The 121,896-nt window shown below is 37.5% G+C and overlaps 2 protein-coding genes across 2 annotated transcripts; both read right to left on the minus strand.

Moving 5' to 3' along the window:
* Positions 1 to 32,472: 32,472 nt before the first annotated feature.
* Positions 32,473 to 117,397, minus strand: HIBADH (3-hydroxyisobutyrate dehydrogenase). The gene is made up of 8 exons (XM_014052506.2): positions 117,238 to 117,397; positions 108,186 to 108,346; positions 104,701 to 104,810; positions 103,415 to 103,536; positions 52,003 to 52,136; positions 47,417 to 47,493; positions 35,664 to 35,820; positions 32,473 to 33,065 (listed from the first exon to the last, which is right to left on the minus strand). The coding sequence occupies exons 1-8, from the start codon at positions 117,317 to 117,319 to the stop codon at positions 32,910 to 32,912; spliced, it is 999 nt and encodes a 332-aa protein (XP_013907981.1). The 5' UTR covers positions 117,320 to 117,397; the 3' UTR covers positions 32,473 to 32,909.
* LOC148045819 (lamina-associated polypeptide 2-like) lies at positions 79,538 to 82,547 on the minus strand. Its single transcript, XM_087712146.1, is given in 3 exon segments — positions 79,538 to 80,046; positions 80,049 to 80,679; positions 82,458 to 82,547. Coding segments are annotated over 3 exon segments (1,230 nt in total).
* Positions 117,398 to 121,896: the final 4,499 nt, after the last annotated feature.

The following is a 121,896-nucleotide window of genomic DNA, read 5'->3' on the forward strand; positions in this document are numbered from 1 at the left end:
CTTGGTCATTACACTGGTTACCAGTCACTCCCAGGGAATATGGCCAAATGTTCTGACCCCCCTCGTGCCACACCAACACACACTCCGAGCCAAAGATAAGTTACGGCATTTAATTAACAGACAGACAGGTCCTTGGCAGCAAACCGGCACAGACAAGCTTGGGCAGCAATCCAGCACAGATAAGGCCACTGTTCCCTCTAAGGTGCGCGGCCGCGCGGCCGCACACATGGCAAGAAACCCCCGCGCAGAGGTTTCTAACTCCCGCGCAGAGGTTTCTTTCAAAGCAAACGTGGGGAAGTCCTTTGCAGGCGGCTAGAACTGGCTGCCTGCAAAGGACCTCCCCAAACTTGTTTCAGCGGCAGCTCTCAGCCTGGGCGGCAGCGTCATGCAGGCTGTGGAATGAGGGGGAGGAAGAGGGAACCAAAGAGAGGCTTTTGCCGAGTCTGCGCCCCACAGCCAGGACCGTCCTTGCGCCTCAAGCCGCGTTTCTTCCTGCAAAGCCTTTCTGGCGTCAAGCGGAACTCTCGGGTTGCCCGAAGGGCTTTGCAGGAAGAAACGCGGCTTGAGGTGCAAGGACGGTCCTGGCTGTGGGGCGCAGACCCGGTAAAAGCCTCTCTTTGGTTCCCTCCTCCTCCTCCTCCTCCTCCTCCTCCTCCTCCTTTCTGGACCCCCTTCCTCAAAGATTTGGTACCAAAGCAATGGCGGTGAGGAAGTTGTGTCTTTTGGATTTTGCACTGTTGTCTTTTCAATGGTTCTCAGACTGGTTGAACCTTTAGCAGCTGGGGTGATATTCTTTACTGTTAAGATTACAATTGGATGTGTTGGATGAATCTTAAAAGATGAAACTTTTATTAAAACGTTTGACTTAACTAAAAACGTCTTCCTTTTTCTTCTTCTTCTTCTTAAATATGATTTATTTATTTTTACTTCAGAAGTTTGATGACCGTTGTACAAACTAATCCAACCTAAATGTAGAGGAGGAGGAGAAGGGGGGGGGATTTAAAAAGAGCAGAGGAAAAAGAAAAGAAAGCATGAAGAAAACATAAAGAAAGGGATGGGAGGGAGGGAAGGAAGGAAGGCACTTTATGTTGAAACAGAAAATATTATATAAGGAAGAAAATGGAAATAACTTAGGAAGGAAGGAAGGAATTGCACTTAATATTGAAGGAAAAGAGAATGAAGGAAAAAGTATTGGAAGGATTGAAAGAAGGAAGGAGGAACAAAGAATTACACTTAATATTGAAATGGAAAAGAAAATATAATGAATGAAAGAAGAAGTATAGGAAGGAAGGAAGGAAGGAAGAAAGAAACAAAGACTGTTGAAACAGAAAAGATAATATAAGGAAGAAAATGGAAAGACGTATAGGAAGGAAGGAAGGAAAAAAGGAAGGCAATGTTGAAATGGAAAAGAATATAAGGAAGAAAATGGGAAAAAGTATAGGAAGAAAGGAAGAAATGTACTTAATATTGAAACAGACAAGGGAATGAAGGAAAAAATATTGGAAGGATTGAAAGAAGGAAGGAAGAATGGAAGGAACAAAGACAATGTTGAAATGGAAAAGAATATAAGGAAAAAAATGGAAAAATGTTAGGAAGGAAGAATTACACTTAATATTGAAACAATTGAATATAATGAAGGAAAAGGAAACAGGAATAAGGGAGGGACGGAGGACTTCAGCTCCCAAGGCTGGGAAAAGAATCCGCACTAGGGACAATGCAAGCTATGCTTCACCCCGTCAGCAATGTTCCCTCTAATTTTTTTTCAGTGTGAGCGGAAAAGTATTCTGGGAGTTGAAGTCCACAAGGCTTAAGGCTGTCAGGTTTGAAGATCCCTGGGGGTTTTTTCCTAAAGGGTTAGGGGTGCGAGGGTCTTGTAACTTGACAGCTTTAAGACTTGCACGCTTCAATGCCAGAGTTTCTGAGCCAACATTTTGGTTGCTAAGCAGGACCGTTGTTAAGTGATACTGATATTATATAACACTTTTAATTAAGCGGGTACCTTGAATAAACATAACTTTGAGTTTCAAATAATACTGATTTCGTTGTTGTCTTAGGTGACATCTGTGAAAAAAATTAAGGTGCTCAGGCATGAAAATGTGCCGCTCAAACACTATACTTTTCCGCTCACACTGAAAAAAAATTAGAGGGAACATTGGATAAGGCTTGGTAGCAATCCAGCCTACCAAGCTTAAAATAATGTTCTCTGACATTAATTCCTGCACTGACTTCTGCAAGAGGGGCGTGTGCACAAGCAGTCTTTTTATAGTCTGGAGAGGAGCCTAATGACCACCAGCTGAATGCAATTACCTCCTGTAACTGCGCAACTGTTCCTTATGCCTATTAGTTCTTCGGTGCCGAGCATCCAGGAACAACTCACTGCTGACCTCCGACTCACTTTCCCTTGTCTCCTCCCCACTGGTCCAAGGCTCAGGCTCCTCCTGGTGGTCAACCAGCCTCTCTGTGCCTTGCTCAGAGTCGGAACCCTGTCCAGGGTCCTCCACATCCTCCAGAGCCGACTCAAAGGGCCCCTCGCTGTCGGAGTCTGGTGGCAGCTCCAACGGCTCCTGCTGGGCCACCACAGCCAAATATTGATAAATGATGGGTGTTAAGTCCAAAAACATTTGAAAGACTCATGTTTGCCCACTTCTGCCTTACTTTGGCAGCCTATACTTCTTGCAATAGCAGATTATAGAAATCAGTTTTCTGAAAATAAATAAAAATAAAATTAAGACCATATTTTATTCTGTTTGATGGTATCAAATTTACTGTTCATGTTCTTGACCCAGAGTGTAGTTTATGCATATGCTTGTATGAATTTAGTTAGCATGCACTATCAATCATGTCTATGCTTACATAATTTAGCAAATCAGAGCCACAATATATGTTAGACATTGATTTGTGGCCAAGTTGTTATTTATAAAATAAATATATAATCAGTGCATATGATCACTGGGTCAGAAAGCACTCTGATGCCATCCTGAGATTTGTTACCTATTTTAAGAGTACATAAAAGACTCTTATAAGGTGCACAATATGGATAAAATTCATCCAGAATTGGCTTTTTAAGAAGACGAAAAGGATTTTTCATAAATTACAGAAAAGCTTCCTGGGAAGCTCTATAATTATTTACTAGAGGTGATTTAATCAGTGTTTAAATAAAGCTATCCCTTATGACCACCAATTTCTAGTTAACATTTTCAATACTAAAATAAAACTTGTACCAGAAAGGCCTAAAACTGGGCACATAGTAATTTGTTAGGCAAAGAAAGTCTGTGGGTCCAATGGACAATGTCTCTTTTCCTTGTTGTGGTTGCTTACAACATTTACACTATCCCTTGAGCTACTTTAAAAGTATTGAATTACTAGTAAGACTTTCATTAGTGCCTTTGGGGAAAAAATCTACAGTGGGATCATGAATAACATATTGCAATTTTCTGAATTCTGATATGCTATCTATCTGCTGATAGGACTTGTCAAATGTTCCACCACAAGTTTAGTAGGCTGTAATGTGATTGTGATGCTGCCCTCTTGTGATCAGGAGAAACAGCAGAGCAAAGAGCTTTGGTAGGGAAAACATCTAAAACAATGGTGACCTCATTTGACATCTCTCTTTCAATGCCATTGGCAGGACTTGTACTAATGTATACTACACATATTAGTGAACATTAACAGAAGACAAGTTTCACAAGAAGGCAAAGAACCAACCAGGAGATAAGATGTGGAGAAATCAAAGCATCAGGACAAAAGTGAAACCTTCATAGTGTAAATAACTTATAATCAGCAGCAGAATTACAGAGAAGCCCTTTAAAAAGTTTATATCATAGATTTAATCTGTTTCCTCCTCAGATTACATAAATGCTTTGTAGGGCATGAGTAAGAAAAGCTACCCAATCTTTCCATTGCAGGGCATCCCTTGAGTTCTGCACCTAGCAGATCTTTCTAAGACTTAACTAATACTTTTCAGTCAAGGTATTAATTAATAGTCAACAACTGAAGCAGGGCAGTTAAACGGTGGAGCTTCAGAGCTCAATTTAGCATCTTCTAGGAGGGTTTTCAGGAATTAAAAATTCTGGTGGTTTGAGCCACTGAATCTGTGGTCATCTCACTTCATGACTTGCCTTTATGTTGCATCACAGTGATTTTTGTTTTTTATGTACAGATAGGTTTGTTATGTGAATGGAAACAATGGTGGCTCAATTAAGAAGCATGGCTCAATTAAGAAGCATGGTTAAGCAAATTTAGCAGAATATGTGATCCCCAACAAAAATAAATCCAACCAGCATATCTCAGATAATAGAATCTTCACAGTGCTATTTCAAAAGCAATCATAGCCATATTAGTCCATTGGAAGCTTTTAGAATTTAGATTTAAAGTCTAAAAAGAGAAAATACCATTATTAGGACTAACAAAATAATGTGAAAGGATGTGGAAACTTTCCAGTTCTCTGAAAAGCTTTATCAGGTAAGAATACTGGAGAAGTTGAAAATATCCCCATTCCTTTTTACTAATCTGATAGATCTTAATTGACATCTAACATTTAAATTACACGGAGACATAGGAAAGGGCAAAAAGACTTCTTTTGTGATAAATTGTATGCTGGAAAAAACTTGTTTAGAGAGAGAGTTTGCATTCCAATTAATCAACCTGTAAAGTGCCTGTCGATAGTATAGTATACACACTGTTATAATCTGCTGCTCTATGTTCTGTCTCATGTCTAGTATCCAATAATGGGTTTTAAGAAAATAGATGTCCACTTTTATTGAAACTAATCAGAAGGCTTAAAGAAAGAAAATAACTCTCACATTACTGCAACAGTTTGGGGTTTTAGCATTCTCAAAACTGCTGGGATCAGATCAAATCTTTAAAAACTTCATTGATGAGTTCAATCTCATTTTTGAAATATGGATTAGTCAGAAGGGCCTGAATTCAGCATTTCTAAATAATGTTGTTCCATTGATTCACAGGCCAGTTGGCCTTAATTCTAGACAGATACTAAAAATATATATTTTAAAACTTTACTTAAAAAATAAGAGTATTTAAACCTTTCAAAAATAAAAGGCACACCTTGCCTTTTGTTCTTTTAAACTTTTATCCTCTTTTTAAGAACCTTGTCAATTCTCCAACTATAATGTTCTTTGTTTTCACCTTGACTTATTCACTCTTCCTTCTTAAATTCAGTCCTTTCTCAATATATGACCATCTAACCTTAATCTACTTCTTTTCTATTGCCATTCATTTTTGTATTCTATCCAACTTTATTTGTTATCCATTCATTCAGGAATGACTCTATTCTTCTTAAATTTATTTCACAGGTATATTTTGTGTGTTTCACTGCATTCAAGTTATATATATCTATATTTATTTTGACATACCCCTCCATCATTTCCATATCATAACTATGCAGAAATGAGAAAATATCCCATACATTTTTGCTTCTTTCTACAAATATCCATTTTGTTCATTCATTCCATCACTTTTATTTTTGAGTGAGGAAATTCCATGCTTAGCCCTCTTTAGCTGCTTCCCAAAAAAATTTAATCAAAATTATTAATTTTCATATCCCACTGATATTAAAAACTAAGTTAATGGACTCCCATTAGCCATAACTACAGTAAATCAATAGGACACTCATACCTCATTTATTTTCACTTTTTTAAAAATTTTCTACCAAATTAATGAAGTTTAGATATATCCTGCTGCATCAGTCACTATACTAAGGCAAGAGGAAGAGAGGGGAGGAGGGAGATGGAGGGAGGGAGGGAAGGAGAGAGAGAGAGAGAGAGAGAGAGCACTAGCTGTTTTTATATAATATATAATGTATATACTATATACTAGTCATTTCTGTAACAACAAACTTATCTAACCTTATCTAATCAGCAAAATCCTAAATCAACATTTCATTTTTCTCCATCTTAAGCACAAATCCAGAAGTAGCTTCCAAATAGAAACAAAGTTAAAAGTGTTCTTTTCTTTGCTTAAAGCAGTTATCAGTTATATCAGCAATTCATCCATTTTTTATTTTTATGCCTGTAATTTTTTCACCATGTTTAATATCTCTATTCAAAACTTCCAGCAACCAGTACAAGCAACAAAGGAGATAAGGTATTTCCTTGTCTCATGCCCTTTTGAGAGTGGAAAGTTATTTTTGACCTAACCCGTTCTATTGATCACTCCTTATAAATAAAACCTTTTGAGGAAGTAGACAAAGTCAAAACAGAATAACAAAGTAGAAACAGACCTTGGAGGTCTTTTAGTCCAACCTCTTGCTCAAGCAGGAGACCCTATACTATTTCAGACAAATGACTATCCAGTCTCTTTTTTAAAACCTACAGCGGTAAAACATCCACACTTCTGAAGACAAGCCATTCCACTGGTTTATTGTTCTCCTATTCAAGTCCTTGGCAATGTTGTAGGTTTGACTATTGTTAACCTGGCTGAAAATGAAAGTCCAAGAATGTTATTTGGATGATGATAGATTCAGTTGGAATGATGAAGTTCAATCACCAGCTGCTTCAAGAAAGACTCAAAGCAAGTAGAAATTTCTTTGACTACATGAACCCTCCCAAAAGAAGAAGCAGACAGATCTTATGTGGCATATTTCCATTTCATGGCAGCTGGCAGAAGACATATGTTTAATTGTATCTGCTTAACTTTGCCATGCTTTCAAAAGCTAGGAGGCTATTGAACACTGTATATTGACTAGCAAACTGTAATTTTCAAAGGATCAGGAGGAGGAAATTAAATTATTGCTATGTTATGATGGACATTCAATCATATATTGCTTTGACCTAGTCCAAGCTGCCTTTGAATGAGGTCTCTGGCATGGGATTTTAAGGATGGATTCATTTCACCAGCGGGTTAGGCAAACTTTGTTTAAATCAGATTTATGCCATCAATAAAAGGAGCCTTGACTAGTTATCAAATTTGAACTGCAGAAATGTAAACACTAGATGTTGGCAAAAGGATAAAGTTATAACTCCGTGTTGTCATCTTGTGGTCACTGATAGTGGTACAATCATTAGCATAATTTAAAATAAAGCCAGTTGAATGTTGTCCTTCTCATGTATTATCTGATTTGCACTCTCCACTTTCTCTCTCTGCTTCAATGGCTGATGTGTAGTAATTGATGACAAGTTTGTACATGCTAAACATATTTCATGTATGTATTTATGTATGTGTGTGTATTTATTTATTTATTTATTGACAAAAGCAGTCCTTAGTATTGTGCAATATTGCCTATATTCATACTTTTATTCCTAGGCCCATTTAAGCCAAGCTCAATGGAGAACAGTTTAATTGTTTAATTATATGTGTAGTAATTGATGACAAGTTTGTACATGCTAAACATATTTCATGTATGTATTTATGTATGTGTGTGTATTTATTTATTTATTTATTGACAAAAGCAGTCCTTAGTATTGTGCAATATTGCCTATATTCATACTTTTATTCCTAGGCCCATTTAAGCCAAGCTCGATGGAGAACAGTTTAATTGTTTAATTATATGTGTAGTAATTGATGACAAGTTTGTACATGCTAAACATATTTCATGTATGTATTTATGTATGTGTGTGTATTTATTTATTTATTTATTGACAAAAGCAGTCCTTAGTATTGTGCAATATTGCCTATATTCATACTTTTATTCCTAGGCCCATTTAAGCCAAGCTCGATGGAGAACAGTTTAATTGTTTAATCATATAATTAGAATCACATAATCATTTAAATCATCAGCAACCAATTAGCTCCCAGTTATAGGCTCTGAGATAACACTTATGCAAATGTTTACAAGCTATTAATAGCCATATTTTAAGATCAAGTTGGCAGCGACTGATTTTAAAAAGGGAAGCAGTAGATAGCTTCCACATAGTGACCAAACTAAAAGAGGTTTCTGCTTTAAAGAAATCACTCAGGAACTTAGTAATTCTCTTAAATATCATAAGAAAATCTGTTACATTTGTCCAAGAAATAATTTTAGATTTTAACACTATAGATACACTTTTCCTTTTTCAAATGCAAAGAGAAGAAAGGCTAACAGACATTAGAAATCAAATTCCCAAACTGCCAGAGTTGTATTTCAGCATATCCTTCGCATGCCAATATGGTTTTAAAAAAAACCTCCATCCAATAATTTTATAAGAATATATCTGCTATGTCTGTTTCCTAGAGTTGAGAGAAATTGACCCATGGTCATTCAGCTGATTTTGTGCTTAAGGCAGGACTAGTGTTCATGGTCTCTATAGTTTCTAGCTTGATGCTTGTAACCACTAAACCAAACTGGCTCTCCAACAGAGCTTTCAAAAGGATTTCCTTTAAAAAGATTAACTTCATCCTAACACATTCACTATTATACACATCATTGTTCTACCTGCTGAGATTTTGTCTCCACAAAATCTTAAGCGTATTACTGACCAAAGAGTGACCAATCCCTGCTTTATTTGCTCTATGGATACTATACAAAGGTCTGAGGAAATTACTGATATTATTCCAGTTTTATATAAGGTATTGATTTAGTCCCCAATTAGCAAGTATGCACCTGAGATAATCAATATATCTCTGTTTTTTTCTTTTTCAGTCTATGGAACAAAGGAGCAGAAAAATTTATAAATTTTCATTTCTTATTTGTTTTATTATTGTTTATAAGTATATTTAGGATTTCTAAAGATATTTTCAAGCAAAGAATCATGGAGAAAAATATTCAGAAGTCTCTGTCATTTTCCTCAGTTGTTACTTTTGATTGTTCATGAGATTTGTTTAGCTAACGCTTTGACTTGTAAAAGAACATCGGGTTATTTGCAAATGTATTGTCTATATTAGAAAGACTTTTGTATGATGGGCATCTTTGGTGCATAATGTATAAATTCAATGTATTAAAATGTGTAGTTCTTAGAAGGGAAAATATTCTAGAAATAGAAATTTATGAAACTGATGAGCTATAATAATTGTAGTTTGCACAAATTGTTCTACCTTTTGGGTGGGCAAAGTCATTGTCAGTCACATGTGCAAATTTCATTAGGGCAATTTTGGACTGATCTAAATTATTGGTTTTACAACCAACCCAATTGGCCTCTGGGAATTCAAGTAAAGCTGTTTCATCTACAAGAATGGCTGTTTTCACTTTGGCAGCCCTGGATCCAGATTTATGGTATTCCATTAAGGAGGAATGCATTAAACCCTGCAACTGTCATGACACCCTAATGTCAACAGAAATGCACTGCATGGCTTTGCAGACTTGATTAATGGCATGAGGGCTATCACAGAAGCCCCAATATGAAAGGCAAGCTGCTTGATCCCCAGCAAAAAGTGAACACCAATTTGTACTTTGGCAAATACTCATGATGTTCTTTACAAATATAACTAAATATCTCATTTTGTCATCAGAATAATTATTTACAATTTGAATGTGTTGTTTTTCTTTAACGCAAACATGAACAACATTTACAACCCAGGAACAGATCCAAATGTCAGGATAACTGTTCATACCTCATAACCCACTGATAACTATCTCTGTTCTAGCATCATGTTGATTTACTTATTTATATCTGGGCTGGTCTTTGCCAGGCAAAATCAAACTGCATGATTAATTCCACCCCAACTTTTCATTTTCCTTCTCTTTAACAATCTACCCTGAATCATTTGGTGCTGTTAGCAAAAGTGGACATAATATATTTGGGGAAACTCTTTATATGTTGTAATATCCTTGATGCTTTCTGAGTTGATGTTTTGCTTGTAGAAGTTTCATTACCCAACTTGGTAACATCATGAATGCTGGTGAATGAGATGTTTGCTCTCTGTTTATATACAATAGCTTGCCCTGTTAGTGTTATTAAGGCTGTGAATTTCTCCATGGTAGTTTCTTGATTAGGATATTGTTTTCTGCTTGATTGTTTGCCTGATGTTAATCTCTACTTATCTGGATGTTGGCTGCAGGGCAGCTTTATATGCTTTCTGAGCTCTGAGAAAATTTGTCCCTTGCTAATTATTAAATCACACATTTTACTATAAAAGATCAGAAGCAGGACTAGACAGGGTTGGCTCAATATATTCCTGCAGTACTCAGATAATTTTGTTTGTAGTATCTGCCTGTTCCATTTGAATGTATTTACACTAAAATCAGATTTTCTTTCCTATTTCAACTGAACATGGGAAAGACTTCCTTTTCATTATTCAAGCCATATATAAAAGTTCATAAAGAGAGAATCATGTCTCTGGTTTCTTCCCAATGTACATTAATTGTGCTTGTATTATGCACTTGTACAAGTGTAGCCATACCGATTTGGGATATCTGGGAGCATCTTAAGGTTGCTTAGACTAAGAAACACTGAATTAGATTGACTCTTTCATTATTGAACCTCTATGGCATCACTATAAACGTACATTTCAGCTTCATTTTGTAGTTCAAATGAAAAGTCCAATAATTCAATGTTGCTTCCTTCATAGAGAAAATATATATATATCAGGGGTGGGTTTATCGCCCCGTTCCAACCGGTTTGGTTGGAACGGGGCCGGCGGCGTCCTTGTGCACGTGCGCAGCGCACGCATGCGTACTAGCATCTGTGCGATGCTCCAGCTGCTCCTGGAGGATCGTACAGGCGCTGTATGCGTCCTGCGCATGCGTGGAAGCGCAGAACTCGTCAAAACCGGGTAAGGAGTGCGGGCGGGTGGGTCGGCCCTTCGCCGTTCCCGGAAGTTACTTACTTCTGGGTTCGCCGACCAACCGCCCGTGAACCGATTGAAACCCACCCCTGATATATATACACACACACATATATATACACATACATACATACATACATACATACATACATACATACATTTATAAAAGAAAAATATGGAGATATTAAATTGATATAGTCGTGTTCCCCAAAATTAAGTTAAACCTTCTCCCTTGAAAGTTAGCCATGTGAAATTAATTTTTATTTTCTAATGTCATATTGATAGCGCCCATCTCCATAATTGAGTGTTCAATATAAGAAGACATTGGATACATCTTAAAATAAAGAGCAACATGTAACTAAGATTCCATTGGGTAACAGATAAGTATCTAATAACACTGAAGAAACACTTTCTACATGCAATCGGAAATTAGAAATAAAAGTTTTTGACAATAAATATTTTGGCAAAAAAGTTCAACAATAAGCTGAAGGTTTCACTGTTAATGTTTCACTGCTGGGAAATACACAGACAGACAATCAGACAGACCGACAGACAGACAGACTTTATTTCAAACATAAAATTATATAGCCAGCTTGGTTGTTCTTTGCAGAACTTCTCTGCAAGTCATAAGATAGTATATTATGTCTTACATTACATCACCAAGTACATGCTTTTATGGAAGCATCAATTAAGTAGTAACATATCAAATATTTTTATGGGTCGCTCTAGGTTTGAAAGTAGATATTTGATTAGGCTGAGCTTTTGCTATAAGGTCTTGTTCATACTATTCAGAATCTAGTTTTGCTTTTTGCAGGAGGACTCCAGTAAATCTCACCCCTTAATTTCACCAATTCTTTGAACTTTTTTGGATATAATGCTAAGCACAATTTAATGCTGTAATATTGAGCTGCAAGGCAAACAAGAGAGAAGCTGATGTTTCCATTTTCAATTAATCTCAGTTCCACATTGGGGTGGGCACTTTCTACAAATAATAATTAGCTTCCAAAGGAATAGGATGGTAGCAGTAATAAGTTGTTATTTGCTGACAAGACAACTATTATTGTAAGGAAAGGGAAGACTTGTTTTAAGATGGAATAACTTAGTGACATGTATCTTAGTCTTTAATTGTGTTTTTAATATTGATTTTTAACATTAAATGTTCTTTTATTAAAAGTGAAAAATCTTGCTGCCAAATGATTTGTTACCCAATATCAATGATACTCTTTTCGGGGTCTCAGTGGCCACAATAGGGCTGTTGTGTCCTGCAGCTCAGTTTAGATCATTGTCTAAATTCTAAATTGTGATTCATTTTAACAACCATAGAATTAAACCATATTTATATACTGTGTTCTGAAATTTGGCTTAGTTTCCCTAACCATAGTTAACAGGTAATCCTCAACTTATGACTCATGACCATTTTTCAGACTTATAACCACTGAAGCATTGCCATGGTCATGTAATTAACATTCAGATGCTTGGCAACTGATTCATATTTATTACAGTCGCAGCAGTGGTGGGTTTCAAAATTTTTTAGAACCTCTTCTGTAGGTGTGACCTGCTTTCCTGCTTTGTAGGAGTGGCTTGTTGGCCATGTGACCAGGTGGGCATGGCCAAATTGTAAAATGTGGTGAAACTCACTTAACAATGCTCTTGCTTAGCAACCAAAATGTTGGCTCAGAAACTCTGACATTTGAAGCACACTTCTTAAATCTGTCAAGTTACAAGACCCTTGCACCCCAACCCTTTAGAAAAAAACCCCAGTGGTGTTCAAACTTGACAGCTTTAAGACTTATGGACTTCAACTCCCAGAATTCCTCCTCTCACTCTTCATTTTGATGATGTCAGGACGAGTGGGGGGAGGGAGCTGGAACCAGTTCTAAACGGCACTGTAGATTTGTGGAACCTCTTCTATAGAAGAGGTTAGAACTGGCAGGAACCCACCCCTGATTTGCAGTGTCCCGGATTCATGTGATCACCTTCTTCCACCTTCGGATGAGCAAAGTCAACAGGAAAACCAGATTCATTTAACAACCGTATTACTAACTTGACAACTGCAGTGATTCACTTAACAACCATGGCAAGAATGTCATAAAATGGGGCAAAATCACTTAACAAATGCCTCACTTAGTAACAGAACTGTTGGGCTCAATTGTGGTCATAAATTGAGGACTATCTGTAATACCAAATTCTGGATCAAACTGCATTTCACACCAAGTAACAATCTGAAAGAAACAGGGAAGCATGTGATGTCAAGCTGCTTTGCTGATCATTCTTGTAAGGTTAAACTGTGCTTTGTCTGTAGTTTGCATGATCTTTGAATGAGTCCCCATGTAATTATTTCAGTTCTATCTATTGGAAATCAGGGGACTACTGAAGAATACATGATAAATGTGGACCATGATATAAAACTCTGCTTTCATTCCATTTTTCATGCAATGGTTAGGAATGAAAAGTCTATGCTTCAAGGAAGCATGTCTTGCTTATCATAGTCCATCTAATTTGGGAACCAAGGAAAGGCTTACAGCTGAATGTTCTACCTTTGATTTTTAGATAGAAACTTTGTGATGGGGAAGTCTATCTTAACTCTGCTTCAATTGCATTTTACCAATTATTACAGTAGATTGGCAAGATTGAAATGATTTGTATTTTTTGTTTTCGCTTTGAGTACATTTCCTTTCATCTGAACAACAAATGGGTTACTTTTTCTAGTGCCTGGTTGTTGAGCCCCTTTTAATTTCTTTGGTGTAAGATAAACATAAGAGCATTGCTGCAGCATGAAATTAAAATCATTAACATATAAATTGGGGATCAATACATTCCATTAACAATTTTATTGTTCTTATCCCCTGCTTAATTTCTTTAAGCAGAATCCATAATATAAACTACAAGACAAAGTATGATTTCAAATGATAACTAAATTATAGCCAAGAGACAGGAGAATTACTCATTCTGAATCTCCCAAAGCCACCGTAAAAAAATGTCTTATTAGAACCAACTAAATAGGCTTATATTGGTAAGCAAAGTTTCCAAATTTTTTGTTCGTTGTTAAAGAAAATGGGAGGAAGGGAGTAGATGGAATTCATTAAGAAAACCAAATTATCTGCTTTGTGTGTCTGGGCCAGAACAAATGGAAAACTAACCCAAGCATTTAGTAAGTGTCTCTGACCTACCAGTTGCCTTATACATCTGAGGCAATTGCCTTGTATATCTACACCAATTCTCTGAAGTGTTTAGCTGACAACTGGATTGGTAAGCAGTGACTAAAGTGCTACTGGAGAAATGTGTATGGAATGGGAGTGTACAGTGAGAAGGAACCACAACTGTTTTTCCTTTCTTCATGTGGCACATCATTTTTCCTGCCCTTAGTGTGATTGAAGCCTAAAATTCATGCAGTGTTACCAATTGAGGGTTAATTTGAAGCAGGTAAGTGTTACTTCAACAAACAGAACTTCTATGTGGAAAGGTCTCCAGCAGGCAAATAATAGCCATAAGCTCCATTAGTTCTGAAGTATATCTTCAGTATTCTGACAGACTTGTGAATCACATATTCAATACTGTCCTATTTTCCATCCTGTTACTAATGAGCTAGACTCTATTATATATCTCTTATTGACGTAAAAATGAAAAAAGATAAATGTTTAAAAGTAAACATTTTTTTATCACTTCAGTTGGCTATATGAGCAACTAGGATGTCAGAATTGGTACTTACATCACTACAAAAATCTTGAAACTACGTCATCTTGTTCTAGGGAACAGATTAATTATAATCTGCATAATTAACAGATTAATTATAAAATGATACTCATTCCTTCCCAGAATTAGTCTCTATTTCAGACTGGAAACCTATCTCCAACCTGAGAGTAATAAAAAGCTAATGACTATTCACTATACTGGAGTTCCCAACCATTTTGGCTTTGCAAACTGGCAGAGGGAGGAAGGGATAATTCCATGCAAGTGGATGGGATGTGTGCATGCGTGCACACACACATCCACCACTTCTGCAGCCTGGTTCTAAAAAGCTCAAGACCTGGTAGTGGGCCATGAGGTTGGGGACCCCTGCACCATACATTACATCCCAGTGCTGATATTGATAGATTATACCTTCCCCATAGAAATGAAGGCAAAGGTTTATTGGAAATCAAACAAACTGTTGAAGAAGAAAAGCATACATTGGTTGATTACATAAAAGACAGCGAACAAAAAGCACTGATGCAAATTAAATATTGGAACTTATTAAATATACAGGAAAGAAAATATGGATATTGAAATAATGTAATGAAAACAAGAACAGAATGTTGGTAAGGAAAAGTATTATGTAGTCAATTTCAAATATATAGATAAATATACACCATATTGCCAAAAGTATTTGCTCACCTGCCTTTACTCACATATGAACTTACTGTAAGTGACATCTCATAATCCATAGGGTTCAATATGATGTCGGTCCACTCTTTGCAGCTATAACAGCTTCAATTCTTCTGGAAAGGCTGCCCACAAGGTTTAGGAGTATGTTTATGTGAATTTTTGACCATTCCTCCAGAAGCACATTTGAAAGTTCACACACTGATGTTAGATGAGTTTACGTGGCCTACCACTTTGTGGCTGAGTTGCTGCCATTCCCAAACACTTCCACATTCTTATAATACAGCTGACAGTTGACTGTGGAATATTTAGGAGTGAGGAAATTGCACGACTGGATTTGTTGCACAGGTGGCATCCTATCACAGTTCCACGCTGGAATTCAGCAAGCTCCTGAGAGCGACCCATTCTTTCACAAATGTTTGTAAAAACAATCTGCATGCCTAGGTACTTGATTTTATACACCTGTGGCCATGGAAGTGATTGGAACACCTGATTTTGATTATTTGGATGGGTGAGCAAATACTTTTAGCAATATAGTGTATATTGATATCTGTATTATATCAAGAATAAAGATAAAACCTGGCAATAGCCTACAACCAGAATCTTTAAAAAAGAAGAAACCGAAGGCTTGATTTTTGTGGCTCTAGGACAAGCTTTTTGAACTAGTGCAGTCAAGGCAGAAATAAAAAACTGTCAAATGATTCAAAGTGCAAATTGTGCAAAAAGAGAGAAGAAGAACCATTCAAAGTTATCAACAAACTTGTTGCCATGTCAAAACATCTTTGACAATCTGTGCATTGATCAAATTCCATTTGTCAACTAAAAAGAACATATCAGTATACTATGCTGATATATGACACATCCTAGAAAGAAGTCAATGGAAATGTGTGTGGGTGGATAAAAATGCTTAATCCAGTCTAAACATGTGGCTGTGCACCCCATCATAATAATTAAAATATGTTCCATTAGCAAAAAAAGAAAAGAAAAGAAAGAAAAGAAAATACCAGGATTGCTGATATAAAAAAAACATAACTGTAAGTTAAAAACTCCTTATATTTTCTAAGCATTGTCTTCCAATAAGATTGTGTCATTTTTACCTTGGGGGAGTTTTGTTTTGGTGAAATTCTCAAGGATGCATATAGATTTTTAAATTATCTTACAAGGAGACAAAGGGATGGGTGGCAGTAGTAAACAAGTTTTCTTCAGATTTATTTTGCAGAAAGTACAAATAATACAATGTAATAGAAATACATTGCAAACTATCTTTAAAAGCTATATGCATAAAAATAGTTGAAGAATACAGGGGAAAATAATCACAGGTAAATAGTGTTTATACACAATATATTATCTAATTTTTTACTTTAGCAAAAATGATAAAATCATATACAAAACAATACAATATTTGAGCATCATAATGGAAACTATAATATATTATATTGCCCAATCTTACGTCTCTAGCAATAAAAAGTCAGTTCAAAAGTTAAGCCAATATTGTTCAGACTGCCTTCAGAGATTAGTACCTATGTACTCATTCTTCTAAAGGCATATGGTTCCTTATTTGTAACAATCCAGACATTCAATACCCAAAGCTCATCATAATGGATACATTTTTAAGTTTTGGAATATAATTCAACAACACTTCAGTATCCTTTCATTTATCACTCTTCAAAAGAAGATAATAACTGATATGGAGTGAGATTTGGGAAACCTCTGAGGGAGTTTCCTCACCCTCCATTCTTTCTGCCCATTGGTTGGGTTGATTTGTCTTTCAAAACTTAAACATCTGGTGGACATAAGAAGAAAGGTCAGTTTGAACGATGTAGTTTTCAAATGATAGTGCCTAGAGAGATAGTCTCATACCCTTAAAACAATCATTGAAACTGGGCCAACCTCGAACCCGATCATGCTGCCAATAGGATGATTGACAAAGATGTCAAATTATATGCGTAGACAAATATGTCTGGATATAAAGGGAAACATTCTTTTATCATCAGAATAGCTATGGAGGGCTAAAGGCTGCCTCTGATATGGCTTGGTGACCATATGGAGGCAACATTATTAGGACCTGGCAGAAAGAAGAGGCTGCTGAGGCATGTTGTGACATAATTCAGTGCAAGTAAGTGAAAGCTCTCCATCATCAATGTACATTTGTTTTCTATTACTATCGAGTAATTATAACTATGGTCATGTATTATAGAATCAAACATTGTGAAAAATACCATGAAATAGATATAGTGTTCACTGGAGTACTTACTACTTCAGTTGTTTTGTTACTATTGGATTACAATAGATTTATTATCTGGTTTATATGGTGCATGGCCTTTAAAACTTTTCAATTATCCAAGTATAGATCATACATAAAACAAAACAAAACCTTCTAAACTACCATCTATGTGCTCAATCCACTCCAGAGTTAATTACCATCAAAAATACTCTTAAAATAATCAGAATGTTATAGTACATAAAAGGTTACGGTTTTAGCTTTTGTTGGGAGGAAAGCAGGCACCTGTCTGTTTTAAATTTATGCTTTAGCTTCCCAATTTATCATAGAATGAAGCCACAGTAGTTAGTGTTTGAGAGAAAGAATTTGCATAGTATACTTTAAAAAAAGATCATTAAACTGAACTGAATATGCTTTACAGTCTTCCTAAAAATTCTGTGTGAAAGTTCCTGTCTTTAAAAACCAAGAAGCTGAAATACTTTAGAAGTGGCAACAAGCCATGTGCAGCAGTGAAAAGAGCTGTTATGGTAAATAAAGGCATAACACTTCATTTTACAGGTCCCTGCCAATTACAAGAAAGAGGATGTCTGCCAAAGAATGTGCCTCTGATTCCAATTTATGACCCATGTGCCTTTCTTCTACCCTCCAGCACCAGTTTCCTTGCTTTGCTCTGGAGACCTGTTCAAATGAAGAAGAGGGGCAAGAAGGGGGGGGGGAGTCTTATATCTTTATATAGCTCTAAAGCTAATTAGCCCCTTCTGTGTAAGTATGATGGCAGCTCATATGTAATTGCCACTATCTTCTGAAAAGTGTTGGCAAATCTTTCTTCTCTATCTGTAAACCACATTTTCCCACAGAGGTCATTTAGCAGCTGGATTACAAAGATTAGCTTGTCTTATTTTAAAACAATTAGAAGCCATTGTTGCTGTAGATGTGTATAACATTTACATTGGAACACAGTAGTTAATTTATGAGAATTTTTCATATTAGCAAGGATTTCCCACTTCTGTTGCTTTAACAGAAGATCTTTTTTCATCCTGAAACAAAGTGACTAAAATAAAGAGCGGGCAGATTTTTGTTTCAATGATAATTCAGCTTTTGGACACAATTTCAAGCACTGATTGTAGACTCAGAAGCACCTTATTTTCAGGCCTGTCTCAACCACTGTTTAGTTCTTGGCTCCATCGGTGGAAGACATTTCAATTCTAATGAAAAATAATAGTTCCTGGAAGTATAATATTTGATCAATTCTAATAATATCTCCATTCTTTGGACCTAACGCAGAAATATGGAGTTCCATGCACTTTCTAGGTCACTTCTTTGTTATCTTTCCTTCCTGAAATGATAACATTGTACTGAATTTCAAGAAAAACTGACATGAAAATGTCATGAAATTTTCCATTTTGTTTACCTAGGTAAAAGCAGAAAAATTGATATATAATCCTTAGTTCTGATTTAGGAATTAAGCAAATCTACTTATCCAGTTTATCCGATGATGGTATTATGTTCCTATCTCATCTCCCACCCACTAAATAGCTTGTTTTGTTAAACAAAGATTGATTTCTTAAGATTGCTTTCATAAACTATAGCAAATTATTTTGTTTTTATAAAAAATTCTCTTCTAAATAAGATGATTTAGAAGATAACTTTTTATAAAAACAAAATAATTGTTTTGATCCTGAGTTCTTTACTAATAAGACTTGAACAAATTGTTGCTTGAAACCTAGATTCAGACAGTCATCTAGACATCAATCATTAGAAAGTTGTGAAGTTCTGGTTTGTTCCAGCCACTGCAATTATGTTGACAGAGGCATGGCTCTGGTTTTCTGCAATATTACGATAATTTTCAAGGAGTTGAATTCAGTTTCTTTTGAATTGAATTGATATTGTTTGGTTGTATTTTATTTCTGTTTGCTGTCCAGACTTACTTTAGTAGATGGGAGTAGTACTCTATAAATTTGATAAATTAATAAATAGTACATATATACTTTGTTTGCAAGAATTCCAGGATTAGAAGTACAGTCAAGAATAGTAAGGAAGTTGTATTCTTGCTGATTGGAACAACTACACATGAGTGTTAAATTGATTAGTTGGAGAATGAAGAAAGACAAGCAGCTCTCCAGACCACGTGAGGAGGACCCTACAGATAGATTTGGATACACCTGATATAGATTAAAGAGAAACCACACAGTAAATTAGTTTAGTCGAAAACTGACACTTGTTTCAATTTAGTTTAGAAACACTATGGATTATATAATTATGCAATCACATCCTGAGCTACTTATTAGGATTTGTGTTATTTTCATCTGAAAGAGACAGAAAAATAATTCATAGATTTCCTTTTGTCTTCCATGACAGTATGGTAATCATTGCTGGCATATTAAAGATGAGTTAATACTGAAATTTAGAGTCTGGCTTAAAGTTGGAACAATGATTTAATTACAGTGGAGAAGCTTCACATGAGGATTGTTTCTGTGCTTTCGTATTTATAAAAAGGCACCATTTTGAGGGGAAGTTGGAATAGATCATTGCAATAACATAAGAAAGAACTCTTGGCTGTGTATCGTTTTTTAAGTGCCGATATTCATATCAACTATTTTTAACTTAGTAAAACAATGCTTCCTTCCCCCGCAATACAATGCTCCCTTTCCCTGCATTGAGAATTCACACAGATGGTTTCTAGCAGCTGATCTGCTTTCCCACTTAAATAAATAAAATAATTTGGATTGGGTTTCAGTCACATGAAGGCTTGCTGTTTGTGTGGAGAAAAAGAACTTCTGGTAAAATAAAATGTATCTTCAATTCCTTGTCAAAGTTTTAGGTATCATTAAATGTTTGTCTTTGGTTTTCCAGAAGACATGACCTCTGTCCAAGCTCTCAATGATATATTCCTCACATAATAAAAGTGTCCATTGGGGTTTGTCTGGCTTACTAGAAATATGATGAAAACAAAGAACTGAATTCAATCATTCTGCACTTTCCACCTCATACACAACCGTAAAAAATAATATCAAATAGCTTTTCAAAGTCACTGGAAGATCTCTAGTCCAATGGCTCCCTATTGGAATTTAGGGCTTTATCAATAATGTCATGTCCTGGAAAGAAGAAGGATATGAGAAAGATATAGCATTTCAAAATTAGTGCACTGGCAATTTCATTTCAGCCGACAGATTCCAACACTGCCACCCTGCCAATCCTACCAGGTGGTAGGACTTTTAAAACATTTTTATGGCACCCTTATCTAAATTGGCAACTTTCAAGAATCCCCACCATGCACGATCAGCAGAGTAATCTGGAGTGATGGGAACTATAATATTGCAGAGTAGGAGGGAAAAGTGTGTGTGTGTGTGTGTGTGTACACCAAATATAACTTCCTTCCATTGCTAGTATCATTACAAAATATCAAGTTTCTCAACATGATTAAAAGAAAATTTCAAATGTTTCCTATTGGAAGAATAGAGACCTTCCCTTCCATCATCTTGTCCAAATGTTCAACTACCATATGCTTAATATATTCTTTTAAATATATGAGTAGTTCTGTATAATTAAAGCAAAAAGCCACGCTTCTAAAAAGCAAAAATAAGAATAACTCCTCATTAGAGATCATGATTCTTTAAAGAATCAATTATCAGTTTATTTACTTACTTTTTTTTTAAAGGAGTCTGTAAACCATGATATGTAACTTAAAGATTTTCAGCTCTCTCAGGCTAGGAGAGCATGAAATTGTACAATTATTATATATTTTCAGTTTCACTGTAACAAATACAGTCCAAATCTGCATAGTGAAGTGTACATTTTGATAAGCTGATTTCTAGGCTATTTTTTACTTTGTTCTCTCAGAAAGGATATAAAATGCTGTACAGTGTTGCCAGATTTTTGTCCCATTAGGCAGGTTTCATTCTTGTTTTTTATGATTCTCTATAAGTTTTTCAAACTTTTGTAGTGTTTTTCTAATTTAATTTCATTACACAGCAATTTAAATTTCATTACACTTAAATCTTTATTGCAAGAAAGTTTAACAAGATTGAAAAAAATGGACTAGATTAAAATGTATCTGTGTGTGTGTGTGCGCGCACGCACACACTTGTGCTAAAATGCCTCAATTATCATAAAATACAAATCACTAAAGTCTAGAACTACTGTTTAAGATCTGACTTTTTATTGAAATCAAAAGTCTTCACTGGCACAATAATTACAGCAATTATTCCAACTATGTCAGTTAAAGAAGCATGCTTAATTGGTATGGCATAGAGAAAAGGGGAAGATGCTGGACAGTTTTAAATTTTAACAAAATATATGCCTCATACAAGGTCATTCTACCTACACAAACTTTTAAAGGATTTACTTTTTACTTGAGTCTAAACTTATTAGAATTTGTGGCCCAGCAATGGGCATAGACAAATGTATCTCAAAATGAGCAAAACCAACCAAAAATTCTCATATTGCCATAAAGGTTAACAGTATACACTTTCTCAGTTTTTACACAAAATCTTTTGGAATATTCTGGGTTTTTTCCTACAATTTAAGCCATTCTTATATTAGGTACATTAACATATTGAGTTTATTTTTAGATTGCATTTTGATTTCTTTGTAGTGCTTGTTCTGAAAACAGATAGCAATAGCAGTTAGACTTATATACCGCTTCATAGGGCTTTCAGACCTCTCTAAGCGGTTTAGAGAGTCAGCATATTGCCCCGAACAACAATCCGGGTCCTCATTTTACCCACCTCGAAAGGATGGAAGGCTGAGTCAACCCTGAGCCGGTGAGATTTGAACAGCCGAACTGCAGTCAGCTGAAGTAGCCTGCAGTGCTGCATTTAACCACTGCGCCACCTCAGCTCTAGATGTATGGCTACAGACTGCTTGTCCATGAGAAATTCCCTTTCTGAATTTCTTTATGTCAAACCTAGAGAACATATACTTCTCATTTAGCCTTATCTGCATCAACTGAATTCAGACACACTTTTATATCTATTTTATGTGATATATAAATGCAAGTTTACACATAAGAACCTAAAATACATATAATTAAGGAGTACAATTAAAAATTAACCTTGTGTGCTACATTTTGGTATTTGAGGCACAAAATGCAATTGTTGAATTGAAATCTTATCTAGCTTTCAGTTTGAGAGGAAGTTACTCCATATTATTCTGCCAAAGAAACAAAGGCTGTTCTGAAACAATTTTCTGAGCACCACTTTCGAGTCTTATGTCTTTAATGAGGCATTTTTTCAAGATAGCTAAAACTAAACTAATTGCACACATGGATCACTTTCATATTGATTTTCATGTTGAACCAGAGTTAATACTTTGAACCCTTTCCTACAAACTGTAAAATGTGCGCACTTTATACATGTGCCATCTATCAAAAATACAATACTATGATTATCAGATGACCTACAAGGTCCCTTCCAACTCTAATCTGTTAATCTGTATCATTCCATGTGTAATTTCAAAATTATGCTGCTTGGGAATTCCAGCAGATATATTGTTCTAATGCATTTGGTCTGGAGGGCACCCATCATAGTAAGGTTTAGGATAGAAACTTTTATGTTAAAGGAGTCAATTGGAGAGCCCAAAGGAAATGTCAAAAGAATAAACACTGGATTTACACATTATTTTTGGATGCTGTAGCTACTGTATTCCTATTTCTTTATATATTTATTGTTGTAAATTTTAGACTGCTTAATTCAAAGATTCTGCTACTGACGTCCATAAGTCAGATACAGAGGGTTTTTAATCTACACTGTCATTTTTCTACTACAGCATGCAAAAGTGAATACAAGCCCTATTATATTATTATGATTTTAAATATTGGAATCACTCTCTTAGAATGCTAAAAAACCCTAAATGAATATGGCAAGTTGCCATTAATATCCCTCTAGATTTTCTATTGTATAGAACAAAAAATATAAGTGAGTATATGCTTTTAATGTTCATATTTTATGTATTCTGACATTTTCAATATTTATGAGTTTATTTTAATTATATTGTTGGCATTCCATTTTCCTTGGTTTGATCTAATGAAAGAATGAGGCATAAATTTTTTAAAAATCACCATGTGTGTGAGCACCTGTCTGAAATGTCTGAATGATAAATTTAGTAAATACTTTCCTAGGATTATTTGAGCAAGGTGGAAATGGGAATTATCAGCTTTGATATCCCAGCTATTATTCTTAGCTCAGAAGGTATTTTTATTTAAAGCTACTATTATCACTGGAATTAATGATAGAAACTCCCATATTTGGAGTGCTTTTAATAAACCATTGTACGTATACCAGTGTTTCTTAACCTCAACAACTTTAAGATGTGTGAATTTCAACTTCCAGTATTTCTCAGCCAACTGAAGTTGAATTCCACAAACCTTGCTGAGGTTCAGAAACACTGAACTAAACAGGTATGAATTCATCATTGATCAATCAATCATCAAAGGTTTCTGCTCCAGAAAATGTAGGAGAGAAGGAGTTAAAATAAAACAGTGTTGCTGCTCCATAATCTTCTCAGTGTTTTATGGAAATTCGCAATACACGGTATTCAGATCTGGTCAATTTTCCATTGTTCTTTAAAAAAAATAAGACATTCATTATCAACACATCATGTGATATAAACGTAGAGACCCGGGGATAGATTAGGAAAAAGCAAAATGAAGTCCAAGTTTTATTTCATACAATATATATTTAGCGAAAACATGCCTTTAAATGTTGCTATGAAAATTTTGTTAAGTTTTCCTAAAGGAAGTTGAATGTAGTCAGAATAATATAAGCCACTTCTAGATAAGATTTTCTTGCTTAGACTGTTCCATATAACATGGCATTGAAGAACCTGGGACATGGTTTCTGATATAGGGAAATATTTACTTTTTTATTTTTATCCTTTTATTACTTTTATAAATAATTTGAGAAAGTGAATATATCTAATACACTGTCCTATTTTTTCCATAACAACATTGTGAGGTGGATTATGCTGAAAGAGAGTGAACAGCCCAGCTATCCAGTTGACTTTTCATGCCTAAACTGGGTCTAGAATTTTGCCTTCTGGTTTTTAGACTGGTCACTTAATCATAGACCAAACTGACAATGATGTCATACGCAAGTGATTTCTTGTTCATGGGCAGGAAATATATATCTTGATAGGAATAATGAAGTATTATAACAATTAGAAACAGAATGTTTTTCTAAACAGAATGAATTTATTTTTTAGATGTTTTATTTTTTTAAAAAATTAAATCAATGATGGATATATTTAACTACACCAGCACACTCATTTAAATTCTCAAATGAACAACAGTAGAAACAGTAAATATAATTTAATGATTGTAAATAAGATGCAAAGTATCCTATAGTGTTTTTATTTTTCTATATCATGGGAAGATAACTGGTGTTTTTAAAACCCCTTTCTTACCAAATCGGACAATAGCTTTTTAAAAAATGCTGAAAATATAAAATTGGGGGCACGGTTTCCTGTGATAGGTGTGTTTCTTTTGCTTCTGTTTTTCAATGAAGAATATAAAATGTGCAGACTACATGGCATTTCAACTGGGGAAGATAAAGAAATTGCTCAGCTTGGTTCTTTATTATGGTCACTGATCAATATGAGGGGATAGAATGAAACTGTCATGGATATCCTTAGCTAGATAGGTATGGTTTCATACAGCTGTTAATCTTTACATCAAAACAGCATGTCATTGTGCTAAAAACATGTTAGCTTCTATTTTCAAATTTCAGTACAAGCACAGAATGCCTGTACATCAGAAAGACCAACTATAAATATTATATCAGGCTTTCTTTTAAAACACTGGAACATGTGAGTAAAATGGAAAGTAAACAACTCCGTTCTTAAATATGTCTATTTAACTTTGAGTATAATTACCTAATGGCCATTTTTACCTACGGAAATCTGCAGGACATTGCACAGCTTGTTGAGACTGGCCAATAGGCTAAAACATACTGCTTTAAACAAAGTAAATCAGGGCTACTGAGTGTTTAAAACTAATCTGTTTACAAACTAGCACAGCTGGACAGGCCTTGGCAACTTCCTATTAAAGAAAAGAATCCGCTTTTATGGGCATCTGGTTGTTTCTGAAAGGGCAGTTTAACCTTGTACTGCTGCTTCAAAGAAAGATCAAAAGCATTTATTACTCTTTTCAAGACCAAATGACCAATATATTAAATCTTTTTGATACCATGTTTGCATGCAGTTTTTCTGTATGTTCAATTATGTGTGTAATTTTTAAGGTAAAGACTGCAGTATAAATTTAAAGTGTGCAACCTAAATTGCTAGAAACCTTTGCCAGAGTTAGAATTGTTTAAAAATTGACCTAAACTAAGTTATCTTTCATCTCCATATCAGACTAATAAATGAGATTTTAACATTTAATGGCCCAGAGTGTCTTGGTTTTACGCATATTTATTTTATGCATAGCTCATCTCTCATTTTGTATTTAAGAATCTTTTAGATTATTTTAGAATCTAAAAGCTTCCTTCATGTGTACTTGCTTGGTCCAAGATCTTTATCTCTATGTAATAATGTGAATGGAATCTGGGCTGCCCTTTGTTTCGTGATGTTTTTTCTGCTCATTTCTCTTTCAAGAAACTGTACCAGAATCTGAGTTGTACGATGTCCTAAGATCCTGCAAATGACAAGAACTCAATTTAATTGATCAAAGGCAAATTACCTGAAAGTAATTATGATTCACACTAGACAATATTGGGCCAAATTGGCAAATAGCAAGACTATCTTAAAGCAAATGACACTATAATGCTGTGAAGTTCAAATATTCTCCAATACCCAGTTTAAGAACCTCATTTACTTACCTGCTTTACTGTTTTATGTTAATAAATAAATTCATTTTAAAAATATTTCTACAAAATAAATATTATTAATGTTAAAATAAGCTCATTACAACCATTTCATTTCGGCTTGTGGTTGAAGTTCAATTTAACTCAGTTTCATACCAATTTGAATATGATGTCCTTCCTGATTGAACTATATAAGAAATTGGTTTGAAATGGAAACAAGCACTACCACTGTAACAATTTGAACAAAGAGTCATTGTTACTCAAGGCACTTACAACTGCTATGGATTCTATGGATGCTGTATATGACTTTTTTTAAAGCTATCAAACTCGAATTTGCACATGTCAAGTAATGTTTAACACTTAGCATGAAATATAGCAGAACCATATGTATTTGTGTGTACATTTGCACATTTTGCACTGATAGGTATCTGGATTTTCTAGGTATGATGAAAGAACAAAGGAAAACAATGCCAAGTCCTGTAAATATTGCATATTTCCCCCTCCCCCACATTAAATTGCATTGCCATGTATATGAAGAAGCATAATTTCATAATCGTGAAAAAAAATCAGAGGAAAATATTGCTGAAATCTGTGGAAACTATCATGCATCGTTGTGGGAAGTTTACTCTGCTTGATGATTCATTATTCACCAATGACATCTCTACTGGAAAAAAAAGAAGGAAAACTTGTTCTTGCTCAGATCCAACAAGCTTTCCGGTGTATCTTTTTATTTTCTTTTGATGGCCAGAGATAATTTCTTAACAAGTCTTCACTGATCTTTTCATTCTTTTGGCTCACAGCAGATTGAGCATCAGCGATCTCCCTGACTGTCAGGGCAACCCAGTAAATGGCCTCTTGTCTGCTTAGTCGTGTAATATGCAAAACAGTCAGATAAACAAATGTCAGCCCAAGTGGAAACCTGGAGTGCTACAGTAGATCATAAAAGCAGAATTTAACCAAGCACCAGGGTCCTGGCAATAAAACTACAAAAGCCACACTGTGCTGCCAAAAACAGAGCCTCAGGGGGTTTCTGTCAAATCTGGACATATTGGCAAAGGATTTGGTATCTTAGATTGCAGTCCTGTTTGGAAATTTTTCTTTATCGGTTTGATTCACAGAATAGCCCATGTGTGTCCTCTTACAGTAAAGAAAAAAATAATAAGGATCACTAGGTTCTTTTTTTCAGTAGAGCAAAAACTGTAAACATTTTGAAGAGATGTAGTCTCAAAAAAGCGTGGTTTTTTAGTACCTTTCTATACATGCTGATTTTAATGAGATCACTCCTAGATAAGCAGAAACAGAAGTCTTATTTTATAAGTTCCAGAAGATAGAATTTTCCAATACACATAGTCCTTGACTTATAACCATTCATTTAATGACTGTTGAAGTTACAACAGCACTGAAAAAAGTGACTCATGAGTATTTTTCACACTTATAACATTGCGGCATCCCCACAGTCACATGATCAAAATTCAGATGGTGAGCAACTGGCTCATATTTATGACAATTGCAGTGACCTGGGATCATGTAATCCCTTTTTGCAGTCTTCTGACAAGCAAAGTCAATGGGAAAGCCATTATCAATCATGAACAATTGAACAACTGCAGTGATACACTTAACAACTATGGCAAGAATGATCATAAAAAGAGACAAATGTCACTTAACAACTGTCTCATAAGTCTCACTTAGTGACAAAAATGTTGGATTCAAATAGGGTTGTAAATTGAGGAAACAACAAAATGAAATTATGAATTACAATAAGCTGTTCTAGGTTAGAAATTAAATATACTTTTATATATAGACTTTTTGCACATAAAAACATATATTTTGCGTATATTGAATTAGAATCTGGGAATGTTTACTTTTAGATATGAAGTTATTCTGAACAGCAAAGCATATTTTGACAGCTTGGTTATCAATGCTTACATTGAGTGCATGAAACATTCTTTTCAATAAGAGATATCTAATATTAATGAAATAGTTACTATATACCAAGCCAATACTTTATGTTTAATAAAAGTTAAATAAAATAACAAAAGATGAAATGGAATCTGAAATTGATTCATTCTGTCACGAATCATTTTCCAAAACTCTAAGCTTTACAATATTGCTTCCAAGTGTGAAGGAATGATCCAACCCGCTAATTACATTTCTAATAATATTTAGATAATTATTTGTTTTAGCAATAAGGAATAGATTGATATAATAACAAGAAATCTTATATCAATTTACTTTAAATGTGACATTTGGACTATTTTTCAACTTAAATTCCAGTTATTGCATATTTATTATTTTATCTAAATTCTTCATTCATGCAATCATACAATTTTTAACTTTTTGGTTTCCGAAAAATACATTATCAACAATTTATAAATAAGACCCAGCAGATGTTCCAAGTTACATGTTATAAGATTTTCAAATTTAGTACTTTTAGTACTTTGCTGTTTATTTGGAGATAATGAAACCAGTCAGATGAACTAAATTATTGAGTCTCAAAATGTATAATCTTATTAATAATCAAATCTTGCAATCTAAACTATTATCTATCTACTGAACAAATTTCTTTGCATTCTCATTGTAAAAACAAAGCAGGCAAGGGGAAATCTAGATTTATTTCTTTTCCTATATTTATCTTTGGCATTAAATACCATCCTTATTATTTCATGATCTTTTATAAATTGTTTGTTTGCATTAGATATATTTATGCAGGCTGCCTGAAGGTCTCACTGTTTATGTAAGGTAACCAGGGCGTGGGATAGTTATGTTTTCTATGCTTGCTTTCCCTTTGAGGAATTGATTTAACATGAACTTAAGCAACTTAATGATTTCTATGTAAAATTTTAATTGAATGATGAAAATGTGTACTTTCTTTGATTATATACCACAGAATTTTGGATTTGCTTTATTTGTTTTTCCTGATTTTGTTCAGTTACTATGATTTTAAAAATTTTATAGCTTCCTTGCTAAATGATGCTATTTATCAAATGTAGTTGATAAATGGTTATCATTATCTTAAATAGTTTGAAATGCTGAAACTATTAGTTGTTGATGCCTCATAAGAAATTATCAAACAAAAACAAACCACTGGATCAAAGACTTGGTATCTCTTGGTATCAGATTAGTTTGTTCCAAATTATATCTCTTCTCCACCTAAAAATCTAAACGTAATTCATGTGCAGATTTGAGTTTATTAATCTGTACTCTTAACTTTCCTGCAGGATACAGACCACATAATCCCTATCTTCATTTATAATCAGCTCTTTTTTCATGTGCTTAAGAGCCATGGAAGACAAAGTAGGCCAAGAGAGTGACTGGTCAAAGTAATCCTTTCTGGATTTGAATTTGAATGGAATCTCCTTGATGTTAATGGCGGGAGTTGAAAGGTTCAGAGGAAGTGAATCCAAAATCTCTCTATGTAATAGTTCCCCATATGTTCAAGTTGAAAAAGGAGAAAATATTTGCAGAGGCACATTCTATTCTCAGATAATGTAATCTTTTTCATCTCCAGTGGAATGGTTGGTATAATTCATAATTGATGAGTTCACCTTTATTTTTGGTAAGATTGGGTACATTTTCTGATTACTAAGGCTATATAAGGTAAAGCACGTGTGTGCTAGTCATTTCCAGCTCTAGGGGTGGTGCTCATCTCAGTTTCTACGCCGAAGAGCCAGTGCTATAAGAAGACATCTCTGTGGTCATGTGGCTGGCATGACTAAATGCCAAAGGTGCATGGAGCACTGTTATCCTCCCACCAAAGTGGTCCCCATTTTTCTACTTGCATTTTTTACGTGCTTTCGAACTGCTAGATTGGCAGAAACTGTGACAAGTAATAGAAGCTCACTCCATTATGTGGTGCTAGGGATTCAAACTGCTGAACTGCCGACATTCTGATCGACAAGCTCAGCATCTTAGCCACTGAGCCACCGCATCCCTAGTCATATATAGACTATATATTTACTCCCCAAACCCCCTCTTTTTCTAGGAACTTAATATCCAACAAGTGGATATAGTTTAATTAACTCTGATTATGTTACATTATTAGCAAGGAGAAAATGATCAGAAATGAAAAATCTTTACTTTAATTCCATCTACTAAGTCCAGTAGTGAAAGCATACTTTTTACTCAGATATCAAATAATAAGCACCATGGTTAAAGAAATAGGAGAAACAAGGATTGAGATTTGAAACCTTCAATATCTTTTTTATGTATTTAATAAATCATGTTATTGTTATGATACAATTTATGATAAATTATAAAATCAAACACAGGAGTGATAAATCTAATACAGAAATGATCTATTTTCTGAGTGGTAGCCATTTTAAGTACTAATTTTACAATTTAGTTTGGGTTTCAAGGAGTTAACTGTTAAGACATGAAAGTCATCCAATACACATCTTTATAATAGGACATGCTTTTAAAAAAAAGCAAACCACTTCAGAAACTATTGCTCACATAATTTATAAAATTTGACAGACAGAAAAGAAACCATATTCTCTACACTGGGCTAAACAAGGTGGCATCTCTAGATATTTAACATAATAATTTACATAACTTGAAATCACTATCCTGCTCAGAACAATAGTGTTGCTTTAAATTATGGGTTACAATCCCATTTTTCTGAAAGTGACTGCCAGCCAACAGAATACTTTGTGAATTTTATCTTCTGATTCATTTGAAACTGCCACCTACACAAACTGTTTTCATAATTAAATATTGGCAAGGGGAGAAATTAATGTATCCCACTCCCTATAATTCTGCCTGTAGGACCATATAATAATATTGTGTGATGTAATACTAGGCAAAGCACTGAAATACCATTTTTGTCCTAGCATTAGTTAGTGGTCATATATCAGCACTAATATTTGGGTATTTTTAGTTTTTGTCCACCTTCTTTTTCTTTCAATAGAACCTATTGCCACAAAACTGATGATGTTTCAGTTACTAAATCATGCAATTTTATGTATTGACCTCGGATGGAAACATGGAACAGAACTCAAAGAAATTTATGTGAGTAAACATCTCAATTTACTTATTAAGACACATTATAAGACTGTATTTTTTTTCATGTTAAACTGTTTAGCATCAAAATCTATCCTATGTAACTAACTGCAATTATCTCAACAAGGCTTCATAGCCATTACTTTTAATGAAACAGTAATACCAAATCAGAATTTTTCTGGCTCTATTCCACCAAAACGGCTTTGGAATTTTTTTCAAACTCTGGAATAGTTGGAAAAAGTTGACTGGAAGAAGTCAGACTATGGAATTTGTTTTTCTTTTTAAATTGCTGTACTGTAGAAAATCAAGCACTTAAAATTTAATTCACATTCGTAGCTGATTGTGTAGATTACCTAATTGTAAAACAAAACAGAAACAATCCCACGTACAGCTTGGGAAACAAAATCCAGTACTCCCAATCCAGCAAGGAAGCCACTCCATGAAAAAGAAGTCTTCTACCCTATCCTAAGTACCTTTAATTAACAGGCTGTATTTTCCCAATAGCCTTGTCTATCAAAATGAAAGAGAAAGCTTCACCCATTTCACATTTCTAATATTCTTAGAACAGTCTGCTTACTTTCCAGAATGCTCCATGTGTTTATGTGCTGTCTTTATCACATCCGCTCTACATCAGATCTATAGAACCAGCTTTCTTCGGTCTTTTTGACTCTATATTTTGAATCACCCAGCATTTTTTCTGCTGCCATATTGTTCATTTGACCATACTTAAACCCTCACAAGAGTGATCTGAAATCAGTTATATGATTATAGCTAATTATAAAAAGGGTTATTAAATTTTTTTACTGCTTCAGTTCTAGGACTGAACAGAATATGGTGATAGTAACAAAAAAATTGTTTTTGTTTAAAAAAATCTGTTTTGTTTAAAAAATGATACCAGGAGATTAATGGTCTTATATATTCTGTATTGTGGTTATCCATTTTAATAGTTGTAGACTGCATTCTTAACAAACAAGAATGGAAATTTAATGAACACACCAATCTACAGACCTTTACACTATGTCCTTGTTTATGCAAGACAGGTCTTTAATTTGCTTATGTATTTTTCAAAATGCATTTTATTGGTATGACTATGTGTAGAATCTGATCATAATAAAAGCAAAAGAATACTCCCCCCACAATAAGCCCATAAATTTCTTCTTGTGATCATTACCTTAGATTTCAAAGGATTTATTTTTTTAGATTTATAACAATACCAAGATATCTGCATGTCAGTAAAGGAAGTAGGCATGAATCTGTTGAAAAGATGAAAAAATTAAAAATATATAAAATTAGGCTATTGAAGAAAAAATGTTAAACATGTATCACACTGTTATTTTTACTATAACTTTCCAAAACCATAAGCACCAGATTTCAAATAAATTGCAATAGTTAATACAATTTTTATCATTAACTCTTCATTATAATAATTTTTTTAAAAAAGTAAATTAGAATATTATTTAGGAAGTTCAGGATCTCTTTAAACCATTATACTTGTACAGTTCAGAAAATCTTTTCTCAACCTAGTAGCCCATGTCCATTTTGCAATCCAACTTAAAATCCATCCCATCTGGAGATAACAAGTTTGGAAAACCGTCGTTTGGAAGTATGTATGTAAATACAAATATACCGGGTTTTCTTTAAACTCTACTACTGCACTTTTAAGTAAGTTATATATAAATTATTTTTAAAAAATCCACAGTATTTGAAATTATAGATAGGAAATCTTGGAGTTAGCTGTGACTTTAGAATACAGAAGTGGGTGAGATCATGATTCATGATCTTTGATTAATCTCATGTATTTATTGATTAATCTGAAAGAGGTTCTAAATACATGTTTTTTTAACAATGTCTCTAGTTAAAAGTCAATAGAGAATTCACAAGTTTTCTTCCCGTAAAAACTGGAATACAGATGAGAAGTCTTTTTGGGCATAGCCCTTGGCACACATGATCCTGTAAATCTGATGGGCTAGGGATCCAAGTGGGACTGGAGACTTGGTGTTGGTGGCAGAAATCTGGGCCAAGCCAAGATCCTAAAAATAAGGAAAATATTTTGACTGGAGGAAGGAAAAACATGTATTTATTACAGAGTAATATCTGTTACCAAATATGACAGTAATATCGAGGTCCACTATTCCTTAGAAAATGATGTAAAAGTATATGAGAGAACTTAGGTTCAATATATAGATAGAGCTAAAAAAAATTCTACTGAAAATTGCAAAGTTTGCTCATGGCCACTCATGTATTAGATGAAATGAAATAAATTGATAAAATGAAATTAGATTAGTTGGATTACTACAATGAATTCTACATGGGAATCCTTCCGAAGACCACCAGATGTGCAACTGGTCCAGTGGTGCAAGTTTGCAAGTGTGCAAACAGCTCTTGGTACCTTATGGTTTGTCCAAATTAATTATTTTCATGTGAGTTGCAGTGGCCCCCAGTTGGTTTCTGCATGGAATTCAAAGGGCTGTTTATCAGCTTTAAAGCTCTATATGGCATTATTTGCCAGATTACCTTGTGTTCAGAATATTGGCACATCCTATTATGTCAGGCAGAGTGGATATACTCCATGTCCTTTCTCTTAAATGTTAGTAGATATGTGCCTTCTTTGTAGCAATCCTAGTTTAGAATAGGTTCCAACCAGAGTTATGACAAGTCTAGCTTTCCGGAGGGCAGTGAAGACTTCTAACCATAAGAACCATGGTTCTAACCATGCCATTTTATGTAGCACGATTATTTCTGAAGAAAACTGGAATAATGGACATATCTCTGAAGGAAAGCAATGTGATTGCCAGCTTCAAGGTAAATCAGACTAGGAATCCAATGTCACGTAAACCAGTACTACTTTTATTGTAAAACGACAATAACAGAATCTTGCAAGCCTCCCTCCTTCTCTTTATAATTGTGAGAACCAGGGAGAGGCTTGTCTGTTTATTCAAGTAGCATTCATATCCTGAATCCAATTATCTTTTACCTAATTGTTTTGCTCTTCAGAAAACCTGCAGAAGACTAGCATGACAAACTTTACCTAGTTAGATTCCATGGAATTTAAGTTAAGACCTGCAATATCAAAATGGAATAAATGTTTTCATGTTGAATGTGTTCAGAAATTGGGTTGGTGTAGCAAAACATTTCCATAATTGCTTCAAAGTGAGGATTTAAAAATGCTAAAAATTGAAAAGCTGGGGTGATGTAGGAAGCTATAAACAAATAAACATATAGATTGAAATCTGAATAATCTATTTTTTTCTTAACTAAGAGTTTTAGGATTCTCACTCTTTTGGGTCTAGATCCATGATAGCGAACCTATGTCACGCATGCCAGAGGTGGCACATAGAACCCTCTCTGTGGGCACGTATGCTGTCGTCAGCTGCTCTTCTGGATTCCAGCACGCTGGCCAGTGGTCTTCACGGGAGCCGGAGTGCCAGAAAATTTCAAAAAAACAGCCCGAAAAAATGGCCTAAAACAGTCATTTTTCAGGCCATTTCAGGGTCATTTTTTGGACCAAATACAGCCTGAAAGTGGCCCGTAAAATAGTCAAAAATGGACAAAAAACAGGCATGTGCACGCTGGCTGGCTGGTCTTTAGGTTTCAGGCGCTCCAGCGCATGCATATGCACACACATTCCGGTTTGGACACTCAGTGCCAAACTGAGTGCGGCCCCAGCATGAGTGATGTCGAGCTGGCCATGCCCACCTCGGCCATGCCCACCCCCCAAGGTCAAACACAACTATTATGAGGTCCTCAATGAAATCAAGTTTGACACCCCTGCCCTAATACAAACACCCAATTTATCAAAATGCTCTCTGTTATCCTGTACTAGTAATGTCATAAGATTATCCCTGTTTACATGGATCCTTTTAGGGCAGACAAAGAAAGCTGCAAATACTCTTCAAACTTTAGGATCCATTTTGGAATTTTTCAATTAGCAGCATGCTAACTTCCCATTTTATAAAATTAAAATACATTTTAAAAAGTAATTACTTAGGTGGGAAGAATATTAATGGTGACCAACAAGGAAAGTATCTGTGGGCTTGTGGACCTCATATTCTAATATTATTCAGATTTTTTCATATTTTAATTAATTAACGTTTCTTGCATTGCCCTTTAGAGAAAATTCCCAAGAAACTTCAAATAATGTGAAATACACACACACACGTATATAAACACATGCACATTAAATGTAGATAAAAAAAAGTAACAAATCTATTAAACATTCAGAGTGAAATCACCAAATTATATAAAAAGGTCGGTCTATCAATATAAGAGTTTTGTCTATCACATACAAATGTAAAGGGGGACATGAAAAAATATATTACATAAAAATATAATAATCTAAACATGAAGATCCATTACCATGATCATTTTATTTTATTTTTAAAGGTAATTTTTCAATATTGCATAATGAGAGTGAATTGCACTTAAAACTGGATGTTTCTGTGTATATGTGATATACTAAGCAGAGTAATTACGGGCAGCAAAATATAAAGAAATAGACATTAATTCATTAATTCTACATATTAATTTGAAGTTCAAAGGAAATATTCAAAGGAAACATTTGTTTGAAACAAAGTAACTTAGTTTATTATACCAATATATGTTATTTTTGTATACATATAGATACATACCTTAGCCATAAGGGTTGTTCCAAAGCCACCTTGATAATTATTAGCAGAAGGTACCCCTTCCATTACTCCTGGCACAGGGTTGTATGTATCACTTGACCAACAACGGCCTGAACTCATATTTAAGATTTTGGCCAGGAGATTTGGGTCAAGCCCTAACCTGTCAAAGGTCAAAAGAAGAGAAGTGTTCATGTCAAAATGCATATGTCATGGATGACTTCTTTTTATATGTTGACACCATGTTGTCATTTCTCTACATTCATTGGGAGACTTGAAAAATGATCTACAGGGATGATATTGAGAGGAAGACTCTTCTTTAAATTAAAGGTCATCAATCCTTCATACTGGTCATGCATGCTAATTATTAGATGAATTGCCAGGCACAAAATAAAGATTCTTCAGAATTAATAGCTCACTTTGGTCATTTTCTATATAAGGAAATATGATTCAAAAGATACTGTCAGAAGCATAAGCTACTATATTAAGACAAAGGGAAATTCTCCCACAGTAAGCTTCCTTTTTATCAAACAGTTATTACATTCAGATGTTTAAGAAATAAGTCTACTGTGACATATTTTCCCTATCTATTCAGAGACATGCATTATAGTTCTGGGTCAACTGCTGAGAAGGTTACAGATCCTGATAAAACAAAGCTTGTCCAAGCAGAAACATCATTTGTTCTATTGCTCTTACCAACTGATGGCACAAACCCCAGAGCAGTTGAGACAGACTGAAAATATAGTGAAAAATATTTCAGCAGATTAGGTTTTTATTTTTTTAAACAATCTGGCATGATTGTTTAACTGTGTGCAGTTTCATAAGAATTATACTCCTTATAATGAAAAGCAAGAACATTTTAAAATTGAAATATAACCAACTATACAAATGTAAGCATTTTTAAAGATGGATATAAAAATAATTGTAGAAAGGAAATGGTATAGGATGCAATCCAACACATAAACCCAGAGGAAAGTAAATGAATTAGTATTTACTTCTAAATGTACACATTTATAATTTACTTCACAAAAAAGCAATGTATTCACACATGTCATTAATGCAATATAGTAATAAATGGAAGTAAAGTTACAAAAAATTTCTTCCACTATTATACTGCCTCCAACAAAATATTGTCTTCTTAATTTTAAAAAGATGGATTTTTCAGTGACTGTTATAGCATGCCATATAAGAAGCAGCAAAGCTGAAATACTAGAAGGATAAATTATATTACTCCTTATTCTAACAATTTATTTTTCTACCTTAAATGTGTGTTGCCTATGGCTTTATTTCCAATTATTTTTTCCAATAGAAAGAATATTAATTATATCTTGTTGCTATTGTTCACAATCAATGATACTGTTCATTGATGAAGGTGCCTTGCGATAATTATCAATGTAAAATAGAAAGAAAGTCATGATATAATTAAAAGAAAACTATGTAGAAAATTTCGGTTGTTGTTCCTACCAGTTCTGAAAAACATCCCGGAAAAAAAATACTTCTTGGAATTTCTTTCAAAAGAGAGACTTTCAATGAATTAAGTGGAACATGGTGTTCTCATGCTTTTTAAATTATAATGTAGTCAAAGAGTGTGGTTGAATATTACTATTTATTATAATCTAAACAGTCTAGAGCTTCCCTTGCTGGTCATTCTTCAATTAAATCCCCAAAGAAAACATTTTCAGATAATTTCCATTGGCTTTTTTCATATTGGAAAGTCAGAGAAATTGCACTATAACAGAAAGTATTAACAGTAGTAGTGTTCTTCACTACCGCTATCTCTTTACTAAATGAAACTCATCACCATTAAGAACTTCATTAAAAAAATCTCAAGAGAATAAAATACAAGGTTTTTTTGGGTGTAGAATTTTATTCAGAAATTGCAAGATAGATATAAAAAGCTCTTTGTCAAATGTCAGAAATGTTCTAGGAAATCCTTCTTGTGTAAGAAAATTCAATGAATGAAGCACTACATTTGGCAAAGTGAAGATTATCTAAATGAATAGGAAGCATATACTAGTCTTAATGGACTTACCTTTCAAGAGTCCATTGAAATGGACTAGTGAATGTGAAATACAGTCTTAAATGTTCAGCTCCAATAACACAAAACAGATGCCAAGTTAAGGATGGATCCCACAAAAGAAGCCTTATCGTAAATGTATATAACATCACAATGCCTGTAAATGGCTTCCTGTTTACATTTTATTTATTTCTTTAATTTATTGACTGCCTGGCTCCAAAATACTCTGCACTTAATAATAATTTATTAAACTTGATATCAGACTCCTAATGACTCCATATCAACACAGTTCAAGGACCCCACAAAATTAGAACTATATAGATATGCATAGTTAGATTAGTGGAATGGAATGTTAATTTAGCATGATCTGAATACTAACAAGCACTTTGAGATATCAGGATGCTTTCACTCAAATTTGCAAATTCAGAATTTAACTGTTTGGACATCATATTATTTCCAGAACCAAATTCTATTGTAAAAGGGCTTTAGACACCAAAAACACTTTTACTGAATTGCAACACTTTTATTGGACTTAGCAACATAATATCCAAAATCAACAATATATATAATAGTCTGACAATAATGTTTGTGATCCTCCATATTTTATTGTGTTTTAAAGAAGAATATAGTTTCATGACATGACCAGATATGTTAAATTTGGATGGTTTTTCTGAGATTTTGTATAACATTGAAATCATGTGTGAGATTTCACAGGATAGGAATATCATCAGATTTTTGTTAATAGAAAGAGAGGGGAACAAAATGTATGTGAAATAATGCAATGTACAATACATTCTGCTTAATGTCTAAGGTTTTACAGCAGAGTGAAGCCTCCATTAGAAATATTTATCCCTCAGCCAAACAATATACTAGAATACTTTTATAAGTGTGCTTAATTTAATATACACTTGAAAATCACAAGATGTTCTAGATATAGTCAATATATTTCTAATGCTGGTTTCTAGAAGAAAAGGTCAAAAATAAAAATCACCCAATGCAGTTTCCTTCAAGATACTCAAGACTCTTCTCCCCCCCCCCTTAAAACCCTTCTTCTTCCTCCCTTTTATCTCTTGTAGCAAGTATATCATTAAAAGGAGCAAGTTGGAGGTGTTTTTGCATTTTATCTTTCTGACGATTCATCTACTGGTGCATAGATAACTGACAGCTAGAATTAGACATGTATAAAAATCTGTTACTGCAGAAGTCCTCTGTCTTCCACTGTGCCCATAGCTGGTAATGGTTTGAAAGCAGATAGAATATACCGTAATTGTCATTCAGTAAGAATCTAGCCTCAAAAGTCATGCTTCAGTGGAGAAGACTGAGTTTCCATTTGAAATCAACAAATTAATCCAAGACAGGTATCTGAAAGGGCAAGCTTAATAGGAAGCAGCTACGGGGCTCTCAACCATGATAAAATGTTATTGCTGTTTCCCTGTAAATTGGTTCAGAACATAGAATACTTTCTGCATAAGAGCTCTTTTGCTGTTCAAGAGATATACTGCTCAAACTATCAAAACAATGACAGTCTGTCAATCCACATAATAACTTGCCATTGGACATGGCAAAAGGATGAGCAGGCACACATACATTTTACAACTGCCAAGGTGTTCCACATTTTGGAGTGAGGAGAGGGAGTCTGGACAGAAAGTAGGAATTGGGACACAAAATGAACACTCAGCTTTTAAACACTTGATAAGGCAATTTTTCCCCTCCCTTTCCCGTCCCTCAGGTAAAATGTCAAAAAGCATAAGAATGCAGATAAATCAAGAAGTGACCAGATTCAGATATTTGTGTTAGCATAAGGCTTGTTTTAATCATAGGTGGTTTAATAAACAACAACTGGATGAAAGTCCACACCTTCTGCCAAGGCATAAATGATTTTGAAAAGAGTTACATGGACTCATGCAATACTTCAGTCCAAATTATATTATAATAGGTTGTTAGCATAATGTAGCAATTTAAATATTATGATTTAAGTACTATATGGAATATTCAAAAGATTAATCAACAGAATTTGACTGTTTTTGTATTTATGCTAGTTACTTCATAGCGAACATTTGATAATTAAAAGAAATAGGTCATACATTTTGGGGGGGAGGGGCGGGAGAACCACAATGAATGTAACCATAGTGAAAACTGAATAGGGACGCATGGCATATAAATTGGCAGGTCTAAGATTTTTTTATATATATATTGTATTTTTTGGAGTATAAATCACACTGGAGTATAAGACGCACCAAGGTTTTGAAGAGGCAAATTAAAAAAGTTTTTGCTCTGTGCAAACGTCCCCAAAATGGCCCATTTTTCATGAAAACAGGCCCATTTCCCCCCCCCCAAAAGGCATGAATAGCCTTTAGAGGGCCTGCAGAGTGCTCCTAAGGGGTGGAGACAATTGAGCAAAAAACAATTTTTCACTCATTTCTGCCTTCCCCAGGAGCTCTCTGAAAGCCTTTTATAAGCTCTGCACGGCCATTTTGGTGAAAGGGACAGGGTTTTGGGAGGCACAAATTGCTGTAATCTGTTTATAAGATGCACCTAGATTTTCAGCCTCTTTTTTGAGAGAAAAAGGTGCATCTTATGGTCCGAAAAATATGGTACATATTTTTGAGGGCGATGGTAAATTATACTTTCAGTATTTGTTCAAGGTTTCTACTTTAGACATGTCTTATTTTAAAATGATAAAAGCAGTATCAAACAAAGAACCAATTTTATTGTAAACTGCCCAGAATCATTTAGATAAGACAAGCAATATAGAAATGTGGTGGATGGATAAATAGATAGTTAGACAGATAGAGATAATAGATAGCAGTAGACTTGTATACCGCTTCATAGGCCTTTCAGGCCTCTCTAAGCGGTTTACAGAGAGTCAGCATATTGCCCCCAACAATCTGGGTCCTCATTTTACCCACCTCGGAAGGATGGAAGGCTGAGTCAACCCTGAGCCGGTGAGATTTGAACCGCTGAACTGCTGATCTAGCAGTAGCCTGCAGTGCTGCATTTAACCACTGCGCCACCTTGGCTCATAAATAGATACTATTTACAATGCCGTCCACTTGAGGTGCAATCCAGCCACAATAAAGAACAAAACAGCAGTAAAAATTATATTAAAAGGAATAAGATTAATATATGCTAATATACTTACAATATCAGTGAAAATATAAAAAAAATATCATATGCAATAGTCTTGTAAAGTTGTTCACTTATTTTACACAGAATTCTTATTAAAACAAGACAGATCACAATTCAAACTATTTATATCTTAGACGCCTTGATTTTTGCTAGATGCAAGCTGCAGAAAATATGTTGGGGTATGCCAGAAGGTTCACAGAATTATAAAAGAAAACATGCTAAATAAACATTCATGATTAAACTATAACCAAAAGTTGGATTGCTTAAAAAAATACTATCACATCTGAGAAGGTCTTTAAAAAAAGTTCTGTCTGTTGGAAAAATTCTCTAAAATGGCAGCTGGGATCATCATCTGCAGGTTTCCTCAGTTTACTGAGTAACTCCAGGAGATAAAATGACCAAAGTGATGATTAGAACACTGATGGAGAAAGAGAAGTTAGCAATAGTAATAGCAATAGCAGTAGACTTATATACCGCTTCATAGGGCTTTCAGCCCTCTCTAAGCGGTTTACAGAGAGTCAGCATATTGCCCCCAACAATCTGGGTCCTCATTTTACCCACCTCGGAAGGATGGAAGGCTGAGTCAACCCTGAGCCGGTGAGATTTGAACCGCTGAACTGCTGATCTAGCAGTAGCCTGCAGTGCTGCATTTAACCACTGCGCCACGCATGGATTATTAATTGAAGTTTAAAAATTTGTTTTTGAGAGGCAATTTCACATATAGTTCCTGCTTAGTGAATGTGTATTGCAGTAGTTCAAATGAGAATGGATCACAGGATGAATGCTTGAAAGAAGGGCTTTCTGATCCAGGAAAGGTTGTAGCTTGTGCACACACAAAGTTGAGCAAAGGCTTTCCTAGTCACAATTACTCGAGGAGGATCTCCAGATTACACACTATATCTATTTGGGGCATCCAAGACCAAAGAGAAGAATCTCAAATGAGAAAATCCCATAATTCACAGCCAGTCCATCTCAATCTGGGTTCAACTGAAGCCTGTTCCCCATCCAGACCAATACAGTCTCCAAGCACTACAAAAGAATATCCACATCATCACTTAGTTCATCCAAATTGGAGATGTACAATTGGGTATTGTCCATACACTGATACCTCAAACTGTGGTAATGGATGATCTCAGCCAATGTGAAGGAATGTAGTAAGGAGGTAGATTCCCAGGAGGCAGAGGTACATTCCAGAGGATCAACAGGTAGCTAGTGTCTGGATGTTACATCTGAGAGAAAGAAGGCTAAGGCAGTCCCTCCCTACTTTAGATTGTAGATACAGAACATATAGTCCTAAGTCTGGCAGGTTTTTGTTTATAGGTGTGAAAACAATAACAACTCAGTTTAGAAAAATTATCATGTGACATTCTTGGTTTTGGGCCTGACATCCAGCAGCCTCAGGTATATGTTAAAAAGGAGTGGGAAGAGCATGGAGCTTGTGACACCCCGCAAAACAGGGCCACAGGCTGGACTTGTCTTTCTTACCAACACTGATTGGGATTGGCTTCAGAAAAATGAGGTGAACCAGCACAAAACTGTGTGGTTGGATGGGCGGATAGAGGCCTTGGCTGGTTGGCTTTGTTCTTTTCTGCCTAGTGCACTAGTTACAACCTTTCCTATAGCAGGAGGACATTACCAGAAATAGCAATGTGCTATATCTGTATGAATGTGTGACTTTTTTCCTTGTATTCCATGTCTTGTGTATGTGTGCAACTGGAAAACAAGATGAGTTGCATATGGCCAAGTCACATGACCAGAAAGAAGATAAATTAGGAGATAATTTTCTGAAATGTTTTCCTCTTGGGCCCCAAGCCATTTTTGAACTTGATATTTTTTTTTTGTCAGTTTCTTCCACCATACCAAATTTGGTGTTTTAGAGTTACTCTACTGACAGACACTTCTAAAACCTTTCGCTAATTACTCTCTACTATTCTGTTACATTGAAAACAAAAGGAAAGTTTCTATGCTGCATAGTGAAATGCCAATCCCTATAATAATTTTTATTTGAAATAATGCTTCTGAGACCCAAATGGGACACAGCAACATCCTTAGAAATAAACATGGAGGGTAGTTACAGCTTAATGCATCATATGGAAGTATATCCATTTGCCCAGAAAAATCTTATAAGTGGCAGCATGAATAAAATGCTACATTAATACATGGTGTATGCCCCCACCCACGGCCACTTATCTGGACACATTTCCAGCATATTCGCAAAATTCTAAATGTATGTGTTATGTTGTCACATGTAATTATGATTAGTTTGATTTTTGACCTAAGGGTTATCTGACAGAAGAAGCCAGAAGAAGCGGGGGGCAAGGATAGTTGATGCGCAAAATATACATTGCAACGCTTATTGCAAAGCCTCTCAACTATCAAACGACAACCCGGCCTTCACGTGGTGCCCCCCGTTCCCACCAATCAGGCTCTGTCGACCCTTGGGACTGGCGTCCCCTTGGGTATATCCAGCCGAAACAGCTTCCATGGATCGCCGTAGGCGTCAAATTTCCATGGAAGTCGCCTATACCCACGATGGGTGAAGAGGCGTCAAGCCAAGTCAAGTCAGAAGAAGCCAGAATCTGACAGAAGAAGTCAGAAGCCAGAAGAATGCAAATATATTAGAACTTATTTTGTTTAAAGCAACTTCTAAACCAGGAAATCAGGAAATGATGAAACAGCCACACCAGTTTCACAGAGGATTTGTTATTTGTCATTTGCCAAAGTTGGGGTGTTGACTGGACCTACTCCGCAACAGCTGAGATTTCAGCATCAGAAAATACTCTAAAGGGGAACTAGGAAAAAATATGGGAACAAAGAAGCAACTTGTGTCCTATATATAGGTAATCCTCAACTCATGACTAAATTTTTTGTTACTAAGTGAGGCAGTTGTTAAATGAATTTTGCCTCATTTTATGACCTTTTGCCACAGTTGTCAATCAGTTGTTAAGTGGATCATACAGTTGTATGTATACAGTTGTATGAAATCTGGCTTTCCCCAGTGACTTGGCTAGTCAGAAGCTGGTTGGGGAGGTTATAAAAGATGATCACATAGTCCCAAGCCTTTGATGCTTCCTGATGGGCAGCAGCTTTATACCTTAGCTGAGCTAGCAAGCCAGCTGGGACCATTGCGGCATGTAGGGTCACCTGCTGCCTTGCACTGCAGCTCAGAAGTTCCTTGCAGCACTAGAGCATGACACACTGAAAAAATCCTGAGCTGCTGTATAGAGTAGAAGAGTAGAATGGTATTATTAAATTATAAATATATCTACCCATTCATCTATTTTGTTATGATCTTAATAACTTTTATTGACTATATTTTCCATTAATCCATTCCATTTTGGATGCATCTATGAAGTGCATCCAAAAAAGGCAGGAAAATTTTTGAGCAAACTTTTCTTAAATTGTTTTATTATATGTCAGATTCAACATAATTACTGGCTCCAAAACTGTATAAACGATTACCTTGATGATGGCAGTCATTTCCCCTCATTTTTAAGCAATTGCAATTTTAGTGTCCAGTTTCAAATTTATAATCATTTCCCAATCTTTTTGTAGCAACAAAATGAGCAGTGAAATTAAAAGTGTGCAGCAGATAATGATCTTCCTCAAATTGTATTATTTTCATAATAAAGATAACCAAATAATGTATTTATATAATTGAACCTTAAGATGTGTATATTTATAACAATTTTTGAAATAAAAAAAACAATTTAAAAATAAATGCATAAGAGTTCTATGGAGATACATCCAATGCTCAATAAACAAACTTCTGCTTTCTTTCATTCTGTCTATCAGAGCATCCTAAAACTGCCCTTAAAGATGTCTCAAGCTATAAACCGCATGATGGACATATTCATAAGACTCCTGTTCTTTTAATAGACATCATTCTGTCAATGAACAAGCACCTTCAGAGTTCAAAGGAATACTCTCCTGGCTCCATTTCCAGTCCCACTTTCCAGCATTTCCTGTTCTTATTCCCATATAAGACCTGTAAGGATCTGCCATTGGACAGAAATTTCACCATGTCATGGATTCATGCAATAACTTTCAACTTGCATAGGCTAGAGTATGTATTAGCTGCTGTATTCTGCCGTAATTTATTATATGTATCAACAAATCTTATGTTGACAACTATATCCCTCCCTTCTTTTAAAAGCAGAATGCATTAAAACTGTGTATTAAATATGAGCCTAAATATCCATAAAAGGTATATATGCCATATTATGCAACCAAGCGACAAAAATAGAACATTACACAGTTTAAAATTTAAAATATAAAAACACAAACATTAAAGATGAAGAAACAAAAAGGATTCTAAAAAATGGACTACTTTAATTAAACAGTCTACTGACATAAACAGAACTGAACATGAATATAGTCATATCATGATAATTTATTCATTCTAGAGAGAATTTACTACAGAGAAATTCATACTTGCAAATACAATTTTCTTTTTTTCAATCTTGTGAAAGCTCTATAAATTGTATCTGCTACATGAATTTTATTAGAGGAGAATTCTGTCACTTCAGAAACACACTTGTCAAACTGAAAAGAAATTGATAGCAAAAGGCTTCATTTCTCAGTGGGCTTTAAACTACTTGAAGAAAGTAGGCAAGTACTCAACTTACTGGAAACTAGTTTGCACTATTTATCTAGCGAAGAACATTACCACAATGTTCTAGAGTGCGTTCTTAGATCAAGGTGCAGAATCAAAGTAGCTAATTTTACAACATGGATCATTTGTGGACTAGCAGAGTTATTTCTCCTCATTAAGGCCTACTGTTGAATTCTCCTCTTTAATTTATCCATGCTTCTCCTCAGCTGACACTACCATCACCAAGGAGAGTATTTGGCATTTTACAATGAAAAACAATCACTGCATAGATAATGCCCACACATGGGAAAAACTATAAGTTAATTTTATAGGCTGGGAAGCATAAATTAGAGATTTTATGTAATAAAAAGAAATACAGGGGAAAGAATCACAATCACTGGCATTGCAACAATTTCAACACAAGTGAACTCCAATGTGGGGAAAAAACTAAGGAAAGGCAGAATTTAGATTTCAGAAAAGATTCCTTGTGATATAGATAGGTCCTACAGGATATGTGCATCACCTAACACTGAGATGAATCATTAATCATTTAATTCATTCAAAATCATTCAGAATTTTAATAGACTGTTGAAAGCATTAATTCAAAGCATTAATAAAGATAATGGGGAGGGAAAATACACCTTAAGTTATAAAATGAAAACCAAGACAGATCCTATATGTTGCAGTAACTGCAAACATCAATTAAGATTGCATATGAGACTGTCAGATCTTTTAGTATTCTGTGCTAGCTGAACATTTTCTTTTATAGCTGACAATACAAGTTTCTACTTCAGCTAAATACATTGAAGTCATAGGTGATTTATTTTTTTATTAAGCAAACTATGACTTAAAACTGACTATGATATAGCTTTACAATTCTCAATTACAGCAGCAGTAAACCACCTTATGGGTTTTGTTATGGCTTGTTAAAGATACGTTTTCCTATCTTACAGATGCTCAATTTTAAAATGTAAATGGTACAGGATATTGATAAACCAATTAGCACTGATGCAAAGCAAATTCCTCTTTTATCTCAATTACAACATGACAACTTAATAGGTCAAGATAGTCTAACATCTGAGACAAGGGCAATTCAATAAAACAACTGCATCTTGATATGGTAATTAAGAAGAAATGTGAATCCATTATCCTGTCTTTTGGTTGCATGCCTGTTTCCATGTATTTATAACATTCATGTATCTTTAAAAAATAATAATAAAGGCAAACCAGCTATTTATTCTTTAGTATCAGACTTCAAACTGGTAGTAATGTTTTAGTCTCTAGCAAGTGGCTGAAAGGATGCACTTAAGTGTACTAAAATCATGCTGTGAAAATTCAGAGACAAAAAATAGGACCAAATGTCCAACAAAAATTTCAAACACATACATATATATATATATATGTGTGTGTGTGTGTGTGTGTGTGTGTGTGTGTGTGTGTGTGTGTGTGTGTGTGTGGTGTATATATACACACTTATATGAAAAGAAAGATAAAAGCAAAAGTATTTTTGCAAATATAACCAGTCTATTAACAACAATATAATTTTAATTAAACACCCTGAAGTTGTTTTTAAGAGTAAGAACTGATTATAACTGATTTTCTTTTGGTACAATCTGTTAAGACTATGTTTCAGACTGCACATGGCCTGTGAGCTGTTTTTTTGGCTCAACTGGGTACCTGCTAAATCCCGATCTTACATTCAAAAAAATCAGTTCCTGATAGATTATAATATATGCACAAATAATATGGGGCCTAAACAGAGCTACATATTTCATCTGATAATAAGAAAAAGGGGTTACTACACATATTCTATCAAACTGAAAATGTACTTTTATTTTGTAGCTCTACAGAGTGTCCTTGTACATTAAAATTTCTAAGTTGACAATGGTTTTAAAAAGATGAAATACTGAACCTGTGCTATGTTTGCTACTATAAATTTTCGAAACATTATTCTTTTACTACAAAAGGACTAGTCATTCAAATGTAATCAAGATAAAGCAAATGTAAAATTCAACACACCTGATTCCAAGATTCATGGTCTCAGCAGTTCCAATCATACTGATGGCTAACAGCATATTATTGCATATTTTTGCAGCCTGAAAATAAATGCAAATAATTATAAATTTCTCTACTTTACAAATAACAATCCATCAGGAACCTGATTTTATTAGAAACTAGTCAACCTATGCCCCACTGCATCATCATTTTAGGAGTATCTTCTTACCTAAACAGAGAAACAGAAGGACCAAGGGTGGGCAAAAAAGTAGTGGAAGAAGTGACTTACAATATTCTGCTGATTTCCCCATTGAGCTTCTTTATGGGAAGTTGGTAGGGAGCATTGGAAACCTTTCCCCCCCCCCCAAAATTATCTTTCCTTCCCCTGCCCTCCTCTCCTTCCTATAATTTAATAATTGAATATTGAACTCCATCACTATAGACTATACTCATTCTCAATTCTACGCTATCAAGAACCCATGAAGTACATCTGAATAAATTTCAATTGTTGGTTGAGGTCTGGCATTAAATGTCCAATATCAAGAAGGATTTGCCCTTGCATAGTCATAGAAGGATTCTATTGATTCCTTACTGGAAGGGCTTCTTGGCCTCAAAGGATGTCACTTGGAAGATGTAAATTGTATTGTCTGATATTTTTCTTGAACTAGTTTGCAAGAAGTAAATTGAAGAGTTCATTAGGTAACAGTTGCAAATTTTCTGTCCTGACCTTCCCTTTAATTCACAAAAATTGGCAATTTTGTCCAGGGACTAGGAACGCATGAAAGTGAGGACAGATTTTGGCCATGGCACCAACATCAGCAGAAAGTCATGCATTTTGCTGTGTTCGTTGTGATATCCACAATGTGGAAACATTAAGGAACTTTCGAAAATTACTTTGCCACATATTCTTTCTTCCCTTTTCCAATTTTTCTTGTCTCTTCATTCTGTACCCTTCCTTTGTGATTCTAGAGATGTACAGCACTATCATACTCCATTTCTTCATTTCTTGTCTTCCTTGCCACATCCTTTGATGATATGTTTGGTGTCATTCTTGACCATGATGTCTTCTCTTTCCCCACAACTTAATTATGCTGATATTTCATTTTAATTTAATTATTTCTGTCACAATGTTGTATGCTGCTGTTCTCACCAAAACAGTTTAGACTCCCTGCCATATTTTCTACTGAGTTGTAGGAAGCTGTTAAAAATAGGATCACATCATTTCCCGAGGGCTAGGACGGGATCAGTCTATGGCAGTGTTTTTCAACCTTTTTGTGCAAAGGCACACTTTTTTCATGAAAAAAATCACGAGGCACACCACCATTAGAAAATGTTAAAAAAAATTAACTCTGTGCCTATATTGACTATATATAAAGTAATTTTTCCACGGCACACCTTACACTATGTCACGGCACACTAGTGTGCCGTGGCACAGTGGTTGAAAAACACTGGTCTATGGTACCTAATCTCTAGCACCTGAAAGAAGGGCTTAATTTCAGAGTAGTAAACAGTTAAAAAATGAAGCACGATTGGCAAAAACTAAAGACTACTATAACTGAAATCCAGTTTCTACTCTATCTGAGGCCACAGCACCTCACTTAGTGACTTTCTGCCCAACCTACTCCCAAGTTTGTGAAGAAATGTAAGAGGTTGAAGCATTATATCTGTGCCTTGAGTTCCTGAACAAAGATAGGATACAAAAACATGTACATGTCTGTGTGCCAGTGGATATAAAGCAATAAAAATATACAAGCCTTCCTATAGGAACCTTAAAGTTGTTGCTTCTTTGATGCATCAATTCCTTGCTGTTGATGGGGAGGGAGTAGGGGATAGCAAGAGTGGTTGGAAACCATTGCATTCAAAATGAAGATCATTTTACCAAAGTGAAGATTATTTTAGTAAGATAATTTTACCACCAGCCCAACTATAGCAGCAGCCTGAAGTAGCCACAACTTTTCATTCCTTCAGGAGTCATGGGTCCCAGATTTTGGATGAACTGTCTATGTCATCCCATTTGAGGCCCTTTGGTACACTAATTATTTCTCTATGAAGGACCATTTTGCCCAATGCTAATAACAGCAAGAGTTTTAATAAATATATAGATTTTTTTTTGTTCCATAACCACTCTATAGAGAATAGATTGGCAATATTTTGGGTGTCTCATAAATGCTCACCTGCAGTCAATTGCCACTTTCTTAGGTTTGGAGGAGTATGTGGTCTGGTTTTCAAAGCAAAAGAGTTTTTCAAAATTCTATGTCACTTAAATTAACCAATAATAGTCATGGAAAGCTCTTGAAACCACAACTGTCTTCTTTTGGTAGAGGCTTCCCAGTGCAAGAGGTTTCCATGGATCATCACTACCAAACATCTTCATTTAGAACCTTCTACATATATCTTCAGAAGAATTAGTCACTAATACTTGTATCATTTGTGCAGATCAAGCACTTGTGTTATTTGTGTTATACCATGTCCTACTAAGCAACCTTTTTTTCTTCTCTGTAATATGGGCTGCTGGAATTCTTAATTCTTGTATTTGATTTTAGAGTTTACTAGTATATTTCATAAGCAACCAGAGATATACAAATAATTAAACGTTGTACCAGTTTCAAGTAAAAACAACTGTTCTGCATTCAAAATGGTTCAGAAATGTCTTAAGGTTGAAAAAAATTGTTTAGAAATTGAAACAGTATATTTTATATTTGAAAGACTTAAAATGCAAAACATTTTGTCTCTTATAGGCAATCTTAAAACCTATTGTCAGTTTCACTCTGATTGAAAAAAATCTGCCCTAGTTGATTTTTTCTATTTACAGTATATAACCACACTTATCAACTTCTGCCCCCACTTCCCTACTTCTCAGGTGACCATTACATTTCCAAAGTATGTTGCAACCTATATCATTGCCATTATTGAATAAATCAGTTTGCTGCATGTCATAGTTTTCAATGGGAATTTCAATCTTGGAAGAGATATGCCTTTATCTTCATAGCAACAGCTCTGAATGTTTTGTAAAGTGTCAAATGAATGGCACATATCAGATACTGAAATACCAGGCACTGGGCAAGATAGAGAACACAACAATTCTTTTTCTTTCTTTTTTGTGTGGAGTCAGGCTAAGGTAACTTTTGTTTTTTACAAGTTATTGTAGATTGCGGCTGGGACCCTAATTGAATCACAATATTTGCATTCTCCTGTTTGCCAGGGGAATGTCTCACTATATTCCCAGCCCATTGTGATAGTCATCCAATGTAAAAAAATTACATTATAGCCAATTTCAAAATGCTTTAGGAAGATTAGGATATAGAAATAGTGCCATGTGGAAGTGCCCATACTACATCCCAAACAACACATAGCATTTTAATTTTGTTAGACGCCTACTATAAACTTGTATTTTTCAGTGCAATTTTAAACAAAATAATATAAAAACATTGTAATAGTCCCAATCTCAATGATGCCACCATTTAAGAACCAGTGGAGTTGGCAAGTCATAACAAAACAGAATTTATAAACTGTTAGGATGGACACCCTTTGATTATTACGACAGTGTTTAAAATGTTTTTTGGGGACAAAGTCATCAGAGCAGCAGCATGATAACACAAAGCAGATACATACACAAGATTTCAAACTTATTTTATACCAGGTTTTAGACAATATAGTTGGATGGCATTCTAAGGAAACACACACACACACACATACACACACACACACACACACACACACACTTTGGTGCTGCATGTGGCCTTCGGCTACAGATTTCCTACCTATTGAAAACCCAAGGAGTTGAGAACATCATGAGATTTGATGAAATGAGTTCAGCTTTATATAATAAAAAGGACTAAGAAAGGCAAAAAAGTATGCATTTTAGATATAATGTTCCACATTTTTGTTTTGGTAACTTATTTTTCATTTTATATTATTTCAGGTTGCCAAAGAAGATGGAGACTTTCTTTGATGACAAATCACTTTGATTTGATTTATGAGGTACTTTAGGATTTTCCTCTGTTTCTTATTCATTTAGAAATAGTATAAGATGTTTTTCAGTAAATCTAAGCAAAGTAATTGTTAAGATAAGTTAACATTCAGAATACAGATGAGTGATATGCAGAGGTTGCTGCACTCTTATTTTAACACAAACAATTTGATGGGTTGTAGTAGTTGATTTGAATAGTTACAATCAAACTTCTAGAATAGCACATCTACATACCTACCTTCTAAACATCTAAATCACAAATACAACTGAAAGAAAAACAATGTGATACTTGCCCGCAGCACACTGAAAAAGACAAAAATGTCTGCAAGAAAATGCAAAACTGCATTTTGTATATGAAATTTGCATGTGAGCCCTACAAACTCACAAGAAAAGTTTCAGTTTTCTTACCTATGCTTCAGATAAGGTGGCATTTTAAACAGGGCTACAGTAGTATATCTTACTGGAAGTAGAGAGAGGATAGAACAAATGTCAATTAATTACCAGTTTAATGAAGAATTTCACTATGAAAGTAAATTTCAGTAAGTTTGGAAGGTATCTTTATCTTATGAAGCACATTAATGCAATGTGAAAGGGAAGAGACACTAAAGCTATAACATGCCTAGGAATGATCTGCATTTACCTGTCCAGTTCCAACTTCTCCACAATAGACCACATTGGAACCCATACATGTGAGAAGCTCTTTTGCAGCATCAAATTCCTGCTCTACTCCCCCGACCATGAAGGTAAGATTTCCTGCACGAGCAGCTCCAACACCTACCATTAAATTAAGAATAACATAGTCATTAATTATTTTTAAGCTTCTTTTAACATCACTTCCATTTGAAACTTCCTTTATGCTTATCATCTGTATAGGAATGAAATTAAACACCTCTCTCCACTACCTTTTCCAGTCCTGTTCCTAAACTCTTTTGAGTTCTTTGAGGCTTACAACTAAATACATCTCTTTTGTTAATATAATGGGCTCTCTCTATACCTACACTCAGACAAATACATGTACACATATGCATACATATTTACACACACAATTACAGGTATATTTGAAAATAGTCAAAGACTTCAGAATTTCCATTTCGGATGAAAAAAAATGCACTAGTGAGTTTATTTGTGAAATAAATACTAACTTAAAATTAGATGACACAGCAGACTGTCATGGTAACAGTAGTCCACTATGACAGTCATTGAATAAGCAGGTAATGTCACTTTTTAATGGTAGAGTTTATTCACACATTCTCCTTTTTATAAGGCATTGTTGAATGGCATTTGCTATTAATGCTGTATCCTGACTTCCTACCAATATGAGTTAAAAGTAAACAGAAGCTCTCTAACATTAAATATTATAAATAGTGTTTCCAATTACACTTTTTCCAGAGTCATTGTACATCTATAAGAACAAAACAGATGTTTTCAGCTGGTTAATATTTTGACAAGAGCCAGTTTGGTAATCATGAGTTTAAATGCCACCCAGGGACAAAGCCTGCTGGGTGACCTTGGGCCAGTCACTTTCTTTTAGCCCTAGAAAGGAGGCAAGGTAAACCAGTTTTGAAAAACCTTGCCAAGAAAACTCAAGGACTTGTCCAGGCAGTCTCTGAGATGTGGACATGATTGAATGGAAGAAGAAAAAATATTGACAAGTTATTCATATGTCTAGCATATTTTATATTTCAAGTTGGCACAAATAAAGTATTTTTTTAAACCCTAAAGTTTTTTGTTTAAAGGAATTTCCAAGTTTTGTCTGTTTTCCTTATCAAATTAGAGGCCTCAAATAAGGCAAACTCTCACAATGAAGAAGAATACATTCAAATTACAACTAGTGCTTGATTGTATGTCAGCTAAAAAAGAAAAATAACTAGGGTGTATAACTGCTCAGGATTAGGAAGATTCCGTCATCAGTTCAGAATTGCTGAAGAAACCTTGTCAAGTTTCTTGACTACTTCACTTCTTTGCCAAGTAGAAAGATGCTCCTGCTGCTACTATGCGTCTGATTTATTTCTTTCAGCCCCAGTTCATCTTCTTTGCTACTAAGCCGGGAAAAAACACCATTCTATCCAGTTTAGGGCCACATCAGGCAGAGATGGTAGATATTACACTGATCTGTCCTACTGTATTTTTACAAGCAATGTTTCCCAATTGCCAGGCTGCATAGTAACAGAAATACTAGATGAAGTGAGGAAATCTAACTTCAAACTCCACTAAAAATGATTCATTAGTTAATCTGATGCTCATTCTATCTATCTGAAAGATTATTGGGAAATAGAGCAAAGTTGTGTATTATTTGTTGAGTTTTTTAGAGGAGAAGAAAAATATTATCAGATAAAATGAATAATGTATATAAACTGGAGTTAAATACAAAATAGCTATCTGTTCTGTCCCTCCTTCTTCGCTCGTTAACAGACGACAGGCAGACAAACTTAAAAGGAAATAAAGTCTCTGACAAGAAGATAACAGAATGCAAAACAAAACTCTTACAAAGCAATTCACTTCTCCAAGTGTCTCCTTGAATCAGGGTTACAGAAAGCAAATCACTTCTCCAAGTGTCTCTCACAAAGAAACCACGACCGATGAATGGTGAACGTTGACTCCTGCAACCAGGGCGTGGCACCATCCATTCTTTTATCACCAGAAGACCCCACTAACGAGCCCCAGCTGCATTGTTAATCTTGCATCCCGACTCAACTCACAGCAAACTTCTGCTGAGTCACAACAGCTATCCAAGATGGCGAACACATTTTCTATAAAGGTAAAAGTTCCCCTGCATATGCGTGCTAGTCGTTTCCGGCTCTAAAGGTAGTGCTCATCTCTGTTTCAAAGTTGAAAAGTCAGCGCTCTCTAAAGATGTCTCCGTGGTCATGTGGCCAGCATGACTAAACACCAAAGGCACATGAAGGACTGTTACCTTCCCACCAAAGTGGGAACTGCTCGGTTGGCAGAAGTCGGACATTGCGCTCCATTACGCGGCATTAGGGATTCGAATTACCAAACTGTCAACCTTCTAATAAACAAGCTCAGCATCTCAACCACTGAGCACCATGTCCCTTACATTTTCTATAACCACCACAAAATAAGTATCACAATATCTGTAGACGAATAATTGTTTTTTTAGTCTCAGAAATAAATGTCTTTGTACTCATCAATCTGCTTTCCCTCAAAGTTCCTGGGTCCTAGCAACTTAAATAAGGATAGAAAATAGGATTTTTAATATATCCACCGTATTGTTAAAGCACCAAAATTCACAAATCTGCATGGAACTTCTTTAATAATTCTGAATCTAGATGTTATTCAATTACCTACGGCCAAGGCATTGTTCTACTTCAAAGTGCTGGCCAACCTCTTTCAAGCAATCCTTTTTAACCTGACAATGGAGTGTGAGAAGGAATAAGGTCAGATGAAAAGAGCCTGAGATGAGATAGGTCTGCTGCAATAACAGTACACAGTTGTCGACTGGCCCTCCTACAGAGAAATGAACAGCTCTCAGTTTGCTGGGGCACATAGAATTGATCTAAGATATGAACCTGGAGATAGACAGGCAGATATGGCTTGAGTCTTATAGTTGACATTTTCCGGCTCTATTAAGGTTTTCCTTCTTTAGTTTATTAAAGAATTGTGTACCTGAATCTCATCTTGTTTGTCTTCACATTCAAGTAATCGTCTGGGTGAAGGAAGCCTAATAGATAGTATACAATTTCCAGAATTTTAAAGAAAGCCCGTCACGGGGCATGTTACTTGATGAAAACACAGCATTTAAGCCTTGAATTTATCTTTATTATGCACCTCTGTGTACTGATTCTTTATTATAGATCTTGCTACAAGCCTACCTCAAGTTCAGTGGCTGAAGTATTTTTCACTGTGGCATGTTATCAAGAGGGAAATGAATAAACTGAGCGGGACTGAAAATGAAGGAAATGACGTCTGCAAGGATGAAAGCTTAATTGTATCTCTTCCCAAGCAAACAAACATTAAAAAAAACCACCATTCAGCTCTGCTCATCACATTCAGCCTTTTCCAATTCTCCATACAGCACATTTTCCCTGTAGCCACTGATCACTTTCTGATCATAAGACATGGAGCTATCAAATAGCACAAGTGATTTTGCATACCTATATCTAAGCTAGTTTTGCCTAGCCCTTGGGCAAAATCCTGGTGTCAGATTACTCACCCTCTTCCATATTATATGGTAATTGTGGTTGCTTTATAAAGATGCTGCCCTAATAAAATTCTTGAATTCATTTTAAAGTTAATGGGAAATATTTACTTTTTAATATATGTGACACAGACAGGAAGAGAAAAATAAAAACCTAGGTATATCATGATAGCATTTATAGAGTAATTGATCAAAGTGTAGAATAAATGTTATTGGTGTCTAAGACTCTATTTAACTGTAAAAATACTAATATACTCTTTTGTTAAGTTGGTAACTCTTTTCCCCTCCTCCCATTTCCCCTCCTCCAAAAGCCTGCTCTCTGTCTAGCAGTCGGAGAAAAAATGGCACAAGAATCACAGAAACTGAATGGAAACAGGGAGTCTTACAGAAGGCCAAGTAGAACCCAGTAGGTCATTGACCTTTCAAAGATGATTCCTGCACACAACCTAGGATGTCCACATGGGAAGGCTTCCATTTTTCCTTTGGAAAGTACTCTCCAGCAGATAACTTTCCTCTCTCTTCAGCCAGCTTCAGTAGCAGGCTGACATTGAAAAAGAGATCCCATAAGAGTAACATATCTCCAACAAATGGTATGTGGACTTGATGTTGTCAGGAACATTAAGCAGAATTTTTTTTAAAGAACCATCAAATTGTATTTAAAATTAACACGTCAAGTTTTTAGCTAGTTTTAGAAACAAGTGAGTTTGTCAAAATTAATCATGGCAATTTACTTAGATAGCAGTAGCAGTAGACTTATATACCGCTTCATAGGCCTTTCAGGCCTCTCTAAGCGGTTTACAGAGAGTCAGCATATTGCCCCCAACAATCTGGGTCCTCATTTTACCCACCTCGGAAGGATGGAAGGCTGAGTCAACCCTGAGCCGGTGAGATTTGAACCGCTGACCTGCTGATCTAGCAGTAGCCTGCAGTGCTGCATTTAACCACTGCGCCACCTTGGCTCTTCTGGCTCTTTTTTAAACAAAATTTTGCATTAAAAATAAACTGGAATGATTTCCTGACCCAATCTTAAGTCATACTGATATCTGTATTAATTTTACTCTTTAAGAAAAGGAGTTGCATACATTAAATTCTACCTAAATGGTTTTCTTGGGAAGGCAATATCCATAGACCTCTTTTGAAATGGTCTACAAACTTAATGTTTTAATCTACTTTTGACCATACTGTTGTAGGAAAAAATCAAGAAATGGAGATAAATTTCAATTCTTTCCAATGTTACAAAAAGAGGTTGAAGAAGTTCTCTTTGCTATCTATGCTTGTGAAACCAAAAGAAAGCATATGAGTTATAACACTTTTGCAAACAGTTTATTAAAATAAGTATATTACTGTTTACAAATAACAACTTATTCCTTTCTAAATGAAATTGCAATTATATCATTACTTATCCAAATATTTTGCACATGGAAATCAACAATGAAAAATAAACACTGAAATGAAGTATTAAGTATTATGCTTGAGGAATTAATATGTAATACAGTCCAGATCTAATCCTTCATTACACATTACACTAAACTGTAACATATGTTCATAAGGTTTTTTTAGATTTAAATGTGTGATGCTATACATTTTGTGTTGAAAAGAAGGATGCTGCAAAACACGATTTAAAGGTTTTTTTCATTCTTCCATTAAATCATTAAATATTCTAACATGTAATATTATATGATTAAATGTTTTAAACAGTCTATCCTAAAATGAGATAAAGGAGAGGGCTAAGAGGACCAGGCTGCTGTGTGAACTACCTTTAAAATGCAATTGTTTTAATCATTTTCTACAGATGCAACCTCATAGGGTCTGCTGTCACAGGGACCATTTACGACTTGTTATGGTGTCTCTATTGTTCATCAAAGACATTCAGCTAAAAAGGTGACAGCTGGGACAGAAAGCTGCTACCCAAAAGAACAATATAATCCTGTGAAAAGTAATCAACAAATTTAAGAGTGTTAATTAACTTTACACTTTATCATGTTCAATTAGTTGCCTTTTCTCAGAAAAGATTGCCATGCACAATCGGTTTAGAGCATGCCATGTTTGATTTGTAAGTGATCACTGTTTCAGTTTCAAAGTCGATATCAGTCACTCTCTTGGGTTTTGGTGACACAGATGAATGGTGCTACATATGTTTCAGAGGTGATCTGGTTTAATGTAAAGTAGCACAACATAACCTCTTGTTAACGTATGGTGGTTTCACACAGAAAAAAACCCGCAGCTTATGCTCCTTCTCATCTGGGCATATGCAAATTTATTTTTACACATATACAAAAATGATGGTTCTCCCAACAATAAAATCAAATTTAATTTTCCCTTGAAACAGAAAGTCTCTTAAATGAATAATTTTTCATCATTATTTTTCAGGAAAAAGTTTGATTTTTTGGGACACATTTGAAATCACTTCTCAGCAAGATATGCAATTTTGTTGTAATATGTACTATGCACAAAGATGCTTTTTACATTACATATAATGTGTGTTACCTTTAATAATGCAGCTGAAATGAATGTTGTATATTGGCAATAAGCACTGCAGGCATAAATATGATGGTACAATGGGACTTTACATTTCTAGGATAAATTTTAAGTTTAGAGTTCTAAGAAATGTAGATTCATCAATGATTATAGTCTCTTACTATCCATTTCCTTTACTATAGCCTTGCCTCTTGCTTGCTAATGGGACATGGGAAAACGTGACAAAGTGATGATGTATTTTTAATGAACACCACAGAAGTTTGTCAGTACTGACAAGCAGGGTTGCAAATTATAATATTACTCACTTCACTATTATGCCCAAAACTTTAAAGGAAAAAAATATCTTCAGAGCTTGTATGAACACTGTGGAAATATGTTGTTATATCATTTAAAAAGTCACTAGTTATTGCAATTAGCTATAAATGGAACACATTTATATTCCTCTAAAACAGTGCTGGAATTATATACAGAGAAAAAAGTAGCCAGTTGAATATTTCCATTACATCAAAATATATAAAACGTAGTAACATGCAATTATAATTGTTGATCAAATCTTTTTTGAAGGAAAAATAAGTAACTTCCAATCAGAAAGAAATATATTTTGAAAGCTAACAATTGAGTAAGTTAAATATTTAAAGAAGAACATTGCAGTATACCTTTACAAGACCTGCAGTGACAAAACACAGCATTAGTTAGTATTAGATTTTTGCAGATCTATAGAGAAAAAAGAGGAGCAGTCAATAGATCTTTAAATTGGGTAGCAATAACTGTTCTTCTATCCCAAGTTGGCAGCTGCTTCATTTGCAGGCTTGGTTCATTATTTACCTATAATGACTATCAAGCTCCAGTCAACGTCAGATCAGAACAACTGTCAGCAGCTCTTTTAATTAGCCTTGTTGAATTCAGATAAATATCACAATGGCCCAACTTTTGCTGTAAGAGCAACAGAACACTGTAAACAATGAGCTACTCTGGCTTTAGATCTATCCACAAGGAGAAGATGTCTAAGGAGCTATACTGTACAAGCAAATTTAATTAAATATCATATAAGAACAACAAACACCAGACTTCCAAAATGGTTTGTAGTTTTCAAAAATACTTCTCAATCTTATTTCAATATAGAGATCTTTAAAATATAATATATTGACTATTTCTCCCCTATAAGTTCAGTATTATTTATTTAAATCTAAATATTCATAACATTTTCCTTTGAATAGCATAATTATCAAAATTAATCAAGAAATTAAATAGATTAACTTTTTACCTATTTTATCTTGTTAATTCTGCTCCTCCATAGAGATTGTATTATCAGTTCCCTTTCTTTGTGCTCATGCCATCAGAATAATGATTTCCTTACCAATAGTGACCCGGCTCAAATTAAGACTGTGTCACCACCAAGACTTAGGGAAAACAAACATTTGCATAAAAGTATCAAAGGCAAAAAAAGAATATTAAATGTAAGTTTGTGCATATGACACATTTTGATGTTAAATTCACTGACAGATGCTGAAGCATAATAATGTAGCCATATAAATTCTTTGCTGTAATAATAGCACCAATATATTTTCTATTTTAAAACTTGTGTTACCAGTACTGGTGCTTCTCCAGAAATTCTGGCCAATATCTACTCTACTCTATTATATAATTGTCACTGTAAAACATCAGCTTCAAAATGATGATTGGCTTCAATGTCACCAAGGTTTTGTATCCAGATGTAAACAATGCTATAAGAAACCAACTATAAGGTAAAGTAAAGCTAAATTTTTATCAAGAACTAACCAGAATGCCATTGCTGATTTTCTAAGTAAAAATTCTGGGGTATATTGCTTTAAGTCCAGAACTATTTGCTGTATTTTGTATTCTCATTTATATAAGATTTAGATTACTATTTTGCAATAGGTAACTCAAATAGGAAAGTGAATTGCAATTTTATACTTTTCTAGTATATTTTTCTAGTCTGGGCAGGGGGAGGGGATCTAGGATTATTATGAAACACTTCAAAGAAGTAGGGAATTTGCTTTGCAATCATCACACTGTATTGTAAGCTCAAAAAAACATAAAACGTGTCATCCAGTATAGTGCTTTTGGGAGGAAGCTGCCTGACCCATGAGAAACAAGAATGTAAGGATTTATGCTTTAAAATAAGGTGATGAGTGATCGTAAGAGTTGAAGTATTTGAACTTGGCCATGGACATAAGGTGGGGGGGAATGTAGAGCCAACAAAGCTGCACGGGAAGTTAGTTGAATCTTGATCCCTGGAGACAAAAAACAGATCTAGGGAATGAAAAATTCCAAAATTAATATGAGCCAAAAAAAATAATTCAGCAGAAGAATCCACTCTTCATCTTTGTTCTACATTCCAGATGAGTACAAAAGAAAACTGGCAAGATAGTGTAATATATATTACTCATCACCATATTAGTAAAAGGTTAATTTATAAGGTAACATACTCTATCCTAGTCATGTCAGATAATGGTAAAAAGAAATTGTAGCATTTGAAAAGTTACTGTATACAGTAAGGAAAGCCAAAAGAACTGGATATAAAATTATCCAGTATAAAATTTTGACTAGTAAAGGAAAAACCTGTCTGAACTAGAATGATATGCTATTTTAGAACTGTACTTTCTATTTCCCAATGTTGGAAGTTTATCCTAAAACAAGAACAGAGTTCTATATTTATTGTTTCAATACTCAAATTACAAAACATGGAATTGGGCTATATTTTAGAGTTCCAAAAGAATGTAAAAAAATAAAAAATATTTTCCCAAATTAGCAGAATTAAAAAAAAAACATTTCTCAAGATAAACATTAGCAATTAATGCTGGTTATACAAAAATATTTTGACAAACATATGCAGTCATCCAGAAATATCCAAGGACTCTGTGTGTGTGTGTGTGTGTGTGTGTGTGTGTGTGTGTGTGTGTGTGTGCATGTTGATAGCTTTAATATTATTATTTTTTTAGCAGCACTTCTACAAATTACTTTAGCAGTACTTCAAGGATTTAGTAACAGAGCTTCTGAAAGTGAAACTGAAAGAAAAAAATTACAATATAAATCCAGGTTTTCCTTACCTAACAACCCTAATTGGGACTGGAATTTCTACTGCAAAGTGATGAGGTAAAACACCACATGACTGAAACACTAAGCAATGGTAGGTTAGGCAATCTTGGTTGTGACTTTTAGGCCTCGACCTAGCTATTATTATTAGCAAGGGCCTCGTGATTCTCTTGCCTTGTCATTTTTGCCTCAGCTTCAATTCCCCCACTCATCAATTCTGCCCTTTCAGCCACCTAGCCTATTCTGCTGCTCCAACTGATCTTTACCATTTTTATTCTGCTGCTGCTACTGCTGAGGCATGCCTGGCCCTTTGTGAGATAGCTGCCGCCTGCACAAGGTCTTTTTAAGGCTTTTAAAAGAACCAGTAGGATGTGCCTCATCATCAGCAGGAAGAGAAAGACAAAAAGTTCATGGATGATGGTGGTGTGCAGGATGGCAGATGTCAGGGCACCAAGGGCAGCGGAAGTCAAAAGAGCAGAGATGGGGAAGAGATAGGCAGGTGAGGGAATTGAAATGCACCCTGTGGTCATAGATGTGGGCAAGCTGCCAAGAGCCCACATTCAGATCATGTGACTACAGGAATACTGCAACAGCCATTACTTTGAGGACCAGGCAAAAACAACATTCATTCCTGCAAGTGGGAAGAACCTCACCTTTTACTGCTTTTTCCCAAGTTTTGAAGACCTTTCCCATTTCTGATACTCATTCTCCTTTCTGACATGCCCTACTCCTTTCCTCCTTGGCCAATGAACTACATAGGAGGAATTGGTTGTTGTCTATTTTAAAAAAAAAGGCTTTTGAGAGCTGTATTTCATCAGATAGCTTGTTCTTCAACTTGTGAACATGATCAATAGCATGATTTGACAATGAATTCAGAGATGATATTATTCACTTAAAATATGCAAGAGTCATATAAGTACTTGTTTATCCAAAGCTTATATATTACATAGTTTAAGAAGTCCCTTTTATATCAAATGTTTAATTATGAAAAATTTAGTTTGTTGATAAGGGTGGATGCTGCATTTGCTGGGAACAAAATCAAGAGGGTAACAAAGTTAATTATTTTCCATAATAAGTAATTATGACTAGATAAGTGTCTTTGGTAATGACCTATTCTATGATTGAAGACCCATCTCTAAAGAAATATAATAATATATAAGCATAATTATATATGCAAAGTACATTGGACCACTGCATCACTTAACTTATCAGTGAGTGATTAAATAGGAATTCATAATTAGGAAAGTCCACTGTGTAATTTATTAGCTTTTTTTGACAGTTCTGGTTTGTTAAAGGTTGATTACTAAAGACTGACCTCTAGTGGCAAAGTAATATCTGATGGTCGTTTGCATTTCCTTATGGAGAAACAACTTCATATGGAGTTAGCATTTATCGCCAGAGGGAGTGAATACAAATTTTAAATCTGTATCTTTTCTTCTGAACACCCAGATCAGTTTTTGATAGAGCACCATACAAGTATGTATTTAAATAATTTAAAAAAATCTATAAAATTGAGTCATTGTTTGACTTAAAAAAAAAAAATTTCCCCCCCAAATCCATCCATTAATATCAAATCCACCCAATTAAGGCTGTTAATTTGTTGTTGTCATTAGAAGTAAAGTCAATAGAACTTGCTATGAAGTCACATGTATATAAAGCACATAAAATGTGCCCTTAAGTGGATGGTACTATTTTTCTTTCACCTAGTGGATTGAGCTTCAAATGCCTATTTGATGCATTAGTTAAATATTACCAAGAAATTCTATTACAAATCAACTGTAGTATGTCAAAACTAAAATTCTGTTTAAAAAAAAAAAGAAGTTAAAAAATTAAAGCATAAAAATTCAAGATTATGTGATAACGTAGAACATTTTAATTATTTGGGCATTTTATTTAATCATGCCTATCCTGGCAACATAATTGCAATGCAACACTTCTGATAGCAACATCTATTATAATGCTTCAATGTTTTTATTCAAAAGGAGATTTGTTCCCGCAGCAATACAGGTTTTTAATGTATGTTTTAATATAGAGGTCAATTTGGATTATATTTGCTAAAAAGCTGTCCTCATTCAGCAATCAGGAACCAGAATTTTCATTGATAAACTGTTAAGTTACACTGACTTTCCCATTAATTTTGTCAGAAGTTTAAAAAAGTGATCATTTGACCCAGGCACACTGCAACTGTCATAGATACATGCCAGTTGCCAAACATCTAAATTTTGATTATATGACGATGGGTTGCTGCAATGGTTGTAAGTGTGAAAGGTGGTCATGTCACATTTTTGCTTGCACTTAAACTTTGATGGACACTAAGGAAATGATTGTAAGTCAAGGACAACCTGTATAAATAGATGATCCATAGATCAGGGAGGTATCAATTCTGCTTATTTATTTTCGAGATGAATGACATTAGCATTCCATTATAATTTACAAAGTTTATGGGATAATTCAGTACAGGAATTAATTAATGGCTAAAACTAAAGTTCCATATTTTATTGTACTGTGAATAAGAGTCTTCGACAGAATGTTATTTGGCTTAGTTTAAATCAAAATCAGGAAGGGGTATTTATGAATATGTCAACATTTTACTTATAGATAAAAAAAAATCTTTAAATTACACATACAACAGTTATTATTTTTAATAATCTATAAAAACAAGATTTTTAGTAACACATCAATCTGTTATGGTTTTTAAAGTATATTATGTAACATTTATCAAATATTTTGGCAAAGTATTTTATCTAAAGTCAAATTTTAGATTACATTTGCAATTTGCTATTTGATCCTTTTGTGTGTAAATATAAGATGTAACTTAATTAATAGGTTAATAGTACACAGAATTATTGGAAAGCCAATATAAGATATTGCAATATATATTCCCAATCTACTAAAAAAATTAACAAAATTATTAATAGAAAATCTATATTAATAAAATTAATAGAAAATTAATTCTATTAATTGTCTAATAGAAGTATCGTAATAGCCTTTTATTTTAAAATCTAATTCTATTTAGCTTAAGACTTATTTGTATAAGTTTTCTGTTGGAAGGAACCCTGACAAAAAGATTAGATTGGTTTAACAAAATCCAATTCTTTCTTTTTTAATGGGAAAAGTTAGAAATCAATTGCTACTTTTCTACATATAGGAATAACAGATTGATTTAGCCAGTCTGCATCAAATCTGGAGCATAAATAAATTGTATGAGGACTTTTAAATGTTAAAATTACTGCTATTGACAGGGCTGGTCTTAAATATGGAATCAAGATACAGAAGCTGCATAAACAGACACTTGTTACTCTGGAGGTGTGCAACACAGATGTGTAAAAGTTCCAGTTGTTTTTCATGATGTTTTAATGTACTAACTAAATAATGAGTACTGCTTCCTACAGCAATTGAATCACCATTTAATACTATTATCCTAACTTCATGAACCACCAGCACGAAATGTCAACTTTATTAATCTCAGCTCAACATGACTGACCTCAGGAGAGGGAACAAAAGCCTGTCAGCAGAATATTGTTATTAATTATCACTGATTTCTATTAATTTCTGCTGAAATAGCTTATCTAAAATAATGAAATTGGTAAAACTCTAAAAATAAATATCTAACTGGAATTTTCTTTTAATTTTAATTAAGTGGTAATTTATTATTATTCACTAAAACCAAATGCATGAAAATGTAAAAAAAAAAATTGTAGCTAAAATGAAGAGTACCTTACATATTTTCAGCTGAAGTGATCTCAATATGTAGCATTGTAAGTTATTTTGCACTAACTATAGTTAAATGGATGCTATCATGACAATAAGTAGCTTTTCTCTTGTTCACGACTCTCCCTCCCCCCCCGCCCCTCTCTCTCACACACACTGTATGTTTCTGTCTCTCTTTGCCTCTTTCTTTCTCTGTCCCTCTCTGTGTCTTTTGTCTCTCTGTCTCCGGCACTTCTTCGGGCCCTTGTTGATGCTGGATGCGCCTTGGTCACTCAGGGAGATGCGTGATATCTCCATGTCAAGACACTAGCCCGCCCCATGCCACAGCCAACACTGCTGCTGTTGCCAGGAGCGAGTGGGGCAGGGTTGCATTGTGGCTCCACATCATAATGGGCTCTAGGAAGAGGAGGTGACCCCATCTCCCCTATTGTGAAGTGCACTAAATTTCACTGTGCTGCCTAAGGCACTGCAAGAGCAATGGGCAGGCCATGGAGGCAGCGTCTGCTGTTTCTCTCCACAGCAGAGGGATGAAAGGAGGGATCTGCAGCAGAGGGATAAAAGAACCACATGCGCTCTGGAGCTATAGGTTGCTGACCTTGACCTAGAAAGTCAGAGATCCAATTCAGAATGGATCTAAGCAACTTTCTGACAAACCCCTTGAGTAGCAACCACGGTGGCTCTGTAGATTTTCCTTGGACCTGGGAAGGACTTCTGATTATCTATCTGTATATGTGATAAACAGTGGAAAAATAATTATGTTTTACCGGTGTTATTACAATGATAAATTATTATTATTACATAATTATTACATAATATTAGATCAACTAATAATTATTACATCAACAAAGATCCTAATTTATGTACTCCAGATGTCTCTTCTGCCACTTTACTTCTCTAAAGTTTCTCTCAAAATCAGGCTTTCTGGGATCTATGAGCATGTATACAACTGAATTCAAAGCAAATATTGCTCCTTCATTTTAGTAGCAAGCAAATATCAATTAAAAGATTTATCAAAGTCTCAAGAATGATTCTAGGTTTCCTTTGTAACCCAACAGGGTCCACCAGGCACCTGGACAATATTATCTGTCCCTATTAATACAATATGTGTTTTAATAAAATCTAATATTTTAATATTGACCCACATTTCCATGCTCCTTTGCTCAGGTGAATTTTTAAATGTTTTCTATTGGGTTTAGAGTTTGTTCTTCAGTAGAGTATAAAGAATTATTATTTTTTAAAAAAATTTTAAAGGTAAAAATCCAAGTTTTTCATGGAAACAACTTGAGGACACAGTATTGCTGTCTAGATTTGAGCAGTAAAAATGGTTCTCACAATGCATTTATATAGATATAAATCTTCATATCATGAAAAAGCAGAGGATTTATTGTGAATTGTAAATTTCAGTCCTTCTGTTCAGCAAAATATAATTATTCCCTCAAAGAATATAAGAACCAAGATTATAAGTAAAATACTAGGAATACATGTTCATATGGATTGGCTAAGATACTAGAAGAATAATTTTACTGAACAACTCAAACAAATTGCTTTATTTGGCAAGCATGATTGCCAAATTTGCCCATTTTCAATAATCCCTATTTTTCTACAAGAATACTACACAAGTTAGATGTCCTAAAAGTTAACATTTAAAATGATTTATATGAGGACAAACTACAGCAGTTTGAAAAATAATCACCACCATCTAATACAAAGAAAAGAATTTCCGTTCTAAACCATCTGGAAAGTTACCAATTTAGGAACTTTTGCAATGCCAAAATCAAATAGACACATAATAAAGGACTGTACCAAAGAAACATATACTGATAGTTATAACCATTCATTCAACAACTGTCTGAAATTACAACAGCACTCAAGGAAGGGATTTATGACCTGTCCCTGAAATTACAACTGCTGGAGCTTCCCCATAATCATGTGCCCAAAATTCAGATGCTTGGCAAAGTACCCACCCTTATGACCAACTAAAGGGATATTGCAGCTGCCCCCACCTACATATCTTCTCTCCCATTCTGTCCCAATAGATCCTTTGAGCCTACATCCCATCCAGCTGGGTCCCCACAAGCCTTGGGCCTGCTTCCTGCTGTAATTTACAAGCATAATTTTGGGCTGAGTTGTGGTTGTAAGTCAAGAACTATCTGTATACCACTGAAGTTGGACAGCCTAGTTTCCATTCTATCTAATAAAAATACAACATGCAGGCTTAACAATAAAAGATGCTGACTACAAACAGAGATAGCACAAAATATTCTAACTTATATTGGGAACAAAAGATTTATTTAAGCAGAAAGTATACCTTACTACTTTATAAATTGCTTATATTATCTGTTGGATTGGATAACTGTATGTTCTTACTCTCTTGTCTGATATGGTGAACTATCTATGAATTCTCTATGTGATATAAATGGAAAAAAAATCTTTTTCCTCTCAGCAGCTGTTTGTAACAAACCACAAAGAAACTGAACACTATTTAAGTAAACCTGCCTATAGAAACCATGTGTCAGAAGCAAAAACGGAAGCAGATAATTGTTCATATGCTCTCAATAAAAGCCAGCAAAGTCTTCCCAGAAAATTGAAAAACAATATCTCTTTTAGTTATTTAATGGGTCCTTTTAAAACATTAAATCAAAGGAACAACAACAAAATAAGTGATTAAAGGATTAAGTCATCAAATCATTTACATGTATTAATTGAAAAGCAGAGTAAAAAGAGTAGCCTGGAATTGTGATGGAAAAGAAGGGAGTCTGATTTATATACAGATACTGGTCCTCTAGGACAGGAATCCCCAACCCCTAGAATGTGAATTGGCACCAGCCCGAGGAATGCCAGCAACCAGGCCATGCAAACAAGCAAAGTCTCATCTGCGTGATACAGGCAGCATGCAAAACCATTCCCGCTCCGGTGGTTGGAAAAATCTTTCTCTATGGAATCTGTGCCTGGCCTCAAAAGGTTGGGGCCAGTGCTCCAAGAAGACAAATTGCATTCTCAAATTTAAGAATATGTTTTAAGAATAGCTAATATAATATTTCAAATAAAATCTAACACAAAAATATAATACATTGTTCCTCTGAGCATTTCTTCCTTATCTCAAAAGTATGTAAGTGCCAAAAATAGAAGCAATTTAGTAATAAAATTTACCATTTCAGCTGTCATATGAATTTCCATTTTTAAATAGTTACAGACTGTACTTTTAAAGTATTAAAACTGTAATAGATAAATAAAAAGGAGCTCTGGGGTGTGTTTTTTAGCAAATATTAAAACACAAACAATTTGAGTTTTTGTTATTTGCTTGTTAGATCTCACTAATAATAGATCTCTATTGAGTTTATCATATACATCTAATTTAAATACACTGTATATTCATATAATTATAACTTAGATGTTACATATCACTGGAGAAAGCAATTATGCTTGGAAAAGTTAGAGGTAAAAGGAAACCAGTCCACCAAATAACCCAGCAGCTGGACAGTGATCAAAGCTAACACCAGCCTCAGCGTAGAACAACTCAAAGAAGTAGTGCAAGAGCGGAAAATGTGGAGACACCTGGCTCACAAAATTGCCAAGAGCTGGATACAACTGAATGGATAATATCATCAATGTTACATCATCATCAAACATACATAATTGCCATATTACTTATGAAAACATGCCAAGGATGTTATGTTGAGTATTTTTGTGTAAAGAGAACAGAGGGAAGTTTCATCACTTTGCAGGAATAGAGAAAAGGTCCTCAACTTGCAAGAATGTCTCTGTAAACTCAAACATGACACATTATAGATAGTCCTCGAGTTAGAACCACAATTGAACCCAAAATTTATGCTGCTAAGTGAAACATTTGTTAAGTGAGTTTGTTCCATTTTACGACTTTTATTGACTCTGGTTTCTCCACTGACTTTACTTGTCCGAAGGTCACAAAATGTGATCACGTTTCAGGACACTGCAACTGCCATAAATGTGAATCAGTTGTCAAGCATCTGAATATAAATCAGGTGACCATGGGGATGCTGTAACAGTAAGTGTGAAAAAGGGTCATGTCACTTTTTTCAGTGCTGTTGTAATTTCGAATGGTTACTAAGTGAACTGTTGTAAGTCATGAACTATCTGTATTTGATGGTAAAATGAAAAAAGAAGTCTCAGCAGTTCTTTTTATTTGTATCAAGAAAAGTGCATAAGAACTTTATCCTCAAGGACTCCATTTATCATCATGGAGGATAATCCTTTTGGGATGACCTTTAGGGATGATGCTCCCTTACTTAACTTTCTGCATTTTTAAACACATTTCTAATGAAAAGAAATGAAAATCTGCATCCTTCAAAGTGAGCAACTAAACCTCAGTACGAAGTTTCAATAATTAGTATTAGTTTCAATAATATTTGGATGACACAAATGTTTTCTTGAACAATAAAAATAAAAAATAAAAAAGGACAAAAGTAATCAAGGACAGCACAAAAGTGTTTGGGGATAAAGGAGGTTTGGAGGAAGTGGTGCTTACCTGGTAAAAGTATGCTTCTTACTATTTATCTATCTTCTCTGACAGCTATTTTGTGAGACTAGCCACAACATATTCTGATAATTACAAGTGGGTCAATATCTACAGCATTGTTATAAATAATTTAACACATAGGTTCTATAACTGAAAACATTTTGTTGATGTTATGCCTGTTTCTTCTTTAAACCAAAAATAATAATTTGAGATTGTATAGAAATCTTCTTACACAAATTACCAGTTAAAAAGTGGAAAATTCACATTTTCACATTTAAGGTGGGGAGGCAGGACAATAGTCTTTCAAGTAAACATGTGACATCTAATAACATGACCAAACTATAAGTTAGCAAGGCTGTCAAGTAAACAAATCTCTATAAAATTTAATAAAAATATACTAGGTTCTGAACTGAACACATAGCAATTTGCAAAAGGCTGTGCACTCAAATTGTATAATTTGTTAATTATACAAAAAGGTGGCAAAAGTGACAAAATTCTAAACTACAAGTAGACATGACACAGCACTGAGTGTTGCTGTTGAAGATAACTGATATTCCTTTTAATTCGTCCACCACTTATTCTTTTATATATTTGTTTTATAGCCCAATCATTCTAAACACTGTATGTACTTGGTGTTTGAATTGTATGCTGTGTTTGCACTCCAAAAGAGTAGATAAAAACAACAGATTAAATACAATTTCATATTTATATTCGTGTTCATATCTATCTTTAATCTGATTAGTCTCCAGTTACACATACTGTGTAACACTTATTTTCTGTGCAATTAAAATTTATAATTACCATGTAGCAATATTTTTTCAAGATCTCCATAGAATTGGCAGGCACTGATTACATACCTTTGTTTTACTGTAAAAATTTAAACTGAGGACACTAAATTGTACATACAAAATATGTACCTTAATTTCCATTTGAAATGCCACAATTCTGAATGTGACATCATGGCCTCCAATGGTAGGTAGATATGGTAGGTGTAGTAGAAAATATGTATTTGGTCAGAAAACAAGGTTATGCAAATATTAGAAATAGGTATGCATTCTGCCAGAAAGGGCATAAATGTATCCTACTACCTTCACAGGAATGGAAAATTTTATATAGCTAAAGCAGTTAGAAGCTAAATATATGAAGTTCTCTTAATTCTCTGGATCTAGATGCCACACTTGGAATTGAAATTTGTTCTAGGTTGTAAGGCTTTTTAGGTTCAGTTCTTCCTTCTTGTACTGGCTAATTAGTTGCAGTACATTTCAGGAAATGTCTTCAGTACTGTTTCACTGAGGCTTTTAAAGATGCATCTCAGAGAGAAGGAAATAATTATTCAGGACCAAATACTGAAGAAATTAATGGCAAGAAAGGAAATGGGAAGATATTCTAGCTTAGTTGTTATAATGAAAATATAATAGGTTTTCATTTCCCTTCCTTTAAGGTGGCAGAGAAGATAGATTTCTAATTTAAAATTTCTTTTTCCAAGTCAATCTCTAGGAAATGATCATCTTGAATTGATTTATGGATAAAAATCTCATTTATTTAGTTATTTTTATTTATTTATTAAATTTGTTTCCACTCATCTTGCCAGAAGGCAATTCTGGCAGCTTACATTAAATATGTATCAATGTTAAATGTTTGATTTCTTCCATCCTCATGGGCTGAAAATTGACTCAGCCTTCCATCCTTCCGAGGTTGGTAAAATTAAAACCCAGATTGTTGGGAGCAATATGCTCACTCTGTAAATCACTTAGGGAAAGCTGTAAAGCGGTATATAACTCTAAAACTATTGCTTTCACAGAGATCTGGCTAAGGAAGGAGAATAATTTATCTCACTGAACTGTTTACCAGCTTAACCAATCTAAGGTTGGGGACTGGAAAAGAAGAGTGACAGTAGTCAAAAGAAATTCCAGCTCATTAAAAAGATTAGCAGATTGTTGGGAAACTGCCAAATCTCTTTCAGAAGCTGATTCGATCTCTTAGATGCCTGGGATAAACCATCTTAATAGATTCTGCAGAGACCTTGAGTAGCCATAACTGGTATCTCGTCCAGGAAGTGATCTGTCCATGCCAAACAATTCAGTCTAATATTCTCTATACTTAGATTATAATTCAAGCACTCCAAAGTAAAAATGAAGACTAATATGTGTTCATCTCTGTGTTGATTCGCATATTATTTAAACTCATGTAAATTCATTGTTGCCATGGAAATCTCTTACTTTAGCTTCCTACTTTTATAGTTACCCACAGTTTCTATCCTGATATCTTCTCTTCTATCACTCATTTATTCAAGTGTTTTATAAAAACAGCATGCAGAATTATCAAAACAAAATTTAAAAGCATCTTGGCTATTGATGAAAGGCAAAACCGTCAAATTACGGATCTTAAATTTGTTGGGACTGTGACTCTCAAATGTCCACTCAACACATCTGGAGAGCAGATTATAAGAAACCTATTACAGATTATATAGTTCTGCCATTTTAATACATATATTTTATTCCTGGATCTTAATATCTCAAGTATATCTGGAAACTCAGTCACCTTAAATTAGTCTTACACTTGGTACAGTTTGCTTTGGCACAATAAAAAGGGGAAAATAAAGGAGTGCTTCTAACAAGAGGAAGAGAAGGAAGTGGTAGAGGAGGAGGAAGAGAAAAAAAAAGAGCAATTAAAAAAATTGTTTTGTTCAATGTTCCTTAAAACTTTACTCCTACACTTACAAGCTGGAGAAAGATCCAAGTCTTTAACATTATAATCATGAAAATATCATCATCATGAAAATGAGAAAAACAAATAGTTCAGTTTTTCAAAATTAAACAACAAATGAAATCCCTTTCTTGAGAATGACAGTATTTTTTGGTACAGTATGAGAGATTTATAATAAATTAAAAGTGATATTTAGCATGCACATCAAAAGTTTCCTTTATCTTTGTTCAAGCATTAAAAGCATTTTTGGAAGATCGTCTCCACTGTAAAAATAGCATCAACAGAACCTAAACAGATTTTTAAAGCACTTTAGCAAATCTCAGAGGCAATGTGTTATGACTTATGCTGGTTTTCCCTGCAGGTTCTGTAACCAGACAAGCAGTGTAACAGGGATATAGGCTGTCAGAAGCCACCAGCTGGCCTGCCAGGGCTCTGCAACTGAATGGGGCAGCTGACAACTTGGGCGATACTGACCATGCTGAGCTACATGCCACCCAGCTGCTGTGTGGTCATGTCCATCTGGAGATCTCTAGCCAGACAAATCTCTATGCCTGTCAAATCCTCCCAGTGAGCCTTGTTATGCAAATTCAATTATTCAAGTGTACCCCATTAATACTCCTTCAGCCAATCTCTCACTGACAGTGGTGCTCACTTTTTAACTCACCAAAATATCTCATTTATTTCTGCTTAACAGTGAACTCTATTAGTAAAACAGAATAGAAGTGTCAAAGTCCACAATAATGTACTCTATATTGAGTAACTGTTCTTGGGAGACAAAAATGTGAAAGAAAATATGATACTATCTTTCCAAAATGATATATGATCTTGCTAGAGCCCACAGTTAGTTTTTTTTAATATGTGCACTTAAATATACACACATTGCTGACAAGAATAGTTAGACTTATATACCACTTCACAGTGCTTTACAGCCTTCTTTAAGCAGTTTGCAGAGTCAGCATATTGCCCCCAACAATATGGGTCCTCATTTTACTGACCTCATTGGTTTATTTAATTTAAAAAGCCTAAACCAATAGGTGCATTATACAGCAATTCAATTTCAAATCATCTGCTTAGAAACAAGTTTTTAAAAAAATCACATTGTAGACTAAAAATATTTACTGTCTTCCATAAATCTATTTATTTATCATTACAGGTAGTCTTTGATAATGGGACTGTAATTAAGCCTGCCCATCAGTCACATATTGCAACAATCATTAAATGAGGCAGCTTAACCAAAGACTTTATCACTGCTCTCCCCAATGAATTATTAAACAAATGTGCAGGTTGTTAAGTGAAGCACAGAGTGCCTCAGAGTGGCAGAGGCCCCTTGAAAGCCTAGCACAGGCCCAGATCCGTCTGCCCTTCCCCTTCCAAGATTTCCCATGCTCTGTTTCTTGCCCCTAGGGTCCCCACAAGCATTTACCCAGTTCCAGTGGGTCCCCTGAAAGTTTAGGCTTATTTTCCCCCACCACTATGGCAAACACTCTCCTCCTCACTAATTTTTGAAGGGCTTCAATGTCTTCCAGAGGGCTGGAAAAGATTGCTTCACTGCACAGCCACACGGCGTGATTATGGAAGTTGCCCACACATTTTCAGGGCCAAATTGCATTTTGGCATCTGGAATCGTGCCGTGTGGAAGCTTCTGCAGTGATCTCGTTAAATCAGCAAAACTAAGCAGGTTGTCTGGCAGCCACCTCTTTGTCTACACCCGTAAGCACGAGGGACAAAATGGCAGGCATGTTTGAGTTGTGCTGAGCAGCCTAGGGACCCTTGTCTGACTTCCTTCCCCAGCAGGTGGTGTGCAGACCTTCAAAATATAAATGCGGTGGATGATGGATATTGAAGACTGGACTGATTGAAGAGAAGTGGAATGGCTGAGGTAAGTAGAACAGCTTTATTGCAACGGAACAGCAACTAGAATAACTATGTACAGAGTTCAGCACCTTGCCCTGCATGATAGCTATTTATATGCAAGCTGTCAAGCAGAGCGACCAATAGAAAAGATGCAAATAGCCCACGCTCAGCCAGGTGCGTCTTAGCCAATCAGGTGCTGCTGAGCAGTTGCCAGCTGTCAATTGTAAGTCGAGGACTTGCGGCCGGTCCTCCTTCCCCCCAGCGGGCACACATGTGCGGCAAGAGCGCATGCATACTCACTTAGATAGGCAGGACAGCGCCGGACCCGCCCAGATCGATGCAGTTACAGATGAGCGGTCGGCGAGGTAGGTTGTCCCTGTAATAGCTCCTCCCCAATGGGAGTGGAGCTCTGGGTGATGTTATCTGGGCCTACCAATGGAGACGGCGAACTTGGAACAGGTAGGTGAACTAGTGCCGATGGAACGGCTTGAGGAGGTTCCTGGGCAGGCTGCCAAGAGGTGGTGGCCAGGCAGGAGAGGCCTGATTGGGAAAAGGCCTCGGTGGGTAGGCAGTGCCTTAGTTAATCCACGTAGCGCGACCACTTGCTGCCATCATGAAGTCAAACCCTATAAGAACAGGGGACCGGTTACCTTGGTAATTGTGGCAGGCACCCACCTTGGATCCCCTGAGAAACTCCTGGCGAAGACCAGGTCTCCCTCCCTGAAGAGGGATGGAAGCACCCCCAGGTCACAAGGCTGCATGGCAATCTAAAGAGGGTGCAGTCCGTTTAGAGTAGTTCGCAAGTGGTGGCCCATCAGCAGCTCTGCGGGGCTTTTGTTGGACAGGGGACATGGGTTGGAATGTTGGCCAAGAGATAAGCCGCCACCTTCTCCAGCCAATCCCCCCGGTCCATGCGCCCCAATGCTTCTTTGGCCAAGCGGACTGCTTGTTCCACTCGGCCACTGCAAGCAGGATGGTAGGGGAGCGTTGGGGCATGATGGATCCCTTGCTTGGTCAGGAAATCCTGGAAGGCTGCAGCGGTGAATTGGGGCCTGTTGTCGGTCACAACAGTGTCCAGCAACCCATGCGTGGCGAACACCTGCCACAATGACCGTATGGTGAACTCTGCAGTGGTAGATGCCATGAGCAGTTCCACCCAACGGGAATAGGCATACACGACTACCAGGAAATCCTGACCATGAAAGGGGCCCACAAAATCCAAATGACTAGGGTCCCCTAGGAAACCTCCCAATCTCTAATGGGAACAGCTGGAGGGGCAAGGTGGGAGAGTTGGCAGGGTGTGCAACGGCTGACCCAAGTAGCTATCTCCTCATCCATCTTGGGCAAGCAGACATAGTTACAAGCCAGAGCTTTCATGTGAGCTATGCCTGGATGGCCCTGATGGAGACTGTCTAGCATCTGGTGGCGCAAGGAGGGGGGAATAATCACCCTGTGGCCCCAAAGCAAGCACCCGCTGTGGAGGGACAGCTCCTGCTGGCAGGTCCTGAAAGGGTGGAAGGCCTCCCCAACCCTGCCCAAAGGCCACCCCGTCTGTACCCAGGTGAACAACTGGAACAGCACAGGGTCAGCAAGGGAATGGGCAGCTACGTCAGAGGAAGACAGGGGCAGGCTCAAGTCAGCAATGGACAGGACAGAGGAAGATGGGACAGGGTAGGGTCAGTGACAGGAAGCGGGCAGCAGTGAGGGCATCGGCATACCCTATATGCTTGTCCGGACGGTACTGCAGCGTATATATATACACCGCAAGGAACTCCGTCCAGTGAGACATGGGGAGAGAGAATGGCCAGGATAGGACGGTCACCGGCCAGAAGCCCAAGGAGAGGCTTGTGGTCGGTGAATAAAGTAAAATGCCGTCCGTAAAGGTAATCATGGAACTTTTTAATCCCGGACACAGCAACCAGAGCCACCTTGTCGATCTGGCTGTAGTTCTTCTCGGCGAAGGAGAGTGTCCGGGAATAAAACGCTATGGGGGCTTGTGAACCATTTGGGAGGACATGGTTCAAAACAGCCCCTACACCGAAAGGGGAGGCATCACATGTTAACGTCAGTGGCAGCTTGTCACTATATTGTACAAGACAGCCGCTGATGTAAGCATGGCTTTGACAGCTGTGAACGCATGGACTTCGCGGTTGCCCCAGCACCAGGCCGCTGATTAGTCGAGCAACTGATAAAGTGGCTTGGCAAGTGATGCCTTGTCAGTAGATGCCATGGTGGATGTTTGATTAACCCCCAGGAGTGAAAGGCCTAACAAGGGGAACCAGTCCAGGCCCAACAGGGCTGGTAGGAGCTTCCTAACCACTAGAACGACCGTTGACTTACCTGAACGGTCCTTCTATGTGTGCTGCGAGGGGAATCCAAGCATGGGTTAACTTTGTCCATTAGCCTAGAGCCTGAGTTATGTAAATTGGTGACCACGCCTCCTCTGACTGGATGGGTCAGTTTTGTACGAAGTTAGCCGTTTAATGATGTATAACAATAACAATAACATGATAGCCATAGCCCAAATGGTTTACAAACATGTCAGAAAACACAAGTCACAAACTAGGTAAAGTCAGTCATAGTCAAGACACAAGTCAGTGAAGAGTCAATCAAGTCAAAGTCATGACAACCCTGGCCAGCCGAAGCTGCGGGCGCGTTTGGATTCCCCTCGCAGCACACATAGAAGAACCGTTCAGGAAAGTCAACGGTCGTTCTCCTGTGTGCTGCTTGGGGAATCCAAGCATGGGACATGCCAAAGCAATTAAGATCCAGGGCGGGAGCTAGGTTGGCCAGGGTCCCCTGCGGGGGGAGCACCTGTTGCAGCACACGCCGCCCAAAGGAAGCCTCAGCCGAGGCATACACATCAACCTTGTAATGTCTGATGAACAGCGAAGGCGAAGACCAGGTAGCCGTTCTACAGATTTCTTCCACAGATCCTTGCGTGGCCCAGGCCGCCGTGGTGGCCGCACTCCTGGTAGAGTGAGGAGTGATGCGCCTGGGTACCCGTCGAGATTATCTGTCATAAGCAAGAGCGATGCACGCCTTCAACCAACGACCTATGGTATGGGAAGAAACCTTCTGTCCCATGGAGGATGGCTGAAAGGACACAAAAAGCCCTTCCGACCGCCTGAAGGATGCTGTGCGTTTCACGTAGCGGCGAAGAACCGTGCGCACATCCAGATGATGCCACTGGCGCTCCTGCGGATGAGAAGGGTTGGGGCAAAAGTCCGGGAGGACGAGCTCCTGAGCCCTGTGGAACATCGTGTTGACTTTTGGTAGAAAGGCTGGGTCCAAACGGAGAACGACTCTGTTGGGACGGAATATACAGAGGTCCGACCGAACTGACAGAGCTGCCAATTCGGAAATCCGCCAGGCTGATGTAATAGCCACCAAGAACACAGTCTTAAGAGTCAGCAGTCGAAGACTGATGGAAGTAATAGGCTCGAATGGAGAGTCCATAAGTGCCCTGAGGACCAATGTCAAATCCCATGTAGGGTAGCGGTGCACGGTCGGAGGCCGGATGTTGGCCGCCCCCTTCAGGAAAGCCTTGACCTGCGAATGCTGACACAAGGAACGACCCTGACCTCCCCCAATCACCATGGCAAGGGCCGTGACCTGCCTGCGAAGCGTATTGGGTGCCAAACCTTTATTTAGTCCAGATTGCAGAAAATCCAACACTCGGGGCACCAATCTTGGAGAGGGTCTGCCCCAGTCTGGCGGCACCACCTGCAGAAGGCCTGCCAGGTAGCCTCGTAAATCCGAGTATGGAAGGACGACGGGCCGTTTGAATTGTGTCGATGACCTCGCTGGAGTACTGAAGGTCAGTCAGAATAGTCCGCTCATGTGCCACACGGCTAACTGTAGCAACTGGGGGTTCGGCTGTATGAGGGCCCCCTGGTTGAGCTGGATCTGATCGTCCGGAATCCTCCACAGGCGCGAGATCGACAGGTGCACCAGGTCTGCATACCAGGTTCGCCGGGACCACATCGGAGCCACCAAGAGAACCTCCGCTCGTTCCGACAGCATCTTCTGGATGACCGCCGGCATCACTGGTAGAGGCGGGAAGGCGTAGAGCAGGCCGGTCGGCCACGGGCTGCGCAAGGCATCCACTTCCTCCGCCCCAGGAATCACGTACCTGGAGTAAAACCGGGGCTGTTGCGCGTTGTGGGGCTGCGCGAACAAGTCTACTGCTGGATGGCCAAACCGGTGGGAGAGTTGTCGGAATAGGTCGGGGTAGAGCTGCCACTCCGCGTAGTCCACCGTGGCTCTGCTCAGCCAATCTGCCTGGACATTGGAGTCGCCCAAAATGTGTTCCGCCCGAAGGGACAGAAGTCTGGATTCCACCCAATGATGCAACTTCTCTGCCTCCAGCATGAGGGCCCTGGAGTGTGTGCCCCCTTGGCGGTTGACATGTGCCTTGGAGGCCACTTTGTTGGTCAAAATCAGAACGTGTTTGTGAGTCACAATGTCCTGGAATTCTCGCAGGGCCAGATGGATGGCCCGCAACTCTAGCCAATTGATGCTGTTGGATAGCTCCTGATCCGACCAACGACCCTGCGCCACCCGATCCAAGGCATGGCCGCCCCATCCGAATAGGCTGGCATCCGTCGTAACTTGGATGCGTTCCGGCTCCTTGAACGGGCACCCCTTGAGGAGCTTGGAAGACGCCCACCATCGAAGTGATCTGAGGGGCTTGGGCGGAAGACGGACCTTGAGCTGTGAATGACTGGTGTGGGACCTCTGATAGGGAAGCAGGAACCATTGAAGTGGTCGAGGGTGAAACCTGGCCCAGGGAACGATGTTGATGCAAGAAATCATCTTCCCCAACAGCTGAGAGAGTAGGGCCAGGGGCACAAGCCGCAAGGCTGACACCTGAGATGCCAGCCATTGAATGCTCTGTCGCCGCTCCAGGGACAGGAAAACTTCGCAGGAAACGGAGTTGATGACGGTCCCTAAGTGAAGCAGCGATGTAGTTGGCTGCAGATGACTCTTGGGAAGATTCAGCACGAACCCATGCTGCCGCAGTGAGTCCATCGTTACTTGAAGATCCCATAGGGCCTGTTCCCGGGATGGCGACAGGACCAAGATGTTGTCCAAATAACAATTCACTCTCACGGGAACTGAGCAAAGAGAGGCCGCCACCACTGCAAGAAGCTTTGTAAAGGTGCGGGGGGGGGCGATGAAAGACCGAAAGGCAAGGCCCGATATTGGAAATGACAGCCCACAAAGTGGAACCGCAGGGACCGCCGATGTGCTGGGTGAATGGGCACATGGAGGTACGCCTCCTTGATGTCGACTGACGTCATCATGTCGGCTTGGCGGATGGATGCCAGGATGCTCTTTATAGACTGCATCTTGAACTTCTGATACTTGATGTACCAATTGAGTCTTTTAAGATCTAGAATGGCCCGCCATCCTCCTGAGTTTTTGGGCACCAGAAACAGAATGGAGTAAAACCCTAGGCCTTCCTGCCCCTTGGGAACCTGTTCTATGGCATTGACGGAGATGAGATGATGTATTTCGGCTTCCATGAGGCGCCGCTTTACTGAGCACCTGGGCACAGGACACCTGATCAACCGTCTTGGGGGAATGGAGAGAAATTCCAGGGTGAGGCCCAGCCTTACCACCTGAAGGACCCAGGCGTCGGACGTGGTTTCCACCCACTGATGAGCGAAGGCCAGCAGACACCCACCCATTGGCTCCTCCCCTTGGGAGTCACTGGTATCTCCAAAAGGACCGGTTCCCTGAGCCACGAAAAGATCTCCTGTTGTAGGATTGCACCTGGTGCTGTTGGCGCCACCTATCTCTGCCCCCCCCACAGTCCTGGCCGTGGTCCTGCGACTGGTGAAAACCCCTGTTGTAATGGGGAACGAAAGGGGCCACTGTGTAACCAGAGTAGCCTCCCCGAAAGGACTGGCGTCTGTTATATGGCTGCTGTCTCCTGGTATTGCGCCCCCCCACCGAGGAGGGAAGCACCTTGCGTTTGTCCCTGGTTTCTATGAGTATGGGGTCAAGAACCGACCCAAACAAGGTCCCGCCCTTGAAGGGCGTGGATGCCAGGCGCCACTTAGACTTAATGTCGGCCTGCCAGTGGCGGAGCCACAAGAGGCGATGAGATGCCACATTGGATACCACAGCACGAGAAGCAAACTTGGCAGCATTGAGCGTGGCATCCGCTGAAAACTCTAAAGCAGCCATAATCTTAGTAACATCCTGGTGAAGGTGACCTCATCAGGGGCCAGTCTCTCCTGCAACTGTTTGAGCCAGAGCACAGAAGTTCTATTAAAGAACGATGCCGCAGTAGCAGCACGCAAGGCCCAGGCCGCAGCCTGGTGGGTCTTACGAACAACTGTCTCAGCTTTACGGTCCTCTGCCTTCAGACCCTCAGAAATTTCAGACAGAATTAGAACAGGGGAAGCTAGGGCCGCTTCTGGCGGATCCACAGTTGGGAATTGTAAAATGCCCTCCAGGTCAGGGGTGGAAGTGTATAACTTCCTGTCCCCGTTGCTGGGCGGGGTAACTGCAGTTGGCTGGTCCCATTGTTTCTGAATGAGATCCATGAAAAGCTTTGGAGAAGGAATGACTTCCTGCAATGAAACTGGTTCAGCAAAGAGGCGCTCAGTAGTGTCCAGGCCTACAGCAGAACTGTCTTTGGGAGCTACTTTTCCCATATGAGTGGTGGCCTTAGCTTTAAACAATAAGGACTTGAACAGCGTAGGCTTAAACAGGCTAGAGGAATTAGGCTGATTAAAGATCAGGCCCTCATCATCAGAGAACTCCCTATCTATCAACTCCCTTTCCTCCACCAAGGCCGAATCCTCACTATAGGTAGAGGGGAGAGGTGAAGAAGGCCCCGCCTGCAGATCAGGAAAATCCACTTGTGGGACCAGGATAGGAGGCCCGCCCTAGGTGCTAGCAACCACCGGGGCCTGGTTCCTACAAAGCAGCTCAGCATCCACCCCCCTGGAGATAGCTGCAGATATCATCTGGTAAAGGTCTGGGGATAAACCCTGGTCATAGCCTTCCATAGGCCTTAGGCCTGCAGCAGTGGGAGTAAATGTTGCAGAAGGCGCAGCACGTGGCATAGAGTAGATCGAAACAGCCTGGGCCTCGGGCATTACTGAGGGGAGTTGGATCCCCAACCCCCCAGCCCCGTTTTCAGAAATAGTAGGTAGGGAATGATCAGGGGACCAGGCCTGATGCCCTGCTGGCTGAGGAGCTGGCGAAATGCACTGAGGTAATAGCGTGGGGGGGAAGCTCTAGCCTCCCCAGAGGTTTTAGATGTTGCCTTAGATTTATCCTTCTTTTTGTAGCCCTTATCCGGGACCCCGGAGGCCTCCTTAGGCCTCTGACTGGTGGTTCTAGAGGCGGCTCTGCCAGGCCTCGAACTAACCCCCGCTTGGGCCGCACTCTGAGTATCAGTAGAGGACTCAACTGTACCTCCCAAAGAAGAATGATCAGCCATTGTAATGAATTGAGATGCGAAAAGACTCAAAAAGCACCAAGCACAGTGTTCACTGTAAGGCAAACAGACCGCGTGGTCAGCAAAGGCAGCGGTGAAACAACTTCTCTCTAGGGCACACAGAGGCAAAGTGAGGGAAGTGGGAGGGCCAATGAGTCAGCAACTGCAAGAAGCGGCAATGCCCGATCTCAACAGCGCCTGCGCGAAGAACGGCCCCAACATGGCGGCCGCAAATCAAGCGCCAAATCAAGCACCAAATTCAAATTGCCAATAGCTACAACATGCCGCCTGAAGCTCCCAGCGCGGAAAACAATGCGGCAGCAGCGGTGGCACTCTCCCTTTGTGATAAGCGATCTGCAAAGGACAAACCGTGCCGCGAATGGCGGGTAACTCCCAGCGGCCAGAGGAAAAAGCCGCGCCACGAATGGTGGGCGTTCCAAAGGGCTCTGAGGCGGCAGGCTCTTCCATCCCATCGACTGTGCTAGCCGAAGCCTCGCGCTGCAAATACAAGTACCGAGCCCAAGCCGAAATTCAAAACACTAGCCACCAAACCGCCTGCAAAGGCACCAACTGCCGGCGTTAAAACTCAGACCCAACGGTCCCAAACGTTAGTCAAATACCTGAGCGAAAACAGCGAGCCCCAGATGGCGCAGGCAGGCAGCGAACTGCCGCCTCTCCCATTGCCATGCTTAATCCTCCACAAGTCCAATCGATCACTTGCCAAAAAAAAAATCCAAGAAAAGGTATAAATTTGTCTCAGTAGTCTGGAGAATTGGTATACGTCTCTTCTGGCTGGACTGAGTTAAAAAACTGGGCCATCCAGTCAGAGGAGGCGTGATCACCAATTTACATAACTCAGTCTCTAGGCTAATGGATAAAGTTAACCCATGCTTGGATTCCCCAAGCAGCACACAGGAAAATGGGCAGCTTCCCATGGAAATCCCCATAGTCCACCTAAACTGCATAGCTGCCCAAGGTTGGAATCTGAGTCCTCTGAGTCCTACCATCCTTTAAGGATGGTATCAGCAGGCATCAGCTGGTTGCGGGAGAGAGATGGGCACTCCAGGAGAGAAGGGAGTGGGAGGATCCCGAGTCCACCTCCATGATGCAAGAAGTCCCTTCGATCTTTAAGGAGAGAGTTATTTTCTTTGCGTCAGTCAAAATCTTGCTGACCAATGCGGCAGGGACCTCCGGTGGCTTCTTGCTGATGGCATAGAAGTCATCCCTCTGGGTCTGCTGCAGATGTTGCTGGTGTGGAGGCATTGGTTGGTACTCAGGTTGAGGTGCTGGCGGCAACACAGTGCGGCAGACATGCGCTAGGTGGCCCTTTTTATTACAGCAGTGGCAAGTGGCCGCTTTAAAAGGGCAAGCTGTGCAGGCGTGATTGTCATCACAACCCACACAGGCCGGCACCGGGGAACGGGAAGAAGGTGGCTGTGGCCTTCTTGGTTGAGCCCAGAGGCAGTCAACCTGGTCCTCATTGAATTCGTCCAAGGGAGCCAACTTGTCGATGAGGCAGGTTCTTTGGGGGTGGTGCGATCAGCTGCTGGCACCGTTGAATTTCGGCCATAGATCTATCTGACAGCTTGGCAGCTCTGGCTTCATCCACTGCCTGCTGTAAGGTAATATCAGCGTGGCCTAGCAACCTCCACTTGAGGCGGACATCGCAGACCCCACACACAAATTGTTCAACCAGGGAGTCATCCAAATCGATAAACTCACACTGGATGGCCGCTGTTCAGAAAGACTGTAAGAATTGGCTTACAGTCTCGGGAGTCTTTTTGGATGCATTGCCAAAATGCATAGCAGCAAGCTATGCGAGAGGGCGTTGGAGCATTTCATTTCATTTCTTTCATTTGTATGCCGCCCTTTTCCCCCGAGGGGGACTCAGGGCGGCTCACAACTTGAACAAGGGAAAGGGGATACAGACAGTTTGACACCAACACAAAACAATACATAATTTAAAAAGCGCAACAATCATACCATTCGAAATAGGGGCAACGGTTCTTTAGCCCCAGGCCTGTCGGAACAGCCAGGTTTTAAGGGCTTTGTGGAAGGCCTGGAGGGTGGTGAGGGTGCGAATCTCCACGGGGAGTTCATTCCAGAGGGTCGGAGCAGCCACAGAGAAGGCCCTCCTCCGGGTAGTCGCCAGTCGACACTGGCCGGCGGATGGAATTTGGAGGAGGCCTAGTCTGTGGGATCTAATCGGTCTGGTGGAGGTAATTGGCAGCAGGCGGTCTCTCAAGTACCCAGGTCCAATACCATGAAGGGCTTTATAAGTGACGACTAGCGCCTTGAAGCGTATCCGGAGACCAATAGGCAGCCAGTGCAGCTCGCGGAGGATAGGTGTTACGTGGGTGAACCGAGGTGCACCCACGATCGCTCGCGCGGCTGCATTCTGGACAAGCTGAAGTCGCCGAATGCTCTTCAAGGGCTGCCCCATGTAGAGCACGTTGCAGTAGTCCAGTCTAGAGGTCACAAGGGCGCGAGTGACTGTTGTGAGGGCCTCCCGGTTCAGGTAGGGACACAACTGGTGCACCAGGCAAACCTGGGCAAATGCCCCCCTGGTCACAGCTGACAAGTGGTGTTCAAAAGTCAGCTGTGGGTCCAGGAGGACTCCCAAATTGCGGACCCTGTCTGAGGGGCATACTGTTTGACCCCCCAGCCTGAGAGATGGAACACTTGGCCAATTAGTAGGAGGGAAACACACCAGCCACTCGGTCTTATCTGGATTGAGTACAAGCTTGTTAGCCCCCATCCAGTCCCTAACAGCCTCGAGGCCCTGGCACATCACGTCAACCGCTTCATTGAGTTGGCACGGGACGGACAGATACAGCTGCATATCGTCCACATACTGGTGGTATTTTATCCCGTGCCGTCGAATGATCTCACCCAGCGGTTTCATGTAGATGTTAAACAGGAGGGGGGACAGGACCGAACCCTGTGGTACCCCATACGTCAGGGGCCTAGGGGTCGATCTCTGTCCTCCGACCAACACCGACTGCGACCTGTCCAAGAGGTAAGAGGAGAACCACCGTAGAACAGTGCCTCCCACCCCACCTCCCGCAGTCGTCGCAGAAGGATACCATGGTCGATGGTATCGAAAGCCACTGAGAGGTCAAGGAGCACTAGGACGGAGGCATAACCTCCATCCCTGGCTCTCCAGAGATCATCGAGCAGTATGATTCTTGAGCAACTTTTGCTAAAAGCACCAAAAACTGGTTCAATTACCATGGGATTACTGTGCTTGATTGGCCTCTCCATTCTTCCTCCGTACTCTGGGTCCTTGGTTTTCAAATGAGATGCAAAAGTTGCTCTCATCAGAAAAGAGGACTTTGGACCACTGTGCTTCATTAAGACCAGAGTGAACACAGCCGTATACCAGGAGATTTTGGAGCACTTCATGCTTCCTTCTGCAGACGAGATTTATGGGGATGCTAACTTCATTTTCCAGCTGCCCACACTGCCAAAAGCACCAAAACCTGGTTCAATGACTGTGGGATTACTGTGCTTGATTGGCCAGCAAACTCGCCTGACCTTGGAAGTCTTTTCTTCATCTCTCTGTAAAACCTTGGAAGGCTTCCCAGCAACCATGGTCTTTCGCAGCCTTGCAGAGGCTGTGGGCCTTATCCGGATCCCACTGGAAGTTCCCTCCCCAGGAGACAATGGGGGGGAATCAGGTCTCTCCACACCATCTGCCATGACTCAGGGTCGGGGGCTTCCTCAGGCTAAGCCCACCCAATCAGCAGCACAAGCCAGCTTCCCACAGTCACTTATGGCCTCTGCGCAATGATTGCAGCCGCCGGTAGACCTTTCCAGCCTTTTTGCAAGCCGCGCGGCTGCTGGCAGCACCACGCGGTGTGGTACACAATCCGCATTGTCTCGTGCCGCTCCTGGCCTCTTGGCCTTGCTCTGGGCCCACCAAACCTCTTCGCAGCTGCTGCTGTGGAAGGGATTGCCCCCTGGATGGCAAAGATGAGATCAAGGCCTTGTAGCGGCCTCTGCCCCAGCCCATGCGGTTCTCCCCAACACGAGGCCCAAAATGGCCACCACAATGGCGTGCAGCGTCCAAAAGCCCCAACGAGTTTAAAACCCTTACCGATGGCCAGGAGGAAGCCACACCAAGGGGAGGCTTCCAGGAAGCAGATGGAGGCAAAAGGGGGAAAGCAGGGAGGAGAAAAATGCAGGATGCCACTGGATTGTTTTTTGGATTTTCAGGAACCAAAAGCAACTCGTCCTTCTTCGGCCAGACAGAGTTGAAACTGGGAACCAGAAACAAGGAGCACAGAGGCGTGGCTTAAGCTTTAACTCTGTCTCAAGGCCAATTGGACGTCACAATACCCAATCCTGGCTAATCCTGCAAATTCTTCCAGAAAACAGGCCCGTTTCCGGATTTCCAGAACTTCCAGAGCCCTCCCAGAGCCTCCGTGTGGGCCCTGCACTTACCCAGCACCCAAAATGAGCAGCGTGGAGACTCCTGGAAGGGACAGGGTGGGATAGGCGGGGCCAGACAGTCCTTTCAACTACTGGTTCGGCCAAACCAGATGTACAATTAGCATCCAGTTTGTCCAAACCAACTTTTTCCCCTCGGCCACGCCCCGTTTTGGGCCTAGCAGTCCTCCCTGAAGACTCATAAGCCCCAAAATGGAGTGTAGGGTGGCATTCCATCCCCCTGTGTTTCCCGTCTGCTGTGCATGCACTCGTGTCTCCCACACTCACGGCAGAGACCAAAAAATCAGCTGGCTGGCGGGAAGCGCACGCACATGCATGATGGAACTGAACTGGGTGACGGCTTGCATGCCCAGCAAGGACTCTGCATGCCATAGGTTCGCTATCACGCTCATAGAGTTTATGGCTAAAGCAGGTTATTTTGTTAATTAGCATGAGTCTTTATTTGACTCAGGTAAAAATGAACCAGCTATTCTTGCAAGTACCACTCATATGTACATCAATATGTTAATCAAAGGCAGACAACTATAGCTTTACATATTAGACTATACTAGAAACAGAAAACCTCATATACATGCTAGTAGGTTTTCACTGTAGTATAAATCTAAAATTATTTAACATAGCAAAAATTTATTAATCTGATTTTTATTTTGAACAAACCTATTTTATTTTTCAGTGCAGAGATTCCCACCATAAAACAAACTGAAAATAAGTGCTACTCCAAATAAAGTTGAGAAAAATCTATACCATAATACTGTATTCTATATAATTGCAATTTAATTTGACACTTCTTACCCCTATAGTACTATATTAATGAAGTCAGTTTACTTTAGGAATCTTAAGGGAAAACTCTCATTTATCCCAGGCCTTAAGCTTCCAATATCACTAAAGCTTCCAAGACCCAAACAGTTTAATATGTTAATGAACTGAACAGTTTCTTAAGTACAGTCAGATGGGATGAAGATGCTCAGATGTGCTAGCTAAAATCTTGTTTATTAAGGAATCTCTAAGAAAATATGACATGTTAAAATAATGAATACTTAGTTCGGTGATAACAGAACACAGCACACATTCCAGCACACAGGCAGAATCTAGGAAGGAAAGGAAACCAGCACAGCTTTTTGATGTTAAACAACTAACAACTATTTCACATGTATCAAAGCTTAAGAACAGATGGTTGTATCATATTTAGAAGTTTAACACTCAGGGTCAAAAGTCACAGTTGTCTTATATTGTTGACGTCTACCAGTGTATATGCTTTAAATGAAAAGCACTAACTAAACAAGTATTTAATTATAACAACTTCTAGAAGTTTAGGGTTTAAATATTTTGAGATATAATTTTTTTTTTAAAAAAAGAACAGGATGACCAGAAGATGATCCTTGGTTGAGGACAAGGTTGGAGGTCAGAGACACTTACTTTGAAAGTGTATACATTTTGCAATCTATTACACACATTAAATACTTGAAGAGAAAGAGTAATGGTGTAAGATGAATAGCACTTCATAAACCTGTTGAGGAAATTATCACCACCATGAATTAAGCAAGGATAAAACCTGAACAGGGTAATAATATGTAACCAGAAAACACTTCCTTTTTATTCATTTTCCATATAAATTAATAAAAATGATTCTCAAATTATACAGTATTTTTTTTAAAAAGTGATATGGAATTTGTGAAACAATAAATCTATCTTATTCTATATTACAATTAGGGCATTTTTAAAAAAAAAATAGCACTCAAGAAGAAATAAATGATTTTCTTTTCTAACCACATATGGATTAGAACAGCAATCCCCAACCTTTTGGGCACCAGGGACCGGTTCCATAGAGAGGTTTTCCAGGAGACGAGAGTGTGGTTTCACATACTGCTTGCATCCTGTGGATGGCATTTCACTTGCTTATGTAGCCCAGTTTTGTGGCATGCTGTGGCCTGGTGCCGGTCCACGGATTACAAATTGGAGACCCCTGGATTAGACTGTTTATTTCAATTATAAGAGATGAAATTCAACATCTTTGGGATGGCAGCTTAGGATAGGCTGATGTAACAATATCTCCCATTCAAACATCTGGTCTAGTTTTGAAGCAATAGCTGCATCCAGTAAATTGATACATATAGACATAATACAAGTTCATTCAAATCTGTCCTTTGCATTTTTAAAGGACAATTGATTAATTAATGTGGGGTGAACATAATCCATCTAACCACTCAAATATGGTCAGTAGCATTACTTTCAATGTATTATTTATCTATATACAATAGCATCTTGCACTGTATTCAAAACTCACTCCATTACTTTTTTCACTTATAACAGTATTCTGTACAATGTGAGGGTTGGAACTTTTTACTTTCTCTCAAATACACACATCACGCTGTATATGCCTTTAGTGTCAGATTTGGCAAAACACTTTAGAGAGGAACAACCTTATGCTGGATAATTACAGCATTTCTTCATGAAAAGTAAGTTTAAAGAGAAATCTTATTTTTACACATCAAGGATTCATTTTCTATACCAACATATTGTTACTTCTATTTTACCTATCAGTCCAACGATCAAGTAATTATATTCTGCTCATATATGAACACGTTCATATGATGCTTCAGGAAGCTGCAGAAGGATTTTATTTTAAAAGAATATTTAATTTACTATTTTTGTCATTTTTTTTTCAGTTTATACTTTTTTGCTTCAAATGTTTCTACAAATAAGCAGCTACTATTTTAAATCAGGCTTGGTTACAATGCCACCTGGTGGTGCAAAACATGAATGAATTTCTTTTGAAAAGATGGAAAGGTCCAAGATTGGAAGGAAAGAAAAAAGCACATTTATGTCCATTACTTACAATCTAGAAAACTGTTTAACATTTATGTATATTGGAGATACTAGTACTGAGAATTCCCAATTAGTACCTGGTTTAAATGAGAAAAAAAACATTTTGTCTTCATTCAAAGGAAAATACAAATGCTGAAGCCTTAAAGAAGGGCTCCTGAATGGCTTTGTAAAATTACATTGGATAATTAATTCCATAGTAAGAATGTTTTTATGGTGTGTTTTGGTGACCCCTTATTACCATCAAGTTCACAATGCTGGTGGGCTGCCTTTTAATCCTTTTGCAGACAAAGACCCTAAATAAACACAGATCCCTTCCTGGGAAAAAAAAAGTCCATTCTGGTTAAATGGTAAGGAAACAAGTAAATCATTAGTAATCTTTAAAGCCAAAGCTATAAACTCAAGTTACCTTAACTTAAAATGAAAGTGTCCTGCAAGTTTCAAAGTTCTGTCACAGATAGAAATCTCTAGCTTTTGACTCCAGACTAGGCGCCAGCTGATAAACAAACAATTTAAGTTAAGAACTGGAGAATTCCCAGCTTTTGGGTTTAATGGCTTTGACCAACAGTATTTATTGCCTTCAGTTTTATTCTCACTTAGCTCTAAGAGGAAATTTAAACTTATCATCTTAAAATTCCATATGGGAAATGGCCAATTCACCTGACACAGTGCCTTTTACCACATAACTTTTAGTCCTCCGTTAAAGTTAGGTAATAGTGAAACTAATTAACTGCAGTTTAAGGCTGACTTTTTAATTCGTTAAATACATTTTGTTCAAAATGGCTTAACATCTCTTTGGGACAACATTAATGCTGAAGAATGGAGCTTTATCTAGTTTTTCAACCTAGCTTTCTAGGCTTGAGTAAGTTCTAGTAATAGTGACATAAGCCTTGGCCAGTAATAGCCAATAGATACAGTGTTAAGATTTTGGTCTGGAGATAACTGGGTTCAAAGACCTTTCCCACCATGAGACTCACTGAGTGCCTTTGTGTAAATTTCCTGATTTCAACCCAGTCTATGTCAAAAACTTATGACAGATTTTTTTTAAAAAAAATCCTTAGAAAAATACTATCTTTGTATGTTGGTATAAAATCTTGTATTTAGATCACAATTATTTCTTTGTTGTGTCTTAATGTTCATTATATACTGACTGAAAATATTGATACTTTGCCTTTCTTTTTTATAAGTGTGTTCAAGCATTCCGCAACTAACATAATTGAAATAATCAAATTCATACCAAACAAAACTATAATAAAAAGAGGTAGATATAATGCATAAATGTAACTTACAGTTGCCGGATTCCAGGTTATTTGACATATTAAAATGTAATTATAAATACTTCTGTTTTTGGCTTCAGACTGTATGACGCATATCATTCTGGAATTGAATTGATTTGCAACTATTTATATCATAATAACTATAACTTGCAACAATGGCTACCATTTATCTGTAATGATAGATTGTATCCTGTCCCAGAAGTGGATTGGACTAGAAAACCTCCAAATCCCTTCCAATCCTGTTATATTCTATGTTCTAAATATGGCCATATAGGTAATGCTGGGATTCATCAACTTCCAGCAATATGACTAATAATCAAGAATTAGAATCAATATCAATTCATGATGGAAAATTGCCATCCATGGTTGAACATTTAGTTAAGGGTTACAAATTAAACCTAATGAATAATTATTGTAAAATTTACATAAATTGTTAATATTAATAATCTTCCCTCTAAAAAAAAAATCCTACCAAAGCAATAGTTGCTACTATAGCAAAAAAAAAAAAAAAAAAAAAAAAAAATCTTCACATTCTTTACTTAACGCTTTCTATGTTTGGTTCTGTAGTCTACCATAAAGGAATGCTGCTGCTGACAAAAAAGGAACTGTGTTTGGCCATAAAACATTGAAAAGGATAGAATTTTATAAGATATATACTAATCTTATCTAAAAAATTCAGCCATTTACTCTACTATACCGAAGCCAATCAGCCTGACTTAAATATTGGTTAAGGAGAGCACCCTCTACAGGCAATCCTTGACATCACTGATTCAGCGACTTTCAAATTACAAGGAAGCTGAATGAAGGGATTCACAATCTGTGCCTGAAGTTACAGCCATTCTATGCGATCAAAATGCACTTACTAGCAGGGCTCTGAATTCCACCCTACCCTCCTTACTTCCTATGGTTTTTGGCTCCCTCCCACTCTGCACTCCACTTTTTTCACCAGCCAGGCTATAGAAGACTGGCATTTGCACTGTGAAAAATAATAAAAGCAGCACAAAGCAGTTTCTCCGAACCAGAGTACCTACCAAAAATGCAAAGAGCTGCAAAAAGAAAAAGAGGAAAAAAGCCCAAAGCAGCCTGACTCCCTGCCAGCCCCATACAGCCCAGCGGCTAGGTTGGGCATGCCACAGCAGCAGCAGGACCAGGAAGTTGGCAGTGAAAATCAACTGGGGGGGAGGGGGGCATCAGGGCTCTCAAGACTGTATGATGGCAAAACTGATTGGGTCTGGGTTGGATGCATGGCATGCTGCCTCAGGGCAGTTCTAGGGCTGTTTGCTGCCCACAAGGCAGAGTGAACGCAACCAAAAGGGCAAAAAAAATGTGTTTGTGTGTGTGTGGGGAGATAGGCAGGTTCAAGGAATTGGAGGCATTCCATATCTTATTTTGAGGATTGCACTGGAAAGGACTAGGCCCAGAGTAGTGCGGATGGGAGCAACTCCTTGGCTAACAACTGATAAAGACAACAATGGAAATTACCAGGATTGCAGTCAATAGGTAATGTGATCACATTGCATCTTGTTTTATGATTGCTTTCTTAAGGACTGAAATTCTGGTCCCAATTGTGGTAGAAAGTGAAGGACTATCTGTACTACAACTGAAAATAACAGTCTAGATTTGTGATGTAAGTCAGGGAGCATAACAGTTTATTTGTAGGCAGTTCACTCTTAAAAGAATGTACTGGGTGAGATCATTCGACGGCACGGAATAAAACACCATCAATATGCGGGCGATACACAGTTGTATCTGTCCGCCCCGTGCCAACTCAGTGAAGCGGTTGACATGATGTGCCAGTGCCTGGAGGCTGTTAGGGTCTGGATGGGGGTTAACAAGCTTGTACTCAATCCAGACAAGACCGAGTGGCTGTTCTGTTTCCCTCCCAAAAACTTGGTCAATATTCCATCGCTCAGGCTGGGGGTTGAAAATCTACCCCCATCAGACAGAGCTCGCAACTTGGGGGTCCTCCTGGATCCACAGCTGACTTTAGAACACCATTTGCCGGCTGTGACCAGGGGGGCATTTGCCCAGGTTCGCCTGGTGCACCAGTTGCGTCCCTACCTGGACCGGGAGGCGCTCGCAACAGTCACTCACGCCCTTGTGACCTCAAGACTGGACTACTGCAATGTGCTCTACATGGGGCAACCCTTGAAGAGTATTCGGAGACTTCAACTCGTCCAGAACGCAGCCGCGCGAGCGATTGTGGGTGCATCTCAGTACACCCACGTTACACCTATCCTCCACGAGCTGCACTGGTTACCGATCAGTCTCCAGATACGCTTCAAGGTGCTAGTTGTAACTTATAAAGCCCTTCATGGTATTGGATCTGGGTACTTGAGAGACCGCCTGCTGCCTCACCTCTCTCCAGGCCTTCCGAAAAGCCGTCAAAACCTGGCTTTGCCGGCAGGCCTGGGGGTGATGAGTTCCCTCCCCTCTCGACATGTATGGTTGTGCGACTGTTGTCTACTTTTATTATTTGTATTTTGTCTTTTATGTTCCCCTTTTTCCCCCTTGAATTGTTCGCAGCCCTGAGTCCTCCCGGAGAAGGGCGGCATACAAATAATAAAATACAATACAATACTCATGTAAGAATGGAATAAGATATAATTAATACAAATATCCATCCATCCATCAAAAATATGCTAATTCTACCCAAAGGAATTACAACTGGTGAACAGAATATAAATTCTAAAACAGACCATTTAAAATAATAAATAAAGGGGAGGCTCTGCTATGAGATATAAGATTTTGAATTCAGGCAGTATAATGCATGTAAAATTAGTAATCAAAGTGAGGAATCACACAATTCAAGTTTAATATTTTTCTACATTTGACAACTATGATTGCAGTATGTTACATGTAACAGTAATTTTGCATAATGAAATAACTTCTCCATTTTAAATGAAGCTCACACACAAACCTGGATAGCCTGTTTTTCACTGATCTTTTTATTTGTCCATGCAACCATTACAAGGTTTATAAATATCATATAGATTTTTCAGCAGTAGAATGCTTTCAGTATTAAGCAGCTTCATTTCTTTTCTCAGAAGTTTCCACTATTTACAACACAATTATACAAACAAACTCAAAATTAAGGTCCAGTGTGTTCAATGGACTTTGCCCCTAGGCTGAGCTGCTCAAACTTTCTCAGTTCATAACACCTTTAGTATGTCAATAACTTTTGTCACAGGAATCAAATACTCCGCAAACAAGGTACAGTGATATCCTTGGGCACCACAGCTAACTTACTAACAGTTTCATGTAAGTATCAGTAAAATATTATGTAGTACCTCTGTGAATTTGAAGAAACACCTTGTGACATGTAGTTTGGGAACTGTAGCACTAAATGGGCTTAAGTTTTCTGCTAAGGTTGCAATCACAGACTGATCCACTTGAGTGACAATAACTTAAGAAATTAATAATAACTTAAAACTTGAATTAAACATTGAAATTACTATTGGCAAAATAATACTTTACACTTTTTTTGTGGCAAAACATACAAAAACAATTACTTTATATATTATGTAAAATAGTTGCATACAGAGATATCGTTTTTAGTTTTCCAGGAAAAAGCATAACTGATTTTAGATTAATCCAATTGATCTTCCATGTATTTTATGAAACTAATAGAAATATGTATGTATGTATGTACGTATATATGTACACACACACACACACACACACACACACACACACTGAGTAAGCTTCTTTAGACTATAATATTGCATTTATTATGAACACTTCTAAATATCTTCCAGAATATTAATCTGACTCGGTGATAATAAGAAATATGATTCCATCTGAACATCTTAAATTTGTCAGATAAAACTATTTCATGCAATATTTCCCTCTTATCCACTGACTGGAGAGTGATAGAAATAAACAAATAAGGATGAATTGCCTAGGCATTTCCCCTAACCTAACATTTACTTTAACAGTTGACTTTCATTTTAGTCATGCACATGTGAGTAATGTAATACCGCTCTGAGGCATTATGGAAAATTACAGTGGCAATACCCACTTACCCAGTTTCTACCATTGCCAATTAAGTCCATCAAAAGGTTAATTATGAGAGCCTTCGTTCCACCAGCAGAAGGTCAAATCTTTTTAGAAACCAAACTCCAATTGGGTACTCCAAAAAAGAGGTTAGATTTAGCATTTTTCCTTCCCAGAGCTGCTAAGTAATGGCATTATATGCTTTCTGGAAGTGCCCATCCAAGTTAAAATTAAACTAAAGTCTACATATTCAAAAACCTCCTAATTCAATATTAAAAATATACCCCAACCTTTTAGGGCTGTTGTTTTTTTTAAATAATCTATCTTCAAGTTTTTTCTCTTTCCTTTTGACCTTTCTAAAATTCTTTATATTTGCAACACTGCAATCCTGTGGGTACTTAACTATCTTCTATATATCGGTAACTGCATTATAAGTTGAAGAGGCGTACATAAACCTCAGCTATTTAATAAGGATGGCACTGCCACATTCCCTTATGGGGAGATAGAAGCTGCAAGTTTCACAATAAATCAAAATACAAATGATTCAATATTTCAGAAGACCCATATTATGCAATGATTTGAGGCATTAGCTCTCAGATTAAAACAATTGACTTCTGAGTTTGACAAACCTGGGGGGGGGGGAAATTGCAACTTTGATTGTGGACAAGTAGGAAATTATGTCAATGTGTCTGATCAATGTTGCTTTAGGAAGAAAGTCAGATGATTTAAAGTTATAATTGCTACCAACTGTTATTAATCATTGTAATATAAAATCAGATTGACTTCTTTGCTAAATTTCTTTTGATCTAGATTACAATTTATAATGCTAGCTATCATTTTTTAAGATACTTTAAGACAAATAATTATTCTAATAATCTGGAAAAGGCTACGAGCTTAGAGCTGGTTAGCTTTACAGTACAATTTTACTGTTTTTCAAATTTGATTATAAATCAGATCTTCTCACAGAAATGTGAATTGTGTTGACACAACTACAATTTTCCTGCTATGGCTATGCTAGATATTTCGAATGATCTGGACCTTAATCAGAAATTATGTTTTCCTCTTTTGGGGGAAGGTGTAAAAGAAAGATGTTACTTCATTTTTTTAAAGTTTAATATGGCAACAATGCATGCTATATACCACATGAAACAGTAGAAATGCCTTAATTTAAATGTAAAAGGTGGGTGGAATAAATAGTCCACTAAAAAGCACCTTCAGATACTCCCCCACTTCATAATTTTTACTTAAAAAATTCACTACACCGAGCAATTAGGTTAATGAAAGGGAGAAATATGAGACCACACTAGGAAATGTATCCCCTCTTTCGATATTGTAAATCTAAACCACTCTAACAGCTGTTAAGTCAGTTTAAAAATAGAACATATAGTAGAAAAAAATAATTCTCTGAACCTATCCTTTGTAATTGGCATCTAATAGCAAAAACACCTTGAAGCATGGATGGAAGATACAGATAACCTCTTATTCCCATTATAGCTAGATGACAAACTTGTTAAAAAATATTAGGGTTTCAGATTATTTGTTCCTATAGGGAAAAGGTTCAATTTTCCCCTTCACTTATAGCTGGGAATATTAGAAATAGTTGCTGAACTTAACATTGACCCTAGCACCATATTTTGAATATTTTAACCATCTTGTTCTAATATATTATGTAAAATCGAGACTCAGGTTTATGAGTAGGTAGTACCTCTACTTTCAAAATGTGAAGAGAAGGATGCAGCACTGATTTTCAGGGTGAGTAGGTCGTGTAAGGTTATAAAAAAAGGCAGGACAGGAAGAAAGCAAGAGTTATATAAATTATCCTTCTTTGACCTGAGAAATCTAGAAGAGCAGATTTGAATTTCAGAATGCTTAAATATGTACTTGTTGATGAATTTGAGGAACTTAACTATAGGTAGCACTCAACTGATCATTTGAAATTATGACAAGAGGTACTCCAAAAAGGTACTTATGACCTAATTTCTAAGTTCCCATGACCATTCCCTTGAACTCATATGACTCCATTTTGGACTTGGCAACTGGCTCACATTTATCCTCATTTACAATGTGACGAACTCCAGAAGATAAAAATGAAATTGAAAATAATATTAACAGGTTAAAGGGGCTTAAAATAATAGAATCCAATCTACCAAAATTTAAAAGTAAGTTTTACAGTAGGACAGGAGTCCCCAACCCCCAGATTGTGGCCCACTTCAGGACCTTGAACCAATCAGAAACGGGCTGGGGAAGTGGTGGGCGAGTATGTGCATGTACACATTCCTTCTTGTATGAACAGCGGGGAAGCATGTACTCAGTGACGTGCAGTGAGGTTTATGGCTGGTGAGGCAAGCGGGCAAAAGCCGGCCTATGTCTGACAAGCAGCAGGGCTTTCGGATGCCCTGGCGCTGTGTCTGCCATAGAGGCAGGATGCATTCAGACGCCCTGGTGCTGTATCCGCCATAGAGGCACCTCTATGTCGGACACAGCGGCAGGGCGTTCGGACACCCTGCTGCTGTGTACAACATAGAGTCTGGGTTAGCTGTTGCCAGAGTCTCCAATGGATGATTCTGCTTAACTGTTTAAAAAAAGCCTCTTAAAAAAGTGCCCTCTACAGGAGGAGGCGAGAGAACCAAGTGCCTCATCTACATAAGGAATTTTTCGGATTTTAACCCTTGCTTAACTCTGCTCGCGTGATCATAAAGTCAGACTAAATGAGGCACGTGGTTCCCCCGCCTCCTCCTGTAGAGGGCACTTTTTTAGATGCTTTTTTAAACAATTAAGCACTAAGCAGAGTCATCCACTGTGACTCTGGCAGCAACTACCTCAGCCTTTTTCCTTTTACATTTTTTTTTCTTTTCATGATGACAGTGGTGAGGCCCTGCCTCCCCTGCCTGCACGTCACTGCATGTACTCCATTTCAACAAGTGACAGATGCACATGGAGCTGCTGGCTACAAGGGGGGAGTCAGAGAGACAAAGAGGACTAGGTAATGGCCCTTTAACTCCATTTCATTTGAACTTCCCTGAGGCTGGTGATTGGAGCTGTTTTCTGCAAGGGGGGAGTCAAAGAGACAAGAGGACTAGGTAGTAGCCAGAGCGCCTAATGTAGTGCGAATTATATATCTATAAACCAAAATAGCACTAATACATTCTGGATTAGTGCGCTTGAGATTGTGATTTTATTTTATTTCAAAATGACTGGCTTAGTTCAATGTAATAGCTGTTTTGCACCTGTCTTTCGTAGTACTCTTTTCAAATGTGGATACAAAATACCTTTGTAAACAAATTACTAGTCAGATTACCTATCTGGAATCTCTAATCTGTGCTCTCCAAGCAGAAATTGGATGCTCAATTCATCCATTCCACACTATGGAGATGCCACGCTATCAGCCTCCTCTACCGCAAAGATCCTGCAGGAGAAGAGCAGTCTGAATAACCATGGGATCTGGCAGGGTGAGAGCTGTGAACCATAAACACAAAGCTTTTGCTGTGACCCACCGTAACAAATATAGTGCCCTTGCTGACCTTAATGGGGACACTAAAGAGACAGGTCAAAGTAGTTGAGATAATGATGACTCAAATAAGCAGGGGATTGTGGTCCAAAATGAAGAAATTTATTTGGAAAGGCAAAATGGGGACCTAGGTATCACACATCAGTCGCACAAGAAGATCAAGGTACGTAAAAGAGAAGTCACCTTCTGGTTGGTGATTCAATCATAAGGGATGTAAATTTAGGAAAGGATATGGAGGTTTTAAAAGAGGTCAGGTTTCTGCCAGGTGCTACTGGCAGCAGAGACAAGAGGCGTATTCTTAAGAATGCAAGTAAGGACTGTGACATTGGTGCTATTATACATCTTGGCACAAATGATTTGTCCCAAAAAGATTTACTTTCTATGAAGAATGATTTCCAGAGCTTAGTAGGTTGTAGGCTTATGTTTTCAGAGGTTTTACCAGTATATAAGGAACAAAAAGGGAAGGGCCAGAGTGTAGCAGAGTTTAATGTGTGGCTAAAGGAGTGGCATAAAAGGGAAGGCTTTGGTTTTATTAGTCATGATGCCTGCAGCTGGTCCAATGAAAAACTGTACAAAAGAGATGGTTTGCACCCATCCAATTACTTGGCATTAAATTCACAGATTTTCTGGTAAACATTTAAACTGAACATTTCTGTCCCCAGCAATCTAAAACTCATAGGTGCATGTAACATAGATGTTTGTGCAGATAAGATTATCACTCCTGCTGTCAAGCAAAACCAAGCATTTAATAGTGAGTGCCATACCATGTGCATGAATCATATAAGTGACAGGAAAACAGGGGCAGTCAGACAAAACACAGGTTATGTAGACAGTAAACACAGGGTCAATCTAAATGGACTCAAATGTCTATACACCAGTGCACAGAGTATGAGGAATAAACAGGGTGAATTAGAAATTCATGTAAATGAGGGCAGATATGATATTGTTTCCATTACAGAAACTTAGTGGGATGAACCCACAAATGGAACATACAGCTAGAAGGATTTAAATTATTTAAAAGAAATGGACCAAATAAAAGAGGAGGTGAAGTTGCACTATATATAAGAAATAACTACATCTCTACAGAAATAGAGCACAACAATGATGACAACTATCTTGAATGCATTTGGGTCAATATTAAAGGTTGGGGGGGGGGGAAATGCCAAAAGGAAGCACACCTCAATAGTAATGGGGGATTTTAACTATATTTTAACTATATTTTAACTATCCTGACATGAACTGGGAAACAAACTCTGCATCAAGTGGAGCAGCTGCCAAAAAAAGCCAACACAGTTCTAGGCTACATAAACAACAGAGGGATAGAATCAAGATCTGTGAAGTGTTAATACCACTTTATAATGCCTTGGTAAGGCCATACTTGGAATACTGCATTCAGTTTTGGTCGCTAGGATGTAGAAAAGATGTGGAGACTCTAGAAAGAGTGCAGAGAAGAGCAACAAAGACGATTAAGGGACTGGAGACTAAAACATATGAAGAACGGTTGCAGGAACTGGCTATGTCTAGTTTAATGAAAAGAAGGACTAGGGGAGACATGATAGCAGTGTTCCACTATCTCAGTGGTTGCCACACAGAAGAAGGAGTCAAACTATTCTCCAAGGCACCTGAGGGTAGAACAAGAAGCAATGGATGGAAACTAATTAAGAAGAGAATCAACTTAAAACTGAGGAGAAATTTCCTGACAGAACAATTAATCAGTGGAACAGCTTGCCTCCTGAAGTTGTGAATGCCCCAAAACTGGAAGTCTTTAAGAAGATTTTGGATAGCCATTTGTCTGAAACGGTATAGAGTTTCCTGCCAAGGCAGGGGGTTGGACTAGAAGACCTCCAAGGTCCCTTCCAACTCTGCTATTGTATTGTATTGCTTTTTATTTTGCAAAATGCAAAATATAGAATAAAATATTCATTTTAGTAGGTTCTAATAGGACATTAAAATATTATTTTGGATATCTGAACCATTGTTAATATGAATGTTCAAAAATATAAAGACATGTTGAAAAATATACTGAAAACTTGGAATGTATCAGGAAAGAACTTTATACTTGAAATATAGCCAAACAGATGGTTTTATTTTCTTGGAAAGTAAGTCCTGATTTACAATTCTAGACACAAGATTTGCAGTTGCTTTCAGCCTTTGAATTGGCTCTAAGTCAACAAACCTTTGTATGAATAAGATTTAAGCCATTGTTTAAAAGCACATTCACCACTTGTCAACCCTTCAAATTAGAAGAGTGAGGAAACAGACTGTGTAAGGACTACAGGAATGACTATTATTATGGATATAACAGAAATCTGTCAAGGCTTCCATCTGACCTCTTATACCAAACAAAATCAAGGGAAGGAGAGAGTATGTTGTGTCTGTTTCTTATGACCACAGAATTGAGTAGGCATTTACTCTCCCTCAGCAATTTATCTAACAATTCTTGCATACTTTTATAAAGGCTATCACTGCATTCCCCTAGACCAGTATGTATAATATGTACAGCTAGTCCTCAACTTACAACAGTTCATTTAGTGACTATTTGAAGTTACAACAGTACTGAAAAAAGTGACATGACCCTTTTCCACACTTATGACCATTGCTGGTCAAACGATCAAAATTAGAACACTTGGCAACTGATGGTTCTGTGTCCTAATCATGTCAGCCAGCGCTCTACACTTTCTTTGGTTAAGGGGGTATATAGTCAATTAAATAAATTCAGCTAGGTCTTTAACTAATGAGTGAATGAAGATGTGTGCGTGTGTGAGAGAGAGAGAGATTATTTCTACTACATCATGTGAAAAATGATAATTAAAAGGTCAGCTTGCTGCAATAGGCAAAATGGATCTGAATGAATTTGGAAAAGAGGCCTAGAAGCTCCTTTTTTCTCAAAAAATACAGAGCCTTACTTTGTTAACTGATGGCAAGTCTTTTGCTGCCAAGTCTTTACAGAAAAGGGTGGATACAATTATATTCAAAAACATTAATAGATTCATTAAACTAGGGGCAAGTAAACTGTAATTCTAATGAATTCTAACCTCCCTTTAACATTCTTAAAAATGGCTGATGATTCCAAAGAGATTTGGTTCATTTGGATAACATCTTACAATATTTATTGTACAGTATTAGAAATTAAAACTGAGGGATTTTAAAATACCTGTCTATTTAACTTCGCAAACTTTCCCCTAGACCGCACTTTGAAAACCACTGATTAAGTAATACTGTCCATGCAATAAATCAATCGGGACTCAGGGAACTATTCGATGTATTTTTGAAAATCAATTAATTTTAAATTTATTACTTATTAAGGTACAAGACTAACGACATGGCACACTGCCATATATCAAAAACATTTCAAGCTATAGAATGCAGCTTTGGAGATCTGCAACTGGACATCACACACCACCCAGAGGCTACCATCTGAGGACAAATTATGCACTAGAAATATCACTTGGAAGTAGGAGATACATCCAATGTAAACTACCGAATCCCCTGCATGGATTTCCCCTGTAACTATGTAGGACAGACAAGGAGGAAGCTAGCCATCAGATTGGAAGAACACAAGCAAACAGTAAGACGAGAAGATGTGAACTCATTTGTAGCCTCACACTGCAATGAAGAAGGACACACATTCAATTTTGCAGCTACTAAGATTGTTGGATGAGCAACCAGAAAAAACAGCCAAGGAAGTGATTGAAGCCTGGGAAACAGGACCCTTCATTTATCTACAGCAGTGGTTCCCAAACTTGGCAACTTTAAGACTTGTGGACTTCAACTCTCAGAATTCGAGTTGAAGTCCACAAGTCTTAAAGTTGCCAAGTTTGGGAACCACTGATCTACAGGAGTGTTCATTTACCACCAGCCTTTCAAGTACCTAGAAGGCAGGAGCTGAACAACACAATCAAACAATGCTACCAACTTAAGCCAACAATACACCCAAAACAACATACATCTAAACAGCCACATGCAAAGGCACTATAAATACCACACACAGAACAGCACACACATTGCTAGAGAGAAATTCCCTTAAGATAGGCCCCAGTCCAAAAGCATGGAAGACTAAACTCTTTGGTCCTGGTTACTGACCCAGATTAGATGCTGCAACATTATCCCGACACACATATATTCGCCTTTATCTGTAAATATATTAATTGAGTGATTTCCTAACTTAAAAATTTATCCAGAAAAATGGAAATTTTAAGTTAAAATGTTTTCTCACAAAAAGCCATTTTGCAATTCAGGGAAAGACAAAAGTTCCAATTATTTTAGTTAACTTCAAGAGTTAATCAAATACTTACAATTGGTGCAAGTTAAATCAGCAAGATTTGTATCAAACATAGAAGTGAACCAATCTTACTAAAATTAAATTTTGAAACCAAACCACAACTATACTTGTAAACAGCACGGCTAGAACTTGAAGCGAAGAAAAAAACATGCCAACTTATAAATTTCTCCAAGGAAAGGTTTATAATGGAAATGGCAACAGACTCTTAACTACAGTGGTGCCTTTTTATGCCAACATATAAATAATTTTAGCTTTTATAGTCACATCGTAAATTAGTTTCAGTGCAAGTAGAAACAGTAGAGTGCTGATTCAGTAAATAGAAAGACCAGGAGCACATGTTTCCATTTTTAAAAGACAGGCACTGACTTGATGGTGTGTCTGAATTGAAGCCTGTAAACAGGTTTGAGTTCTTTTTTTAAAAAGTACTATACTGTAGGCAAGTCATGAATTTTTTAAGCTTATACAAATAAGCATCCTTTATAGGTTATAGTGTCTGTTTCAAATCTTCTAAGAATCATTTAAGTAGGTTAGTAAAAATGGCTCCATTCACCTCATTAGTTTCTCCATTGTGAGAAAAAATTACACACAAATCCACTCACAATCTCTCCGCATTCCAAAAGGAATGTTTTAGTTTTGACTTTAGCAAGTGTTGCAAATGCCACTTGAGTAACAAAGTTCATACAAAGAAATATAGGTGCTCAAAGATGACTTTCTTTTTTCTAAGCTAACACTTAGAATACAATACATGCCAGATTCTTTTCTCACAGAGTTGTAATAAGAAGGCAATTGAATCCAGACAGGACGGGAGAATTCAAATTACCTATACATGCATATATTTTCTATTTACTCAAAAGTACCTAATGGAAGGTGATGGTTCCCCTCGCACATATGTGCTAGTTGTTTCTGGCTCTAGGGTCAGTGCTCATCTCTGTTTCTAAGCTGAAGCGCTGTCCAAAGAAGTCTCTGTGGTCCTGTGGCTGGCATGACTAAATACCGAAGGTGCATGGAGCATGGTAACCTTCGCACCAAAGTGGTCCTTATTTTTCTACTTGCATTTTTTATGTGTTTTCAAACTTCTAGGTTGGCAGAAGCTGGGACAAGTAATGGGAGCTCATTCAGGTATGCAGCAGTAGGGATTCGAACTGCTGAACACTGATCAACAAGCTCAGTGTCTTAGCCACTGAAAAAATCCCTTTAATGGAAGGTACCGATCATCTAATCTTTATTCAATGTTTTTTTACTTGTGGCAATCTTGTCTGGATTTCATGGCTGGCTGAGGAAATTCTGGGAACTGAGGTCCGCACATCTTGAAGTTGCCAAGGTGGAGATAGTATGTGGGTTACTTGCTTAAAAACAAGAAAGAAACAAACAAACAAAAGTCCTGATGACTCTTCTTAAAACCATAACTGTCTCTTAGTTTATGGGATTGTTTGTCATAACTTTGAGTGGTTGCTAAGTAATCAATTGTTAGTCTTTCCCCTGGGTAAAGTATAATATTAAACATAACATATAAAAAGTATCTTTTTAAAAAATTAGAAGTAGGTTTCATAAAATTGATTCATTTAGCACCATTAGAATTTTTGAACATTGAACACAAACGGTTGCAAAACAAGGTCTACCTTGTGAATTCAAATAAATTTGTAGATGGATGTGAAAAAAAAGGTTTTAAAACTGATAAAATATATTTTCATATTCAACAAGCTGTACACCTCTTCACAAAGAACATATTTGACCAAAGTAGTGTTCAAATAACCAAAAGGAAGCAACTGAGAAAAAAATGAGAAAGGCTTACCACCAGAAACAGGGGCATCCATAAAAACAGCTCCCATTTTTTCAGCTTCTTTAGCTAATTCTTTTGAAACTTCGGGATCAATAGTACTGGAATCTATTAATAGAGAACCTTTCTTCACTTTCCTGAAGCAAATGAAGACAAAAAAACAAAACCCTGAGATATATTCACAGGTAGGTAAAATGCAGAGAATTAACATTACCCCTTTGATGTTGCTACAATTTGTTCATAATTCCAAAATAAATCACAATGTTCAAGTCAACTTGTAAAACTAATTAGTACGGTTTTTGATAGTGATTTCATAAATTCACAATAAATTATCTGTAGCTTGCAAAAACTTAAGTTATTTTCATTTTTACTGACATTTTTTTCTTTGAGAAGTGGAAGAGGGCTCTATTTCCAGGGATGAAAATTCTGCACACCTTCATACATTTTTTATTTATTTATTTGTTTGTTTATTAAATTTATATATCACCCATTTCTCTGGTGAGAGATTCCAGGCTGCCATTTTCAACCAGTTTCACTCTCAGCTCCAATTTTCTCACAAAATTGTTATAATGCCGATACAGGTAGTCCTCAAATTATGACTACAATTGAGCCCAAATTTTCTGTTAAGTGAAGAATTTGTTAAGTGAGGTTTGCCCGATTTTATGACCTTTCTTGCCACTGTTGTTAAGAGAATCACTGCAGTGGTTAAATTAGTAACATGGTTGTTAAGTGAATCTGTTTTCCTCATTTATTTTGCTTGTCAGAAGGTTGGAAAAGGTGACTAGGACATTGCAACTGTCCTAAATATGAATCAGCTGCCAAGCATTTAAATTTTGATCACATGACCATGGGGATGCTGCAATAGTTGTTAAGTGTGAAAAATGGTCATAAGTCACTTTATTCAGTGCCACTGTAACTTCAAACAATCACAAAATAAATGGTAGTAAGTTGAGGGCTTCTTGTAAAATTAAGCATGACCTCTATATATGAACGCTCAGAGAAAAGTACAATATAAATATAATAGGAAACAATATAACACATCTAGATAATGTTAACTACAATCCCTACCAGCAGTCATTAATGAAATATGCTGGGACTTGTAAGACATCAAGTTGCTCTATAAAACTGTAACAATACTTAACTATGTGCAATGAAACATGCACATTTCTTTAAGATGATAGCTGGACACAAACACAACAATGTAATTGTCTAGAGAAATTACTGAACTGCTACATGCATTTAATAACATTCAATAAAAATACAAGCAGAACATTAATATAAAGAAAAAAGGGGAATCTTACTTGAGAATTCCATTGGTACCTATGTAAACTTCTATTGCATTAAGATTAGATGGAAGCATTGTAATAATCCTATCTGCTTTATCTGCTACATCTGCTGGAGAATCACCCACCTTTAAAAAAAAACAAAAGGAAACAATGTTTTTGAAGAGAAATTTGAAAAGAAAAATGAGCGATTCAGAACAAAGAGCTCTAAAAAGGTTAAAAGAAAAAAAAGACACCTGAAATACAATTGGACAGGTTACATAAAAAGCCCTATGAAGCGGTATATAAGTCTGACTGCTATTGCTATTGCTATAATAAAACAACACTGACATAGAACGAGTTTCAATGAAAAGCTTCCCAAAAGGAATAAATTTATCTGAAAGCTTATTTAACAAGAGAGCTGTATTCAAAAAACATTATTTTACGACTACTAAACTTGAGAAGATAAAATAATGGCAAGTAATTTGTCATCAAGATTATTCTTAATTCTTAATTATAAAACTAACTGGACTCCTTCCAGTTAGGTTTCAGATTTAGTTATTAAACAAAACAACATTGATTGCCCTATTAATGATCTCTGGCAACTAGGATGGGAATAATGCATCCATCCTTCTGTTCTTGACCTCTTGGCTTTCAAATACTGTGATATCCTTTTTGATATCCTTATTGGGTTGACCATGGTATCCTTATTGTGTTAACTACACAATTTGGGGATGAGTGATGTAGTTTTGCAATGGTTCCGACTGGGGTTTGTAGAAGTGAGAGATCTAATCAATGGCTAGTCCTTTATGGTGTGCTGCAGAGCCCTGTACTCTTTCCACTTATTTTCAGCATTTACATGAAGTGTAATTTGGTATGTCTACTAGACTCCAAAGAAGAACAGGTAGCAGTCATGGCTAGAAGAGACTTTGTACAACTGTTGCATCCTCTCCTACATCATAAAACTCTGCACTCAGTTACTCATGCCCTGGTCATCTTGCATTTGGATGACTGAAATGTGCTCTATATGAGAATCACCTTGAAGAGTATTTAGAAGTTACAGCTGGCACAGAACGCAATTCTGCAGACAGGTCTAGGGGCCCCTAAGGTGGACCATGTAACACTGCTATTGCACAAGCTGCACTGGTTGCTAGTTCGCTTCTGAGTCCAGTTCATTGTTGGTTATTACTTCTAATTCTATTCTTTTACAGATACAGGATATCTGAGGAACCATCTTACTCATGCAGAGATTGATCCATCCCACTTGCTTCGGTAGAAGGGGCATGCTACAGACTGTCAGCTAAGTAAATTTGCTTGGTGGGTCTTAGAGCAGGGCTTTTTCTGCCATAGCTCTTGTCCTTTGGAATATTATGCCCCCTCAAGGTGAGATTTGCCTCCACCCTCTTAGCCTTCTGAAAGGACCTGAAAATATGGCTCTGCCTATTGGCTTAGGGCTGGGGTCTCCCACTAACCCCAAGATTAGTAGACAAGAAGACCTCACCTCCACTCTGTTCATATATTTGTTTCTATTTTACCCAAAGTTCTATTAACTTGCAATGTTCCATGTTTTAATATTTTAATCTTTTATATTGCTATTCTTATAATACTGTAAGCTGCCCAAATTTGCTCAATAGTGAGATGAGTGGTATAAATGTTAAGTAAAAATAAATAATACTCAGATATAGACTCAAAGGTCTATTTCAAGGAACTTGCAATATGATTTTATCAAGCTAGGTTTGGGTGGTGTTTTCTTATAGCATTAAAAGCAAGACATAAGATATATACTATCTGCAATTAAAGATAAGAATAAGTAGAAGTGGAACAGACTTGTAGATTTTTCATTGTTAGACCTATTAATCTATGATCATTCATTTAATGATAATTCAAAGTGATGGTGGCCTTGGAAAAAGTAGCTTATGAACACTCCTCAAAGTTAAAACTGTAATACCATCCCACAGAAGTGATTGGAATGTGGGCATCTGGCACCAGCTCACATTTATTATGGTTGCACATCTTGTGGCCATGTGACAAAGTCAATCTGGGAATGGCTTTGCTTAACCATATCATTCACTTAACAACATGCTTCACTAATAGCCACAGTGATTCGCTTAACAACATGGTAATGTCATAAAATTATATCAAGTCACTTGACGACTTACTTAATGACTATTATCACTTAGTGATTGAAACTCTGATATCAATTGTGGTAGTAAGCAAAGTACTACCTATATCATCATATTTTACATTATTGTGTTTTTATAGCTAAAACACAAATGTGTTTACAGTTTTTCATTCCATATTTTCACCCCAGTATATATTCAAAACAATTTCAAATAAGGCTTAATATAAATCATGTGGATTATAGTTTATCAGCTTAAGGGTGAGAAATGTCTGGCTTCCAAATTATTTTGAAATGAGCAGCTCACAGAAACCATCATATAAACTCTAAAATAAAACTAAAGCAATTTAAGAAATATTACCCCTACACAGAAACTGTAAACCAATGTTTCCTTCTATTATTTGTTGCAGTACTGTAGCTGTAGCTTTCATATCATTCTGTTAATCATACTGTTAATAGATACTCATCTGGTGGCTGGTTCCTTATGGTTACAGAAAGAAATTGTGCCAGATAAGAGATCAGATCAAATTGGCTATAGCAAAATAACAAAATGAGGATTGCCATGGCACACACAAGTGTTCCATTTCACTTTTATCAATATGTTGTTTAAGAAATTGGAAAAAGCATAAATGGAATTTTTTGTATCCTCTTTCCATTGTTTCAATGACTTTTCTTGTATTTGGTGTTCTAAATAAAGGGTTCAAGACCAAAAATAAAAATAAAAATTGACAGCACACTGAGCAATTCTTTAGGTAAAAGTGACTGTGTTATCAATTTGCCAACAAGCATATTAACTATGAATCCAATTGACAGAAGGAATTAGCAGTTTATTTCATGTAGGAAATATAATATATTAATTTTAAAGATGGATAATTTAAAACAACAGTAGAATGTATTTGATTTTTAAGATGGGATAAAACAAAACTGAAAATGAATTACTGGAAATCAATAAACTTGGTGGGTCAGTAAACAGACTTGTGGTGTTTAGGATAGCGGTGAAAGAACATTCAGCTGATTAAAACAGTGTTTGAGATCTTTGCTTTGCAATGTGTTCTTCACTGGAGAGAAAGAACAAATGTTACAGAAACCACAGATGGATGAAGCTGCTTTGTTCATACTGTAGAAAAGATTTTGCAATGCATTTTCAGCCCTTAAGTTGAATGTTGTTACCCAGTAATTTCAATGATAGCTATATGCCTTATTCCACCTCAAAACAAAATTGCATTTGCAATTATCACTATTATCACTTCATTCTGTTGCCTGGACACTCTAAATGAGAAGCTTAATGCATTTAAAAAAACAGTATTGCTGATTATGATAAAGGAATTAAGAAATTTCACAATTACATCTCTTTCAGATTTCAGTCACTTTTTAAAACTAAAATAGCAATGAAATGTTATTATACCTGGGTACCCAGCTCTTGAAATTCCTTACATGCTTCTGGAAATACATCGCAAGCGATAATGGGGTAACCATGTTTCACGAGGTTTTTTGCCATTGGATTTCCCATGTTTCCCAAACCAATAAATCCAACTGGAGTTTTGGAAGCCATTGCCCTGGAAGACACTAATTGAAATGCAAATGTTTCAGTAAAAAGTTTTCTAATCTTACATCAACCAGAATGCAAACTTATTAATTTTCTTTTCTGCTAGTTGCATATCTTAGTTATACTAAAAGCAGCTTATACTTCAACAGCAGAAACATTCACTGTTCATTTTATTAAGTAACTAGCTGATAACCCAGCATTCTCCGAGTATTTATTTATAGGGAGAGAAGTGTTTGGACCAAACATAATTTCTAATGTTGGATTTTCCCCCTTACCAAAGGGAACCCCATTATGGGAGTACTGTGAAACCATTACCATGGCAACTCCAGTGTATTGTACAGTAGAAGCCATTTTACTGCAGATGCCATTGAAAGGCACAACGGGCTGCATCTTAACAGAACACACACACTGAAGGGTATTAGGGATGTCTTAACCTATATACATACATACATACACACACACACACACACACACACGTATAGGTATACGTATACATATACAGAGAGAGAGAGAGAGAGAGAGAGAGAGAGAGAGAGAGAGAGAGAGAGAGAGAGAGAGATCGACATTGACACTGAATTCATCAATCCTAAATTTCAGTGCACTTCTTGGGATTGGGGAACCAATCTAACCTATGTCTCCATGTTCTGAAGCAGTTGTGTAATTTCCTAGGATTATTCAGAACTCCAAAGCACCAGTTTTAGTTGAATACAAAGCATTTCAAGGCTACAACAGATTATGGAAAGGAGCTGAAACAAAGGAGATGCAAGTTTGAGTGGGATACTAGAATGAAAAAAAAATATGTGTGAAATTTTTTCTTATTTTGTACTTGAAATGGTTAGAGAAAAATAAATGCTAAGCTTTTACACACTTTGATCTTTGCTTTTTTTTTAATTATCAAAAACTTTAATTATTTTAATTATCAAAAACTGCACTACCAAAAATCACCATTCTCCCGCTGCAACTTACAAAACCGCAAAAACCAGTTAATGAAAATCCTAAGGTGTTTTTGAGGTGCCTTACTTTTATGAATTCAAAATCAGCTAAGAATGTAACATTCCTTTTAAATCTGATTTTTTTAAAAAAATAAAAATAATCACAAACGCAATGACTTGTTTTAAGCTATTGCTTCTTCATTTTAATGGAGAACCAGTTTTATCTTGTAGTTAAGACCAGGCTAGAAACCGGGAGATCATGAGTTCAAGTCCAAGCTTAGCCATGAAAGCCAGCTGGGTGATGATACGTCAGTCTGTCAGCCCAAGTCACCTCACAGATTTATAAAAATAATCAATGTGATATATAAATGAATACATTAAATAAAAAGATAATTTAGGAATCTAAAGGTCACTGTCTACCTTGGTTTCACGAAATTTCAGATTTACCCATTTATCTATTGTTTTTGCTTACAAAGCAAGGAACATATTACTGAAAGGAAATTTATAAAATTAACGTTCCTAAAAAGGAAAGTTAATAAAAGATTCAGATTCCTTCTTTTCCTGTCTACAGATTCAGCCAGCTGCCAACAGCTGTAATTCAAAGCAGTAACAGCTGTCTACCAGAAACTGGGATGACTGCAAACTCTTATCACATGGCAAATTTCCTGGATCTAAAGATGATATTTAGGGAACATAATGGAAAACCCTCATCACAGTGTGATTTGATCCCTTTGATCTATAGTCTGAAAATTATCCTGTGGTATTTACCTGACTATTTAAGCAGACATTCATGAGAAGAGACCCTTGGATGTGAACAAAAGAAGAAACCTCACATAATCCCATCTGTACTTTGGTGTGTGTGTGTGTATGGCTGGCCTATGAGTTGAGAAGCACAAAGCATTTTGGAATCCAACTTGTACCTTCTTTGCAGGAAATCAAGATTTAGAGAGGGGGGAAAGTTTCATTTGTCACATGCCCTGTACCTTTAGCAACATTATAGGAAACTCAGGAAAGAAATATAAAATAGTATGAAAAAGATTAAAGATATGAGATACTGTAATAAACAGTCCACATTCGCACCTCTTAAAATTTCTCTATCCAATCTTTCACTTTTAGTAAACATTCTACAAGATAAACAAATTCATATACTTGCTCTAGTTTTTTACCATTAACAAACTTTTGCACAACTGGGACCAGAATTTTGATTGCTAAACAATGTAGTTGTTCAGTGTGTCGCCCCCAATTTTAGGACCTCATTTGCCATGGTTTTAATACAATAAATATATATTAGCAACTAATATGTATTATTACAGTTGCAGCATCCCAGAAAATCACTGTAGTTGCTAAATGAATCATGCAGTTGTTAAGCAAATCCAGTTTCCTTTGTTGCTTTTGCTTGATGGGAAGACAAATGAAAAGTCACAAATGTGATCATATGACCTCAGAACACTGCAACTGTCCACAAATACATGTCCAGTTGCCGAGTGCTCATATTTTGATCACATGACCACAGGAGTGCAAAGACTGGTTTGAAGTCATTTTTTTCAGTGCTGTTGTAATTTAAAATAGTTGTTATACAAATAGTTGAAAGTCAAGGGTTTCCTATCGTATTTTTCGGAGTATAAGACTTTTTCTTCAAAAAAGAGGCTGAAAATCTGGGTGTGTCTTATACATCAAATACAGCATTTTTTGCCTCCCGAAACTCTGCCTCGCTTCACCAAAATGGCTGTGCAAAGTCTTATGGAGGCTTTCAGAGAGCTCCTGGGGGCTGAGGGCAGAAATGAGCAAAAAAATGGCCCATTTTTTTGCCTCCCAGCAGCATTCTATAAGCTTCCATAGGCTATGCACACAATTTTTTGACAAAAAACGGGCCCGTTTTCACAAAAAAATGGGCCACTGTGTACTCATTTTTGGCCCCTTCACTCCCCCAGGAGCACTCTGCAAGCCACCACCCCCCTGACCTCAGGCTATTCATGCCTTTAAAAAACACTAACCTGTTTTTGAAAAAAACGGGCCGTTTTGGGGAGGTTTGCAGAATGCAAAAATATATTTTTCCCCTTTTGGAAAGCTTTTCAACTGATTGATGAAAATTAGATTGATCAAGTGCCAGCAGAAACAAAGTCTTAGGTGCTGCAGATTGTCAGCAATTTCCTTCTCCAGCACATGGATAAATACATCTGGAAACATCTACCTACCTACCTACTCTCTCCCTACCTTCCTACTGTATTTCTCTCTCTCTCTCTTTTCCCCTCTCCCTACCTAACCTTCCTACTCTCTCTCTCCCTATCTACTATATTTCTCTCTCTCCCTCCCCATGTACCTACCTACTCTCTCTCCCTCTCCCTACCCATCTACTGTATTTCTCTAGCTCTCTCTTTATCCCTCTACCTACCTACCTACCTATACACACACTCTCTCTCTCTTTCCCTACCTACTGTATTTCTCTCTCTCTCTCCCTTTTTCCACCTATCTAACTACTATCTTTCTCTCCCTACCTACCTACTGTATTTCTCTCTTTCTCTCCCTCTCTATCCCCCTCTCTACCTTCCTACTTTTTTTAAAAAAAATTGCCTCTTCAAAACCTTGGTGCATCTTATACTTCGGTGTGTCTTATACTCCAAAAATACGGTATATATATCTGGTCTACAGAATCATGCTACTTTCATTCTTACCATGTCTCACACCAATGTATCTATTTCTCTTTCTTTTATTCATTCATTCAGGCCATATAACAAGAGTCCCCAAACTTGGCAACTTTAAGACTTGTGGACTTCAATTCCCAGAATTCTCTATGCTGGCTGGAGAATTCTGGGAGTTGAAGTCCACAAGTCTTAAAGTTGCCAAGTTTGAAGACTTCTGCTGTATAAAACGGATGAAGAAAATAATTTACAATAGTCTCACACTTGTAATTTACAACTAGTCTCACACTTCCACTTGGTGGAAGCCAGGTTCTCTTAGTCATCACTTCATAACCATGGCAAAAAAAAGCAGTAACATCAGGTGTGATTCACTTAACAACCATCCTGCTTTGCAATGCATAAGTCAAGAACTATCTGTAAACAAGATCCATCCTAATACTGTATATGAAAAAAGAATAAATTTGGTCCTGTTGTGCAACAACATACTGTATATACTCAAGTATAAGCCTAGTTTTTCAGCCCACTTTTTGAGCTGAAAAAAGCCGCCTCGGCTTATACTCGAGTCAGTGAAAAATTTGCCCAAAATGGAGGAGAAAAAGGGGCGGGGCCATGCCGCTGGGTGACGCTCGTGAATGGCCCAGCGCCCCTGAGTTTCCCCTCCCTCTGTGTCAGTTTGCCGCGCAGCGCGCACCGCACCATCCCCCCTCCTCACGTTCTAATGTAATGCAGGGCTATCTTACGATTCCCCTTCCTCCCCCTCCTGCCGCTCTGCAACGATGTCCCACCTCCTCGTTATGGCAAGCAGCCACATAGCGATGTCCCACCTCCTCTGGTACAGTGATCCAATGATAGGAATCACTGTGCCGTGTGTCATAGGAGGCGGGACATCATCATCACAGCGGGACATCAGCATCATGAGGTGAGTGAAGTATTTCATTGAATACACCGGTATTGTGTGATAATAATTTGTTATGCAGAGCAAATTTTTACAATGGCTACTGTATATTTAATGGGCACAGGCAGGCTGTATATGTTATTCAATGGGCAATGGCATTATTGGTATCTATTTTTATTTTTGAAATTTATCGGTAGCTGCTGCATTTCCCACCCTAGGCTTATACTCGAGTCAATAACTTTTCCAGTTTTTTGTGGTAAAATTAGGTGCCTCGGCTTATATTCGGGTCGGCCTATACTCGAGTATATACGGTATGCTTTTTTATATGGATGCCAGAGAATTTGGAAGTTTTCACTGCTATTTTTTCTGGAAAACAAAAGAAATATTTTTAAAAGATAAATAATACTTGGAACCAGAATCAATAAATTATGCTGAAAAGATATTTACTATGCTAGTCATGGTCAGCAGCTCATCTAAATAAAAATACTGTAGACAGGGTATTTAGGAAATATTCATCAACAAATTGGTTGCATCTGATGTTTTTATAGAAACTATGATTTTAAACTTTTTGTCAACATAGATATATCTGCTTTCCACATAGGATTGTTAATGCCATAAGTAACGCAAACAAAAAAGTTTCATCGTGATAAATTAGCCACTGAAATGAAAAATTCTTTATGTAAACTCAGAGTTCTTTGAGGATAAAAGATTGTTCATTCAGTTCTGACATTAAAATAAATACCATGAGTGAAGCCATGCTCAGAGATACCACCCTGTTCATTTGCTATTTTTGAGTTTGGTATCTAAGATACTATTTTTAATGGTAGATCTTACAGTGGTAGGAAGAGTGAAGAAATCAAATAGATCCTTTAAGTCGGTAGTCAGGTCACAATCCAGAAATGTATATACCGTATGAATAAAAACCAGTCTGCATGAGTGGGTGGTATACTTGTACTAATTTACCCAGCAGATGGTTTGAGTTATTAAACAGCAGCTGTACTGTTCAATGTCTCAAACTATGTGTGCAATTTCCAGGGTCTGGGTTTCTAGAAACACAAAATACACATGCAACATTTTTTTCATTAAAAAGAAAAAAATGTAGCAACAGATTCAAAAGATGAACCATCTTTTTAAATAAACAGATAAATATGAATTGTTTTCTATCAAAATGGGAAAAAATCTCAGTACAACAAAAAGTCAAAATGCTTAATGACAATTATGTATTAAGCCAATTACTTTATTGGCTTATATTAACATTAAGGAAATAATTTATTAATTATAGTTGTTCAGTCACTTGGATAGATGAGTGACATATACATTGAATAAATAAATAAATTAAACAGAATATTTAATATTCTCTATTAAGGAGTAGAAAGTGGGACACTGTAAATTCAATTCTTATCTTAGTTATGAAAGCCAAATGGGTGACCTTGGGCCAATCATTCTGTCTTAGCACAACTCACCTCACAAGATTATTGTGGGGAAAATATCAGGTGTTTGTGGATATGAAATATAAATAAATTAGAATAACATTTTCAATAATTTTCAAGCAAGAAAATTGAGTTGTTTATTGCTATATATGGAAATAATATATTATGGCAATAGCTTTTATTTTGAGATTCCGATAAAGTAGCCTCAAAACTGATGATTATAAGATTATTTAACAATAAAAAAAATCAATAAAGTACCCAACAAAGAGCTGCATTTACCAATCAATGAATTCTGAAACAAAATGTTGCAATAAAGAGTAATATTTACAATATTTATCTTAGCATTCTATTCTTTTTTTTTTACTCAGAAAAAGTCTGATGTGCTTACTGGGACCAATCAGATTTGGAATTGCAATATGTGGAACCAATAATTTTATTAACCTTTTATTAATTTATTATTAATAGAAAGCTAGGGTTAGGAAAACTAAAAAAAACTAAGATCATGACATCTGGCACTCTTAATTCCTGGCAAATATATGGGAAAGAAATGGAGGTATTTTCTTGGGTTCCCAAGATTATCTCAGATGCAGATGGGGGCTGCCGCTAAGACCTTGCTCCTGGGGATGAAAGCTATGGCAAATCTAGACAGCATACTAAAAAGTAGAGACATCACCCTGCCAACAAAAATGCATATAGTTAAGGCTATGGTTTTCCCAGTTGCAATATATGACTGTGACAGTTGGATCATAAAGAAAGCTGAGCGCCAAAGAATTGAGGCCTTTGAAATATGGCACTGGAGAGCACTCCTGCGAGTCCCTTGGACTGCAAGGCGATCAAACTGGTCATCCTACGGGAGATTAACCCTGACTGCTCTTTAGAAGGCCAGATCCTAAAGATGAAACTCAAATACTTCAGCCACCTAATGAGAAGAAAGGACTAACTAGAGAAGAGGCTAATGCTGGGAAAGAGTGAGGGCAAAAGAAGGAAGTGATGACAGAGAATGAGGTGGCTGGATGAAATCACTGAAGCAGTAGGTATGAGCTTACCAGAGAATAGTGGAGGACAGAAAGGCCTGGAGGAATGTTGTACATGGAGTTGAGATAGGTTGGTCATGACTTTGCAACCAACAACAACAACAAAAAGAAAAAGCACTATAATACCCTCTCTAAGCGGTTTACAGAATCAGAACATTGCCACCAACTCATTTTACTCTCCTCGGAAGGATGGAAGGTTGACTCAACCTTGAGTCAGTCAGGATTCTGACAGTAGGCAGAGTTAGCTGCAATACTACATTCTAACCACTGCACCATTGTCTGTGGTCGGGACCCCTTTTGGGGTCGAATGACCCTTTCACAGGGGTTGCCTAAGACCATTGGAAAACACATATTTTCGATGGTCTTAGGAACTGACACCAATTTTATGGTTGGGGGTCACCACAACTGTACTAAAGGGTCGCGGCATTGGGAAGGTTGAGAACCACTGGTCTATGGGCTAATGCTTCCTGTAAATTTCCACATAAACCTTACAAAATATGTAATTATTATTACATATTTATATTCATTTTTGAAAGCAGCTGATGTATGCCCCCAAAACAGCATGTGATTTATATAATAGATGACATTTGAATAAAAGTAATATGTTTCCCTCTAAAAAGGTTTATGGAAAACAAATTTACTTTAATGTAACCAAATAAAGTCAATTGTTTTAGTTTTAAAAGACTTAAAATCATTTAGACTATAGTACTAATAGTCATCAGATTTTGAAAAAATAATAGCATTCCCACTATTAAAGAAGTTAACATACAGCTTTTGATGATCAAAAAATGGTTAGAGTTAAGCGTTTAAAACATATAAATATATAAACTCTCTTCATAACAAGGGAATGTTTGGTTACTATATTGTCCAGGGAGAACATACTATGTTGTCCAGGGAGAAGATAGGTATGTAGAATGGACAGTATTATTTAGTGTTTTATACTGCTACTGTTGCAATAGTCACCCACTTAAGACAGCTGTACATAGGACATTGAATTATAATTCTTGGTTTAATGATGAAAGACAGAAGCTGAAGTCTTTATCTCACTTTGAGAAAATGCTTCAATGGGATTTTGAATGGTCAACTATAGGGTTCTATTATAAGACTGTATTCATTAGAAATATATTCTATTAAACACATAAAGAGACACAAATTTTGAGTGAACAAATATAGAAGTATAGTCCAAATTCACCATTTGGGAGCAGGATCCATTAAACTTATAGTAGTAATAACTATTTTGTGAATATATGTATATCTACTTCAAACTAATTTATGTTGCAAAAATCTATAAACTGATACTTTATCCCAAACAATGAACATGCATAAGTTCAACCCATACAATGGTTTACATAGGCAAAATATCTCGACTTCATCAATTAAGCAAAATCTCCTTTTCTTCTTAAAATATATATATATATATATGGGAAAAGGCAAATACGAACATTAACCGTAACTAATTTTAAGGTGCTACATTAGAATTCAGATGTTACACAAACTTTTGTGACTTCCCATATGCTGTTTTAGATGGACCGCCATTTAACACCCAAAAAGGTCAGGTAGGATTCCTGTATAAATGTTACTATTGCCATGGCTTAAATAGATATGCAAAGACTTAACGAGTGCAAAACTAGACTTTCTCTGAAGGCATTACTCATCACCTCGCGTGCCAAGGCATACTTGAGAAGATTTAAAAGCAGAAAGATTTGGAGAAGCACATCCCCTCGCCCTCTATTTCCTGAATACCCCTTGCCTTACGGCCATGCAATTCCTGCCCAGGCGGGCATCTACACATTGAAGGACAAGCTAGTAAGTTTGGCCACGGGACAGGAACCCCAACTTTTGCGAGGTGACAAGGAAAAGGGTTAACAGTTGCAACATGTTTGTCTTCCTGGAGGGCCGAACACCTTTTCGATTCTCCTACAAGACGCCGCGAGCCAATTTACACTCTCTCGCCCAGCGGCGCGAGCTCAAATTGCCTTACCCCGAGCGAGCCAGTCTGCACAGACTTTCCCATGCCTGTGCAGCAAACTAACGGAGGCTCGGAGCATTAACGCTGCTGCCATGCTGCTTGCCCGCCTCCGTTCTGCGACCTCTAGTAAGACGCCACCACCTTCTCAGCTCCCTTCGCCTGGCTCCACTGGCTGCGGCGGAGCACGGAAGGAGGCAGAGAAAAAGAGTGACATCCAAAGCCACCAATCGCAGTTTTCGATTGGCATCGAATTCCCCCAATCAAACCAGACGTTCTCCAGTCGGTGACCTGCCGCGGCTCCTCCCTACCCCATGATTGGCGTAGTTTTCTCTAGAAATATAAAACTAGTTTGGGGTATTGTGTTTCTTCTTAGTTAAGTAAAACCCTTCCTACGAAATTTGTGTCCGATGGAATGCAAACCTCCGCCGCAAGCAGTATTGTATTACAATTCCTATCAGTCCTAGCTGCAGAAATTATGGGAGTAGCAGTTCATTGCAGCTGTTCAAGGACAGCAATAGAATTAGATGGCAAGAAAACAGGGAAAGTGTTTTTTTTAATGGTTAAACTGTTCTCTGTCATCCCCATATTTGTGCGTTTTTAAAAACCCTTTCATCCCCTGCAGCTAAGGCACTGCAAGGGAAAAAAAGTGAGTCAAATATTTTTTATATGAATTACCACTTTTACATGCAATTATAAACTATTAATGTAACCCATTACATTATATAAAAACTCCAAATAAGTGTAACTGAAACTGACAATGAGTAATATAACTTATTTTTGCAATTTATCATCCATTTCATTGGGGGGGAAAATTCCCAAAGCACAGAACAATAAAAAACCAATCCAGGTGTGAACATACCGTAATACTTAAGAAGGAAAAAGAATAGAAGGTGCCTCACCAATGATTTACTCAAAATTCCTGGTGAATATAATGTCTTAAGCAAGTTCCAAACTGCCATGGATAACAACAACCATAAATGAATAGGTAAGGTATTCCACTCTAATAGCTGTAACCCATTCTTAAGATTGCCACTAAAATATATATACTAAAGCCAGGTTAATGTTATCCAGGAACAAGAGAAAAAGATACATTTTGCTAGATAACATGTTACTTTCATTGAAAGTTAAAACTAATTAGAAACACCTGTACATACTGTGCATCCTAACCCTTCAAAACAGGGCATCTGCTTAATTCACACAGGAATTACATATTTATAATAGCTCTATTTTGTTGAGATTTAGCCTCAGTTCATTAATTCTCATCAAGTCTGCACTTAGTCAAATAGAAGTGTTGTGATTTGATATCAAAAGCACCCTAGATATGATACTTTATATGGTGTTTTTCTTACATAATGGCTTTTTGTTGATATTATTGAGAGCTCATTTGCAGATTTGAATACTATACATATTTTTACAGATAAGGCCATGTTTGGAAGTTTGGGGGGAAGAACACAGGAGCAAAATATGCCATACATGATACCGTGTTATATGGTATTATTGTCCAATGACATTATGAGGCATGTGATATTGTTTTACCTTTCCTACTAAAACAATTGGGACTTCCCCTTCCAAACTGAATCTGAGATTAAAAACAAAAAATCCACATATATATATATATATATATATATATATATATATATATATATATATATATATATATATATATATATATATATATATAATCTGAGATTAAAAACAAAAAATCCACATACATACATTATATATATATATATATATATATATATATATATATATATATATATATATATATATATATATATATATATATATATATATATATATATATATATATATATATATATATATATATATATATATATATATATATATATATATATTAGGCCACAGGCTCTTATCTGTTATCAGTGAAGCCAGGGTGAAAGGTATCTAGGCCTAATGGCTAAGATCTCTGCCTAGTATGTAATATAGCCCTGGTTCAAATCCCAGTAAGGGTATGGCTAGCTGATGAGAGCTAAATAGCTTGAAATAGATCTATACTAGTCTCCCTTTATTTATTTATCAGCACAAATACAACAAAATGTAACAAAAAGGCGACAGTAAAAATATTGGGTTTCTGCCTGGATGGCCTCTTGTGACGAGCCGAAGGACAGAGAATGGAAGTAGTGATCTTCCTCCCATGTTTGGGCATACCGGGGGTTGTAAAAAAATTAAAAAATCTAATATATATATATATATATGTATGTATGTATGTATGTATGTATGTATGTGTATATATGTATGTATGTATGTATATATATATATGTATATATATATATATATATATGTATGTATGTATGTATGTATGTACGTACGTACGTACGTACATACATACATACATACATACATACATACATACATACATACATACATATATATATATATATATATATATATATATGAGGAAGTCTACTGCTTCCATTCTCTGGAAACACCAAACCTGAAGTAGTCAGCAGCAGCCTGAAGATGACGAATGTGACTTCGTCGAAACGTCGCCAAGACATCTCCAATTCTACGCGGGAGAAAACCCGAACAACTAGAGACCTACATACTAACACCCGCGAAAACCTCAGAAAACATATATATATATGTATGTATGTATGTATGTATGTATGTATGTATGTATGTATGTATGTATATACCTTGTTCCTAGGAAATAAAAATATAATTGTTACAAGTTGAAAACATAACTTATAAATAAAAATTTAGCTGCCTTGTTTTGCTTTCTTTGAGTCAATAGCCAACCAATTCAGAATTCAAGCTCAGGATTCAGGATTCAGGAGTTTATTTGTATGCCGCCCTTTTCCCTGGGGGGACTCAGGGCGGCTCACATCCGAAAGGGAAAAGGGGAAACAGACTTTTACATATACGACAACAGATAATTAAAAGAAAACACAACATTCATACCATTCAGGAGGGTACAATCTTAGCCCCAGGCCTGGCAGGATAGCCAGATTCTAATGGCTGTGCGGAAGGTATGGAGAGTGGTGAGGGTACGAATCTCCGCGGGGAGATCGTTCCATAGGGTCGGAGCTGCCACCGAGAAGGCCCTCCTCCGCATGGTCGCCAGTCGGCATTGACCCGGAGGAGGCCCAATCAGTGAGATCTAATAGGTCGTGTGGAGGTAATTGGCAGTAGGCAGTCTCTCAAGTACCCAGATCCACTACCATGGAGGACTTTATGAGTGACAAGTAGCACCTTGAAGCGTATCCGGAGATCGACAGGTAGCCAGTGCAGCTTGCGGAGGATAGGTGTTATGTGGGTGAAACGAGGTGCACCCACAATCGCTCGCGCGGCTGCATTCTGGACTAGCTGAAGTCGTCGAATACTCCTCAAGGGCAGCCCCATGTAGAGCACATTGCAGTATTCCAGTCTAGAGGTCACAAGGGCACGAGTGACTGTTGTGAGAGCCTCCCGATTCAGGTAGTGGCGCAACTGGTGCACCAGGCGAACCTGGGCAAATGCCCCCCTGGTCACAGCTGATAATATAGCAATAGCAATATAGCAATAGCAGTAGACTTATATACCGCTTCATAGGCCTTTCAGGCCTCTCTAAGCGGTTTACAGAGAGTCAGCATATTGCCCCCAACAATCTGGGTCCTCATTTTACCCACCTCGGAAGGATGGAAGGCCGAGTCAACCCTGAGCCGGTGAGATTTGAACCGCTGACCTGCTGATCTAGCAGTAGCCTGCAGTGCTGCATTTAACCACTGCGCCACCTTGGCTACCTTGGCTAATGGTGTTCAAAAGTCAGCTGTGGGACCAGGAGGACTCCCAAGTTGCAGACCCTGTCTGAGGGGTGTAATGTTTGATCCCCCAGCCTGAGAGATGGAATACTTGCCAAATTGGCGGGAGGGAAACACAACAGCCACTCGGTCTTATCTGGGTTGAGCACGAGTTTGCTGATCCTCATCCAGTCCCTCGGCTTCTAGTCCCTGGTTCATCACGTCCACCGCTTCATTGAGTTGGCACGGGACGGACAGATACAACTGAGTATCGTCCGCATATTGATGGTATTTTATCCCGTGCTGCCGAATGATCTCACCCAGCGGTTTCATGTAGATGTTGAAAAGTAGGGGGGACAAGACCGAACCCTGAGGCACCCCATATGTTAGGGGCCTAGGGGTCGATCTCTGCCCTCCAACTAACACCAATTGCGACCTGTCCGAGAGGTAAGAGGAGAACCACCGCAAAACGGTGCCTCCCACCCCCACCTCCCGCAGTCGTCACAGAAGGATACCATGGTCGATGGTATTGAAAGCCGCTGAGAGGTCAAGGAGAACCAGAATGGAGGCATCACCTCCATCCCTGGCTCTCCAGAGATCATCGGTCAATGCGACCAAAGCGGTTTCTGTGCTGTAGCCAGGCCTGAAGCCGGACTGGAATGGGTCAAGATAGCTAGCTTCCTCCAAGGACCGCTGGAGCTGAAAGGCCACCACCTTCTCAACAACCTTCCCCACAAAGGGGAGGTTGGAGACTGGACGATAATTGTTAAGAATGGCTGGATCCAGAGATGGTTTCTTCAGGAGGGGCCTCACCACCGCCGCTTTGAGTGCAGGAGGGAAGACTCCCTCCCGAAGCGAGGCGGTAACAACCGCCTGGATCCAGCCCCGTGTCACCTCCCTGCTGTTAGCAACCAGCCAGGAGGGGCAC

Source organism: Thamnophis sirtalis, unplaced genomic scaffold, assembly GCF_051295495.1.
Source record: "Thamnophis sirtalis isolate CommonGarterSnake01/CBP01778 unplaced genomic scaffold, rThaSir2_p1.2 scaffold_4, whole genome shotgun sequence".
Classification (NCBI taxonomy): domain Eukaryota; kingdom Metazoa; phylum Chordata; class Lepidosauria; order Squamata; family Natricidae; genus Thamnophis; species Thamnophis sirtalis.

Coding starts and splice junctions, on each gene's coding strand:
- HIBADH (XM_014052506.2), bottom strand. CDS start 117,319: ATGGCAGCAGCGTTAATGCTCCGAGCCTCCGTTAGTTTGCTGCACAGG. Junction 103,537..104,700: donor GGTACCAATGGAATTCTCAA/GTAAGATTCCCC, acceptor CATTTGCTTCAG/GAAAGTGAAGAAAGGTTCTC. Junction 33,066..35,663: donor GAACAACCCTTATGGCTAAG/GTATGTATCTAT, acceptor CCTTATTTTTAG/GATCTTGGCTTGGCCCAGAT.